The sequence below is a fragment of the Spea bombifrons genome, chromosome 12 (genome assembly GCF_027358695.1).
Source record: "Spea bombifrons isolate aSpeBom1 chromosome 12, aSpeBom1.2.pri, whole genome shotgun sequence".
Lineage (NCBI taxonomy): Eukaryota > Metazoa > Chordata > Amphibia > Anura > Pelobatidae > Spea > Spea bombifrons.
This window is the reverse complement of record NC_071098.1, coordinates 6075481-6219659: the sequence shown is the minus strand read 5'-3', so window position 1 is coordinate 6219659 and position 144179 is coordinate 6075481. Positions and strand designations below refer to the sequence as shown.

At 38.3% G+C, this 144179-nt stretch overlaps 6 protein-coding genes across 9 annotated transcripts in view; 3 read left to right on the top strand and 3 right to left on the bottom strand.

The window, feature by feature from the left end:
• Positions 1–44597, bottom strand: part of ESPN (espin) — a 48901-nt gene extending 4304 nt beyond the window's left edge. Inside the window, 13 exon segments of the mRNA XM_053451940.1 lie at positions 6101–6367; positions 6526–6530; positions 6625–6750; positions 9504–9530; positions 12731–12923; positions 14171–14321; positions 27429–27723; positions 29435–29642; positions 32711–32842; positions 33811–33993; positions 34463–34649; positions 40810–41003; positions 44205–44597. Of these exon segments, the coding sequence (XP_053307915.1) occupies positions 6101–6367; positions 6526–6530; positions 6625–6750; positions 9504–9530; positions 12731–12923; positions 14171–14321; positions 27429–27723; positions 29435–29642; positions 32711–32842; positions 33811–33993; positions 34463–34649; positions 40810–41003; positions 44205–44498 (2262 nt within the window). The 5' untranslated portion in view covers positions 44499–44597.
• Positions 345–2774, bottom strand: LOC128470106 (espin-like protein). The gene has a single exon (XM_053451941.1). It carries the CDS (start codon positions 2600–2602, stop codon positions 908–910), a length of 1695 nt encoding a protein of 564 aa, XP_053307916.1. The 5' UTR covers positions 2603–2774; the 3' UTR covers positions 345–907.
• Positions 44598–46404: 1807 nt separating the features above from the next.
• Positions 46405–48665, bottom strand: LOC128470524 (claudin-16-like). Its single transcript, XM_053452417.1, has 5 exons — positions 48624–48665; positions 48290–48416; positions 47619–47780; positions 46994–47058; positions 46405–46599 (listed from the first exon to the last, which is right to left on the bottom strand). The coding sequence occupies exons 1-5, from the start codon at positions 48663–48665 to the stop codon at positions 46405–46407; spliced, it is 591 nt and encodes a 196-aa protein (XP_053308392.1).
• Positions 48666–67438: 18773 nt separating this feature from the next.
• On the top strand, positions 67439–69532 carry HES2 (hes family bHLH transcription factor 2). Its single transcript, XM_053452134.1, has 4 exons — positions 67439–67572; positions 67671–67766; positions 68315–68402; positions 68698–69532. The coding sequence occupies exons 1-4, from the start codon at positions 67474–67476 to the stop codon at positions 69003–69005; spliced, it is 591 nt and encodes a 196-aa protein (XP_053308109.1). The 5' UTR covers positions 67439–67473; the 3' UTR covers positions 69006–69532.
• A 7398-nt stretch (positions 69533–76930) lies between these two features.
• ACOT7 (acyl-CoA thioesterase 7) lies at positions 76931–128442 on the top strand. Of its 4 annotated transcripts, none has more exons than XM_053451850.1 (10): positions 76931–77052; positions 83008–83125; positions 83950–84106; positions 97498–97589; positions 99666–99780; positions 102856–102870; positions 104531–104617; positions 115014–115130; positions 121773–121957; positions 128331–128442. In XM_053451850.1, the coding sequence occupies exons 1-10, from the start codon at positions 77000–77002 to the stop codon at positions 128433–128435; spliced, it is 1044 nt and encodes a 347-aa protein (XP_053307825.1). In that variant the 5' UTR covers positions 76931–76999; the 3' UTR covers positions 128436–128442. The 4 variants fall into 4 exon arrangements, with proteins under 4 accessions (XP_053307825.1, XP_053307828.1, XP_053307826.1 ...); XM_053451853.1 differs by lacking the exon at positions 76931–77052 and adding an exon at positions 80060–80171; XM_053451852.1 differs by lacking the exon at positions 76931–77052 and adding an exon at positions 81985–82019.
• An 11907-nt stretch (positions 128443–140349) lies between these two features.
• The window catches only part of GPR153 (G protein-coupled receptor 153), a 27932-nt gene continuing 24102 nt past the window's right edge, over positions 140350–144179 (top strand). The window contains exon 1 of the mRNA XM_053452097.1: positions 140350–140391. The gene's annotated coding sequence lies outside the window, so the exon portion shown is untranslated. The remainder of the gene's footprint in view (positions 140392–144179) is intronic.

Here is a 144179-nt window from a genome sequence, read left to right as displayed (position 1 = left end):
TTTGATAATAACCTAGTATCTCAGCTGTGACAGTGTGGATTTGGGGTAAAACCTAATAAAGTCTGCATCTTAGCCCCTACATTAAAATATTTTCAGAGATAATGTTTAAATCCTTGTTTTATCACTAAAATGCTACCGTTCATGAACAAGTCACATAGGTGGTAGTAAATATGAAATAATTCACACATTTTTCTAGTGCTACTCAATTTTAAACCAAATAAAAACATTCTAAAAAGAAGGCAGAAACAATGTGATTTATTACATCATTACGGTATGCTACTCTTAGGATTCCTTAAATGAAAAGTTAAACTGTATTCAGTGGACACTGACTAATGAAACCACTGATTGGTCCACAATGGCCCACGTGGAAAATTATAGTTTCATTAATCCTTTTATTAAATATTTTATATTGAATTTGTTTGAACCGGCGTTTTCTTTTTTTCATATTTGCCTAAAAATACAAGTTTTTGTGGTTCTGTATTTTTAATAATTGATTTTCTTTTTTTATTTAACAAATACACACAAATTTAGTAATAAAGTAACATTCTAATAATCCTCAAAAAATGATCTTTGCTAATGTTATTAGTTATTGTTATTATGTTATTGTCAAACTTTGTAAAGACTGACTATTTTTTGGTGGGTTCAGTAACATTGACCTGGTAAAAAAAGGGTATTTTTTAATATTTACTGTTAAATGTATGTGAAAGGGTTTCCTATATGGTGATTGATACCTTCCCTTACTTCTGCAACTAAACAAACCTGCTCTTAAGCCTGCTCTTGTCTTATTAATCTTACTGCATTGGTTTCAGCAACGCATCATTTGCATCAACGGCTCTCATAGCCTCATAGATGATAAATATTTCTACCATCGGCAAGCCTATTTTGGTGTAGATGGTTATAGACAATCTCATATATCGAACATTTCAGCTTCTTTTTCTTTCCAAAAGGAAAAACTCCGATCTATATACCGACATATATCATCATTAGTAAATTCTCCAAGTTCTGATACGAGCTGTATAGAATCTTTTCTACTTTTGGTCAGAGGCGTAAGTTCTTCTGGAACCGATGCAACTTCTTTCGTTCTGACCTCCCGGGCCACGTGATGTTCTTGATGATGTTTATTCTGGTTCACAGTCTCCTCCAGTCGCCCCACATCTCTTATGTCAACTAAGCCTCCTTCTACACTGTCCCCAAAAAACTGCTGCTTGAGATCTTCAAAGCCATCGGTCCAGTCTCTCTTCCCAGATTCAATCTCTTCCATCACCACTTTGTGAAATTTCCGAATCAGCTCCCAACTATGACTCCCAAGACGGTCAAACATTTCATAGCACAATATGTGCCGGAATTTGCGCTCTTCTCTTGACATATTCATTTCTAACAGCTGGAAGTAGCCCAACATAAAGAGATCTAGTGTCAAGCTGGAATACTCTACTGGAGACCCATCAATATGTGGGAGAAAATGTTCAGGCCAATAAAGCATGTTTGCTCTGCTTAGACGACGAATTTGTCTTGTTGGGACTTGACAAATTATACTTCTCCAATGGCTAATCAACTTCCCCACAACTTGCCTCTGCTTCATAAAGTATAAAAGTCGGTCATCATCACTTGGTCCTTTGGACATTTTTATTCTGCCGTCGTCACTGTCAGTAACGCTGGTCTCAATTCTGAAATCTGTTTCAGCGGATGTTCCTGAGGCTTTCTTTCTACTGTTGTTATTCTTAATGGATTCTGTGAAGGTCCACTTTTTCCAGTGGTCGAGAAACAGATAGACAATCCTTTCTTTCCTCATGTCAATGTAGTCTTGTACGCAGCTGAGTTCGGTCTGCACAGGAAGACTTCGGGTCATTTGATTTGGACTAAACATTGGCTCTCCCAATGCATCCATAATTGTGGTTTGGTTACTTGTTTCTATATCCCTAGGAAACATGTCTTCATCATGGTATGTTAGCTGCGCATGGGATAACATAACGGGTGGTTCTTCATGCTGTGCAGATTCATTTTCATTTAGAATGGGAAATGGCTCACTGCTTGTTATATAGTCTTCCTCCAAGATGGGTTCTCTTCCATAGGTGTATGGAGTGGCTCCTACTGGTAGTGATCTCTTTCTTTTATATATTCTGTTTGGTGCTTCAAAAGCACTTTGAGGCTGTGTGTACAATTCATAATTAGCCTTTAAATTTTTTACAGAAACACCAAATTGCTTTATTTCCTTTTCTACTTCTTCTCTAGTGGAGCTGAACGACTGGGATCTACCGATATTGGTGCCGCCATCTTTCAGTACACTTTGTGACTGCTCAGTCTGGTCTTGATTCACAAAGTCTACAAGATCGGCTTCTTTTCCACCAAGTGTTGCCAACAGGATGGCCATACTTTTCAAAAGGGTAGAGATCTTGCTACACCAAGCTGGGAGGTCATCGGCTCTTCCTTGCATCTGCTTTGGATTAACAGTGAAGTGCTCTTGAGACAAAGCAGCAGAGACTGGAAGAAGTTGCTGGAGTTCATGTTCAAGCTGTTCAAGCTCAGTCTCCACTTTCTGGACTTTGTGCATGACCTGAAGGTTCTCGATTTGTTTTTCTATACGAATAATGTCTTCTTCAGTCATGAGCTCCCCAAAGGGTCCCAAAATGGCATTGTGTGCATGAGAATATCTCCAGCCTTCGGGGTGATAGTAACTACCACCCTCAAACTATGGCAGAGAAAAAGAAAAACAGAGGGGAAAACTATCCCTCAGGATATTTTTATCCTTCCTTTGCACTCTTTCAAATGCTACATGTTTTTAGTGGTGTAATGGCATATTGGATCGTATTTAACATGTTGTGGTGTTCCAGCTTACAAACTGGTTAACCAACCAAACGTCCAGAAGCAAAGAACGTACCATCATAGAGGAAACATACGGCTCACAACCCCCTTAATCATGTATTGTCTCACTTCTTATGATAATCAAGAACATGGCATTGATGCTCATAAAGATGATGGGTGATGATGATGATGATGATGATGATGATCATAAAAAAGACAGCTCACACATTACACCACTAAAGGACCATGTACGGCATTTAAACTTGCAGTATAGAGTATTCGTGTCTATAGTAAATAGATAACGTCTGATTAATGTATTAATTTCAAAAACCTGTATCAATGATACCCAACGTATTTTTTAAAAAAACACAAAATACTGCAATTTAAATGCATCTTGGAAAACCGCAGATAGTCATGCCCACTCCATGCAAATAGATGAAAACACTGCAAATACAAGAAGTTATTAGTGTTCCCATAGCATGCATCTTGCTGTCTTTTCTATAATAGGTACGTCTGGTACTCGGAGCTCTGTTTAAGTCATACGTTTACTATGAACCAAGAAGATTCTGTAGGATTCTGTGAGGAGCTGTTGGAATTAGGACGTAACATTCATCATGATTTAGTTGGCGGGGATTCCTTCTTAGTAGGCAAAAGTTAATTAGCTGTCAGCAGGCTTTGTTCTGAACTCACATTAGGGGACATTTTGTTGAGAACATCACTTAAATACTTAATGAGAACACACAGCTTAGGTTACATTGCCCTCATTTTAATAAACTAACGTATTTATCTATACGCTGGACATATCTAATAAGATGTTATCATGGCAATTTGTTACTACTATGTTTTTGTTACAGTTTTATTACACTTGAAATGAAAACCAATACAATGATGTCATACTGCGGTCTGACTCATCACTGACTTAAAATAATGTCAAACTCACACTGTTAGTGGGTATCCACGGTGGTTTTCCTTGTTTTCAGGGCATTTCAGCTTTTTGGTAATTTTGATTATTAGACTGAATAATGAAAACTTATAGATCGTAATAAGATTCTAAGCAAACTTTAGTATGAAAGTAGAATGTTTTCGGGCTGACCTATTATTGTAATGTAAGGAAGTTTAATGAAAGATTAAGGTCTAAGACTAGATGGTCCATAAATTGGCCAAATCTGCCGCTTCTATTATGCTTCCGGTGACCAGTTACGAAATAAGTGAGTATAAAAGACACTTTACCTAGGATGTAAAGGAATATATTGCTTTCAACCTGTATGCAAATATGGAACATTTGACTTAACTTTGCATCGACCTCACTAGAGTGAAGCACCCAAAGATGTGTTATACAAGACAACAGACTCAATGTCCGAAAACATGGCTACTTAGTTCTGACATTTGCATCTGCATACACCAAACGCTTTTAATTCTCACTGTCTAACAGACAGACAAACCTGTCTGATGACAAATGACTTTCATTCTGTGTCTCTCTCCTGCTGCCCGGTCTATTGGTGGCATGGATCCAGCGGAAGAAGTCATTATTATTCATCATGTTTGGGGCCGCTATCCAACGGAACCTTGCAACTCAACGGAAGGGTCATTCTCTCCAACCCCTCGTGACTTTCATCCCTTCGCGTACCGGTCACCTATTGTTATAACGCTGCTCGTGCTTAACATTTTCTGCTGTTAGTAAATCAATATCCATATCTCTTTTTGATTTTGTTACCCTTCAGTGTTAAAGGGACAGGACTAACCAAAAATGAAATATATATTTATGAATATTTATTAAATTTTGTATCCAACCACAAGTCAGACCACAAAATCCCATTGATTCAGTTGGAGAACAGCTCTGTTATGTGATAAACATAGTATCTAATCAATTGTGTACTAATTACTGTTTTCTACCAATAAAAAGGACTGTAGGCACATCATTCTCGTGATCTTCTCTCTTTTCATTATCCTTACTATTATTATCATTTTTCATGTTAGTTTTGTTTCAGAGGCGTACAATTACTTAAAAACTAAATACGCAAATTACATTAAATAAATAAAGAAATAATTATTATCCAGATTTTGCAATTATTTTTTTTGTAATAATAATTCTGAATAATCATTAGCAACTTTGGGAGCGATGACATATTTGGAACTACTGTGAGCTTCGATTCTCAGCTCGCTTAAGCAGGGCCTTCCTCACCTTTTTTTCTTTAATGTCCAAATTGTTACTTGAGGCACTACTTTTTACTTCTCGATTGCCCATTGTACAGCGCTGCGGATTATGATGGCACTATATGAATCAATAAAGAATAATAATATGAAACTGACCCTTGGCTGCTTCGGGTAACTTCGAACTACACATTTTCTAGTCGGTTCAGTATGTATCAAGCAATCTAGATAGAAGGAAAAGGGCAAAAGGCAGACGGACAAATCTGCTTTATCCCCTTAATGACAAAGCCTGTACATGTACGGGCTCAAAATGCATTGTTTTCAATGGGTTTAGGAACCGCCCATTGTCCTTAAGGGGTTAAATTACCCTTTATCTACTTAGATTGCATGATAAAAGAATCTTGTTTCTATTTTGCAAACATTATTTTATTGTTACATTTACAAGGTCGTATAAGTTTTCAGTGCTTTGCTGGTGAATTTTGAAAAAAAAAATATATTTTCTGGAATGTCTCATAAAAAAAACAGAATATTGTGAAAAAAAACCCAGAATATTGTGAAAAAAAAACAATCGCTTCTTGAGGAAGGTTTGTGGCTTACTTTAAATCTGTCCTTCCAACAGGTGTAACCCTGTATGGGTTCACCAGAAATACCCATTATCATTAAACCCAAAACTAAAAAAAAAAGGTCATCAAGAACGTTCGGAAATTAATGAGGTTGGATTTTTGTTTACATATAAACAATATACCTTCCAATTTCAATAAAATCCTATCAAATGCATTTCGCCAGGCGAATCCTCTTATGGGTGTTTACCTTTAACCCCTTAAGGACAATGGGCGGTCCCAAAACCCATTGAAAACAATGCATTTTGAGTCCGTACATGTACGGGCTTTGTCATCAAGGGGTTAAAATTTGTCTTGAGAGGTAAAAGTTTAAGGGCGTCCGGCCTGCAAGCCCAGCTCTGAAACTAGCCAAACGAGAATATTATTTCTCTTTAAAATCAAACTCTTGGAACACTAATGGGATGTGAATGGGATATTTTTGAAGAAGCGAAGAAAAGCACACAGAAATAGTGGAAATTTGCAAAGAATCGAAAACCATGCTGAAAACCATCTCAAAAACAAGTCCAAAAAAAGAGTTTGGTTTTCCTTACCGTGCGTTTTTTCTCTTCTTCTTCTTGTATCTTGAGCTGCAACTTTCTGACCATAACTTGGCGTTTCCACTCGGGAATAGAGCGACCTTGCTCATCGTGGGTTGGTATTAGTGACTCTATGTCGATTTGAGTGCTCTGGACTGGCCCAGGAGGGGTAGTGTTTCCATTCAGCACAGGTTCCATGGGCTTTGTTGGGGTTTTGTTGGGCAAGATGCTCACGTTTGCCGGAGGGGTTGCAGGAGAAGACGGAGGTGGTGTTGCGGGGCTCTGAACCTCTGCCTATAAGGGGAACAAAGGGCTGATATTAGAGTCATTTTGTTGGGGCCATTTTGTTCATCCCTGTTGATGAATAGATTGACATAAGTGGCTTAGTCTGGCCTAAGATGACTGGATATACACCTTGGGTGGTAGGTCTAGCGGGCTACCCCAACTGGTACATCATCTGAACATCTTTCTGGGAATTCTTATACTCTAAAATGAAAAATTATAATGAACACTACATACATTTGTTCCCTGTGGCCCACTGCCCGAGAAGATCGTGGTGAGTCCCTTGCTTTGAGGAGTTGGTTTTAAACATTTTCCAGCCTTAATCTCTGCCAACAGCTCAGAATTGTCACCAGTTGGAGACATCATGTTGAAAGACTTGGTACCTGTAGGAAAGAGTTACCATTGTGTTACTGTAGCAAAACTGTCCGGCTTTTTTTTTTTTGCAAATGATTTATCAAATTTGACTGCTTACTAATTTAACAAATGGTTGTCTACTTTAGTACCCATTCTAAGGTTAATTAGGGTGGTTTTACGTTTAAAAATCCTCTTCAGCTATGATCATGCCCGACCCAGGGATCAGCAATGGATTACTAATTTCCTTAGCCGGGGTTGTTCTCGGTATATATTCCAGTGCATTGAAATGTAATAATCCAAGAAAATTTTTTATTTGTACTATAGCTGATAAATGTAGCAAACACATTATATATATATATATATATATATATATATATATATATATATATATATATATTATATCACAGGATGAGCTGATAATAAAAAGCATTATGGAGGAGAAAGGTAAAAAAAAATATCTATAAAAAAATTGGTACTAGTAAAAGTATTGTTAGTCCAACATATTTAATGCACAAAAATACATATTAATTGATTATATTGTATGATCATATCACAGTCATTGGAATCTTTTGTAATTACGAATTACATTTCCAAAGAAAGGTTGGTATTAGATTCTACTTCCATTAAACAAATAAGTGGATAAAGTCTTAGAAAAAGGTTCTCCTTGTACCTCTTATATTATCCTTCATTGGCACTACATATAGATGGGGAAAAGCTATTTTTTTTAAAAAAAAAAATCTAATTCATTTTAATTAACTTTTAATGAATTCCGCAAGTGTTTTTTTTTCTTCAGAGAATATCCAACATTTCTCAGTTTACTAAATCTCCCACAAACACGGGGTAAAGGGGATCACCCAAAAATATTTTTCCAGCAAGCAACGTAACGTATTTACGTTCTAACGAACATCATAAAGCAGTGTACAAACATACTTTACAATTACTTCGCGTGTAATAAATGGAGAATGCTATTTACCCAATTCTTATCAAGATGCCATTGTGCCCTTGAGCAAGAAATATTTGTATCAATCAGTAGACATGTTCAATTGGATTCTAATTACTTAACATTTTATCCCATAATGGTACTTTATACATATGGACCAGTGTTACCGGTTCTTTCACACATCGCTAAGCTGATAGGTGATGACATCATGACCTTTTTGTTACATCAAATGAGTCTTATGATGAGGAAATTGCAGTTAGCGCTTTGTTGTCTTCAATTAACACATTTTAGCAACATAAATATTAGAACATATTTACAATCTTTACAGCCAGAGAGGCAGAAGTATTCATTATGGGTCTCCCATCTTACCTAAAATTAAAGGGCAAGTAATGCTATTGGTTTTATTAGGAATCACTAAAGCAAACTGTGTGTTCTCTCCTATCACCAGGGATGGAACCCAGCCAGCACCCATCAGTGCCACTGGAATGTTAGCTATCACAGCGAAGGCAGAAGGAGTTAACCACACATAAGCACGCTGCCCCGAGGGGGGGGTTCCATACCTGGGAACTCCCAGGGTTTTTGCCCCAGTGTCAGGGTGGAGGGGCAGATTCTCTGGATCACACAGTCTGGGATTGACTCCTTTCTATTCTACACCCCTGTAATCATATGCAAGGCTCTCAATTGGTTGATATCTCTGCTTGAATGCAGGTGACTCAATTAAGCGTGTCTTTAAATAATGACATAAAGTCAACCTTTCTACGAGGCCATTTGGTTAACACATTTGACGACTCACTGCATAGAATGTGTACGATAGGCTTCAGAAACACCAATAACAAAAGTTATGGCGGCTTATAAAGAGTTAAAATTTAAGCAGTCTCAAGGTCAGCGCTTTTAAAAAGTTACCAGGTATGACTACGGGGACTCCTATATTTCTACATATGAAGAAGAGCATTTAAATGACTGTTTCTTGGAAATTTAACTCTTACATCTCCCTGCACCTCCATGTTTGCTGCACGTACAACACGGCACTTATTACTGAACATTGTAATCCCTTCTGACTACGCATAGCAGGTGTGTGGATACTACCAGCCCCCTCTCGTGCTTTTGTCATTATATCTGTAAACAGTATAACCGTGAGCAGATGATGCTTTGAAAACTGAGTCATCTTTCAGTGTCAAAAGAATCGTGAATATGCCTGAAAGCCACGTTAAATAATGCAATACAAAAAAAATAATTATAAAAAAACAGCCATTTAATCTGTACCGTCACCAACGTCCTAACAGGTGGCTGCAACTTCCAAGGAAACATTTCCTATCAATAAATTATACACTGAACCTCATCTTATTTTTTATTTGTATGCGAGTATAAAGGTGAATGAATAACATAACATTCACACGCAACTAAAACGCATCAACAAACATTCTAATGCGACTTTTGTGTTTTTCTCAATGCTTAAATATTATTTTTAGGGTTACTCACATCGTATATTGAAATTTGAATTTGTGGGTGTATTTTTATACCAAATATCCTTTTTTTGTTTTAATAAGAAAGGAATAAGCAACTTGTTTTTTTTCTTGGCAACTTCTTGATGCTAATTAAAAAAATATTTTAAAAAATAAAAAAAGCAACGTTTGCGCTATGTACTGAGTGGAGACGCTATAAAAAAAAGTAGACTGATTAACCAAGGAATGTACGTCCAAGACGTCTGCATTTTATATATAAACATGAGATTATATAACAGTGTATACAGGGTGCCGGTAAGGATTTTATGCGAATGAACTAGGTAAAGATCAGATCAAGTAAAGAATGAGTTAAGTTAAAGGAGAAATTGGAAGTACTTACTCTTCCTTTGTCTGAGAGCTTTCACTTCTATGGTGTAGAATGAGGATGCACACAAAGGGAAGAATGGAGCGGTTAGAATTGGCATGCAGGTCAGCCATGGGCCATGCAGGAAAGAGACGAAGGGGAACATGATTGAAAAGATTTGAAAAGAAAAAAAGAAGTGCATAAATGCACAAATGAGGAGAGAGGGAGAGGGAGAGAACCCATGATACATATAAACGTTAGAAAAAAAAAAAAAACAAGGAGAAGAAGACATGTTAGTATAAGAAAATATGAAAATATTGTGATTTAAAAAAAATTAACTAAAATTTGGAAAAATAGGCAAAAAAAGAGGTGACTACAGTTTTAAAAGTGTTTCTCTTGTACATTAAATATACTGCATATAATTGTGTGAGCAGGAGATCGATAGATGGGTATAGGGTAGTAAGAAAACAAAAGCTCCTCTGCTATTCTATGACGATGAGTACCTGCAGAAATATTCCCTCGTCAAATTTTAAATATATTTAATCTTACCTACAAAAGGTTTAGTTAATGTACTAAGAATGCCATATATTTTCCTAAAAGTACTAATAATATATGTTATAATATAACATTGTTATCTACATTGTATGTCTGTGAATTATACAATGCACTTAATTACCTGGTATGGAAACTATAAAAAAAAATCAAAACTAGATAGATACTCATGCAGAAAAGGTATAAAAATAAAGCGCTATAGGTATTTTGGGTGCACAATTAACGGGTAATCATGACGAGGAGGCCATGTGCATGCTGGCAAGTGTTCCAAAAAGAAAGAGGCAAGAGAAATGCAAATTCAGTTAAATTATTAAAGTAGTTTTTTTTTTAATAACTGGGGCAGGTTAAGTGGATGTATTGGGTACGATATGAGCCCAAATTCACATCTAATGTCGCACCTATAAGGTGTACCAATATGTAAATGCATGTTATGCATTTCGGAGGGTGCTGGCTATATCATACTTCCGTAAGTGTGTAAAGTCATCCTTTAGATGTGGCTACTGTAAGAGAGTGGCTGATGGTTGAACAGTAGTGGCCATTGAGAAAGGTAAAACTATTGGGGATTCCGAGTCTCGCTATTTACCACTGCTTTGTGTATATTGTACCTGTCGATAAATGCATATGAGAATCTCTTTTGTATCTTCGCATGTTGATACTATTGTATCAAACACATGGGATGATATGTCATATACGTTATATATAACTGATATAAATCATGATGTACCGGCTATACGAAGAGTAGTGCTGCCGGTACTGAGCTCAATTAAATACATCTTTCTTAACTTGTTTTCAGGACACCTTAAATTTTGCCTAATCTCTGGATAATATTCATGCTTTATGAGAATCTGGATATATATGGCTGTCTGTGCTCACGCCATGTAGGCTGTCTACTATTATAAATAGAAAGAGCTATGATGTCATCAGCAAAAGTATTATATGAAGAGTAACTCAAAAGAGCGCCTGGATCACACAAGGCCTACAGTGATAAAGTGGCTTCAGTTACGATTTTGCTGTCATGAAATAGTTTTTTTTTATTGAAATATTTATTGATAAACAAAAATGATCTTGTAAAGTTTGAAAAATACTCTTATCACCATCGTAACCAATAGAAAGTCCTTGCTGATTGGTTGATATAGTGGTAAAGCCACCTTTTAAATAACTTCCGGCTCTGGTTGATTAGACATTGAAATATAACATTACAATTCTTAAAAGCAGATTCATTTTAAAAAAGTATAATTTCTTCCAGGTAATTGGTGCTCTTTATATTGAAAAATATTATTATACCAAAAAATACATTATCTTTAGGGGGGGAAGAGGTGCAATTAATCTTTATTTTTATTTGACATTATTCTATTAAATACATTGACCTTGCTGGTGAAACAAACAGGTAATAAATGCAATAATAATATTTCATATTAAGAAAAATATTTTACAAAATGTAGAACATTCAGACATTCACAACCTGTACTAGATTCATTAATATCATTAGTTCCCTTCCTATTTATTAACAAGATAACCTTTAAGAGACAATGTTAAATTAAGAATAGCAACATATCTAGATCATGGCCTGGTGTTCTAACACTTCTCCTTCTTTTATTGAGTTGCAGCCGCCTGATTTGATGTTAGACCTTTTTTCGTTCTAAAGAGCAGGTGTACCTAGCAAAGGGGCCACTTTTTTGCAATTAGTTTAATGCAAATTATACATAATACGTAATGCAAACAAACAACAATGTTTTTACTAAAAAAAATAAAAAAAAAGGTACATTTCAGACACTTATGAAATGCAGATATTTAACAAGGGGAACAAATAATAAAAGGAACAAATGTAATTAAGGTATGACTAATGCATAAAGAATATAAATATCCCAATGTTAAAAATACACTGAAAACAAGTAATATAATACATTTTAAAAAGTGGTTAAATAGTCAAACAAACAAAAAAATGTGTAAATGATCCCACTGCAGGCTTCCAGCCCCAATCCAGCATATTTTATATACCAATAATATACCAATTGATACGTAGAGAACAGGAGTTATCACACCAGCACCATATCACCATATCCCTTCCTGCACTAGGCACTGGGGTGGGGGATATTTGGGGCCAAAGCTCAACGATCCCCGGTTTACAGCTCTTGTCACCACCATTAGAGTTGGTCAAGATATTAAAAGTTGTTCTGGCTGAATTTAAGGTAGTTGCTATGGAAACAATGACAAGTGTGAAATGTCACATGCGCTGTGATGCAACAAGCAATCGCATGATGTAATCGCTACACGGAAGGAAAGACCTTTCTGTAACATTTCCTAAAATGGTAGGTTCACCAAGTTTTGGAAATGAATAAATTGCAAAATGAGAAATAAGAAGCCAACCATGCTATTCCTGGTCCCATTAATTTCCTACTTACAATTATAACACCACTGTAGTAGAGGAGGCATGAATAATAATAAAAGGGTTTCCCTAAAACCACGTTCTGATTTTCGGATCTGTCTGGTCTATACAAAACAAGATCTGTAGCGGTTCCTAATGTTCAGTTCGAAAAAGAACAAGAATTATGTTCCTCAACTGCATCGTAGGCATGCCTCAATTTCACAATATTTACCTTGTGTTGTTAGATATGGAAGCAGAGAACCTGAGAACCAAGCGCCTTTAGTGCTTTAACTATAAAGTCCATAGAAAACCAATCACAATTTAAAATCATGCGCTAAAGACTTACTTCCAGTAGAATTGGATGAGCGACGGTGGATGGAACTTGCGACTGAAGCCTCGGTTGGCAATGGAGGTGGAGGCGGAGGATAGCACAGGTTTTCTGGGAGTGGAGGAGGAATTGGTGGAGGTGGTATATTCCCCAAAGGTTTTTTGTCAGAAGCATTGCCGTTGTGTACAGTTTCATTTGAGAGAAGAGATCCCTGGAATAATGAGAGATAGTTGAGCGCACTAAGGTAATAGACCACTGACAGAAACCAAACAACCGCTGAGAGAAGTTTCAGAATTTGTTCATGTAGGAACCATAAAAACAACCAAACTTTTGCCCATTTCACAGTAACTCTTGTGGGAACGCAGATGCACCCATAAGCCATTGGAAACTGGCCATTGATAGATGAAATTCTATACGTTGGACTGGTGGCGTCTGCTTTGTGTTGCTGTAACATCGCAAGGATTGTTAGATAAATGTCCTTCATGTAAGACCAATGCCCTAATGCATGTGCCACAAATGGAGGAAATTAAAAATAAACATTGTGGGGTTTTGGGTGAAAGTTTTGCCCAGTTCTACTGTATATTTGCCCTAAAAAACTAAACATTAAGTTACGTAAACTTTGTTACTCAGTAGACTTTTGGCTTCATTATACACGAATGATCATCATCACAGTATTGACCAACAATATATTTGTTCAAAAAATATGTCCCCCCCCCCTCTACTACTTAAGACAGGATAGGCAAAACAGGACCTCACAGGAGAACACACAATACGGGTGAGAGAGGGCATTTTTGGGGGGTCCTTGCGTCTGTTTGTTGAGTATTTCACCTTCCTCTGTATGAATGCAACTCATTTCCAACTACTAAAAGCAATGCGGTCACTGGTCCTACCACAAACACCAACCCCTGCCCCTGAACCACATTTTAGATTCCGCAGATACCAGAAAACCTTAATTGCAGGAGTGGTAAAACCAAACCGATAATAAATGCATATATGTCATAAAGCTATACTACAGATAATTATAATGTTTTCAGGCAAACTGAAACCAACATTCTAGGCAAGTCAGCAAGTCCTTATCTGATTCCATCACTTGTTTGTTGTTCATTCATCTCCCTGCCCTCATTCTTCTGATCTTTTTTATCTCTTTGTTCAATAGACAATAGACTTCCCAAGAAAAGAAAACAAATAATAGACCATAGATATATTTCTATCAAAATGATATTAAAGGTTACTCCTTTCATGAATTACATATTGTTATTTACTGAATTATATGGCACAATCACATTGTATATCTTTGTACAATATATTCAGTTTGGAATATTACATTTTTTATAATCTTTATCATTAAAAATGATGAATTAAAGTGGAACTAGAATATACTTTTTGCACCAGAATCTTTAAATCAGTCTCTGTATGTTTATGAAGATGCAGATTGGGTTGTTTTTCACTAATTCTCACCTCCTCGCTGTGTGCCATCTTTTTATGTTCTGATGGTTCTGTTGGGTTCTGACCGAGATATTTATAATAATCTCCAGTGCTGGGCTGTTTGTTGAAGTTTCTCGACTTCCTACAGGAATCCGCCCTGCGTAGACCTTCTGGACTGTTTTCACTGGATGGCAGCTACAAATATCAATTTAGACGCACTTTAGACAAATATTTGGCATTGTGCTCAATCTACAACCGTTATGCAATATGTTATCATGTAACAGAGATAGCAGCTTGAAAATATGTATCAGCATTTATCAAATGGGAGACAAGCAACTGAGTTATCGACCAATAGCAGCACATGTTTCTTTCTAATATCTGTTTCACACCATATGATCAATTCACGTTCATAGATACGAAAATGGGCAGAAGTTTACTTGGCAGGGAAAAAAATATTTTATTATTACTCAATGTGTCTCTAACAAGGTCCATAGCGTCAGGTTTCTAGGAATAAATGGTCCTGCTACTTCTTGTTGTAGATAGATCAGCAGACCACTATGTACCCCCATGATATTATATATATATATATATATATATATATATATATATATATATATATATATATATATATATATATATATATTAATGCACTCTTAGGTCTTCAGAAAATAGAAATGTTTCATTTATTAGCAAAGACAAGACTTCTTCAGATTATATATATATATATATATATATATAGATATGTGTATGTATATATATATATATATATATATATATATATATATATATATATATTAACTGGTTGAAACCTGTGTTCTGTGACCGCGTTTCAGTGCAATCCTGCAGAGACACAGAAATAAATGAGACTGCTCTGTATAAAGAATGTCCTAGTTAGGAATTATTCGGGTTGAGCTCAAGTAAATTAACGGGCAGACATGGACTTGGTATAAAGTTACTTTAAAAAGTCAGACGTATAGTGAAGCATGACTACTTTCTGGATGTCTATGGGGTACAAACTCGTCCAGACTTTTTCTACGAAATCTGTATTATGATGAACCTGTCTTAGTCATTGAGAAAATGAAATATTACAGTAAGTCTGTCTCAATCGCTTTAGCCTTATGTAAAAGGTTACCCCATTGCTAGATAATAAAATAGTAACAACTGGACAAGTTTGTATGACATGAGTTTTGGTTCGTAAACATTATCCATGTGTCATGATATCATTTTATTTTATCATGTTAAATCAATAACAATGTTACATGCAGATGAAAATAGCTTACTGGTAAGTGGGGCTTAACAAAAAGCTTTAAGCATCTTGTATTAACCCCTTCACGACAAAGCTCATACATGTACAGGCTCACAGTGCATTGTCATGAATGGGTTTAAGGACAACCGGTTGTCCTTAAGGAGTTAAAGATACACAATTATTATGTCACAAAAAAAGCTAAACCGGTTATATTACGACATCAGTAGTGAGGCTATGGGTTTGGGGATCCAGCCCCCCCCCATCTCAGAGGCTTTTGGTAGTTTAGGCAATAATTATATTTTTTTCTTTAAGATCCTCTTAGTCAAGCAAGGAGAATTCTGTATTCTGCTTTCTAGTAAACCAAGAGATTCGCCGCCGCGCAACGTCCACAGGAAGGTAAACGGAGGGTGCAAGGCGCAGAGGGGTCCCGAAATATTTAGGTCACGGAGCGTCTGCAATACGTTGACGATACTTTATAAGACATAAAGGATTTTCCCGCGGTGGGAGCGGAATAACTCTAATTCTTGCTCTTTTAAACCTTTTGCGTGGGGAAGAAATGTAAGACGATCCATAAACCTCATTCGAACACGACAATGGAAGCATTTAAACAGAACGAAACACATTTCCTACAGATATAGTTACATATAATCCCATTTCTACAAATATAGGCTTTGTGGGTGATTAATGTTGGTATTCTAACGGTGTAATTACCATAACTTGATAAATACAAGGACCTTCCAAATGTGACGGTAGTAGTTTAAGCAGTATGTGCTTATTATCAGGGGCAATTCTGGCGCTAACCTTGACTCATGTTTCCCTGAACCTAACTTATTTTACACGGTGGAATTGGTTAAAGTCACCCAAAGAGCTGGACGCAGATACTTTTTATGGAAGAGAACTACATAGAAATCTTAGGTATCCTTTAGGTCGACAAGACCACCCTTTAAGATGAGGACACATTATAGGAAATATATCATACTGGTCTTGATGATGACCCCAAAGAATGTTAATAAAAAATGAAGGAAGAACTTTTGTTTGAGGAGAAGAAGACAAAAAAGAGCATTGATCGTAAAATAAGGAGTTGTTGAGGGTCTTCCTAGTCGACAATAGGACAAGATGGCGGAGTTCTGTCCTTTGTTTTATCCATGGAACCAACACAAGATTAAAAGGCCTTATTTATAAAGAGGCATATGTAGGATAAACATGGAGTAGTAACCATGGAAACCTAGAGAATGTTCTTATAGAATTATCCTGGGTTATGCAGTGCATCTCCCTTCCCGCCGGTTTTGTCCCAGCCACGATGAGGAAAGGCACTGAAGGTGTTAACAGTTTAATGATGTGTAAGCCCTAAAACAATTGCACGCTAAAATAATTGGATTCTTTTGGGTAAACACCGACGCTGAACGCATTTGTTGAGTTAAGTAAATGAGACTTTCTGCCAAGCATGTAAAAGTTCCTTCTTTGCATATTTCGCAGGCTTACGAGGGAGCCCAAGGCCAGGGAATTTGAAAGGGTTTCAGATTAACGTACAAAGACGTCTTTATAAGGTTTAGGAAGATGGCGGTTTTATGGGGAGGAAAAAAAACAAAAATCAACATTCAATTGTTTAATATTATCTGAAAATGAGCTGAGGGAAATTAGAAATCAAAATGTTTACATGTCCTCAGATGTGAAATTCACATGAAGAACCAATATATATCATGCTACATATATAAAATCACCATTTAATGCATAGTATATATATATATTATAAAATAAATATAAAAATATATATAAAATCAATTTCTATGTGTTTTTTTATTCATGTTTACTATATAATTTTAATTTCCGAAGTTCTTCTAAATAACTACCTATATTTTTAACATGTATAGTAAATCCTATCTGTCCGTTACATTTAAAGGACGTTGATCCAAAACCCTTTTTTTGGGGGGTATATTTCTTTTGACGGTTTAATGGCCGGCGTCTAAAAATGATCTATTTTTGAATAATTTTTATGTCGTCGATCAGTTCTGCTATAATGCAATAAATATTAAGCAATTTTGGTTTATGTGCGTCTGACTGCCTCGTTGCACAAAGGAAAGAGAGGAGCACAACCTCCTCTACAGCTCAATAAATAATACAAACAATTAATTGCACCAAATAATAAGACTTACAAGAGGGAAGACAAAGAAACACCTGTCGAGGGAGTGGTAGAAGGTGAATCCCTCTTGTTCTCCATTGTGTTGGATGAGTACGCGGGGAATGGTGGTAAAACTTATCCTACTTTGAGGATATCCAGAAACTCCACTGAAATGTGGTTATTTTTACCGGTTCTGTTTAAATAACGAAACTATCTGATGTCATAAAAATACAAATCATAAAGACTAAATTCCCAAGAGGCAATCGCAAGGAAATCCATCTAATGCTATCAGGCGTTGACTCATTTATGGAGAAATTCTTATCGAATTGGATTCAGTGTACTTTAGTACAATAACCATACCTTGACAAAAGTTTCCTGAGTCACGTATATATATATATAATATAAGGTTTTGTTTGTGAACGTTACCTCCCAGTCGAATAAAAAACATCTCTATAGAAACTCTAAAGTGCTGCGGATGGGGCTACAAAGGACTCAATGAAACAAGGTCTGACCACTCGATGAGTCCCATGTTCTCAGTTACACTCGCCTGTCAACACTTCTCCTCAGACACAGACTGGGCCACCTGAGCATAAAAACGCAGCGTGCGGCCGCGCATATCCAGTCGTCAGCTCACTTACATCTTCAGGCCGCCGTTGGACTTAAAAAGCGCCGGGGCCGCCACGTGGTCACCAGTTTGCTCATCACCATGATAGTACCATCATACAGAGCATGGTGCGGCCTACTACCTGTCACCGAGTGATCTCATTTCACACGAGGAGCAGATGCCTCAATGTCTGCTCACAACTGTGACATAATAGCGAAGGTGGGGGGGGGAGCATTGAACCCCTAGGGATTCCAGTTATGTCCAGGCTATTAGTGGATTTTAACGGCACATTTAGCTAATAAATCTTCACAGATATCATTGTATTCCGTTCTCTAAAGGTTTAACAACAAAAAAAGACAAAAATGTGTAAGGAGATCGCATGATAATTAAGATTTACCTGAAAAATTAGGACCGAAGAACTACTTGACATGGTTTTGAGAAACGTTTTCGGTAATTCTACAAAACCTTTAGATATTTTTCTGTATCGACCCGATAAAAGGTGTCAAGTTCCACTAAAGACTCTATTAACGGCTATCAGAGACATCAGGAAAATAAATCGAGATCTAAACAACCTCACGTTATGTTAAATATTAAAAAAGGCATAAAAAGAAAGAAGTAGTCAGTATGGAGCTGGGAGGCCACATGTGTGGTGGTATACATCTGATTCTCGGACAGGGTTTACACGGATTGTTCAGGAACAGGAAAGGCAGCTAAATAGTATTAAGTAAATAATTAGTAAATAATTAGTAAATAAGTATAGGGATCAGACTGTAAAGGCATAAATTATATAGTTTTGGTAATAGAGATGATTTGAATCATTCATTTTGGTATAGTCAACACCAAGTCCAGAAGTATATCCCTCAACTCAAATTATTTATTTACCCATCATTATAAAGAAACTCATTAAAACCTGGCCATAAACAGATTGCCCGGGGTATCCCATTAACAGGGTGTTATCATATAAACAAAGCATTTCTGGGGCAAAAATTGTATAATCACCATGTAAAACTAATGAATGAAGAAGGAACCTTCCAGAAGGACGTTATATGGTGTCACATGTGAGGAATGTTACCACGTGAATGCAAAAATGCCCGATTAATGTTTACAGCTCTGGTTTACATTTTAATTTAAAAATAAAATAGTAATAAGTCTTGCTCACTGGACAATAAATGATATATTACTTAATATACTTAATAGACTAAGTCTGATAGACAAGAAATGTCTATATTTGTTTATCTATCTACTGTATGTGTGTATATATATATATACATTTTTTGTATAAAATAATTTATAGTGAATATGTCATTATATTAAATGTTTCATATTGATAATATATATAACAAAGAAAATAAATCCTTACTTACAAATTTAAAACCTCAACAGGTCACAAAATGCTAGAAGAAAAGTATTACACTTTTTTTTTTCAATATTAATTGAAGAAAACATTTAAAAAAGAATGGGGTAGGCATATGGCTCCTGAACCTGGGACGAGACCGATGACGTTCTTTACAGCAGGAGAAACGGACGGACTAGACGGGCCGAATGGGTTCTACCTGCTGTCAAATTTGATGTTTCCGCAAAAATATTATGGCGTAGGCCAAAAAATATACACAATTAGGACATAAATTCTAGTTGCTTAAGTAATAAAAGAATATGTAAAATTACATATTAGATGCACTTATAATGCAAAGTAAAAGCTTGTATCTTGACAATATATAATATATATAATAACGGAAATATATAATAACACTTTGTTCTTATCATTCAAATATTCATGATCTCATTAGTGATACATTATATTGAGACGATCGTTCTATCGAGAAAAGGAATGATCTAGAACCTTAAGCGACATCCCATTTATTCATTTAGTAACACGATGAGAAAAGCCATATATCAAATACCGAGTAATTCTACGAAGTAGTTTAAGCAGCTTTTCTGCAGGTTAATGTAACGCAATAAACACTATATCAGTGAAATATCTGAAATTACTAAAAGAGGAGATGCAATTAACCCTTTAATGGGTGATACACAATATATATATACACACACACACACACATACATATATATATATATATATATATATATATATATATATATATATGAACACTGAGAGTGACGTAATATCTTTGACAATCTCTATTCAATTTTACCAAACATCAGTCAGATCAGATATGACAAAATAAATGTGTTTTGTCAATATAACAACGTTATGAAAGCAAACACAATAATCTGTATTATGAACAGTATTTTGGCACAAAGTTTCATTTATACAACACGGAAGATACAAAATGTCCAGGCTGATCTTTGTGTCTGATTGTTTGATAAGCGCATTTCACATCACACAGAAATATGTCAGACATTAAACTAGTTCTGCGTTAACGGTACACAATTTCCTCTAATAAGGAATAACCCCGGAAAATATCATAATGTACAGTCAGCAATAAGTTTTCTTTTAATAAATGGATTTTTTTTTTTAAATGTACATTTTAAGTTAAGAGAGAATAATTTGAGAAAACGTACCTGTGTCTATGTTGGCTTTCAGTTACGAAAAAAAAGCCTGTCTGTCTGTGACCAGGAGAGATACCTGACACCTTAGCTGAAGCGCACCTGTGACACACAATCCAGCCTCTCACATTACATTAACTCCCTAATGAATTACCAAAAACCTCAACCTATCAGGTCGCGGTGACATCACGTCACAGGAATTACCCCGGCCAATCAGAACGGAGAGATTTTACCCCCAGACACAGCCATCACTAATGCTTTACTGCGAAAAAGGATCTCAGGTAATCATCAGCTACTGTTGGAACATAAGCTCGTCAATTACTAGAAACGAACGTGCAGCTCTGTTGGATAAAAAAGGGTTAATATTCCAGGATCTAATGTTTCAGCCTTTAAAATGTTTTATTTCTGTGATGGGCTTTAACTCCCAGCACATTCAGCCAGTCAGGAGCTAATTTGCCAGCCTTTAGAACCACGCAGCGAGATTATTCACCCTCTGTTGGTGGCTCCAACGCTCATCATGCTCAGCAAGCCAGAATCTAATTTACCAGCCAATAAACCCCCTCCAGCTTCTGGCCACAACTATTATCGTTTAGTATTTCAGCTTCAAACTGTGCAGTTTAGGCATGAAAATAAAGAACCGTTGGCACACAGCTAAGCTGGCTGAGCATGATGGGTGTTGAAGTCCTGGCAGGGGTTGTGTGCTCCTGTAATGACTATACATGGCTCGTTTGTGACCTGGTAAAGCCACATTCTTTGGGAGAACGTTGAAGAATTAATATCAGATTAATGTGTCACGGGAAGAAAAAGGAATTCTTTGTTCTTGGAAAACAACTTGGAGATCGTACATCATGACAAAACATACACACGTATACATACAAGAGCAAACGAACATATTTAGGGGATGGGGCCCTGTACACGTGTCACATCTATGTGCAAAGAAACATACAATGAAGCTACGGAGACAACTCAAATCTACCTGGCAGAAAAGGACTTGGGGCAGAAAAAATAATAATAATAATAATAATAAAAAATTATATATATTATGTTTAAAATAAGAATATTGCATTGTGTTTACCTAATATAATGTGTACTGTAATAAACGTGTGTTTTATGTCTCTATACGCGGTAAAGATGATACCTTTATTGTCTGACGTACTGTCTAATGTATTGCAAGCTTTTGAGACGATCTAGGTCTCTTCTTCGGGCATATTATACCCATGTCATACCTATATAACACGCCTAAAGTAGAGACCTAAAAGCTGCCTAAACTATTCAAAAACAGTAATTGGGGAGAATTAACTTAATGGGCAGGAAATATCATGCAGATCCTGAGAAACAGAAGTTAATATGACGGTATACGTAGGATGGGTATTATAATATATATACCGGTATATATAATAAAAACATATGATTTGGGGGGGGGGCAAAAAGACAGATCCCAATATAATCCCTCTACATGCTTGATATAAATATCATCTGACATCTCTCATAAAGCTCATCGTTCAGCTGGGATCGGAAGCCCTCTCTCTATACACGAGGATCCATGGAGAGCGGAGCGGCAGATCGGGTTACAATGTAACAATACAAAGAGTGCAGGTCCGACCAGCAAACACAGAGCCTCAATTTACTCAGCTGGGGACTCGTATACAAATTGGTATTAAACAGGATACTTCCTCTTTAGCGAGAAAACATTGATGTTCATCTCTTTACAAATACAAAAAGAGGAAACTTTTTTTTTTTGGTCTGATCCTTCGACGGAATATAAAGGCTAAAAAAGACCAAAATAAGACACCGAATTCAAAATCAGAAAATCAATGTATATAGTTTACTTTATCTGCATGAATGTTCTTTTTTAGGGATTTTTCAAACTGCTATCACCCATCATGGTGATTCAAGGCTTTAAGCGCACAGCCAGAGGTGTAACTAAGCAGTGACGGAGACAATGTCAGGAGAATGTTGTAGCCTCCTTGTCACTGAACTTCATCTGACTAAAGGGGTCTCAGCCATGCAGAGTCGAGTTCCAAGGACGCCCAGTCACTCTGTAACCCCTGCCCTGGTACGTAGGGGGTATGAGCAGCAGATCAGTGCTTCAATGGCACCAGTCATTCTGAAGAGATCCTTTGGAGATGTTGTCTCCATCGTTGATGACCACTAAGGCCACTAAACCAAATTCCAGTTTCTTTCCTAAAGTAGGTGCTTGAGAGCGGACGGATTGTATCAGAGAAGGAACTCGAGTAGGTTCATGTGGCCATTGGGCAAATAACTGTTCTTGTTACCTTTTGTACAACATCCCAGGACTGTGGGTCATTGTGCCAAAATCAATGAGACAATCCACTGCTTTGGACGGGTTGGATGTCGAACTTGACACGCAGAAGGGACAGCGTATGATTGGACCGGCTGATACTAGTAATATCCAAAAGCATCGAGGCTTCCCGTGATTATATTTTATGAATGTCTAAAAGAGTAAATGAACTATCCTATGACCAAGTGCTAAGCATAGCATGAAACACATTAGCTGACGTTGGGTGATAATGTGGCATATCATGAAACGTTGGCATTTTACCATCAGGCGTTGGGGATTCCTGGCACTGGCTGCTAACTAATGATCATTGTAATACTTGGCACAAGGGACTCCACCGGCACTCAGAAACCAGCAGGACGGTACAACTGCCAACAGCATCAATAAACCTATGTTACTCGTCTTTGTCTAATGTAGGGACGTCGTTACTGTTTTTTTTCCATGATAGAGACCTTTACAGGAAAACACACACAAAAGAAAATAAGGTCCCGGCACAATGGATGTAGAACTAAAAATACAGATAAATGTACACGCAAAACCCTGCTAGATCAGTCTGAAAACACCATATATGAATGGAATGGTCTCAAAAACAGTTTTTACAAGAGGAGCCAAGAAACCCAACGTTCCTCTTCGCTCCGGGAACAAAGACTGGCAAAGGCGTTCGATCGTTCAAGGTTCCTGCAAGACAGAGGAGCCACAAAGACCATGGGGCGACGGGAGCAAACACAAAACGTACACCACTGAAAGTTTGGGGTTTTATGTAGCCCATGGTGCAGTACTCCAGTTTTAGAAATACATTATTTGCCCGGCGCACAGCATTTGGTTTTCGGTCTTCTACATTTCACCTATCATTGTAGGACATGGACGGTTCCATAGCTCAAAGGCCATGCATGTTGCATACAAGAGAGCTCATGGAACAATGGGTTAACTCGCTTCTCTGTATCATGGATTGTGTTCTCCACATTCTTTCTTACACTAAGCCTTTTAATCTGTGACATCCAGCTACCATTCAACAGATTTATATGGATTAGCCAAAGATGATGATACTATATTGATTAGAGCTGACAAGTATAAAACACCTCTGCGGGTAGCTTGCTCTGGCTTAAGCTACATTTAAAACATGTATGTGCGCACGTCAGCCTGTGTAATAATGAGTATGGACTCAGAAGGTAGGGTAGCCTTTCCTTATTCATAAGTGATAATTCATCGCTTGAGTTCTTATTATCTTTATGTAATGTTCTGTCCTTAAATTACTCATATTCCTGCTATATTTATGTAAATTTCTTTCATTTCCCATGATCCTTTGAGAGGCTGGGAGTAAAACACAATAGAGGAGAATTTGTTTATTAATCGTTGAGTAAAAAGTAAAGCATGATTAGGTGTAAGAATTAGGATTCAAGATAATCTAGAATGTGACGTGAAATATTGTATGAATGTTGGTGGGCTTTACAAAAATATTGCTGACTTTTCAGCTGGAAATTAATATCTGCTTCCTAAATTAAACTGACAAAGTCTCACATTTCAGGGAAACTGGACTCTTGTGTATTCCTTTCCATCTGTAGCCTATAACTTAACGTGTCCTGCGTATAGACCATTGAAAGGACACAATGTTTACTTATTACTGTAAACAATTAAATTGCAACGTGAAACATTTCACAAGTATACATATTAACACAATTTTACATGAATCGATATTGTGTGATAGCCCAATGTCTATATTTCAGGTCTTCTCCTTATACAAAATACTTTGCGGATCAAGGGACTATCTTAAATAATTTAAAGAGTTTTACGTTCTCTTATTTCTTCCTGTAAACAAACGAACAAGCAATTCTTCCGAAAGCAACCTCCCTTTTTGACAAATATACAAATTAATTGTTTCAACTAAAATTCAATATGTCCCCCCCCCTACTCGGTTGGAATACGGAGCTTAATACTTGGCTGTCCCTGGGGTAGCCCAATTAAAGAGATTAAAAACTCAGCCATCACTTTTCCAGCCCACAGACTTTGTAAGAGGCACTTCTGCCAAGAGGATATAAAAGATGTATTGAATCTATTGTGCTGATGTTTACCCACCAGCTAGAGTAATGAAAAGACACGCTGGGTACCATTTATCTCAGCAAGAAAAGCTTTGTTTGATGGAGACAATACAACAGCAAAATAATTAAAGGACCGAACTGCGTTTTAAAATGTCCATTACTAATCTGAATATTCTATACCTTTAAAATAAATGTTTAAAAATACGAGGAGCTACTGGTTCTGTAAACAGGCGCTGCTCTACGAGAAGTCTACGGGCGAGTTATGCAAGTTTGGAACTCATTGAGTTTAGAATTTCTTAATAGAACTTCATACAAATCAATGATCATCTGGTTCATTCGTTTTAGCCGCTCCCTATTATGGCTAAAAGGAACTCAAAAGTCTCAATGAATCCAGCATGTGACCAAGTCCACTTAAAACCAAGGCAAGAACGCCATAACAGTTACTGACGTAAAATTGGGCTTAATGTTAATACTGGAGGAGGATTCTCCATTCCCAGGCCCCAAAAAGGTGTTGGATGCCCAGATACCATATACACCTTTCAACCTACCACATTACTCCATCTTGGTCCTAAACCTCTGCTCACCTCAATTCCACACACCAAAAACAGCTGAAAAAGGATGAGGTTCCCCAAAGAGGTCTTTGCAGAAGCACTTTCTCCCACCCTGCCCTTTACTATCTGGGGGCTTGGGTCATTCAGAGTCACTTGTCAATCTTTGGAAAGTTCTCTGTCTGTTGATGTGATTGCAGAAGATTTAAGAGGTTATGATGGTAGACCCAGACTTGCCATCTGGCGCACTGTGCCAATGGGTGGCGGGCCACTGCCCGCCATTACTCCACACACCACTAACCTGACCTACCACTCCAGTGGCAGTTTGGATGCTGTAGAGCGCGGCCACTGGCTGGATATGGCTGGACGCAGTCTGTTTGAGCATAAAAAAGTAAGGCACAGTCTATTATATCCAGCCATTGGCTGTGCTTATGTCATTAGGGTCGGTGGCCGCCTTGTTATCCCCAGCCCAGTGTGGGTTAGTCATGATTTTTGATTACTTTCCAATATATACAAATATGTGTCATTACCACTTTGGTACCTACATCCCTCCGTCAATATTTTCTCCTATCATGCCTCCTTTTCTAGGAGCTCAGAATGTTTGTTGGGTATGAGGGTATCACAGGGTTCTACAGCCGTAAAAGAGCATAAATAACATCAAGTACATTAATAAAATACATTAACGTTTGCCCTAATGCCTTGTCCGGTTACATAAATAAATACGTATTGGTTGCAAAGACTCATAAAAAGTATTGGAAAAAGCCCTTCAAGCCATTCTCACAACCAGACCCCCAGAACTGTCTCTTCTTCAATTTTAGGAGGTATGACAAAGGAATGGTTCCATATTTCCAATTTTTATAATCAGTTATAGGAGGAGGGGTAGAGACATAATAGGACTTTAAATGTGGTTGAGTATACAGGTAAAGGGTACTAACATGACTGTTAGACTGATTATCGTAGCGCATGCTGATAGATTCCCTTTGGTATCGTCTTTAAACGGCTTAAAGTTTAAACGGGTGTCCTGCGTTTGACCCTGGCTGAATTTTCCAGAGACCCATCACGGCGGCATTGAGCTAAGAACCAGATAGTAAAAGTAAGATGGATTCTGTGTCAATTGATTAATATTGATATGGGCCAAGGGGCAATTCTACACCTTTAACCATAGAGCTATGACCATTTTATGACTTCCGTGGAATATTAAACCCTATGTAGCCTTGTCATTTATTTCTTATTGTAAATCCATAGTATCCATGCTGACTGTTATAGTTTCCCTTTCCTATCTAGACATATAGATAAACTCACTGAATTGGCCGAGCGTATCTTGGTGTTCTGACATATTACGCTACTCATAATATCACATTCTATTGCTCTTGTTGTATGTAGCCTGGTAAAGTTAGTAGAAATCAACTCTTCCTCGTCTTCTATCTTCCAATCTCCCACCCCTTAATGTAGTTTAACACCAAGGCTCTTATCCGGTTATCGGATATCTAGTGTCCTAAAGGAACCCATGTCTTCTTGAACCCTTCTTGTCATAGATCTCCACCTCAAAATCAGAATAAAAAAGACAGCATGGAGCCGGCAATGGGTTTTATGGAAAGGGACAAAGAGTCCTAGGGTGGTCAGATTGTTGTGGCTGTAATCAGAACTGGAAATGCTACAGAATAATAAGAAATTCTGCACCAAGGCCGGGTATTTTGATCTGGGTAGAACATGGCATGATGTCATAATACCACTGTGAGGTTACGGTGAGTTCATGCCACAGCTCCTCCCTTATTCCGTCCCGACAGCTCAGGACAGGATGCTATGGCCGTATGCTGGTAACAATTATAGGATCAAAAAAGTTCTAATTACAAAATACAGGTAAGATTAACCAATTACATATATATTGAAATGGCTTAACTGCTCAACTTAGACAAGAGTTCGCAGGTAAACATTCATTTGCATTGACTTACCTCTTCGTTCAACATCTCATTGTCGACATGTCGGAGGTTGTTCTTTGCTTGGACGTACATTTCCGATGTATGCTGCCCCTCCGGGGGGCTTGGGGCAGGATAGCATGGGGGCGGAGGGGGTTTAGAATCCGCAATAGGAGGTGGAGGCGGTGGAAACGCCGGAGGCGGAGGAGGAGCGAGCGGACCGTCACCCTTCTTAGCGCTATTCGGTCCCACTTCTGGATTTAGCATGTCCATGTAAGTCTGCATGTCGCCAATCGCCGTTTCAGGGGGTCCTAAAAAATTAGAATTGGACCACGATTAAGAAAAAAGAAGCCATCGGTAGAAGAGTTTCAATAAGTGCGTTCTCCATTGTCCACATGTACGGAAGAAGAAGAAAAAAAAAGAAGTTCTAAGATCACTGATAAGAAGAGCATTTGCATAAATATAACATTGTCTTGTACTATAAATAGAATAAAGACCTATGAACTCATGATGCAGCACAAAAAAAAAACACAAGTTATAAAAAGTCTTTTATACTCGATAACAGAAAACAAAAAAAACAGATTCCGGAGAGAAAAAAAATACAGAAGCTTTCTGCGTTAAAAATAATAGCTGTGTAACCGAGATATATTTTGTTCTCGGCGTGGCGTGGTGTGGGCGTTTTTGTGTTTTCAAGGATTTGAATGCAGCCGTGTCTCGTAATCATGTAACAAACACATCATGACTTGCAAAACTTAGTCGGATTCTAAGTTAAAGAGCTTTCTTTTTCTCATTGTTCTTAAATTCTACAATTAATACACGTTAATACATCATTTGTTGAACGATCTACTGCCATGGTTGCAACAATTAACACTGTAAGCACCAGTATGTATGGAACTGCAAAGTAATTCCCAATCTTCCATCGTTAAATCGATTACAAAATGACAATTCTATGGATGGGAAGGAGAAACAAACAAAAAAATGTATTATAATGAAATAAGAATATGAGCCGTATTATTAACCTTTTAAGTACCAGAGGAGATCATGGCAAAGGTTTCCCATTGTCTGATTTTCAAAGCGTGCAAAACACAAAGCAATTTGCAAGTAAAATTGAAAGGGTGAAAGGTTAATCGATGATTAGCAAAGAACAGCCAGTCATGGAAGGGGTTAATTCTACATAGAAGAACAAAAATAACTTTCTCATTTAAAATGATACCCATAGCTTTCATTTTATTGTAAGGTCACCCCCTTGTGGGCTGAGAATATATGATTCACCTATTTTGAGATTAAAACATAAATCATACAATATTTTTCTATTTTTTTTTTTTTTTTGCTCATTTATGTTTTTTAAGAAGGAAAGATGACAAGCATTGCAGATTCACATTTAGTTCAATAATCTGATCTATTTTGCCCGAATATATTTAGCAGACCACAGAGGACTATTGTATACTTGAAAACAAGTAAAGCCACTGTTTTTAAAAAAAAAATTGGCATTAAATATGCTTTTTTTTTCCCTCTGCCCCAGCAAGAGTTTCCTGTACCCTCTCTGTGATGTTTTGAAGTCCACTAAAAATATCTTCATCAGATTTCAAGCCTGCGTTAGGATACAGGGATGTTTTTAGTAACAAGAGGAATTGAACGTGTGGCTATTTTTTGATTATTTTGGTGGCTACAATTTAGATTTTTTTACCCTACAGAAGGTATGATATGATCTAGAGGTTTTATCTTCATTGTTGGTAACCTAACTGGAAATTATGTCCGATGGGTCTTCTTCTCATTGTCTAAAGAAGTGAGCTTTGTTCCTTTCAGTCACTACAGAAACTCAAGTTTAGAGGTAAAAATGATGGGACATTATATTCACTTAACTCGTCTTAATGATATATAGTCGGCTAAATGACTTTGGCCATGCATGTTTGCCCAACATTAATGGTGGCTCCAACCATACATTAAAATGGTTACATTGTAACTAGTGTTCTGCTAAGACTTTAAACTCTATTTTTCCACAATACTTACTTGGTCCAAGACCCGTGTGTTGGTTCAGCTTCTTGTCTCCGACACTAGATTGGCTTGAATTACATGAGTCATAGTTTGACAACGTGCTGGATGGAGAACCAATGTCGAAATGAGCTGGTTGAGTTGACATTGTATTGTTTGGAGAAGACATACCCGAATCAGGCTGCTTTAATTCCAAATCTGCAGAAGGGTCACGAGAAAGAACTCGATGTTCTACACTCTGGAACACAAAAGTTCCAAAATGATCAATTAAGAAATAACAAAACAAAAAAATACAACACATTTTTTAATAATGTTACTTTTTCCAACTGATTGTCTACCTGTTGCACTCTTTGATGCTCAGGATGGGTAATATAGGAATATATAAAGTATCTTTCAAATAAATATTTTCTTATTCATGAGCAGTCAGACCTTTGGCACCATACCAGTAAGTAAAATCAGTAAAATCAATGTTATGCTATGGAGACAGCTTTATTCCGAGGTTCCGTAAAATAACAATATATAGGTTACTATCTGGCTGTCACCGCTGCGGAAACATCTCTATCTATGTATTGAGTTTTTCCTTGGATACTCCAGCTGCCAGCTGCCATGTAAGGCCGCAGGTTTTACCTGTTTACCGAGCAACATTAGGAGAAACATATCTGTCCGACAAGCTCATACAACATGAATGCGTTAAAAATATCTAGTGTAAGGTGATCAGTGGTCACTAAGGGGTTAATGTAAGAGAGAGTATCGGTACATGTTTCATTTCGCAGGGTATTTTTTTTTAGTATTTTTTTCAATAATGTCAAGAAAATCAATAAATTATTAGCAAGGAAAAATAGCATCTTTTTTTTGATAAAAAACAATGCATGGAAATAGAAGATTATTTTGCCAAATATCAAAATTACAACAAAAAAAAACAATAGTGCATTAGTCGGTTAGACAAGAAACGTAAAAACCATGAAAAGCTTCTTTTTAAAACAGACCAAGTTAGCAAACATAATGGAAAAAAATCTTTGGTTGAAAATCAGTTTTGATGTGAAAACTCACAGCTGATTTGCAGAAACCCTTACATTGCGTGTTCAGTGTTAATATGCTGAATCCTCGTTAAAACATGCTACACGTAAGTACACGTTTATTAGCACACAGATGACTCTCCATCTTATTCCAAGCTTAAAGTACTTACATTGCCCATAGCTACGGCCAGCGCCGGAATCTTTATTATTCTTAAGCCTCCTTCGAGTGTTCGGTAACTGTGACCGTTAAGAGAAACCTGCTACTGTCTCTTACAGGAAAAATATAAAAGACAGAAGCTGAAGCACAGATGTCCCACAGGGATACAGAAACTGTCTCACGTCTTCAGAGAGTTCCAATTGTAATAATTACTTTTGCTGTTAATGTTAACGCCAGGGCATTGCCATCTGGTTGGCAAAGTGATTTAGTAATAAATGTATATCGAAGATTCGAACGTTATACAGTAGCAGAAAAGCTACGGCTGACAGATGGACATATTTCTGTGTATTTTAGCCCATTTGTGCTAAGACGCGGAGTGGCTATGGCATAGACATAGTTTATAGTTTTCATAAAAATATATAATAAAGTAACAGTGATTTTAACCTATGAGAGCTCAGTGTTGATTGGGTCTCATACTCAATCAGAACAAGGTTGTAGTATGACACCCTGGGAAAAAATCCTAAAAAAACACTTTTCATTTTGGGTTTGGAAAACAAAATAATAGTAACAGCCACGTCTCTAAAATTGGGAGATTCCAGGTTATTCATGTAGTTTGGAGCTTCCCTCTTTGTGGAGTTAGGAGAAGGCGTGGGAAGAAGCAGCGAGGAACTGGCGGCTCTGAGATCAAAAGATTACCATGGAAGCGCGGCAGTCGGCTGCCATATTTAAGGGGAAATCTGAAAGGTTCCGGAGTATGGATGTTAGAGCCGAGTGAAAGATGAAAATGAGTTCCCGCTGGGGTTAGAAAAGTGGAGGGTCGAGCATGGCAAGCATGGTCTGAGGTCTGGCTGCTGCAACGCACCCAGTGAATTATTATTCCAATATAATAATTCTTCATTAATCAGTAGAAGATGTGAAACGTTATCCAGGTCAACTCCAAAGAGAATCAGAAATAGTCAGACGGTGCCCCAGAAACAGCTTGTTACTGAGACAAGCAGATTAATTTAGTTCATCTCTGAAATGTGCCTACACTTCTGACTTATGATTTATTCATCACTCAGGCGTCATTGTCAACTGCATCAAGAAAATGGGTCTGGAAAACACTGGCATTGGTAAATGTTTGGTAATGCTATTTAATGCCTCTGACACATTTCTGATAACTTAATTAGTTTAGCAGATATAACACCTTCTGTGCATCGTGGCGAGCAGTAGTGATTGCTTTTCGGTGTGGTCCCTGATTTAAAGTACAACTGGAAAACCACAGAGTAGGTCCCAGGGAGCTCCGGCGCGATTCATGCCAAGGGGCAAGTCCAGCTCGGTGGCCCAGCAATAAACCAGGACACATTTGACAGAAAGCATGCTCAATGGGCATTGTTAAGCCCGGCCCAAAATACATTTACACAAGAGAATCAATAGAATGCCCATAAAATGAACAGAGAAATGATCAAGGCGTGAAGAAAATGCTGCCTAAAATCAATGTTATGGTAGACACCCTGGTGGCTAGAAGTGGAATTGCAAGTAAACCCCTACGGCTTGTACGTTTTGTTAGAATAATTCTTTTGGGACATTTTTAGTTTTTAAAAGTTCAATTAATGAAAGCTGAGACTGGTGGCAGCTTGTGGCAGGGCCAGCGTTATCTAGCCAATTTCCTGTTCCTGTTGTTATTTACACACTGTAGATCTTGGTGGAGTCATTTCTAGCTACTGTCTGAATTTATAAATATTATATGTGTTCTCATCAGTGGAACCGATTTATCTTCCCCCACAACCCAGCCTGTCTCCAGACTCATAGTTGCCCACTTGCCACAGCCCCATCTTGTCTGTCTGAGAAACTAATACTAAATCAATCTGAATTCTAATCAGAGGAACGATTAGTCTGCAGCACGTTACATTCTATATGCTAAAATATATGCTGTACAGTCTGCTTCTTTTCTTGAATATATTTTGCTTTTTGTGCTTTGAAATGTGTTTCCTGCATTTTTATCCAATATTCTTATGTAACTTTAACATCATGCCTTGCTTTGAGAGTTTGGCCAATCCAGGCAAGAATGAGTTAACCTATATATTTAGTACAAAGGTCTATGTGTACATTATTTAATACAAAAGAGTTGGATAACAATCACAAAATCATTACCATATTTTCCACGGTCCTGAGATATTTAGCACAATGGACGTGTCCATTATAGTCTGCAAGGTCCGCAGCTGTGTACCCATCAAGGTCTCGGATTCCAAGTTTAACCCCGTTAACCACAAGAATCTGGCAGCACTGTAAATATAAAGACAAAATACAGACAAACGTGCCTTGTTTAGAGTAGGAACAAATCAATTAATTAATTATTTTGTGTCTTCTCTCCCTTATTCCACAATAATTATCCTCATGCATTTTATTGAATACATTAGGGAAGGACATCCCTGTCCTCCACTTTTTAGATATTATCCATTGTGATTCCTTTGGTTCATTGTGCATATTTAATGGCTCAAATGTACTTGGAATTTAGGTTATTTATAGATTATTACATTTTTGTGCAGATGAATCAATACATGTTTTGGTAGTTTGGGTAAAACAGATACAGTGAGGGAGTTAAAATTCAAAGATACTAATAAGTTGAGTAGTTATGGGTTAACGTGACTGGTCAGACTCATCTGGGGCTTCGTGTCTTCATAAGCTAACACTCGCAAAAGGACATGTATATTCACTAATATGTGAGTTGTTTACAGGGGCACTCAACTTCAGATTTTGTGAGTTTCAGGCGAGGGCATGGAATTACAATGACTATTCACATGCCCTCGTCTGATGCTTGCAAAATGAATTTCCCCAACACACAAAAAAAGTCAAACAGGGGCCCACAGGACCCACCATCAATCAGTAGGGCTGACTATTGCCCACCCCATGTGTGGTGGGGCAGATCATTAATGAAATTAAACTTTGGGGGAAAATGTTGCGCAAATATACCACCTATGCCCTACTTAGGGGGGTGAGGGGTAAAAATAGAAAAAAATATGCACTAAGTATTATGCACTCCTCAGCCTAAGTAAAAACAGAAAAGCACATTACGATTTCAAAATAAAGGTTTATAAGTCCCATGCAGGGACAGAAACATCAGGTTTCTCTGGTGATCTTGTTAAATTCTGCTGTGCTCTTTTACATGCAGCTGTTAAATCCTCCACATTGCTCCAGCAATATTTTAGGGAAAACATATATATGTGTAAAGACAATATACAAACGAATAGGACCTCTAGCTCTCCATTCTCAGCAGCATCGTGTAGAGGGGTTCCTCCAAAGTTATCAGTGCTCATGTCACCCCCATGGAGAAGGAGCCAGCTCAGGACCTTGGCATGACCTCTGCTAGCAGCAAAATGCATGGCGGTTGCTCCATCAGCATCTTGATCAGAGAGACTGATGTCTGTAAAACTCATCTGAATGTCACAAGAAAAGAAAGATTTCACTATTATGTTAAATACTTGGAATATGAAAACTTCACTATATAACATCTTTAGGTGTTGAAGATACACATGTTCTTTTTATATTATATGGCTGCTGGGTTGTATATCGCCACCTCCTGTTTAAATGTGGAACAGCTCTGACTATATATGTATATGTAATATTTACACCAGCATCACAGATTTATTGTCACGTTGTCAATTTTAACAGAGCTTCCCTGTTTCCATGTCTTCATGATATATAAATATATATATATAGTTGAAAATATATCATAAAATCTATGTGATGCAGAGATAATGTGGCATTTTCCAATTAGGAATGATATTTTTTTTTTGTAAAGAAATGAAAAATAGAAAATAAAGATAGAAAAAGTAATCTGCAAAACAGGAAAAAAAATTCCCCTTGAGTAAATTACACCCTTTATTGGCTCTAGTGGGTACTTACCAACCAAACAATGACTGTGGTGTGGCCCATCTGGGCAGCCGCATGCAGAGGGGTCATTCCATCAGAGGCTCTTATGTGTGGGTCAGCTCCACAGTCCTTGACAAGATACTGGATAACTTCCAAATGTCCCTCTTGACAGGCTAGATAGAGGGGAGTGGCACCGTTCTTCGTCTGAGAATTGATAGCACTGAGAAGGAATAAACAAGCGATTATCCCCGTGGATACAGAATATTCATTTAATATATAGTATAATACATTTATTATATGATATTCATTTAAACACTCAGACTGATACAGACTACAACCATGGAAATCTGACCAAACCTATCCAGTGCAGTATAGACGTATCACTCACTTAAGTGAGTGCATGTAAAACCTAGAGAGTTGTGTAAAGATAGAAAAATGATGAAAATATTCTGTGAATGCAATAAATGTTTAGGAGTTTACATAGTCAGATGAGAAAAGTCATCACTTCAATATAGCTAAGAAACTGCACTACCTATTCCTGCCATTAGATGTCGCTGTGTTACACAATTCAGACTGAACCCTTCGCTTCCCATAAAGGCTAAAACCAATTATGCGATCAGTTTAGCCGGTTAATTTAGCTCGATAGGGGTTAGAATGTTCCTTCTGTAATGAGTGTTCAACCCAATTAACTTCCTCTGTTTGTTTTTATACGTTCAGCATGGCGGACATCTCAATGCTTTATTAAAAATAAGTAAACAAATACAGCAACTTTGTCCGCAACCCAAAAATCTCCCACAAAATCAAACCTAACTCAGGTGCACGCCTCGGCCAGGTATCATAAATCAGAAAGGAGCGCACCAGGAACTATATAGAATTAAAAAACTTTTATATACAGGGCCAGCTTTAACATGGGGGGGAAAGGGAGCTGCCCCAGGCCCAGGCTTGCCCCTGTGACCTATCCTAGGCCTAGGCTGACCAAGACTAGGACAGCAGGTCCAGGAGGTGGCAGCCCTGCCAGCAGTTACCAGAAATACATACAAGAGAGCCCTCTTACAAAGGAATCGTTTTTAAACACCTCTTTTTATTCCCCAGCCGTATAAAATATTGCCTAAATACAATGCGCTGATTCCGCTAATCAAATTGTAAGCGTTAATTATCATGGTGGAGGTTCTTGTTCAAGATAAACTGTATCTGATGTTTTCACATTACTGAGACACACTAATAAGAGCCACCAAACAGATTTATTGTTGATTGAGGAGGCTGTGATTAGTAGGGCTGTATATCTTCCAGACAGATGCCATAAAAATCCAGACGAATGGCTGGCACACAAATTCCAGCTTTTCTTTTCTTGATGACAAATTGTACCATTCCTGCTTTTTTCATACAAATGAGCAAACATTCAGTTCCGCGTTAATCATTTGTAATCAAATTACCTGACATATTCCCCATACCAGGAGTTGATGCAGATAACATTTCTAATTAACGCAAACCTGTCAGCTTCACATTAATCAGCGGAGCGTTCAAAATAGCCTATTTTGTTTTTAAAAATGCAAATATTTACGATCTCTCCCAAAAATACGATGTATTCCATAATGCACTTGACCTACTTCTTCCTTGGCAGCTCGCTTTAAAGCTCAGTAACCTTTTTTTGTAATGTTTTTATGGCCCAAGACATACTAGATCTGTACAGACTCTTCAGAGGTCTCTGTGATCAGACAAGCTGGGCTGCAGTACCCTGCTCCTTGATCACTGTGTGATCAATAGGCAGGGAAATCAGAGAGAGGGGGATGGGACAGACATTCTCAGACATCAAAACAGGACTTTATGTTTAAGTAATTAATTACATTGTTTCGAAATATAAATAGATAATTAAATGGACTCCAGAGCTACAAACATCTAGGGAACCAATAAAGGGGGGTTCCAGGGGTCTACAAAAACACCAAGCAGATTACTGTTCATGTTGCAGTGCTCTCCAATATTGAGCAGTACATAATACGTTGAGAAATGTAAAAGAGTGGCATTTGTGCAGTTACACTAAATGAAAAAGAGTAAATTTAGGGTTAAAGACAAGCAAAAAACATGAAAAGTGCTCTGGCCCTACAGTGCAAAATAACCTGGGGACTTAAGGGGTTAATTGACAGAAAATTGGAAGTGGTTCAGACTGATTTACAACCAGTATTATTTTAAAGGCATGTTTCTTTTTCAGGAAGCCTATATTTTTGTAACAATGTTGCTGTTTTTATAAACACGGCCAACCCCTGTATGCACATTGCTTGCAGCTTCATGCGAATGAATGAGACTTTAAATATTGCGAGCGTCAGATGAGGTCATGCAAGTCTGGTTTCATCAGTTGAAAATGAGGATCGTTGGCATGAAATTGAATTTGCTTGATTCCAGAAATACTTTTAAGAAATATTTTCTGCCTATTTTTTTTATACATATATTTTACTCCCTCCATCACAAAGGACGGGTGACAAAAGGAGCCTCGCAACTCTCTAAAGGGTTTGTGGGATTTTGACCCCAACATCCAACTTGTCATGGCATGGAAGTTGGGAAGACCCTTTGGTTTATTTTATTTAAAATGAATACTCCTCACAGCTATTATGTATTACACCACCAGCCACTGACTAAAGCGTGAGAGGAGTAATTTACAGGGGACCCCAATTTTGGTGTTTTTCATTATTTTTACTTCAATATAACATATTTTTCTGCTGTTGGAGGACGAGACCCAGCAAACAATCTGAACTCCTTGAGACAATCACCATCGGGGAGATAAGAGGCATAGAGAGACAGAGAGACACTCCGAAGAGAGACACTCGGGAGATACGGCCTCAGCATTGGATAATTCTGTTTTCTGATATAATGTAGTGCCAAAGCATCAGCGTAGGGCTGCCAAGGGGGCCAATATCTCCCTGCTTTGCTTTGACTTTGGGCAACTGCCAGGTGCCTTTTCTTTGTGTTTTATTTGCAGTTACACATATAGCCACTAGCATGTTGAGAGAAATGGCTTTATCACCCTAACTGGATCCCTTTACCCAGTTTTGTGCAATGTTACCCTTGCTGTTGTTAGCCAAGGGTTTCTGGAGGCCATATTATTGGGCCTCTAGCTTCTGCTTGACCCGTGGTGTCCCTCCTGTCATCCAAAGGAGGAAACTGGGACACACACAGCAGAAATGCCAGCGCTTCATTCATGTGTATTGGTTTCTTCGTATTAATTTACTACAGGTCAGCCTCCGTGTGTTACCATGGAGACTACAAACAATGCCGTCTGGAAAACAACCGTGTGTTACCATTGACTGTCACTACCTAAGCTGATTAAGAATTAACAAGAAAAGCCTGCCGACTATGCAGACTGAACATACAGTATGGAAGCTATCAAGTTTAACGTGCATTTACTGCCATACGGTGACAAAGACATAAGGCTCAATTGAGATAAATGACATCGTAGGTACGCCTCATTACAACAAAATTAAACATTCAGTGCTAGCGCCGCCCGCTGCCTTCCGTTTAAAACTACGCCAGGAGAGATGTATCAAGACACAGCTTCTACCGATAAACATTACGGTCTCGGGGATTTCACCTCTATGAGAACCGGCCACCAAAAGAATGCATCAATAAAGCCAAATAAGCCAACAAATCCGATACAGAACTTATTATATGACGTCTGTAACAATACTGATCTTGGCTTCATTCTTTCTTACTGGGCATTCACATTTAAGGGCCAAGTGATTTGCTTCAATGAAAATATTGTGAACAAGTCTGCTTTTGGACATTTATTTACCGTATTAATGAAACTGAATAAATCAAACGAACCTCAGGGATCTCAATCTTATAAAAGACATTGAAGAAATGCCTCGGAAATGACATCAAGCCAGCTTACCGCAAAAGCTGTGAGGTCATGTCTTACAAATGTCTTCCATGGCAGGTGATTCAAAGGCAGTTACTGATAGGTCATTGCCGTAGAAATTAAAAAAGCCTTGTATATGTATGATTAACTTTTTAGAGGGAAGAATAAAATGATAGATCCGCTAAGGTTTATTTGCTTAAAATACTGACGGCTATATGGAAAAGCACCATTAAAGGTAGTGATTGGAAGCAGGTGACCACGATAAGGCCCAAACTAGCCATCTGGAAAACTGGGCAAATGCCCACTCACCCCATCTGCCGCTCCAGTGGCACATTAGGTGCTGCATGATATGCCTGGCAACACGCTACATGGGCATAAAAATGTAGCGTGTCCGCAGATATCTAGCCATCAGCCGCACCTCATCACGTCACGCATGTCATCAAGGCGGCTTCTGTCCTTAAAGTGCCGGGGCTGCCCCATCACCCTGAGTCCAGCCCTCACCACGATGAGCAGAGTTTACTAAGGATCCACATTATCAAGCAGGAAGCAAGACCCTTTGAACATTTTGTGGGTTTTATATATCTTTGAGACGGCTTCTCCAATTGGGCTTTCTATATTTCCTTGTACCATCACACCGGCAACGTACATGTAACGTACATGTAAACGTACATGTAAATTATGGTTTAATCTGCCTTTTTATATTTTTTTTTGAATTTTTTTCAAAAAGTTTTTTTAAAACAAAATATGCGTCCCCAGCCATTTTTTTTTTTTTGCATACAGTTACTTTAGACAAAAAGTAGCGTATATTGGCCAATATCCTGTTGACTCGCTAAGTCATAAATAGAAAATATTTATAATATAAAAATATACATATTATCAAAAATATTTTTTTTTTAACCTTGCTTTTTGTAGCCTAATGGAAGGGAAAAGACACGATGATACCGTAAACCAGGAGAGAGGAAAAAAGAAATGGAAAAAACGCAGGTATAATTAGAAATAATTTGAGCCAAAAATACCTAGCCGGTGATTCACACGCATATCAACATAAAATAAAATGATACATTGGCCTATTGAGTTCTTAATTGTAGGTGACATCTAATGAAGATGGAATTTCAAGGGTCTGTAATAGAAACTATCAACGGCCTCCGAAAGCATTGTGAAGAGTGAGATCTCACCCGCGGCTGAATAATTCATGCGATTTCTTAACTAAAAGGGCAGATGACTGGCGCAAAGCACAGGGAAACAGACACCTGAATGCCCAGCCGACACCGGGGTGCGCAGGAGACCGATGTGAACAAGAAAACATTTTGTACTCCTCGAGTCCTGAATATGTCAATTTTGTTCAGAGAAAAAAAGCTTCATTTTAAATTAAACACAAAAATGAAGCAGAGCTACGGATAAGAAATAAACTTGTGTGTTATACTGAAATGTGAAATAGGTTTTGGGTTAGTAGTTTGGTTTATTTACTAAAGTGGACATTTCCAGGTAAGTTTGCAGGAGAGTTGCCGTTTCCGCTGACCAACAGCACTGTGCACTATGAAGGGTCAATCCCAGTGCCACATTCAAGAAGCGTTTGGTTGGCCCTGTACAATGCATTTTTAAATCACAGAGAACTTTTAGAAGGTCAACACTGAGGTTGGTTACTCCTATTGTATGCCATAAACATTGTCGGACATTTAGGTGGAACAGCCACCTCTCTAAAATAAAGCTGACAAGGGCTTTATGTAACTTAGAAGCCTTCAAAGAAGAGATGGACTTGCAACCTTCTTGAAATCACTTTGTGTAATGAGGGGCCAACTCCAGTGGGCTTCTCGTGGAAGATGGTACAGATCACAATATGTAGTGATAGACACAGATACAGATGTTCCTCACTCCACAGATACATTGCAAGCTTTGCTCTCTAGCGTTCTGGCTGGAGAAGACTCATCAGACTCATAGAGGTTTTTCCTCTGTAATGGCGCAAGAGAGCTAAGATGATCTCAAAAGGGGATACACCAAAGGACAGGCTATTAAGCTACTGTCTGCACTCGGTGAGTTAATCTCAAATCTTATTACAGTATTTCACCCTTTGGGGATCTCTCCACTCCAAGTAGAATGGTGGGCCCAACTGATGAGGGTAAAATAAGGCTGAAGTGTACATTCGGGGTTGCGGGTTCCTTTGTGCAGAGGGAATTTGCCTTGGATTTCAGTTCTGGACTGCACTTTTCACAGGATCTGATGGAGATAGCACAAAAGAGCTAATATTTGAGATGCTCCTGATCGGGGGTGGCTGTTAACCGGCTGTCCATCTTTGGTGAATTCATTTTAAATCTGGTTTATATGGTAAACCTCTCTTCTCTGCCTTATTCCTGATCTCCTAGACTTAGGGAGTTCAAGACTAGTTATCAGTTATCCAACAGTATATGTATATTAATTGTCCCTGCAATGCTTGTGGGGTAGCCAAAACCAGGTGGATACATGCCACCTTTACCAGAGCATATTGAGACATGCAGCATGATAAACTATTAAACATTCAATAGAAAGATATTCTTACTTTGGACAGTACTCTAAGAGATGCTGCAAAGCAGTGAGATCTCCTTTGGCCGCGGCGTAGTGCACAGGCAGTGCCCCCGTATCTGTAGCTACCATAGCATCGTTGGTTCCAAAACGCAATAACCAACCAATTATTTCATGGTGGCCAAACCTGGCTGCTAAATGCAGAATAGTGGCACCAGAATTGTCTTTGTCCTGAAAAACAAATGGGAAGAAAAGAGAGATAAATGAAAGCAAATTCTTTAATAAAACATCGCTTAACTGCAGGGTTGCATAACTCAACATAAAAAAGAAAAATCAACCATAATAATATAATTACTTGTTGCCAATTGAGAAGACTTCCTTACCCAAATTTACTTAAAATATGGCGTAATTATTGATTGGCTTTCTCTCTTTTGTTGTTTGTTCATTCACCAAAATTCAAGCCGTCACAAAGTTACAAAAGTTACAACCCTGGTAGCACTGATGACAGAATCTATGCATGGATTACAACGCTCTACTAGGGCTTGTTGGATTTAATTGTGATCTTCACTGATGGATCATATCGATGCATTATATGCCATGACTATGCTTTAAATGGATGTCAAAGCTGAAAAATATAAATCTGAGTAAATTAAACATAAAACATTAAATCTACAACAGATAGATCTTCAAGCTTAATCGTCAAAGCTGCATTCAGTTATGGTCGTACTCCAGATCCCCCTTAGATCGCATATAAATGGCACACGCTGTGTTACCTTCACAAGTCATAAGTTTGTGCTCTTCCCGCAGAACGTCCCTAATTGTGCCAAGCTGTCCTGTCCCGCTAATCCCTCGCCTGTCTCCCTCACCATTTCGTTTCCAACAAATCACCTGTAATACTTTCTAAGCCATAAGGGCATCACATGCTTTCACCTTCCATTTATTGTGGAAGCTGCTTAACTCATCGTTTGCATTAATTGTGCTGTCTGAATGTCGTTTGGCGTTGCGGGATTGCCTGCGCTTTATATGCCGTCCCATCATATTATAGCTAAATGACACTTTACAAAAAGGTGATATAGTCTGGTATTTCTGAGTAAATATAATAGTGGCCAACAAAGAAGGTCCAATCTGCGCACGTCTCACATTTGTTTTTAGAGAGGTACCCTGTTAAGAACACTGATTAGGATTCTTTGGTTAATAACCTTCTGTTGGTCAGAGTGTTTCACGTACATACGTCTGCTTCATTGAGAGAGAGGACACAGACATTCATGACACATGTAGGTAAATCTGCCTGCCCTGTGCTGAGCTCAAGGTGATGTACAAAGTATCAGATATATATAACTCCTGTAACATTGCGTTAGGAGTCAAAGTGCTATTAGTGTTCTTATCAATTTAAGCATGTGAAGCTGTACCATATGCCCTGATGCATCAGACTGGGGGGTTCTTAGACTTACTTGGGCCCCATCTACTCACTTAAAAAAGACAGAGTATTGATAGCACCTTCCATGAACTGGGGCTGGTACAGTACTTTGTCACTTTGCACACTTTTGTTGGTTGTTTTTTTTTCATGTGTTAGCATTTTTGATACGGACACTTTTTGGTATTTTACTGGAAATGCCACAGTTGAGCTGTACCTATTTGACCACCTTGAAGACTTCAGTGGGTCCTCTATTTGAGGGGACCCTAGAAGATTCAACCCTCCTTAGGCTTCGGCATGGGAGGGTAATGAAGGGGCCAAATACTTTCCTTGGGTATAAGGAGAAGCAGTACCTTGGGCTTCTAGGGAAGTTAACAAAAAATGCACACTGAGATGCCAAATTTGTCCCAAGCCCTTTAGCTCACAGATGAGGGTGGGGTGTTAGGACTTTCAGGCCATCACAAGGTCCCATTGGTTCTGGGCTTGTCCATCCCTAGAGGAAGGCCAGTAAAGCAGTGAGATTCTGTGATGTGCCAGGGAAGATCAAAGCCTCTCACTAGCCTTCCAGGCAAAGATGGGTGGAAATGTTTTGTGCTCCACAAGCACTACCCACAAGGCGACTAAAGGGGAGTCCGGATAGCACATCAACCTGCCTGAGAGATTTTCTAGGAATTAACCTCTTTATTGCTGAAAGCCCCAGAGGTCCAAAGTCATCCAGAGTATGTTGTTGTTTCAGTCCTATAGTTTAACACAAGCAAAATATCCCATGTCACAGTGACTTCCACATCTCGCTGCAGAAACAAACATGCACCTTACTAATGGCCTAGAGGGGACGTTAATTAATTAATTATAGAGACAGTTCCAGGGCTCCATATTCTGTTTCCATCAAAGTCTTCTCTTGAAGAGAAAGAACCTGTGTTGGTGTCCCTGTATGTAATTTACTATATTAATCTAGTCCTTATTATGCAAGCCAATGTTTTTTTAGAATATTATTTGAAGCTGTGGCAAGATTTACACATTAACCATGATTTAACTTGGGATGTTGGAAGTTGCCTTCAATGCATGCTTAACAAAGATCTTAAAACCTTCTGGGCCAGAAGTGGCACTTAAAGGGTTAAAGGTAGGTCATTTAAAGTGGTCGTATCTTGGTCTAAGTTAGGTTTTCCTAACCATGTTACCTTCCTTTGAACATGTAGGCAAATACAGTATGTTATTGAAAGGTTAATGCTGATAATTCTTCCACAAAAATGTATATTGTAAGGCAAGGCGGTCAGACATTAACATCAGGAAATATACTTTATTATCGACAGTAAAGATAAAATATACAATCCTGTACACATCAGTAATCCATTGCTCAGTGCAATTTTACAGAAAGAGTTAAATCCCGTATTGATCTATAAAAGTTACAGACCTGTTAACATACACATTGACAATATTTACAGCACTAACAAACATCTGATTAACTCATGCAATCCCAGGGAGTATCCAGGGCCTCATATTAATGATGCAAACATTAACCCCTGCAATACCAGGGCACATACACACAACAGTCATAGTGGTATGACTCCTTTACTTCCTTCAGTGCATAGAGACTAAAGTGTTAATGATGTAATAACAAGTTAACCCATGCATTGCCATTCAATATTAAGACCTCAGTGCTCCAAAAGACCATGCTTAACCCTTGCACTGCCAGTATGACAATTCAAATACTGCCTGCAAACTGATCGAAGGTATGCAGACACAACTAGTTTCAATCAAGTTTAACTCCTGCACTGCCAAAATAAGAGTTCCTTTTAACACCAAAACTGCCACAAGGTACACAGGCTACAAGACTAATGCTACAGGCAGAAAGCTGTTCTTATTAACCACGACATTGCCAGAAGACATAGGAGATATCAATAGCAGAAATTCCGACAGGTTCACAATGGTAGTTTTAGCCTGTTAGATTATAACCACACTGAGCTGGATCCAGACACCAGTTAACCCTTATGTGCCCAGGCTCCCAGGTCAGTACTAACCTCGAAGTCGCAGCCTCCCTGGGTCAGGAGCCACTGCAGGCAGGCTAGGTTACCGGTGGCTGCGGCGTCATGGACCGGGGTAGCTCCATTTCTAGCGCGACAATTGCCTTCTAATAGCGCTTCATCCACTAAATAGCGCAGACAGCTGAGTTTCCCTGACCGCGCCGCATGGTGGACCGCAGAGGCACCCATGGGATCCCTCAAGCCGGGATCCAGCAGATCCTCCGTGTGCAGGCTTCTCAGGGTGTCCAGATCCCCTTGCCTGGCAGCCTGCAGGATCCTGTCCAGGGTCATTGTGGATGAAGAACTTCTAACCAAGAGGTAACCTATCAACAGGCAGCCCAGGCCATGGATCCACAAGGTCCACCGTCCTTTTTTCTTCTTCTTCTCACTATCATGAAAGGACACCTGGCCACCCTGCCCTGGGCACCCACCACATCTCAGGAAGCTTCAGTCCAGCTGGTACAGCAATGCCTCAGGAGTCAAACAAACGCGCTGGGAATCCTACAAATGAGTTCCTTCAAAATGACAGATGGATTTATCTTAAAAAAACGAATACATAACTGATCTTGAATTGTTTTACAGCATAGTCCAGAGTACTGTAAAGAAGCAAGTGTGAAGAGGAGGTCTTCTGATGAGGGGTTAGGTCTCTCCAGCTTGTCCTCTGCCCTTGAGTCTCAAATAAACCAGCTGATAAAGTTAGACCAGTTCCTCCAAAAGGTGTAGGGATATCATTGTTATTTTGGCACTTTACCCCCTGTCCTGGGTGGGATTATCCTTTCTTCCAGACCCTAAATATCCTTTGCAGAACATGAACCCCTTGGTTATATGTGGTGTTTCTGCTGGTCTCCAGGCTCCTAACACTCCTCCTCCTTTCTTTGTGGCTGAACAGGAGAAGGCTGGCTAGATTGGTTTAGCTTCCCTAATCCATCCTACAAGAATTCTTATCCACCTGCTGTTGCTGTCAGACAGTTTCCCATCAAGATCAGTTTAAGATAGCTGGTTCCCACTAAATCTATAAGACAGGCCATACAGAAGAACTAAAGACAAGCAAATAAATTATCTCATTATATATATCACTTAGAAATGTATAGAATCTCAAAACAATGAATTACTATGTATCTATGTCAGAGTAACTATGTTATAATTTCAGAATTAGATCACTGTAAACAAAAATTATAGTTTGGACAATTTTTATGTATTTTCCCCAGATACCCAGAATTAAATAAATGATATATATTTATATACAGTATACACATTACCATTTGCACTCATCATCTTTTATCATCATTTTTATTGAATAAAAAAAATAAAAAAAAATATTTCAGGCAATTAAAAGAATTTAATTATCTATCTGGGCTTTACCTAATACTCAATTTAGACATCCCTTGTTAGATATTAAATAACTATATATACCATACTCTCATTCCCTATCTCGCATTTCTAAAATAACTTTAATATGGATTACATGATTTCTGTGTGCATAGGTGTGGGTGCAGATCATATTTTTCAAAGAATAGCGATAAGATTTTTGGTGATCATTTTAAAATGAATTCACAAATTAAATTAAAGACACATTTAGGAATAAAATATAGTAAAAAATACACTAAATTATGCATTATATAGGTTCTCCCACATACTAATAGAACCCTAAGTAGCATCTCTTCTGTAACCTGTTATATTCCAGTAATAATTGACAGTAAAAAGAAAATTGACCCTGATATGTTAATTGAAGTTTGCTTTCTAGGCCATTCTTAAAATTTTGGCCATTGTCCAGTCTGTCATATGACGCTTTTGGCCATGCTGAGAAGCAGGTGTCTTCACAGCTCTACATTTTCACAGTATGACCCAAAATTATACTTTTTTCCATGTATACATGCTACTATGCTGGCCCTTGAAATTGATTATTTTCATTCATCCACATTGCAGAGTCTTTTGTAGGCACATTTTTCCTTAAAATCTTTTTATTATCAATTTCTTTTTATGTGCCTCTGTTAAGTTTATTTTCCCTAAATGCATAACATTGGATTTATTTATGTTGAATATAATCTGTCTCATTCCAGGCCAGTCCCTTGTTTTTTCTAACTACATGGTATAACACGCAGGACGATAATTCCCTGAAGAAATTGAAACAGTATTTAATGTTTTTTGATTGACAAAACATATGATAGGTGACAAGTTGACCTTAAAGCCAAACTTGTTAAACATATGTTTTTGTAACTTCCAGACCATCAGAACCCGCGTTTCCCTTTATGTCCGCAAGCGGCTTTTTTTTGTAGCGCGTCAGACAACAGGTGGCTATGGCTGTGGCAATGGCGCCTAGACCACCCCCTGCAGCCATCCACAATGAATAACCGTACTCAAAACCAGGGAATCCTGGGATTTTCAGTGACACCTAGGAATGAAAAAGAACAAAAAGAGGAATTAGTGACCGAAATATATTTTTAATATTTAGGTCCTATGAGAAAAAACAATACATTGTGTAACGCAAGTGCCTCACATCCAAATATACTTTGGTACAGGACACGATTCGCCGTAAGAACCAAGACCCCTGCATTTTAGAAGAAAGCATAGGCAGAAAATACGTGGGAAGGGGATGGAGGTTTTCACAGTGGTCTCGGCTTTGTGGGTCTACATAAAGTATGTGACAGAGTGACTTGGAACTTTGTTCCCTGAAAAATTATTTTACTTTCATGACACATGTTCCAGCTCATATATATTATTTATTTTATTATTATTATTTTTAAAAAAAAAGGAAAGTTGACTTTTTATATTAGAAGACAGCATACCTCATATTGGTGAATAAAGTAGACATATACACAGTATCTTATAACACCAGCTGAGGACGATATCCCTGAAAGAAAATGGAGAAGATTGAGTTATTGATCAGTGTCCCACGGTGTGAATACCGCTCTTCACAAAAGAAGGATGGATCTCTGATAAGCCGACCTTGGTTTATGACACGCTGATTTAAAGCTCTGGACTTATCTTTCATAAACAGGCACCAAATTTGAATTAGGCGTAACATTTATGGCACCATACTTTTAGCATGAATGGTAGGGACATCTTATCTGGAATTCATTTGTAATTAGAAAAGCTTTCTCTTTTCTTCTTTTCAAAATTTGAGGTTTTTTTTATTTTACTGGGCGTAGATTGGCAATTAAACCAAACAGAACCAACCTCTTCTGTTTATAAAACGTTCCTTGTAACATTCTTGTAGAGACTTTACTGAAGCGTTTTAGAAATGTTCTACAGACCAAAAACACGTATTCTGTTAAATGCAACGGCCCATGTTGGGGATCTTGTGAACGATAAATTCTGTTCCCCTGTTGGTAATTATTTGTTTTTGCTAAGTCTTAGATCACGCTAATAACTGATGGAAATCCTTTAGCTATAGTCAAGACAAATACATACCTACAAGGAAAAAGAGTCCAGATGAAAGTCGCAAGCACTGCAGTTTTGTAGACGTGTCTTGACAGAAGTTGAAGTTTTTGGATCCAAAAACCAGGAAGAAGAACGCCATAACACTTGTGAGGCTTGAAGTGATTATTAAGGCTCTGGCGAGGACGATGGCAGCTAAGAAAGAACAACAAGGAATTAACACACCGAGGGGTGCATTCACTAAAGTGTGATTTTGCAGATGAGTTGAACATTTCACTATGCACCAGGAAAGGTCAACCCCTGGGAGCTTCTCCTGCAAGAAGACCTAAGTCGGCCATGGTTTAGTGAATATACCCCTCTATATTACATCATGGTATTCATTTCCAAGTATGTCAAAGCCAGGGTCGGGGACTGGGGATAACGAGGCAACCCTGGCACTTTAAGGCCAACGGGCCCTAATGAAGTGCAGTCGACGGCTGGATAGGACAGCCGGCACACGACATTCTTATGCTCACACAGTGTGCAGTTGGGTATATCCAGCCGGGGGCCACACGCTGCAGCCCCCAATCTGCCGATGGAGTGCGTGATGAGCCATGTAGGGCAGTGGCCCATCTGGCCCTCTCAAAGCACACATTGCTATAAAGCTGATCACGTCACAAAACAATTACGTCGTTACCCACAGGGCACCCCATCGTCTGTCTCACCTGGATGGGGATTCAAATAGGAGCTGAATCCATCGCACGTCCAGATCTTCACAAACCTGTCCCAGACACATTCTTTCCAAAGGCCTTTGCATCGAATGCTCAGCATTACTGATCCTTTGCTGTTGATCTGTAGAAATTGATCCGGTTTAAAGTATTTTAATCTCTTAATGTATGAAACCCAAATCAAGAGCAAACCAATGACGAGGAATACCATTCATTTACATTCATGTCTTCCAAGCCATTGTTGAAAATAGATTCGCAGGAAGACCTGAGGAGAGGGGTACGTTAACATTCATCTGATTAGAGAATTGAACAAGATACACAGTGTGCTTACCTGCCAGCAGTCTGTCCAAAGGGCCGCAATTGTGCTCGCCATAGTGAACGCTCCACAAACGATCAATATGAGATTCAATTCGTTGCCCATCACATCAAATAGACGTTTCTCTCAAGCAGACTCTGAATGACTGCTTTAAGAGTCTAAAGGCATTTATCGCAGCCAAATGCATGTAGAAAGTCGTTTGGCATTTAAAATGTTTAAAGAGATCCCCACCGCCAACAACCACTCCATGGAATCAATGCTAAACTGTGTTGAGGTCTTTAAGGACTGTCCTTGTATCGCATGGTCAAAAACTTGTCTCCTATAAAAAAAAATGAAATACCTTTGCTTTTTTCTTGAGAAAATAGTCGGTTATTTCTTCCCTTTTTCCCTGCAATAATGGAGCGTATTCTCCCTTTAAGAGGTCATGCATAACGAATCAGCCCTGTGCAATCTGACTTATCACTTAGCAACCCAACCTGCGTGGCTCAAATCCGTGTAGCTCAAAAACTACAAGATCAACTTTTACCTTCTATCCCCAGATTATGTATTCTAGTATTCTGATTGTATTCAGTTCATGTAACTAACAAACTCGCTTGCAAACATATTTACACACACACTCACGCTTATGCAAACATACACCTAATGCTAACATACTCACACTAACACATATAATTATACTAACACCCATTGATAAACTAAATTCCTGGCTGGGCTGTGGCCCTTGAGACCTGGAGCTTGAAACCTAAACGTTCTAAAGGTTCATTTGGACCTAGCGCACACTCACTCACACTTATCCTGTAGTAACTCAATTTCACCACTTGGGGGCAATCAAGTTGCACAATTTAAGAAGCGTTAGTAAGCAATTACTGAAAGCAACAATTACATGCAAGAGCCTGGAGCTCGTGTCTCTTGAGTCCTGAAACCCTTGTTTTGGTTGCTGGGTGTAAGGAAGCAGGGATATTGTAGCATGTTGTAAATCTGGATGACGTGGATTCAACTCAAACAGCTTTCAAAACCTTTTCTAAAAGGAAAAACAAATAAAATCTCTATAAAATAAAAGTACTTGAGTAACTTATTCCTGAATAACTCTGCATCACAAAGAGAAAAGAGAGATTTGTATGTATTAGGACAAAGATCTGTCATAAAGGTGGGCCAGAAAAGGTTAAAGAAAAAAAACAATTATTCTCATTATTGCATTACATTTGGCACATACATGTTAAACGGTTCTGCAATTCGGTATTCACGAAGCAAAACATTTCCATTGAGACCAGCGTATAATCTCCCATCATTGAGCCACAACCTCTCTAAATGGCAGCTGGAGGCTCGTCGCGGCCACCTTGACATCTTTTGTTGTGCTTGACGGAACATATGGAAGCCGTTGTGTCTAACACTTTTCCGATGGATCCTTGTTAATTACAACAACAGTGACAAGTTAATCAGGATCTGATCTATTTTTATTAAAGCCCCCCTGTGTATTTAAAGGGATTAGCATTCTGATTCATACAAATACGCTGAGATGCGCTGGCTCTCCCGCCAGCATCTTGTGTGCAATATAGCTACTGGTACCCAGTATAAAATAAAATGGCAACCAGACTCGCACCGAGATGGCTCGTGGCCCCATGAAGCATAATTTATGTGTACTGTCCTGAAGTTTTCCCCGATAATTTATCAATTGATCAAAAAATAACTTGGGAGGAATAAAAAGAAAATATAGCCAATAGGAAGTTCAGATGGCTGCGCCCATGCAATGAACATAAAACTGGCTTCTAAGATGTATATATTCTGATTTTAATTTGTGCTGTTGCTTATTTTATGGATGGCAATGCAAAATATAGCATGGCTGGGATTTAAATAGACGCCGGCACTTTAAGGCCAGTGTCTGATAAATGACATACATGCGGAATAAATATTGAATAAATGTGACAATTAATCCATACACCTCTGTTAGTGCTATTGACATATTCGTAGAATAGAATGTAAGTGTAATTAAAATATATTATGTTTTTTTCTATCCCAAATTTAAGAAATAAATGTAGAATGTTATATATATGCAAATCAGATTTGTAAACTAGCCATTTCGTCATTACAATGATCCGGTCCGGGTTAATCTGCTTTCTAACACCAACGGGTGACCTTTTTGTACTAATTGCCATTGTTCTGTATCTTGTAAACAGATCAGCGATCATTCAAAACATATTGTGACCCTCCGTGTTGGTCCTAAATGTGCGTTAATCTCCGCAGCGTCAGTACACATTCTTTCAGAGAACTCCATGCTATTGTTTCCATCAATGGACAGATGTCCCTCAGAAAGATGGGCGCGTGCTATGAATAATTTAAACAGTGAATGATACAGAGGATATTATATATTTTATTTTTATTAGTATTATTATTTTTTATTGTTTTATATAGCATCATCATATAACTATTTATGCGTGCAAAATATATAGTTGGCAGCGGTGGGAATTTCATCCAAATTTCACCAAACATTAAAGCAAATTTAAAGTACATTCATTCGCATGTTTTATTTCTTCCTTTATTTTACAATTAAAGCATTTACCTCGATTTATCTTTGCAGCTCCTCTTGAATACCCCCTCCGCATCTCAGTATTGCCCAACTTTGGGCAGCTTGTTCCAGCAAATCACTACGCAGGAAAGTGTCAAAGGCACATGCGTGTGGGGATCATGCTTCTACCGTATCATCATCCGGGAGTGATTTCTCAATGCTTTCCATCACAATCTGGGTATACGCAGGTTCTGTAAGTAGTTACTTTTAAGTTATATATTTGTGTTAATGTTGTATATTGTTTATGTTTGTTCCTTATTGTGAAAAACAATGTTAATTGCTCTGTAAATATACATCAGAGAGAAGATACTAAAGAGGGTATATGCTAATAAAAAAATCCTCTTGATATAAAATAATCTTTAATTTATTATGTATGTTATGTTTCTTTATACATTTACACACATGTGTTTGTACACAGGTATGTGTTTTTTAATGCTTTCGTAGGTTGTTTTGAATAAAACCAGGCAGAAGAATATCTGTGGGAATTTTACTTTTTGTCTGCATACGGAAAGATGAATCAATTTCTATATTATTATTACGGTATTTTTTTATTAAGCACCAACACATTACACAGGGCTGTACAATTTAAATGGTGTGGTCAACACAGACATAACGAATATACATAAACAGATACAGACACAACAGGTGTTGCGAACCCTGCGTTGATAGCATTGGCCGCAGCTCGTTACACAGCAGGGTTTTGTTGATCGTTTTTATAGTATTTAATGAAGCATGAAGTACTTTGCGCATTGTATGTGTCCCATACCTGTTAGCCATTGCTTTAGAAGGTGATTTTATAAATAGATCTTTACTGTAAGTGTAGGTGGTTCCTTTCCAGCGTCACAGATACTAACGCTGCTGATCTGATTCATGTAGGGCAGTCAGAAAGTACTATTACATAACTTAGCTGCATTCCCCACCATAAATATTATGGGAATTCAAGGGCTGAGGTTACTGACAGTTACATAGGGACTATAAAGGGAAGTTTTAATAGCTTTTATCGTATATAGTTCTTGTTTTGTTTGCTTTATCAGCGATGTTAATGTATTCACCCTAGATGCTTAAGGGGAAGGTTTAAAGTGATGACACAGAATAAATTAAGTCGTTACTGTGAGTCACCCTGACCCTCTGTATCCATACTTCATAAACAAAAAAGAAAAAAGCACTCTTCTAAGGCACACATTTTTACCACTGATTGGCTACTCTTTGATCAAGAAGCTGTTTCCCCGCAATCTGAAAAAAACGGTTAAAAAAAAAAAACCCTTTCCTTTGCCTTTGTCACCAACCTGAATCAGCAGCTGCCGGTACAGCCTGCCGCCTCCAGCCTCCAGCCTCCAGCCTCCAGCCTCCAGCCTCCAGCCTCCAGCCTCCAGCCTCCAGCCTCCAGCACCTCCATCAACCTCTGCACACCCTCTGGTGGTAAAACCAAAAACCGCAGGCACCTATACTTATAAGCTATGGTCTAGCCACACTCAAGATGGCTGCCGGATTCCACCGAACAGGAAGTGACATCAGACTTTTCAAATTTTGGCGCCAAAAGCTCCAATTGGTGCCTAGTCACTTCCTCATCCTTTATAAACCCTCAGTGGACATCAGACCTTGCTCTCTGATGGTTGTACCTAGCGCTTGTCTTCAGTGGCTGACCATGTTCCTGTTATTCTATTCTCTGGATTCCTGATCCCGGTTTGATTGTTATGACCTCTGGTACCCAATATTAAATTTAATAATATTTTTAATATTAAATTTAATATTAAAAATAATATTAAATTTACTAATATTTTTAATATTAAATTTAATATTAAATATATTATTAAATTTAATAATAAATTTAATATTAAATTTAGTAATAAATTTAATATTAAATTTAGTATTAAATTTAATATTAAATTTAGTAATAAATTTAATATTAAATTTAGTATTAAATTTAATAATATTTTTAATATTAAATTTAATATTAAATTTAATAATATTTTTAATATTAAATTTAATATTAAATTTAATAATATTTTTAATATTAAATATATTATTAAATTTAATATTAAATTTAATAATATATTTAATATTAAATTTAATATTAAATTTAATAATATTTTTAATATTAAATTTAATATTAAATTTAATATTAAATTTAATATTAAAAATAATATTAAATTTAATATTAAATTTAATAATATATTTAATATTAAATTTAATATTAAATTTAATAATATTTTTAATATTAAATTTAATATTAAATTTAATATTAAATATATTATTAAATTTAATATTAAATTTAATATTAAAAATATTATTAAATTTAATACTAAATTTAATATTAAATTTAATATTAAATTTAATAATATATTTAATATTAAATTTAATATAAAAAATATTAGTAAATTTAATATTATTTTTAATATTAAATTTAATATTAAAAATATTATTAAATTTAATATTAAATTTAATATTAAATTTAATATTAAAAATATTATTAAATTTAATATTAAATATATTATTAAATTTAATATTAAATTTAATAATATATTTAATATTAAATTTAATATTAAATTTAATATTAAAAATAATATTAAATTTAATATTAAATTTAATAATATTTTTAATATTAAATTTAATATTAAATTTAATATTAAATTTAATATTAAATTTAATAATATTTTTAATATTAAATTTAATATTAAATTTAATATTAAATTTAGTATTAAATATATTATTAAATTTAATATTAAATTTAATATTAAATTTAATAATATATTTAATATTAAATTTAATAATATTTTTAATATTAAATTTAATATTAAAAATAATATTAAATTTAATATTAAATTTAATATTTTTAATATTAAATTTAATATTAAATTTAATAATAAATTTAATATTAAAAATAATATTAAATTTAATATTAAATTTAATATTATTTTTAATATTAAATTTAATATTAAAAATATTATTAAATTTAATATTAAATTTAATAATATATTTATTAAATTTAATATTAAAAATATTATTAAATATAATATTAAATTTAATAATATATTTAATATTAAAAATATTATTAAATTTAATAATATATTTAATATTATTTTTAATATTAAAAATAATATTAAATTTAATATTAAATTTAATATTATTTTTAATATTAAATTTAATATTAAATATATTATTAAATTTAATATTAAATTTAATATTAAATTTAATATTAAATTTAATAATATATTTAATATTAAATTTAATAATATTTTTAATATTAAATTTAATATTAAAAATAATATTAAATTTAATATTAAATTTAATATTATTTTTAATATTAAATTTAATATTAAATTTAATAATAAATTTAATATTAAAAATAATATTAAATTTAATATTAAATTTAATATTATTTTTAATATTAAATTTAATATTAAAAATATTATTAAATTTAATATTAAATTTAATAATATATTTATTAAATTTAATATTAAAAATATTATTAAATATAATATTAAATTTAATAATATATTTAATATTAAAAATATTATTAAATTTAATAATATATTTAATATTATTTTTAATATTAAAAATAATATTAAATTTAATATTAAATTTAATATTATTTTTAATATTAAATTTAATATTAAATATATTATGAAATTTAATATTAAATTTAATATTAAATTTAATATTAAATTTAATAATATATTTAATAATATTTTTAATATTAAATTTAATATTAAATTTAATATTAAATATATTATTAAATTTAATATTAAATTTAATAATATTTTTAATATTAAATATATTATTAAATTTAATAATATTTTTAATATTAAATTTAATATTAAATTTAATATTAAATTTAATATTAAAAATATTATTAAATTTAATATTAAATTTAATAATATATTTAATATTAAATTTAATATTAAATTTAATATATTTAATATTAAATTTAATAATATATTTAATAATATTTTTAATATTAAATTTAATAATATATTTAATATTAAATTTAATATTAAATTTAATAATATTTTTAATATTAAATATAATATTAAATTTAATAATATTTTTAATATTAAATATATTATTAAATTTAATAATATATTTAATAATATATTTAATATTAAATTTAATATTAAATTTAATAATATTTTTAATATTAAATTTAATATTAAATTTAATAATATATTTAATATTAAATTTAATATTAAATTTAATAATATATTTAATATTAAATTTAATATTATATTTTTAATATTAAATTTAATATTAAATTTAATATTATATTTTTAATATTAAATTTAATATTAAATATATTAAATTTAATATTAAATTTAATAATATTTTTAATATTAAATATATTATTAAATTTAATATTAAATTTAATAATATATTTAATATTAAATTTAATATTAAATTTAATAATATTTTTAATATTAAATTTAATATTAAATTTAATATTAAAAATAATATTAAATTTAATATTAAATATATTATTAAATTTAATATTAAATTTAATATTAAATTTAATAATATATTTAATATTAAATTTAATATTAAAAATAATATTAAATTTAATATTAAATTTAATATTAAAAATATTATTAAATTTAATATTAAATTTAATAATATATTTAATATTAAATTTAATAATATATTTAATATTAAATTTAATAATATATTTAATAATATTTTTAATATTAAATTTAATATTAAATATATTATTAAATTTAATATTAAATTTAATAATATTTTTAATATTAAATATATTATTAAATTTAATATTAAATTTAATAATATATTTAATATTAAATTTAATATTAAATTTAATAATATTTTTAATATTAAATTTAATATTAAATTTAATATTAAAAATATTATTAAATTTAATATTAAATATATTATTAAAAATAATATTAAATTTAATATTAAATTTAATAATATATTTAATATTAAATTTAATATTAAAAATATTATTAAATTTAATATTAAATTTAATATTAAATATATTATTAAATTTAATATTAAATTTAATATTAAATTTAATAATATATTTAATATTAAATTTAATATTAAATTTAATATTAAAAATAATATTAAAAATAATATTAAATTTAATATTAAATTTAATAATATTTTTAATATTAAATTTAATATGAAAGAGGGATAACATGATCTGACTGTGCCCAGGATGCTCAGTCTGGTGACACACAATGACATCCGAATGCCCCATGCAAATTGCCAGCCACTTGTCTCCTGTATGAAGGGGAAGGTTGACAAGGGGGTAAGGAAGATTTACCCCCTGGTCTTCTCTGACTTTGGTCCACTGGCTGAAGCTTCTCTTACAATTTCACATATAACCACCAGGGTATCTAGCATACAAGGATTTACCCAAGAATGGATCCATTGTGTGCTCCTTCTATGTGCTTTTTTATGAGGGCCCTTTTGGTGAGTGTGCGAATGGAAGGCCTGAATAGAGCCCACCGACCATGTCTGCCAAATGTTGTTTGAACTATTATTTTAAACTAGTATTAACACTTGGAAGGTAAGATAAAATTATCTGTCTTATGGCCTGTAAGAATTTAAATATGATTTCAATAACCCAGTATAGCCCAAACTGTAATTTCTCGCAAGCTGTGCTTTATAGGGGTTGCATTCCCCTGTGGCTATATGTAACTGTTAAAAAAATACCCTCTAACTACATGTTGTGAGTCATTAAGCATGAAGAACAGACCTTCATAGATCCCAAAATCAAGAATATAATGTATTAGGCAAGAACCATTACATGATCATATTCTTCCATTAAGTACAAAATAAAATTTGAGATTATTATTAAGCAGCCTGGGGCTCAAATGGTTAAACCAACTCAAATTGTTCTTGATTGTGTTTACGGGTTTTATTACTTCTAGACCACCCAATAAAAATAAAACAATATTCTTGATTATACTGTTAAAATGTATGCAACATATTCCAGAACAGAGTACAATGGATGTTTTATACTAAAATGGTTAATTAGAAGGTTGTCTCTCTTATTCTAAGTAATCCAACAATTATTTTACAGGTGATCATGTGTTAATATTAACCAACTCATTTCTATATATAATACATGAAATCGGTATGAGATGGTAGAAGGAAAATTAAAATGCAAGAAATAACACAATATTAAGAAAATCAGCAGATGTTGGACAAATGTTGAGTTTTTCTACTCACCACAGTGTCCATGCTGGGTCTAGGGGGTTAATGGGAAGGTCTTCTCACTACTTAGTCTTCACCCAGAACTGAAGCTAAGACAGGGTGTGCTATCATTTGAAAGAGGAGGACTGAGGGTAATTATCTAGATCACGCCAAGGAGCCAAGGAGGTAACAAAAAAGACGATTGTTTTTAATATATAAAAGAAACATTAACAAATGCATAACCTTATGATTATCTGCACATAAAACCCATTACAAAAATACCCAGCAATAAGAAATAAAAGCAGAGGACTTGACAGGGATTGCTTTGAAGGTTTTGGAAGAAAATTATTAAATATTGAGATGTGTTACATGTTTAAGAATCGATAATAAACTGAAATGAAACAGTTTCTGCACCAAAATATGGATAGCTGAAAGCATCATCAGAACTCTGTACTCGGAGCGATATATTGAAATATTGAAGAATGTATTGGTGATATGGGCTGTGTGTTTAAATAGGTGGTTTGTTAGTATAGTTTTATTACTTTAATGATATATAAATAAATGGAAATATTTGGAAATATAATATTCTTTTAAAAAAAATCGTTTCAAAGACTCTTCTAGGAAAGTTACAGGCTGTAGAAGACAAAGGGGCATTTTTTGCACTCAATCTGACCCAAAATAGGCTTAGGTTTTTAAATGATGTTACTGTCAGCAATTAATTTAAGAAGGAATTAGGTGTCCATGGGCAGGGAGGGGGGGGGCTGGTAACGTAATCCCTATGGGGCTGGGGGGTGAGTCATGACGCGTGCAGATAACAGGGGACAATGATCCATGCCCTCCAGCAATCTAGATGCCCCGGGGGCAAAACAGAGCTGGGGGGGAATAACTGCCATTGTGCCAAGATAATAAGAACAGCTTCATCCCCAACCGTTTATAATCTGTTGGTTAAAGATGACACTGACCAAGCTGTTTAATCATATTATTCTCATTATGTCCCTGGCATCATTCTGCCATGGTCCAAACAGGGCAAACTGCTGCAGCTGCCCTCCAAGGCTTACATTGCCCATCTCTCCATTATTAAAAATGTTATGAAGAGTATTGCTGGGGGATAAATAGATGTTCAAGAAAGAGAAAGACAAATAGAAGAGAAAGACAAATAGAAGAGAAAGAGAGAGAAAGAGAAAGACAAATAGAAGAGAAAGACAAAGACAAATAGAAGAGAAAGACAAAGACAAATAGGAGAGAAAGAGTAAGACAAATAGGAGAGAGAGAGAGAGAGAGAGAGAGAGAGAGAGGTAACAAAGAAAGCTGCAGCATTCGGTAGAGTTCTACAGTGACCCAGGAATGTATGGAGTAAAATGTTTTGGCACTTAAAGAATGAAGAGGGGTTCATGTTGAGCAATTTGTGTGAGATGATGTGACAAAGGGGACAGTATAAATGCTTAATGAGATGGGTGGTCATAATCTAAAACTGGAGGGTTAGAGGCTTAGCTTTAACTGTAAGGACATTTTACTTTCCCAGAGGGTGGCCTCCCAGCAGAAGTGGTAGAAGCTAATACAGCGAGGGAGTTCAAACAAGAATGCGATAGTCTTATGAATCTAAGAGAAACTAAGGACTGATTAAGGTCTGGGTCTTTACAGCAGGAAAGTGTGCAGACATGATGGGCTGAATGTGTCCATGTTTCTATGTTAATAGAAGGGGTGTATTTTTAAAGTAATAAGGAAGACAGCTGGAGGTATGAATGCTCAGAAAATACACACAGATGCCCCTAAGGGGTAAATCCCAAAGCTGAGCCGACTGGAAGTGCCTGTGAGTAACAATGTAGTACAGAGGATGACTACCAGAGCTCCATAAAATACCAACAATTGAGTAATTATGTGGGATGAGTGAAATCCTGAGTTATAAAGCAAATCCTTACCTCTAGTAAGTGATGATGATGATGACATGGGGTGGAATTTACTAAAGTATCATCCCAATGTTATTTCATAGAAACCGGTGAGCCAGGGATGAAGATCAGTGAGGTTTCGCTGGCGATTAGAATGAACATTTCAGCACCACCCAGATGAATGGGATAACTGGACAGCGAAGGACAATGCTGTGATTTGCCCCATCTGTCCGATTTACCCCGACGCGTGCAGCTCAGAGTCTTGGACTGAGGCATCAGTAGGAGCTGTATGGCTTGGGGGGGGGCAAATGAAGTGTTAAAGTGCACCCTTTATCATATAGCTTCCTGGATACATCAATCGGTCATTCATAAAAAGTGATTGTACCCAGACTTTTACCTTAAACAATTATTCTTTTTTAACCAATTTAGTTCTGTTTGTATATGTTAAATGCAGACAAACAGGCAAACAGGTAAATATCTTGTATCTTTCAGGATTTAGAGATTGGATTTCTATAAATTGAGGGTTTATTCCCCAAATCCATGTTTTGTAATGACTGTTCCACCAGCCCCTTTGGTTACTTCTTCTACCTCCTAAACTAACGATAATCATGTGATATGATATTCAGTGCCTTCAGTACATATGTTTTGCAGCATTGTTTAGAAAAGAAAAGTGAACACAAGGGGGGAAAAATCCAGAAAATCTGGAATCCTGGAGAAGCATGTAAAAAAAGAGCAGAAAAGGGATTTTGTTGAAATTACACAAAGTAATAGGGAATTAGGAATAATTGCAGGGAGTAGGGTTGAAGTAGCAACCGATTTAGAGAGAAGCTGGAGTCCTGGGACCGATCTGGAGAGGACACGGGGGTGAGATAAGCCCCCCTGAGTGTACACTGGGGCGGGGGGGCTTGCTTCCCATTTGTTAGATCCCTGACACTGGCGCGTGCCGCTCTCGTGCCTCCAGATTCCCGATGCGAGGCAGCTGAGCAGAGGCCGAACCGTCACCTCCATTCCGCTAACCACAGAGCCCTGGCTGAAGAGTGCCGCTAATAATAATTGCACATCGTCTAATATTATAATGATTGTATGAAGCTGCTTACGCCTATAGTCCAGTAAACAGCAAACACTCTGTTTTAGAATAATTATATTTTCAGTAATGGTCACCATGATTTATTCAATAGAATTACCAAGAGGATCCTTTTTTCACATATTTATTCTTCATAGAAGCTTTAATCCCCCTTAATGGGGCATATATACCAACACGCAGGGTATATTATATTTTATGGGGGGGGGGGGCTGCAGTGATCTCTTACCCGACAGGTATTATTAAATCATACACAGTATAATATAAAACACCTCTCTATAATATAAAACACCTCTCTTTCTGAGGCAATCTAGAACACCTTATTTCCCCACAGGTGTGGAAAATATCTATAATGAAACCTGCGATCTCCATCAAAGATGACAATAAAAATTGTAAATGATAATTTAATATCTAACGTTTATTCATAGAATTAATGCTTTACATCACAATTCAGTTGTTATGAAAAGGTACAGGCAGACTCCAGTCTCTTACATATATCCAGGTCAATGGTAGGTTGGAATATCATTGGTTAAACCTGTTAGAAAGTGAGATCTTATTTACTAAATTGTGGAGTCATCCATAGTGACTGGTTTTACTTAAGAAACTCTGAGATAAATCAGTATTATTGAGGGGTATAGATGGTTTTAAACAACACAACATCCAGAAGCTATAACTACCCCCCCATTTCTTCTCTGAGAACCAGCTAATAATCAGACTCCCACAATGTATCCCAACAAAGACCTGCTGTATAATATAATGCACAGATGGGGAGGGCACGCTAACCATGATTAACCCCTACATTTCCAGCTGGGTGATCAACATTTTTAAACTAGAAACAAAATGTTGATCTGACAATGGGGGGGGGGGTTGAGGGCTGGTGGGCTGTAGATGGGGGAAGAAGCAGTGACCCCATTATTCAGCCCTAATCTCATTTTACTGTTCCCATGGATGTTCTTGATCCACACCTTGTGATGTCTCAGGTTCCAAAAGCCTCACTCAGTAATTAATGTATTTGGAAATATTTGGTTCCTAACAATTTTAGACACAGTTCACTATTGTCTTTAATGAAAGCAAACTATTGGCATAATATTACATTTATCCTAGTTCTTTCTGCAGTTTACATGACTTTTTCACAGTACTTTGATAAAACATGCATTTCTATTACAGATGTGGGGTCTTGTCATGATCATCACAAGTCCTCAAATAAACTGTTGAGGCTCCTGGGGGCACCTAGCCCCCAGGATAAGTATGCTAGACTAAAAACATGAGACTTTCGAACACACACACACACACACACACATATATATATATATATATAGATATATATATATATATATATATATATATATATATATATATTTATACAGTGTATATATTATAAGCAGTAATTGTATCTAACAATTTGCAATCCAAAGAAAATCCAATTTCCCCCAAAGATCAAATGATACATTAACACAGATTGCGCAATGAAATTCTAAGATACAAACTATCAAATATACTGTGGTCTCTCTTCCATATACTTTATACAGTGCATCCTTTCCGGGAATATTGTGTCTGGGAAAAGTGTGAATGGAGCTCAGCCAAGAACAAAGAGTAGCTAAAGAACCTGAACTATGCCAATCTACTACTCTGAACTCTACCAATCTACTACTTCAGATGAGCCCCAGATTCTGCCTCACATTTAACAGGAAAATCTCAATTAACTTATCTACCACCAACAACCTCCATCCATAATTACTATTTATTATGATAATATTTCTTTCCATTGACCTCCACAGCACCTTCATGCACATTCTTGTAGGTGCAGTGATCAAGGGGGTCCATGTCTACACTCACCTTTACATTTGTGGAGAACCCCAACAAAGGGAGAAAATGCATACATCCAGTGGTTGTGACTAGTCTGATATAATGAGGGATATTTTTCTATTGTAATTGCTACAATGAGCTAAAATATCTGACTTTTGAACAAGGATTTACCATTCCTGTCTATCCTCACATTAATTAGTCCCATGTATTTTTTAAACATATTTTCTCCCTTTAGGATCTTCCTGGGGATCTCTCCAAGTGTAAAAGAGAGTGCAAAGGTGGTTCTCCAGGCTAAGGGTGTTTAGAAGAACCCCATATAGAAACCTTATTATGAGGTTGGGGATGGTTGGCACATAGTAGAAACGTGCCTATCACATCAGACTGATATTGCTCTAATTTGGTGTGTTAAAGAAGTTTTATTATTTCTTCTTTTGAAGATAAAATAAGCAACAATCTGAGGCTCTCTCAAGCAAGGCTTCACTACTGAGCAAGTTATTTAAATATATATATTGTGCCTGCTGGGGAGAGGACCATGGTGACCAAGATTGACCATCCTATGATTCCCTTATCATTTAGGGGGCACTATATGCATCACATAAATACCTAAAGGCTCCCTATTCTATATTCTAAAGCTGTGACAATATCCACAATTTCAACCCACTTTCTGAAATGACTTCTCATTAAAAAGGCCAGTTTTCCAGTTAAATATAAACTGGTATTGTCATCAGATACTGTCTTTAGCACACACATGACATATGTGTACATTTCATTTACATTAGTATAAGGTTGTCTGTTGCATACACCTGTTTAAAATTAATACCATAAGCAGCACCAGTCCCCAACAATAATCCTTAATAAAAACATGTTCTTCCTTAGCTCACATCCCACCCCATAGAACATCTAATGTAAAAATAATTCTCATATTTCAAGCCCAGCCTTAATTCCTATAAATATCATAATAACAGCAGAGATTAATCAGTATGGAAATGACTATATCAGCATTAGGCAGGGATCCCAAGATATAATTCTGCAAGATACATTTTGGTGATTTATGTAAAATATGGAGAGGCTACCACCAACCCTTTTATTTTGTCTTATGCAGAAAAGCTTGGAAACCTTTAACTCCTAAATGGCAAGTGGGTTGATGGGGTATCAAGCAAAGTGGATTAAATCTAGCTGGTATATGTCATATGTATCTATTTGTCTAGATTCCTTTTTATACATGTTTTGTAACATTTCTGGAATTACATGACCCCTGATAACTTTATTTTACTCACTGATGGAGTCCCATGATGGTGTTAATTACCATTTCTCCCTGTCTTCCAACATTCTTTTCTGTAGCATTTTACTAACTCAAGACATTAACACAAATCCCCCAAAATAACATTACATACATCACAAACTAAAACATAAAGAATATATTTCGAATTATAACAGAAAAGAGGTGGAAAGCAGAGAACAAGAAGCTTGTTCTGGCTGAGTAGAAGTGAGAACCTCATGGGCACTGAGAAAGGGAAGGTGAAGGTAAATTGTTGGAGATTTAAGGATTTGTAAAGCCTACCATGGCGTATTTGTTGAGTACAGGTAATGACCTGATTGTGGCTGAGGTCAGGGGACAGGAAGGTGGAGGTTGTATGTAGCATGGAGTGACAAGGTGATGGAGGGGACAGGAAGAATGGGGCAGAGAAGAGAGTATAGAAAGGTCCAGACTGACCACAAATGAGAACATTATGGGGATCAGGAATCAGGCACAGGTAAAAACAGGAAAAAAGCTGGAGGCAAAAGATGAAGATGGAGGAGTAGGAGGTGGTAGTGGAGACAAATACTTGTGACAACATATTTATGGAAAGATGATAGGAACCAGTTGATGAGAAGAGAAACCTATAGACAGGGTGTATACAGTAGATTTTATGGCAATCTGGTAGTACCTGTTCTTGAAAAAGACAGAGCCTCTCACCTGAAGATTGTGCCGCTTAAGGTGCCCCCCTCAGGTGTAATCAAGGCGCCCTCCAAGGGGCAACTAAGGTGCCCTCTCAGGTGCAATCAAGGTGGCGGTTTAGGTTTTTTCTGCATACTCAGGTGCTGGGTGTCTGCCCTGCGCTGACTCAGAGATGCTCTGTGAGCTCCGGAGGCAGTGGGAGCAGTGGAGGGAGGATCGGTGGAGGGAGGCTGTGCGGAGGGGCTGCTCCCTTTCTTAATGAGAAGCCTCTGCAGCCTCTAATTTGCAGCGCGTGCCGCTCCGGCTCGTGCCTCCCAGCCTCCCTCTGCTGCGGATTAAACATGCAAAGCAATGCGGAGTGCTGGGGCCGGGGTATATACAGTCTGCAGGGGCAGATGCAGCATGACAGGGGTACTTACTGCAAGTCAGCCTTAATTATAAAAACATGCACAGAAAAATAAAATGATGCATTATATAAAATTATCAAAAAGAGTTATTCAGGTGCAAACAGTGCAGCAGGAAGTATCTCATTTCTTTGGTTGCTATGGCGATTGCTCCACTTTTATCATTTCGCACAACAAATTGATCACAGTGAGATCCTAAATATTGAATTACTCAGTCCTAACAATGACATACAGATCGCATATTACCCCAGACTGGGGATCTGTGCTTCTGGAGAGTCTGTACAAGCATTTTAAAGGGATCTATTAAACTGTGCATCTCATGGACTTATACAGAACATGCAGCTGGGTTTAACAAATACACTGCATACAGTTTAACAAATACACTGCATACAGTTTATATAAGCTGTTGGACTTACTTTGGGACTTTGATCCATGCGAGCATCAATATCTCCTGGGTCCGGAGGGTGGTGGAGGCATCACTGTGGGGCTATTTTCTGGGATATCTGGACACCTAAAACATATAAAACAGTCAGAGAATCACGGATGAGGACATGGAATGAGGGTCTGTACCATGGGAGCCACATTTAGTTTAAGCAGAATGTACACTGTCTTTCTCATCACCCCCTCCCCCACCCTAATTATTTTACACTTCCCCCCCCACCTCATAATCATACCACATCTAAAGCTACAAAGATCTTCTTTGTCTGGTTAAGCAGATGGGGTACCCAAGCCAAAAAATGTTTTATTTAAATAACTCAAATCCAAAGAACAATTAAAATAAAGTTTGGGAGCTGATGGGGAGGGGGTGTTTGGGAGTGAGGAGGGGGGGTGAGAGGGGGAGTGTGCCAGACGCGTGCAACCGGCTTATTCTAATGCTTCAAATGGATACAATGTAACAACACATTCATATTACAGAATGTGTATCGTTTGTAACATCAGGGCCAATACAGTAATAAAATAATTTTAAGGGGCTTCAATTTACATTAAAAATGAAAAGTTAAAAATATACACAAATCTCTCTGCTTAGGCACATTCCTCTGCCCATAGAGAGAGAGAGAGATCCAATCAATGTGTTATTTGGTATATTATCTATACTATAAACTGATTATATTTTATACATCACCTAAAGTATATTATAAATATGTGGATTATTGAATCCCATATCTGTTAAATACCCTTTAAGGCTTTTAATAATGTGTGTATCAATCTGATATCAGCCTCATGCTGTTTCCAAATGCATATCAGTGATTTTATCATCATAAATAGTTTTACATTGAAATAAGTGCATAAATATAGGTAAAAGAAGTTGTAAATGGACGTGATTTGCCATATCAACCCGATCAGTTCTAAAATTTGCTGGGAAATTGGTAGAAATAAGTATTTAAACCACCTCCAATTTAGAAATTCTATCTCTGTGAAACCTTGACACAAATTCCTAGTTTGCAGAGCTTATTATTTGATACAGACCATTCTATATCTGTTTGGGGATTAATTGGTTAAAAGTAGTGCATTGGGGGATTTCAGTAAAGAGTGGGGTCTCACATTATGGTTTTACACAGCTTGGGTTTTTGCTTGCTAGGTTTAGTTATTAAATGTTCTGCATAATCCCAACCCAAGCCACCCCCTGTCATTGTCCCCATCACCTACAACAAGATACATGAGCCCAGATGCTACTTTGTTACCCAAATGGGGTGTTTAAAGGTTATTGTGAGGCTGGTTCCCAGATGGGGGACCCAAGCCAATATGTGTTCCAATATTCAAATCCCAACTGAAAATGGGAACATATAATACACAATAAGTGGTAGCTATAGAAAAAAAGACAGCAGGGGATTTAAATCTGCCTGTCCTGGAATTGTCCAATCACAAGCCAGGGATGAGACCACGCCTCTAGCTATAGACCCATCCGTGGCAGGTGCTGATAGAAGCTTGTATACAGGTTACCTACACAATATGTAAACCTACATTTGCATATATGACATGAAAACAGATCACATCTGCTCACTTTATTATTTATCCTTATTTTGCATCTTTAGCAGATTATAGAATCATGTGTGATTGGAGACTTTACTTGGGATAGCAATATATTTCTTCAAACAATAAATCCAAATTTTAATTCCTATAATTTAAGTACATTGTGGGTGTAGTCCATATGGCAAATTCTAATTTAAAACGTATATTTTCCCTTTTAAAAATATCTGTTGTCTGGATATTCCTAAAATGGCTTAACCCAAACTTTAACAGCAAAAATAGCATTCTTATCAGAATATTTTCTAGTTCCAGTTAGTGCTTTATTCTAGATTCGATTTAAAAAAATTAAAGCACCCATATTTGCTTGATATATATATATATATATATATATATATATATATAGATATATATATATATATGTATATATAGATAGATATATATAGATATATCACATATACACATTTAGATTGAGGTCTTATAAAAACAGGACCTAGATTGATGAAAAATGCTTAAAAAACAGCACAAGTTTCAAGAATAGAACTTTATTTGATTTCTTCAAACTGAGAATCAAGAAAACCACCAACAATGATAATTCTAAAATGTTCTTTATGCAGCAGCTATACAAACAAAAGGAAATAAAAAATAGAAACAATGTATATATTTGTGTTTATAGGTGTTCATGGCTCCCATTTTCTATTATACAATTTTATTTTTGACAATCTAGAGTGTGTTATTTTTTTTAGGAGTTTGTATTAAACATTTTAACAACTAAGCTGATTATTCTGTGATGTTTGGATATACCAAAGCCGCATAATTGGCATCAGTCTTGGGATGAGGTGCTTGGGACAGTAATTTTGCATACAAGTGGAAAGCAGTTACCTGTCCTGAGCAGATGGCTTCTGGAATTAATTCTAGAGGGAGGGGGGTCCCTTGAGGGGCTTGGTGAATCCCAAAATGATGCTAAAGGGGTGGAGCCTGAGCTTGGAAGCTCCATAAATAGCAGCAGCGCTCCTTGTCTCAGACACAACTACCTCTGCCTGCCTGTTGATCACAGGAGTTCCCTGAATGCTTGCTATGGCTCCAAACCTTGCAATGTCTGAATCTGTGCAGACCTACCAACCCAAGCCTGGGAAGAAGAACAGCGAAGCCAGTGAGCTTAGAAAGGTGAGGACAGACACATTATCTAAATCTCTAAAAAAAAACAAAGTCAAAACATACAAAATAAGAGATATTAACCAAAATCTTTCATCTCTTTCTTTAAGACTATGAAACCTCTGATGGAGAAGCGCAGGAGAGCTCGAATCAATGAAAGTCTCAACCAGCTGAAGACACTGATTCTGCCTCTGATTGGGAAAGATGTAAGTATATGTAATAATGTTTTATTATCGTATTATTTTCATGAAACAGTTCCTTTCTTAGAAAACAGTCAGTGGAGATTGCAATTAGATATGTGTGGTAGAGAACAGTTAACCAACCAATGCATATTATTAAAGTTATATATATATATATATATATATATATATATATATATATATATATATATATATATTAAAATGCACTGCATTATAAAACTCATACATACATGCAAAGGGCATTCTAGATAAGGACAATGGATCATCAGTATGTTAGATTATATGTTTGCATAAAAACAGGATATTTTCTGCTGAGCTGCTGCCCCCAAAAATTATATTGATAAAGGAAACACCAATATCCTTATATTCTTGATATATAATCGAAACTGAAAAATATATATATTATATAATTTGTTCTAATTTCTGTTGCATTGAGCCAGTGGTGATGGATTTCCCTTTAAGAATATATTATATATTGACAAATATGTTGAATAGCTGGTTTATAGTTGAAGTCCTATGTTAATTAACCTTCTCTTTTTCCCCTCATTTTCTAGAATTCCAGGTATTCTAAACTAGAGAAGGCTGATATACTCGAGATGACTGTGAGGTTCCTGAAAGACTTCAGTCCAGCCCAAGCACAAAGTAAGTACAATACGATATAATGGTGCTTGAAGCACGGTTACATATCTTCCTCTAGATATCCGCCTATGGTCTGCATTATATCTTGTGAGACACAATGTATCAACTGATGCCAAATGTGTATACTGAGCCAACTGGAGATCGCTGGCTTAACTAGCAGAGATACATTTATCTCAGAATGCAGTGTCCTCTTCTATAAGTCTAGATTTATTTCTTTACTCTACCATGTTTTCTTTGGGTTCTTGGGCTTTGCTGATATTTGAATGTGCGAGCTGACCATGTCCCCCTCTTTCTCCAGATTCTGCAGACAAATACAAAGAAGGATACAAAGCTTGTATTGAGAGACTCGGCGATATCCTCACTAAATCCAGTATGATGAGCAGTGAAACCAGTAACCGTCTTCTGGATCATCTCCAGCGAATTCCAGAAACCTGTTGCCAAGATTGTCACAAATCCCCCAGTCCCAAGCAGAACAGTCCCAGGATTGTGTTACACATCAGTCCCAGGAGATCTGAGACTGTATCCTCTCTTCGGAATCAGCCACCACATCAAAGACCTCGTCCCAACCCACCACAGCCCAGTACCCCCATCTGGAGACCATGGTGATGGCCACCTATGACTTCTTACCCCTACATGGACTTCTAAGCTAGAATGATTATCTTGCGCAGTGCTCATTGTCTACAAAGTATATTTTGTAAATATGTCTTTCAAGTTGTTTCCACTAGGGTGAGCACTCCAGCACTGAAACTGTTAAAGGGCAGCTCACTCCACAACCCATGCAAATTTAACTCTTTCAGTGCTGGGATGTTGACTTTGGAAACCATTGTAACTTATGCATGTCCACCTGTTGCCTGATATCAAATTGTTTATCCAAGCAATATAGGGTGGACCATTTTAGTCCTGATTGTGGATTAAAAATATTTAGGGTGTAATTATAAACCCTGTTAAACCCAAAGGGTTTATATTCAGTATGCGATTTGCATTAATTATTTTAACCTCTTGGTTGCCAGCAACAGAACAAAGACCTGACCAGTTATCCTGGTAATAAAGGGGTTAAAAGGACAGGGCCATGTGCAATATATTTTTTTTTGTAAATAAACATGTATTTACGGCACTTTCCTGATGTTAAAGATGTTAAAATAAAACATTAAAATGAATTGTCTTTTTAAATTTCATTATGAATACACGAGACAAACAAACATTTTACATGAATCCTCATACAAATTTGCAAATAAAGAAGTCATATTTGCAAAATAAAAGTATCACTACCAAACTGGTTCATTTACACACAAACAGAACAAAGAAACAATCATATATCATCAAATAAGACCAAAATTGTGCTCTTTGTCCTAATTTCCCTTTAATAAAAAAAAATCTAATGATATATGTGCTTTCTAATGATACTGGGTGATATGGAATTATTCTAGATGTGTTCTGAAATATGCTATATTCAGTAAGAAGATCCTTTGTATTCAAAGCTTAGATAATAAAGTATTAACAATACGTTAGATTTACATAACTATTCCAATAATAATAATAATTACATACAGTCTGTAAAAAAATAGAAATAAAAAACGAATGAACTCTGAATCCCATCAAAGTTGCTGACTACTGCCCAGAGGCTGTGCTTCCAAATATCTTCATTTCTTTACCAAATTTCTTGAATTACCAAGACAAGTCACCTTAAATGTAATAAAATGTTGTTTAATTGGTTATTTATCACTTAATACGAGATGAATCTCATTGTGAATTATATGATACTTTAGGACATATAAGCATCAAAATGAGTTTCAAAACATTTAAGAAAATGCACATGAATTAAGACTTAAAAAAGGCAAAATATTAACAAATGGTGGCTTTGTGAGCCCCCCAGGTGAGGATTAGTAGTCTGCTTTTGCACCCCCTGTGAAAGGGAGAGGACAAGAACTTAAGGAGACCAAGAGAGGAAGGATGCTGATAGTGTCTCGTCTTCTTCTTATTATTATTATTATTATTAATTGATTTGCATGGCTATGTCATATTATATAATGAGCAGCAGAAATGGTGCAATACTTCCTTTCCAAGTGAACTAAAAGAGCTCATAAGAGCCACAGTGGGCCACCAGACCCCCCAATCTTCATCTTCTGGGGCAGCACTTCTTAGGACCTATTCCATCCCTCCCTGGCCAAAAGACCTGTGTCCGAGCCATATTTATTGGCCCATCAGAAGACTCACCGGTCACAATACAGCGTGAGGAAGTAGCTTGTGATTCAGTGATCCTCTGCCTGTGTCTGGACTTGTTTGGAAGTTTTCCAGTGTTCCTGGATGGGAGATGTCAAGTTCATAGATTAATCAATACTCGACACAGAGAACAATGTATGCAAATCCAATGACCACATTCGGTACAAACAGTAGCATCTAATGGGAGGTTGGCACGGGTGTAATGGGGTGTGTTTCCTATCATTAATCCTTTGGTGGGTCCTTTGTCAAATACCAGCATCAGACATCAGCACGTGCCCTCCCATGAATGAATGCCTCATACCGGCAGCACTTCAGCTACTATTATTCATTCCCATCAATTATCCCAGGGAGAGATACCTGCATCTTTCAATATGTGGTTTAACTACAATAGCAGTGATCTGCCCAAGACTGGCCATCCGGCAAGTCAGGCCAATGGGTGGGCTGGTGGCCGATGGCACCGCACACCTAACTTTACTACTGCTCCAGCAGAAGATTGGGCCCTTCAGTGGGCAACTGCCGGTTGGATATACGCAACTTGGGAAACTAAGGAGGGTTTTAATTAAGCCAGGAAGGGTTCCCAACTTTCTTAGTAGGGGAAAAAAAGGAAGGCAAAGGATAACAGGCAGAATTACAGAATCATGTCCTCAACGCATTTCGCCACACTTTGGTTTGGCAGACTGCGATACCAACCCAGGTTCAACAGAAGAGGAGCCCAAGTTTGGGTTTGGTTTACGGGGAAGCAGCAAAAAAGGAATTTCTGCGTCTGGCAGGTTCCCGCTTGGATTTCTTGTGGCTCAGACATCCAAGCCTAGGATCTGGCTTTGACCCTTAAAAATAGCATCGGTGATTAGAAATGTTTACGCGTCTATCTTTCTAAATAAAGTCCTCGGATTTCATTTTAAAGACCAGTCAGGATAAACAATGGTTTTAAGTTTAAATCCCTGTAAAATTGGGGTAAACTAAGAACGGCTTCCCTATAAAAAAGCCGTAACCGTTTTCACTTTCTGCGTTGACACCGGTCCATGACACATTCGCCGGTTTGTCTGGTGAAGCCCTGCGCACAATCTCTAGACACACGCCTGAGAGGAAGGGTAATAATTACGTTAGCGGCTGATTTTTTCGATGTTCCGTGCCCTGCATATTGAAAGACGTTGGGTGAGCTGCCCGGACTTGCAATAATTCGAGTGAAGTCGGGCCCTTCCACCCAGTCTCACTGAGTAAGCAGTTTCACTCGGCGTTTCCCAGGCGAGGCTGCAGACAGCTGAGGGATTTGGAATAATTACTTTAGATGCGTGAGAAAAACATCAGGCTTGAGAGCAAAGGATCACCCCACACGTGTGTCAGAAAAGCGAGTTCAACCACCACCCTTGGAAGTTGCACGAGACACGAGTCGATAGGCATGCGCGGATGTTGGCTTAGGCGTTTGCGGCACGCCGCGATGTTATCGCTAATTTGTCCTTTAGCAACAAATAATAAGCAGGTTGTGCATCTATCCCTGATAGCTTATGGTTTTGCTTCAACAATATTACGTGAACCCAGCCGCAAGGAGAGAAGTTATTGTGATCACGCGAACACGCGTGTCCCATGGCCCTGTACGGGCACTGCTGACGTACAAAAATATTGTGCTGAGTAGACAAATTCTGTGATTCCTTACCAGTCTGCCTGTGGTAAATAATAAAATGGCTCAGTCTCAGTCACCCAGTATGACACCCTGACTAATAAAGGTCTATGGAGAAATAGACTTCATAAGGGCCAGGCTGGCGATGACAGGCGGCCGTCGGATGACAGCTGGATACGCTCAGCCGGGTATATCCAGCCGGAGGGTGCACGCTGCAGCACCTAATCTGTCGGTGAGTGTGTGGTGCTGTCGGGCAGCAGCCCACCATGCATCTGGGCCTGGACTTCAGGGGTGAATCCAGAGCCTGACCTAAGGAGGGACACTCGCACTAACACACACCCAGACACACACACATCCAGTCACACATGCTGACATGCACACAGACACTCAACACTAGCACTCACACTAACACAACTAGACATTCAACAATAACACACATCCAGACACTCACACTTTCATATCCAGACACACTTGCACACACGGACACTCAACACTAACACACACACACTAACACTGACACAAACATACCCAGACACACACACACAAAAAAGGACAACAGCACACCAACATACTCACACACACAGAAATATGCACAGACACATGTTCACACATACACACTACATAACCAGGCACACACACTAAAATACCCACACACACTAACCTACCCCCCACACAAACATACCTAGACATACACACATAGGCATGCACTGACATGCTCACACAGTAACATAATCAGACACACAAACACACCCAGACACACACTAATACACCCACTTCTCATGTGGGGTCACATAGTGTGACTTTATCTGACCCAGTTCAACCTCGCCTCCTCTTGGAAATTAGGGAGATAAAGCGGGTTGTCAGACTTACCTTTTTATTCGTACTCCTGTGCCTATTCCTCACCCAAGCAGCCACCAACACCCTGGTTCATTTCCTTCTCATTTCCCGCCTTGACTATTGCAACACTCTTACGGTTGGCATTCCTCTGTCTCGACTCTCTGTTGCAAACGATCCAAAATGCTGCTGCTAGGCTTATTTTTCTTACACAACACTGTATTGTTTTTTATAGCGCCATCATATTCCGTAGCGCTGTACAACGGGTAGACAGGACATAACAAGTAGCATGTAAGATAACAATTTGACTCACAGAGACAACAGGTGAGGAGTGGCCCTATTGGTCTCCCCCCAGTCCACCAATGACTTCATTAGCATTACCATAAAGCAACAGCTCAGTGTGGTGTACGGGCTGAGAAAGTCACCCTAAATATCACATGACTGTCAACAATGGCGGCCGCCAGGTCTGGAAAAAAAGATAACATGAGATAAAACCAGGTTTTCTTCTGTGCCAAACGACATAACTGTACACAGCGCTGGATTTAATACTTTTAGAATTTGTGCCAGAGTTGATTGGGGTAAGACCTATTTACATAAACTCCCTTCTGGCATCACTTAAAAAAAAAAGCCACGCAGCCCGCCGTGGGACACCCGTGCCTTCTCTGTGACTCTTGATCTCAAAAACGCATTCATTTAACCCATTGAGTGCAGCAGGGTAAAAAACACACGCAAAAACTTGATAACATTCTAGCCCTAGGTGAGTTTACAAAAGCACTTGTGTATGAAACACATGCCGTAGAGCCCTAAGGAGAAATTACAAAAACACTTCGGCTCTTCTCTTAATGCGAACCTAATCATGGGAAAATATGAATCAGATATTACGCACGCTTAACATAATCTCCAGCCTGGAACGAGAAGCCAGCATTTCCAATTGCTTGTTGGTTTTTTTTTTATTAGAGTGTCAGATGAAGTATGGGGAGCCTTAGGCTTTTTTTTCTGCCAGTTTTCTGGCAGTTTTCTGAGATAGAGAATCATATCTATAGGTTTAAACTTGTTGGGTGCGCATACTATATGCGGCAGCGATTGCTAGCAGCGCGCAGACAGCGTGTGAGAAAATATTTACAGGTATGGTGCTTGCCTGAAAAAATTCTCACGCTATCTTTAAATTATTTCTCCAAACATTAGCTGTCACAGGTCTAGAAAACAGCTACGATATATATCATTTATTTTATTGTTGCTGCAAACTTGAAAAATCTGATATTTTTTTTTTTTTTAAACCTGGACACCCTCCAATTTATTTTAAAATTAATTGTATCATATAAAAATACATTTATTTTATTATTATTTATTATTTTTTCACTATTTAATACATTTTTTTGGAAAATGCGTCTACATTAACATGCCTAACTTTAGCTAAAAGAAACTCCAATATTTGCTTCCCATCACACATTTTTTTTTAGTAAATCGAACCCCTGTGTGTGGAATATAATGGCTTAAATTTCTTGAGCCATAAAACCGCAGAGTCACAAGCCACGTCCTGCTTGAGCAAAGGTAGAATGATGAAGGGTAATAAGAAATCGGTTGATGTGTAGCAATGGTGTAAGGGTAATTGCCTTGGGCAACAGAAAGTCAACGTGACCTTCCAATTGGGCTTAGAGAACAGATATTACATCTCACCATTTAAATACAAAATCCAAATATTATAGACTTCCCAATTAGAACTTATCGACCGATTAAAGCCCACTTTTATTTATTCACCAATGGCGAGGATTATTCATAGTTTTTCCTTTATTTCGTTTAGACCACAGTCATTTTTCATTAGTTTGGAATCAGCCACGTCACATAATTACCATCAAAGGAAGGTTTGTTTGTGACCATGTCATTTTCCCTAAAAGTAGCTCATTAGGCGATTCTAGGTATCTATTAATTATATTGAAGGAATCGTGTAGGTTCAAAGGTTACATGGTCAACGCTGATCCCATGAGTGTAACTTTTCAATGATAACAACGTGTTACCTTTACTGGTATAGACAGAGCTTGTTGTCACTATGAAGGAAGAGGATATTGAAGAGCGGCTTGGTGTCCATTCACCTTTGTTCTTGGATGATCTTATCTCGGATCATCAGACTAGATAAAAGAAGCTTCTCTTAAGGCATTGATCAAAGGGCTACAAGAGTAACAGAAGAAAACACAATGGCGATTGTCACCTCTGCTACCAATGTTCTGTCCCGCAGAGATTTTATGCCATGGGATAGGGAAACATTTAGAAATTCAATAACTTCACAAAGAAAAGTAATGAAGACAAAGTTCTAGAAACAGTTTTTGGTTACAACCAAAGGAAAAACATTTTGAGCTTGTTTGGAAAAATCTTCCTCAACAGTAAATAGTTAAAAGCAGAATATATGATGTCACCTGAGAACGCTGTTCATCCTTAACGCCACCACCTTGGTCCATCCTGGCTTATAAGAGGTAGGAATGGAGACCAACGGGGCAAGGGCCCTGGTGGCAATAGTTCTATCACTACAAGTAGCATGTTCTCGATTAACATGAAGGTCAATGGATTTCTGAGCCTAGTTTTAGTTCTAGCCTAGCCCTGATCTAAGGTACATGAGCCTGATCTAAAGTTGTGAGTAGGCTGAGCATGACCAGCATTTTTAAGCCATGTCCACAAGCCATGGCTCCATTTACAGGATGAGAAAAGGGCCATGAAAACATTGGGAAAAAACATTGGATGCAGAGCGTAATCGGAGACAGCGATTACTCAATATTAATGTGCGTGTTTAGATAATAAGGTTGAAAAAGACATAAAGTCCATCGAGTTCAACCATTCCACGGTCTCATATTAGCTGATCCGGAATTGTAAATAAATATACCCAGCAAACATTCAAATCCAATGCAGCAAACAATACTGACAATGTTATAAACTAAAGATATATACAATTATACTATTTTAAAAGTTAGGTTTATCCAGTAATTTATTTCAAATAGTGCAGACGCGGCAACCAAAAACCTAGCTGTTTTATTTAAAGCATAAATGTCAGAGCATGAAAAAAAATGTACATATATATGTGTGTGTGTATGTGTGTGTGTATAATGTGGGTGTGTATGTGGGTATGTGTGTGTGTATGTGTGTGTGTGCGTGTATGTGTGTGTGTGTGTATGTGTGGCTGTGTGTATGTGTGGCTGTGTGTCTGTGTGTATGTGTGGCTGTGTGTGTGTATGTATGTGGGTATGTGTGTGTGCGTGTATGTGTGGCTGTGTGTGTGTGTATGTGTGGCTGTGTGTGTGTGTATGTGTGGCTGTGTGTGTGTGTGTGTGGCTGTGTGTGTGTGTGTGTGTATGTATGTGGGTATGTGTGTGTGTATGTGTGGCTGTGTGTGTGTGTGTGTGTGTGTGTGTGTGTGTGTGTGTGTGTATGTGTGGCTGTGTGTGTGTGTATGTATGTGGGTATGTGTGTATGTGTGGCTGTGTGTATGTGTGTGTGTGTGTGTGTGTGTGTATAGATTGAGTTATATGATATATTGCTGACAAAATCTGATTAGCCCAGCACTGTTATTCTTGTAGAAGTTGTGATACGGAAATAGCGCCACCTGCTGCTCGTTTAAATTATCAATCGCTGCCTAGAACGCTGCAAAATGCTGTAAAATGCATAAACAATACACATATTGTTCACAAACACACACTACATACACGACTCTACACGGTGTGGACACTGCAAGCTTAGCAGACACACTAATAGTGTCAGGGCCACAGCAGAGGCACACGAAGGGTTAAGCCAATGTCCCTGCCTATCCCCGGTGACGTCTGAGCTGGAGGAAGGTCCCAGTTTAATGTCACTCAGGCCCCGCCCCTTTCCAGTCTCTGCAGCCAGGAACAAGCCGGCTCCCCCAGCCCTGCAGCAGCTGCACAGCTTCCACTCCTACAAGGCAATGTCTCTCCACAACGACTCCTCCTCCTCCTCCTCCACCATCCAGATCAGCAGGTGAGAAGCCCCCCTGCACCCCTAAATACCCCATCCATCCATCCATTCATTCATTCATTGCATAAGCTGAAGGGCATGGGGGGGGGAAGCTTCTCCACATTCCCTTACAGTGGGAGGACACAGTCCACACGTGGGTGAAAGGTTTTAACCCACTAATCTCTGTCTCTTTTAAGATGGTTTCAGTGACTTTTGCAATCTGCATGCATGGTTTGCTCAATCGCCCCTGCATGCAAATTAACTATAGCTGGGAGTCCTTGAGTTACTAAGCAGGGTCACCCAAGGCAGCAATAAACGTACCTTCCTGACTGTGGGTAAGATTTCCACCCACGGGAGGCGTGGAACGTCCACTGCGGAATTATATTGGCCGAGCTCAGGATGGGTTTTGATAAATTCCTATATAAATATGATGTATAGAAAGCTTCAGTATGAAGAGGATGGGGATTTAACCCTTTAAAAACCAAGATACTGGGATTTCTCCAGAGTCCTGGAATTCGAAGACCATATCATTAGGAAAATGACCCTTTAAATAATGCTTTAACCCTTTGGGATGTAAAAACAGAGTGTTGACGTGATAGAATGATCTAATCATCAGGAACATTCCATTAGTTGCTATGGTAATGAGGCCACTTTCCAAACTTTGCGCCAGTGATCTTCTTCAGGAGGGACAGTTGCTCTTTTGGACTCCAACCCACAGAATTGTGTTAATATATTAAATGCTGCACAAATTCCTCTTAGAAATTCCTTATAAACAGCCATTATTAGGTGATGTAGCACATAAATAGCCTCGATAAAGCCACGAAATCCCCTAAACATCCCCTAAAACTGGCAGTTGAAAGACATCTTCAGGCATCCTGAAGGTTTTCATTTTTGGGTCACCTTACTGAATGGCTTCTGACCCCGGGGTCGCCCTGCCGTAGTCCTGCCGTAGATCTGCTTGAATGGCGTTTGCCCTTGGATGTGTGGGTCTGCGGAATGGATTGTGTTGTCGATGAGTCCTGTTAATGTGTCTTGTCACTGGGCTGGATAAATCTATGTAGAACTGAGGATCTGAACAAGGAAGCATCTCAAATAGATGACATTTGTAAGATTTCAGAGGTCACAGCTAACCGCTTCCTAGTCCGCTCAGCTGTGACATTTGCCACTTTAGTTAGCATTAGGTTTTATAACCAAGCAGTGCCATATTCCGGCCTAGGGCGGCAATGGCCTCTGTGGTTGGATCTTCAGTACACTAAAAGGTGCTGTGCACCTTTAAGAAACGGAGAGCTGGCATATGACATCATATCCTGGCACGCCATATTTTAATCTCTATTATAATGAAGTCTATGGAGGATGTGCTGAGCTGGCATAGCTTTCACAGCATAAAATAAGATCTCCCTTGTAAGCCGCACATTATTGGTGGGACACCGGCTCAGCCTCCGCAGACTGATTTTATTGATGCTGCACACCTGGAGCGCTTTAATATGACATCATATCCCAGAGCTCTGCAGTGAGGACTGCACCATGGATGGACTGCCCTGGATCAGGCCTAGGGCAGCACCCAGGGGAGATGTGCCTCTATAACCATCATTCAACCTTTTTGACCGCATGTGTTTCCATGCATCACGTACTGCCGATCCAGCATAAAACCACAGCAGATACAATATATAAATATATAACAGCACTTAAAACGCTCTCTCAAATGTCCATGTTTTGGAAATACCCAACGCGGATACTTGATACTATGTATGTTTGGAAAAATATTGTGAAACAGCAGCAATAACAATAGGATTTTATGTCCACATCAACCCAGACAGAGCCTCACAGTTTATTGAATAGACACCTAGAAGAATTGCGAAGGGATATATGAGTTAAGAGGGTGGTCTTCAGAGGGTGATAGATAAGTTGAACAGCCTCCTAGCAGAAGGGGTAGAGGGTAATACAGCGAGGGGATTTAAACATGCTTGGGATCGGCATTTGGCTCCTGGATCTAAGATGAGACCAACGACTGATTAAGGTTTGAGTCTTTACAGCAGGAGAAACAGGCAAACTAGACGGGGGCCGAATGGGGCCGATCTGCCGTCACATTCTATGTTACCATCTGGCCTTTCATTCAGGTGTTCTGATAATGCAGTATGGGAATGGAAGCCGTTGGGACCGGTTTTACCAGCCTCCTCCTGTGAAATCTCATAATCAATTAATGATGATGATGTCCCCAAGAGGTTTAAACTCCGTTGTCTTCATCAGCATCCCCCTGGGAGCAGATCATTATTTTTAATATTGTTTCCTTGGAGGTTTATGTACAGACCTGGCTTCTGGGAAAGAGAGACTCCCTGCTTCGGAGACAGCGAGCGCTTTCTTATAGGGATCTTTTCAATAAAAGGACAGCCTTCAGTCCACTATGAAGGAGCAACACCAGCAGCTGGACCGCTGAGCTGGCCCTGCATAATGCATAATTTAACAGATGAAGCGGATGGAGAAATCTCATTGATTTAACTATACATTATACGTGGCCAGCCAGGCTCTTCCTGCAGCACTTGGGGACTTGGGACAGCTAGGATAGGAGCCATGGACAGCTGCCCCTTTTGCCCCTCATTAAAGGAGGCCATGCGGAGTCCATATACCATCCTAAGAACCTATATGTGCAGGTCCCATCATGTAGCTGGTGCCAAGCATTGCATGGATCCTTCATACATGTCCATAATGTAGAACTTTATAAAATTATTAAAAACCTATGACACACAATATTCCGTGTCCGTCCTAACACCCTAATACTTTAACAAAAGCCATGTCAGTGTTTTATTGATGTGTTTTGTTTACCATGACTGTTACTTTCTAACTGTTTTTTTGGGGGGAGTGATGCTTGGCCCCACCGCTTTAGACGAGCTCGTCCCGTGTTACATGCGTGTAAAGTTACCTGCAGCTCGGGCCGAGGCTGCCAATGACTAAATCACTAACTGCCCCTGCTTACTGTTCTGCACCAGTCCAAAGGCGACGCAGTTACCCTTAACAATTGTTACATCTCGTCTAGGTCATAAGGTTTTCCAAAAAAACAAATCCTCCTACTGGCCGGTTGCGATCGCCTTAGAGATGCGGACAACGTATCTTAGACGGTTTTGGGAAAGGCTTTTGGTTCACGTCAGGTATGTGTTGAAAATACAAATTCCTGTTCTAGGGTTACGGCGCTCCGCACAGATAATGTCAAACACGGTAACACAAAAGCAGTCTCCGCCAGTGTTTGGTTTGCGGAGTCCTGATCAGCCATTAGCTGGTGTGCTTTTTGTATCCGTTTCATTCGTTCACCTCTGCTCGGCGGTCACAGAATGCTGGCGTTCTTAAGAACTTTCCTTGTCCGGAAGGAAGGAGTCATAAGACGAATCGGCGCAAAGCAAAAAAGGTAAGCTCTGTGTGAAGATTTTTGGGAGACAAAAGCCAGCGTTGGAGGAAAGGGTTAAATACAACTTGGGGGATTCTTCAGAAATCCCCCATGCATTCGCAAAACGTGCCACACGGTGTCGGTGTCAAGGCCAGAAATGCCTGAGGTTGTCTCTGGCACAGAGGACATTTATCTTTGATTTCTTCTCTTGTGAGGTTCTTCCCCAGTTTAACGGTTCATACGTAGACATCCTTACTCCCTTCTGCCTAGAGGGAGATCGAGGGCGACATCGAGGCAGCCTGTGGATGTCAAAATAGTCATCTGAGTCATGGTTTCTCAGTCGTTTGGTTCAGGTTGAGTGAGTACTTGTGAGAGAGGGAAAGCTGGGTCCTCTGTCCTTGACAGCGAGGTGGTCGGAAACACGAGGTTGTTATAGAATCCCCCGAGATGTCCGTGGGCTCGCTCACGGCTTGTACTGGGTTTGGGTACCAGTAACTGCATTAGAGCATTGGGCCTTTTTATTTTATTCTCCCATGAATGCACTTTTTCTTTTGTTCATGTGTGCTAGATTACATCATTGTATATGTTTTTGTGTGGTGTTTCTTAAACCATGTCGCTAAAAATTCCACAGTGTAGCCGGTTCCCAGGAGATCTGGGCTTTTTTGGGTGGGTGAGTTGGCAATGCCTTATGGCTCCCATCTCTTCTTGATGCCTTCGGCACTTATGAAGGGGACCAGGACGATCCAGCCCTTCTGCAGACCCAGGTTAAGGAGGGAAAGACGGGGGGGGGGCAAATACCTTCGTGAGTGGCTCCTAAGAAGATTTCAGGGTCCGGTTTCTCCACCGTGGCTCTTACCGAGCACTTTTGGATCACCCCCCACTTCTTCACAACAGAAGTACCAGCACTTTGGGCTGAGAAAATAATCTGAGGTTGTCGTTGTTTTTTTTTTTGTATTGTGTTTCAATTCAGGTCTTGTGGACAAAATAAATATCATGGCAGCCCTTATCATGGCACTCTATAAAATGGGGAGGAAAAAATACCTAATGCTCATAATATTTGCAAGTGCCCGCTTCCGCTGAAGCCCATGCAGGAGAAACTCAAAGGTTAATAATACACAATGAGGTCTGTGAGCTTAAACGTTGCTGGGTAACCCATAGACGCGTTTTTGACATAAAAAAAACAATATGTCCTCTTGTAAATGGCTGATATTTTAACTCTGCCTTCTACGTTTCTCGATGACACTTCCGATGATGCGAGCGTAGCTTGAATTCAATGCAGAAAAAGGATGTTTTATGAGATAGTCACGCAATGCCTGTAATTTGTGTCTGAATGGAACATAAAAGCAGGAAGCGGTTTCCATCTGTTCTTCTGATAATTTAGCAACTGAGTTGCCATGACAACATAAAAAAAAGACTCCTATTGGCTGTAAACTCAACTCCTTTCCACGACTGGGCAGAATAAAAAGTCGGTAATATTATTCTGACACATGTGGTGAAGGCACACACCACTTGCATCACTCATGACATCATAGCGCTTTGCATATTGTGAATGCAGTCCCTCTGATTCATGGTTCTTTCATCAGAACTCTGCCTACATGGATCATATCACCAGAAGGTATTGTACGCCATACACCCTGCGCGGTCTGCTTGCATTTTGGCTTCTGATTCTTTAGGTTTACTTAGTCTTCTTGGTTTAGATAATGCACTTGTGCAAAAACATTGACTGGTTCAGCAGTTAAAGTAAAATAGTCTGAATCGTCGCTCGGTGTCTGTATTAACCGCCGAGCGTATGGAACGCGCCTCTCATTTTCGATAGAGGTATTGTTAGGACAGGCAATCTTTCATTGGGAAACTTTATGAAGATTATGGATTAGCGCTCTAAGATATGTATTTAGTAACCTTCATTAATGAACAGAGCGCTCAGGTCATGTATGTATCATGCTAATAACATGAGAGCTCAACCCAACCTGGAGGGAGGAGATCATTTAGGTTTTATCTACTCATTTCAACTTTGTTGTACCTGCGCTGTGCTCAGTTTTAGCTGCCTGTCTCTGTAGGTATCAGAGAAAAGTTATTTTATCCCCCTGCAAAGGGCAGAACCAGAACCAGAACCAGACCCTGTTACTTTTGGCTGACTATGTACACTCTGCTCTTTGTAGTCTCTGGACACACACACACACACACACACACACACACACACACACACACACACACACACACACACACACACACACACACACACACACACACACACACACACACACACACACACACACACACGCACACACACACACGCACACACACACACGCACACACACACACACACACACACTACCATTCAAAAGTTTGGGGTCAGTGAGCTGTTTTCATGGAAAACAAGTACATTTCTAGCTGTAACATAATTGCAAAAGAGTTTACTAACTGTATATTATCCTTTTCTGATCCATTTCATGTTGCTGTAATGGACAAAATCGACCTTTCTTCTAAAAACAAGGACATTTGTAAGTGGCCCCAAACCTTTGAATGGTAGTATATATATATAACCTATTTAGTGTTTTTAAATGTAGTTTAAATGTCTTGAAATGTCTTTTCTCTTATTATAGGATCATGCGTCCTGATGATGCCAACATAGCTGGAAACGTCCATGGTGGAACCATACTAAAGATGATTGAAGAAGCTGGAGCCATTATCAGTACACGACATTGTAACAGCCAAACCGGGGTAAGACACCTGACCCATTAAGAGTCATTAGAATTAACAACAGATGGGATAAATATGTCTGATCTGCTTTCAGATTCTATGTTTCTAAAAAAAATACATACACAATTAAGATATAGTCAGGGAAAAATGGAATAGTGCAAAACCAAAAAATGTCCTTTATTTGTATTTTAAAACATAGACTGTGACTAGCTATACAACCTCTGGTTTTTTTTCCCGCCACTTTGTTGCATTGCCTGCTTAACCCTTTCGACCCCAGTGCTCAGTGGGTTAACATGTAAAAGAATACCCTATGGGAGGCACAGAGCCCATCCAGTATAAAAATTGACTGCTGCATTTTTGTGGACTCCAGCTCCCAGCACACTCATCCATAAGTATGGTGAAGTTAATATCTCCTGACCACTTGCTTGGGGTTAATCTGGTAACGGTTGTGTGTTTTTGATATGCTTTGCTGTATTACCATTGCTGATGCTGTTACTCCTGTTGACCACTAGGTGGGGGTCTTGGTTAATTTTAAAGGTCTTATGCAGAGTGAAGACTATAAGCTTACATGAAAGAAGTGATGCTGGTGGAGGGCTTTAACGTGGTCCTATCACTATAGCAACCATTGGAATGTTCCTGCTGTTTGGACCAGTCACTTGGTTACTATGGCGATAAGGCACATTTTCTTTGTATATATATCCCTCATTGTTTGAAGCATATGATGGTCCTGTGAACATACACATCATCCTCATCTAAATGATGTATCTTTAGCCGCGCCGACAGTCATCTAATGAGAAGCGGCTCCGGCTCACTCGGTCGTTGATGTTTGATATGTCGCTCCCTAGGAGAAGTGCGTGGCGGCGCTCGCTCGAGTGGAACGCACAGATTTCCTGTCCCCGATGTGCATTGGAGAAGTGGGTCATGTAAGCGCTGAAATTACGTACACCTCAAAGCACTCGGTGGAGGTGCAAGTCAACGTCATGGCAGAAAACATCCTGACAAGTAAGTCCCGCCAACCCCGGCGTTCATTATGTGTATCTGCCATGTTTCCAAAAACGCTGCTGCTGGTACCAACCTTCTTGTTTCATTGATCCGTATGGATACAATCCTAAATTGTATGCCCATACATGCTTATACCCCCTCACTGTACTTAACCTCTACCACTTCCGCTGGAAGGCTGTTCCACTTATCTTCTACTCTCTCAGAAAAGTAAAAATTCCTTACATTGAATATAAACATCTGACCCTCTAGCTCTGGACTACATTAGTGTGTGTTTCACTAGGCAATCATCAGTCCCTAGCTTGACGCACTTTATCTAACCGTGTTGTTATATGACTGTTGATGAAAGGAGCAATTTTGTCGTCTCATTTTCTTAATGTTTCATCTTCCTAATAGCAAATATGTCAATATTTTTAATATTTATGTTTGCTGTGTTTTTAGACACTGTGTAAGGAACAATATTGTTGCTTCTCCCTGTAAACATGAAAAGAGAAGCATTATAACGATGTGAGGCATTGGTCCTTTGGTAAAGGTGATGCATTTATTGGCTAGCTCCATTGCCCTAGATTGCTTGATACAAAGTCTCATTAAAAGCCAGCGAGGAGATTTCCAGCAGGTGGCGCAAGTCGAGGCAGAGTGGAGACCCCAGGCTGAGCCTGTCAAACCACACGAGAGCTGACCATGGCATGCAAACCATGTAAGCAAAGTCCTTAGATGTACGAGTATGAGTGCCTGTGAGGACCAAAACACTACAGCGGATGCGGGGTTTGAGCTGGCTCGTCTCTGGGTCGCAGCACTCTACTTGTCACAAGCCGGGCCAACACAGATGTTGGGCTTGAGCCCACCTTGTGCAACTTTAGGCTTTCGTGTTAAAAATTCCATAATTCTCATCAAACAAAAGAATAGCTAAAGTTGGGGGGGGGGGTTAAGAGCGGGAGAGCTACGTTGTAAGTCCTCCCCTGCTGTAGTACTAGCATCGCAGCTTCAAACTGGAGACAGAGGGCCATTGAAGGATCAAGTGCGTAGGTCAACAGCGTAACCGCTTGCATGTCAGATGGGGATGCTTATTCGCATTGTGTTGGGCACTGCTATTGTGTTTGAGGAGTTATATTTTATATGATATTCACCACAAAAAAAATATTCTAGCGTTTCAAGCATTCTGCTGGCGAGTGCATCGCATTTCATCTGTAAAGCAGAGAACAAAATTGCCATTGATTACCATTCTTTGATCTCTTTTCAGTCTTTTATGTTTAGTGTCCTATTTTTATCCCTATGATATTTCTTTCTCATTGACCAAACACTTCTTCTCCGTCTCTATCTACTTTGTACCTTTTATTTTTTTTTCTTCTTCTTAGTTTTATCTCCTAAAAGGGAAATGTGATGCTAAAACCCTAACCGAATCCCCCATAGGCCTAGCCAGACCTTTTCATACAAATATCCTTATTCCTAATGCGTTGGCTTAGCCTGAAGCCCGAGGTATCCTGCTTTACCATCATCAATGAAGAAGGTGTGGGTGCTCAAGGCCACATCTCCTCATCGTCTGGAGCCACACTCCATAAACTAATATGTAGCCCCCTTCCTTCTCTTTGTGGCCGGATCTTCTTGGACTCTTACCAAAGAGGGCAACCACTGAGGTCTTCAAGAAGAAGTGGTAGCCAAAAAGCCATCACACTTTCCCCACCAAATATGATCACCTAGTAGGACCATCATTTAGGGGCTCATTGGGCTTCGATGTGCCTTCAGGCTTAAGAGGATCAATGTTTTTCCTCTCGCATGTACTCATAATAAACTTCTTAGGCTCTACCTCGACTGCTTTTCTTTTTATTGAAACTGGATGGGCTGGTGCTTCTATACCCAAGTGAAAAGTTGAGAACGTCTGTTTGTGCTCCAGGAGGAGCCGCAGTACTTGCACTCCCTAAAGAGATACGTGGCCCTTTCCTTCACTCTTTGCCGAAGCCTGCAGGAGGGCTGGATCTTCCTGGTCCCCCCTCAGACAGTGCTAAGAAAGTGACCACCGAGGTCTTCAAAGAGCTAGGATCCTAAGTTCAAACACCTCTCCCACCCAAAAAAAAAAAAGAATCCACACAAAAGACTATAAACAAAAATACGCAAACTTATCGGCAGATAGTAAAAAAAAATTCAATAGATGAGTGAAAATAGAAAGAAAACGTGTAATTGGAGGGTCCGAGCTCACAGGCTGGCATTATCCTCTTCAGCTGCCAGGGCAGGAGACCGCGCATGAGCTTTAATCACCGCGTCGGTCCTCTTTAATAGTTTTATCATCTTAGGGTGAGGCAAAAAGATGCGATAAATCTCTTTTATCTTAAAACTCATTTTTAATGTTAAATCGTTTAATTTTCTCATCATTTGCACTAAATTCACAATATTTGTGCTTGTTGTACGTTGATATTACTTTATATATATGTGTGTGTGTGTATACAATTGTACGCTACATTTAATTGTCATGTGACTGCATCTTTTTCTATATTTTGTAACTGTGTTATCATTTTGGGCAAAACGCCATGAAATTGGATAATTCTTTGATTACTTTAATGCGTTCCTCGATGCTTCGCTGCGCGTTTACAAATACATTAAATCCTAAAGCAGCTGGTGGGGTAAATATAATCTATGAGTGTATAAATAAGTATAATGTGTGCATAAAAAAGGAAAATCAATAAATATTTAACCCTTGCAGAGGTTTTTGCACCACGTGTTACCTCCTACTGAAAGCGTTCAACATACACTGTATCTTTTGCACCATGCGGAGGCTTCTATGGGCATAATTGGGGAGAAAAAACAGATACCGGCGGTAGTACCGTATATTTCAGGGTTTAGCTTCTCTCCCAAGGATCGCGTGGTGTCGTTTGACCTTGTTTTGACCTTACCACAATTAATAAGAAACCTTAGGGGGGGTACATTGACAAACGCATTGAAATATGAGATTGATTTATTTGTTTTTATCTTTAAAATCCTTAACTTTAAAGATGCTGTGCCACTTAGACAAAATTTGAATTCCGCTCCCTAGCATGGTAAGCAAATATATATATATATATATATATATATATACTTTAGCAGTTCTGGCATTTCTTTTTAATCCTTCTGAGATGTAATTATGTTAATAAATCACAGAATTATTTTTTTTTAAGAAGCTGTTTCTATGGCAACAACCAACCAGTGCATGTGCTAGCGTCATATGATAAGCAGTCCCAGAAAAAAATACATCAGGCCAAATATGACGAGGTTTGTAGGAAGGGTTTGGGTATTTAATGGAATGAAAGTTTTCATTTTGCCCTATAAACGGTTAAATTATGATATTATAATATCAGTTGTCCAGGGTTTTTTTTTTTTTTTTTTACTGTTAACCCTTCAAGGGCGAGCAGGTAGAGCGATGAATTCCAAAATCCATCTGTGGTCATTCCTTAAGAGTAAATGATATAGAAACATAGATTATGACGGCAGATCAGACCCACTCTAGTCTAGTCGCCTGTTTTTCCCGCTGTAAAGACCTTAATCAGTCGTTGGTCTCGTCTCGGCCCGTGCATCTTTAATTTTAGCATTCACCACTTCTGCTGGGTGACCGTTCCACTTATCCACCACCATCTCGGTAAAATAAAAGACAACAATGGTGCCATTATTGTCTATTGTGATAAGGAGGAAGGTATGGGGGGGGGATATAGGTCCACATGTAAAATATTTACCCAATTAATCTATATGTTGATATATGGAGTGAGGCTTTGGGGATCTTTCATAACGCGCTGCGGGAAGGCCGTTTTTGGGGTTCTGTCGAGCACTTATCAATGTACCCTCTGTTGATTTATCTTTAAAAAAAAGAAATTCTCTCGCAAAGCAGCGGTTGTCATAGCAACGGGTTTTCACACATGGGAACTGCGACTGGATGTGTGATGATTACTCAAACGCCGAGAAAAGTTTTTTCTTTTATAGCTCTGGCTTCCCATCTCCTTTTTGTCTCCAAATCCCTTGTTTGACCTCTCCCAGATGGGCTCAAATTTTCCACAGAAGGAAAATATACATAAAAAAAAAATCTGGCTAAAATAAAGTTTACTTTGAGGTTTCGGTGTGGAACGTTTCACACTAACTTGGATGTCACTCGAGAGACAAAACATATATTATTAAAAGAGCTGCTCAAATTAGATACATTTTTTTTTACACATCTTGGTGTGGGTGTAACACGTGGGGTATTATCTACCACCATATGGCATATTTTATTTAGAGATTTTTTTATATTTTATTTTTCCTTGTAAGTAAAATAAAATAATTGGAGCTCAGCTCTTACACTGGAGGAGCGTTTACAAAAGTTTGTATTTTGTACACTACTGTTATAGTTTGGGGTCGTTTAGAAATGTACTTGTTTATGTTCATAGCCATACAGAGGCCCTTTATCACTCCCATCACTCCTGTGTTCCAATGGCCCTTTATCACTCCCATCACCCCTGTGTTCCAATGGCCCTTTATCACTCCCATCGCTCCTGTGTTCCAATGGCCCTTTATCACTCCCATCACTCCTGTGTTCCAACGGCCCTTTATCACTCCCATCACTCCCGAGTTCCAATAGCCCTTTATCACTCCCATCACTCCTGTGTTCCAACGGCCCTTTATCACTCCCATCACTCCTGTGTTCCGATGGCATGTTGTGTTTGCTGATCCAGGTTTAAAAGGCTAATTGATGGTTAGAAAACCCTTTTGCAATTATATTACAGCCAAAAAATTCCTTGTTTTCCATGAAACCAGCGGAGTTACCACAAACTTTTGAACGAAATTGAAAATAATATGTTCTGTGCCCCGTGTTAGAGAAGCAAAATAGTAATCATTTTTTAGGCGCATATGTCCTTTTATTCTGCCTCTTCCTTTAAAGGGATAGTAATTTTTCAAGATTATTTCTAGGAGTACAGGATTACCTAGCTCTAAACTTTATGGGGACAGCCTCAGCCTCTTTTTTCCAAGGTACATGTGAGGTCCATCATTCATAATTATATCATCATCATTTGAGCATCATATACAGTATTATAAGCAGTAATATGGTCTCGTGCTGATGAAGAGTGGAGTTTATTTCATTTTTTCCCCCAATAAATTTCTTATATGCAAAGTTGGAGGCCGCCATTGTTGGCAGTCATGTGATTTTTAGAGGACATTCCCTGCTCAGGCACCACACTGAGCCGATTGCTTTTTGGCAGAACTAAAGAAGCGCTGCTTGTCAAATGGCAAGTGAATGAATGTCTTTGATTAGTTTGATCTGTCCAGTATCCTGATCTCAGGGGGTCTGGGGTGGCCCACTATTAATACTTTTTGAATTGATTTGACCATCAGTTTTGGGATATCATATCCAATAAAAACTGGCACCTACCTGCTCTGGTTCTTATTATAGTAATGGCATTTTAGGCATATTATCTTTATTGATGTTCACACCAGTTGCATGCTGGGTAATGTCTTGTTCTGCATGTCAAAGGCATTAAAAATACAAATGCTAACGAGATGAGCATGTTTTGAATATTAAAAGAATTTGTAGAATCCATTTTTATTCCCGCTCTGCTGATCAAAGTCATTTTTCTTGTGTAAAACCGACGTTCCTGTGGATACTATACATTCAAAGGGTTCTTCGTTTCATTCGCACCTCATGATCACAAATCAATTAGGTAAGAAAATAACATGTTTAAAAGTAACTTTAAAACTGTGAATCTGCAGCGAAGGTGAAGATTAGAAACTTGATATTCACAGCAAACGTGACAATCTCTCTCCGTGCGGGGTCTTCCCAAAGACGAGCTATTCATGGAGTCCTTGGAGTGTCAGCAAAGAGAACATTCTGCTCTTTTTTCATCCTTTTTTATTATTTTGTGATAGTTATTATAAAAAAAAAAGATACACCTGATCTATAACATACGTATTGCCATATACATTGACATATTTCTGATTGGAATGTGGGCTGTTGATTGATGAGTTTTGATGATCAGCGCTGATCTCACGTGATGGTGATGGACAGGTCTCGATTGTACGCTGACCGATTCATCTGTTTCCTCCTCCGTATGGATTTTGTGTAAGCTGTGTCTTTAATTACATGTCTGTTGGGATATATATGAAGATTCGTCTTTCGGTTTGGATAGGTTGTTATGTTTATAGAGTTGGACAAACATTAACCTTGTAAGCCAAGACTAAATCCATTGTACGCAGACGTGGTGGACACCATACCTCCCATGATGTCAAGTGGCCGATGGGGGGGCACTGTTGGCTTAGATGGGGTTTTCCCAGGTGGCGATGGGGCTTTGCCAAGATTTTGGGGACTTATAGATATTTCTAAGGTATTTAGAAGAATTTTATTTATCGCTTCTACCTATGACCTCAGATCCAAAATAGGTAACCTCGAAGACTCCCGTCCAATACGTTTCAATAAAGAACCTCCTTCTTTAGACAGCATTTTATGTAAATAGTAAATCCCCAGGTGTTTTCTACTTGTTTCTGATTGTTTTGTTTTTTTTTAATAAAAATACTTTTTTTTTAACGTGTAGCAAAACCCAGTAGCTCTTCCATAAAGAGTTTTTAAGCAATAGGTCTCCGGAACGCTTCATGCAAATTATTCAACCAAACTTTTTAAATAATTTAAAAGTACAGTTTCCATGGCAACTAAAACTTATGAATACTTTGTACGTGTAAATATAAACTTGTTGAGATCCATTTCTTTTCTGGGTTTTTTTTGTCCACCTAGTTGTTATTGGGATGTTTTAATCAGCGTGTCTGGTATGAAAGGCGAGCTGGTGAGATGAAAAGATCGGGATTCCGCTGATTAAATGCCGGAAATTGTATATGGAGTCCTCAATTCTTCCATTAAGAAAAAAGAGAAACCGAAAATGCCAAAAGAATCACACATTTTATTAATTCAGGTGTTTCTGAAGAAAATAAATAGGTTGACTATTCCTTTAATGTTCTCAGTTGGGCTTCCTTTAAATCTTGAGTTCATTCAATATTATGACAGTAAAATTATGAGCAGACATTATTAATAATCTGACTGTTTTTATTAATGTCACTCGGTTCCGCTCTTACACAGAGTCTTCTATTAAAAAAACGAAAGAAAAAAAACGCATAAACACACGATTTCAGCTCTACTTAGCGTATGTTGTATGGAACGTGGCTTGGATGGGTTTTGCTTAAAACATTTGTTTTTGTCGGTTTTGTTTATTCCATTTCTGTCTTGCCTCTGTCATAATACATACTCTTCTTTTTTCTCGTTTCATGTTTTGACACCTTTTGGCAGAAAAATGTAACAGGATATCTTTATGCTGATCGCCTCTTCAATGCTACCGCGGCGAACTGAAACTCAGAATTATTACATTCAATTTCTGAGTGCTGATGTGTAAAAGTTGCCACAAATTTATTTATTCACGTTTAATTTTGGGAAAAAAGTGGAAAAAAAAGCCCCCAAAAGTCCTCTATTCATCAGTAAGTGTGAGTGCATGTCTGTGTTCTAAATCATACATTTTCATTTAAAACAAGAAAATTTCTGTCTGTAACATAATTGCAGAAGGGTTTCTAACCATCAATTATCCTTTTAAAGTTAAACCTGGATCAGCGAACACAACGTGCCATTGGAACACAGGAGTGATGGGAGTGATAAAGGGCCATTGGAACACAGGAGTGATGGGAGTGATAAAGGGCCATTGGAACACAGGAGTGATGGGAGTGATAAAGGGCCACTGGAACACAGGAGTGATGGGAGTGATTAAGGGCCATTGGAACACAGGAGTGATGGGAGTGATAAAGGGCCATTGGAACACAGGAGTGATGGGAGTGATAAAGGGCCATTGGAACACAGGAGTGATGGGAGTGATAAAGGGCCATTGGAACACAGGAGTGATGGGAGTGATAAAGGGCCACTGGAACACAGGAGTGATGGGAGTGATAAAGGGCCCTTGGAACACAGGAGTGATGGGAGTGATAAAGGGCCCTTGGAACACAGGAGTGATGGGAGTGATAAAGGGCCACTGTACGCCTATGAAGTATATATAAAAAAATCAGCCGTTTCCAGCTACAATAGTCATTTATAACATTAACCCCGTCTGCGCTGGATTTCTGTTCCATTTCATGTTACTTTAATGGTAAAAATTTGCTTTTCTTACAAAAACAAAGACATTTCTAAGTGACCCCAAATTTTTGAACAGTAGTGTATATTTCTAGTAAAATGTTTTACCTATTAGAAATTCTCGTTGAGCATAACCCCCAGCGCTGTATACATTAATGTCGGTCGGCACTGACAGAAACCTGATTTTATCTCATTTTGTTACCCAGAAACTCCCTTTATCTGCAGACCTGGAGGCCACCATTGCTGTCGGTCATGTGATACTTTATATGACTTGCCAGGCTCAAACACCACACTGAGCTGATGCTTTACGGCAATGATAATTAAGTCCTTTCTTCCATAGACTTTCATTGGTCAGCATTCTTAAATTCTCCCTGGATTATATGTCTCTTCGCTGTCACATATTCCAGAGGGTAGGGGACTAAAGAACCGCTCCCGTCTTATTTACAGAGCTCATGTTATCAATATCCAGAACCCGCTGCTAATCTGTGTTCCCTATCCTTTGAACTTTGAGAAGATGACCTCCAATGTTCCCTTGCGAGAACTCAAAGCATGAAGCAGATGGCAAGCGCCCGGCCTTTGTTTCAGTTAGTCGGAGGATATTACTGCTAATGAGATTGAATTATTAAAATGAAATAATAGCAAGGAAATTAAACTTCATATCAGATAACTTCCTGATGGCAGAGAAACGACTGGAAAACAGGCAGGGAAGAAATGAAAAGATCAGACAATATTTTCTTTACATAAATTGCATATATTTTATATAAGATTTTTATTAAAATAATGTAAGTTAAGGTGTTTCTTTTTCGGTGGCCAACAAACCTGGAACATTGGTAGCGTTACAGCAAATGGGCTTTTATTTTCCTTTTATCTTTTTTTTATAATCTCATAAAAAGACCTTTAAAAATATGTATTTATTCTACTTTATTTATTGTGTTTTTATGGGGTGCTCCTAGTCATCGTTTTGATGAAACTGCTTTTTTCTTCGTATTTTCTGGTAGAATCTGGAACCAAAATGCTCTGAAAAATACCCCTCGTCTTATAATCGAGGTCGTCTACTAATCAGACCTCAAAATGTCCGGTGGGGCCATGCTACTTACCGGGCTTTGGTCGCGAGCAGCAGGAGAACAAGAAGCTAGCAGCGTGTCACAAAACTCTGCCTCCCCCCTCCTTCCTCTGGGGGCGGGGCCAGAGAAGTTGCACGCACAGCGGGCCCCTGCAGAAGTCTTGAGTGAGAGATCAGCAGTTCAGGTAAGGGGGTGGGGGGCTGGGGGGTTTGAGCGTGTGTGTGTATATGTGATTAATGGAATGAATGAGTATTTAAATGTTTGTGAATGAGTGTGTGTTAGTATGGATGTGTAAGGGTGGTGGTGGTAGCATGGCATAGGGAGGCTGTACTCACACTCCTATCATCCTAGGTTCCAGCATGTACTGGCTGCCTTGGCTTGATAGGGGTGTGATTGCTGTTAGCAGTTATATATATATCTCCAGAAATGCCTTTTAACCCCCTATATGCCACTCTGCCCCATGATATGCCTTTTAACCCCCTATATGCCACTCTGGCATATAGGGGATTAAAAGGCATATCATGGGGCAGAGTGGCAAATAGGGGGTATAAGGCATTTCTGGGGGCAGAGTGGCAACCCTGGGGGCAGATGTGCATAACTGGGGAGGCAGGTTGGCAAATAAAAGGAAATAAAAAAATATATATTTTTCTCAATCATAGCTTTTATTAAATATGAAAATATTGTTTACATGAATTAATATTTACTAGTAAAACTTTTTTTCCTATAGGGTAGTCTTATATTCAGGCTTTTTGTTTTTTTCCTAAATTAATATTTAGATTTTGGGGGGTCGTCTTATAATCAGGGTCGTCTTATAATCGAGCAAATACGGTATATGTTTTTAACATTTATTAAAAAAAAATATTTGTTTTTAAAATGCATTATATTTGATAATACTGATCCACCCGGATCATTCTGTATATTTACATACAAAATACCTTTTATACATACAGCATTAAAGGTATTATTTTTTAACCTGTTTCTACGCGTTAAATAATGGAGGGGCGTTTTTGACGTAATGTAAGCTTTGCCCGAGGCAGAGAATGTCGCTCGCAGTTGCCACAGTAACCGACATGTCAGGATAGTTTTATTTAGGTCCGATGGTAATTCTCTTTCCCAAAAGCGTGTTGTCAGATTCACTTTTAGTCAAAGGGGAGAAGAAATATTTTCCATATTATTTGCTTGTTGTTTTCCCATAATGTGTAATTACATTTAAATGCAGCCGTTCTGCCGCTGACAGGAGCGTAATGCAGAGAAATCGCTTTATTTGGACAGACTTCATTAGATTGGCAAAAGCCGTCAAAAGGAATTCCGTTAGCAGACGGTAATCTCCATTATTATCCGGTGATTGTCTGCGTGCCCGTAAAACCGTAGAAACTATTAAAACCGTTTAAACGGATTGTGTCTCATCTTGTGCAAATCAGCGTGAATACTGATACAAAATATTTATTACAATGTAAAATAAGGAGATACTACATTCTAAATATAATCAATAATAATAATAATATATTAATATATAGATCAGCCTCCTGACTCCCACCTGCTTGGAGGTTATAGTATTATACCCCTCTCTGATATAAGCTGACTCAAGGATCTTGAAGTCCTGGCAGTTGGCTTTAAAGTCTTCTACTGGAACGATTTGGTTATCAGAGTTCTTTAGGGGTCTTATAAATAAAACACGAGGGTTATCGATGTAGTATGAGTATTAGATGCCATTAGGTGTGGTTCTTAGGAAACCCAAGGTTCATGAGCTTCCATGAGTTGTCCTGAGATGTATCTGCATTGTTCAGGAGAGGATACTGTTTCCGGTATGTCCCGGGGTGGGCAACTCCACTTCAATAAGACTAGTTTCTATCTCAGACTTAGTTATCTCGGGGAGTAGGAAGAAGTTTACCGTTTAAGAGGTAAGGATACTGTTAGAAGGGAATGTTGGGGCAAGGGGTTCATCCAGCAGAAGTGGTAGATGTTAATACAGTGTTGGAATGTAAAATCCCATGGGATACTCTTATGGCTACCTCAATATAAGATCAGAAAAACCAACAGACCAAATGGACCGAAATTCTATGTTTCTATATTAAGAACATATGTGTGGGCTTTTTGTCTCCAAAATATACCCCCTTCTCTTCCTCCGTGGAAGCTGGAAAGTCTGGACTGGGTCATGAAGGCTTAGCTAGCCATGAGTGGTGGCTATAAATGTTGGGGGGGATCTGTTCACCAAGTGAGTGGATCTTACCCTACCTGGAGATCAAAAGGGTTGCCCCAGGGACCTCTTAACCCCGGAGCCCCAGAGGCAAATCCAGAAGCTTTCCAGAAACAGTTAAGATAATATATTTCTAAGGTCTGTTCTCGGCCTCTAATCGCTTCTTTGTCAAAGCTGATACATTTCAAGTAGCCAATTTTTTTTTTGCTTCTTCTCTGAAATTTTTCATTTTCTGCTAGAAAATTAGCCTGGAATGCCAAAAAGGGCACAACATACAACTCACTTTTATACCATTCTTCTGGGCTTGCTGCTTTAACTCATTAATTTCCAGAGGGCTTTAATGCATCCCGCAGTCAGCAAAGATTATCCATTCATTATTTAGCTTTTTTGGCCCCGGGTCAGAAGCGTGCCGCTCCGTGGTATCATTATTTTCTATTAGTAATTGTACTTCTGGCAATAAGTTATAAGGGCTTAATTTAATGCATAGAAATCATGACAGTGGCTCTTTATCAAGTTGAGAAATAGGAGACAGGCTTCCCTTTGGCATTCTCCTTTCACACTGTATCACCCAAATCGCGTTTTATTTCATAAACTATGTCAAGCTCACATAAAGATGGCTTAGCAATAGTTTTTTTTTGTATCCTCTGTGGCTCGTCGTTGCATAAATTGAAAAACGTTATTTTGTTTTATTATGCTAATAGCATAATCCTTTTTTTCTATTAGGTTCAGCTGCAACAAAGGCGAGAAGCATATCATCCAACAGCTTAATTTTTAGTCTTTGTCACCAACTTTCTACGGTTTTCTATCCGTTCTTTGTGTAGAGGACGCGTGACAGCTGTAACAACAAGTTATTCTTTGAAGAAGATGAGATAACCAGATCCTTCTGTTACACCGTCTAGGGATACTTTTTTTTAATTCATTTATTGGGTCTTAATTAAAATTTTAATCAAGTCTTTACCAAGCTTTAATCAACTTTCAAGGACACTCAAATCTGTAATCATTGGGAGGGTCAATTAGATGGAAAGCCTTACATTTTAAGGGTTGGTACAGGGGCGTCCAACCTGCGGCCCTCCAGCTGCTGCGGGACTACATCTCCCATACTCATCAGCCAGCCCCATTATGGGAGATGTAGTCCTGCAGCAGCTGGAGGGCCGCAGGTTGGACGCCCCTGGGTCAGTAGAACATCCAGAGGACGCATATGGACCACTGATATCGTTTCAGAGTGTGTGATCTTTCTCATTCCTCTTATCCCGATCCTGTACGTTAATACATTTCACCAGGAAGACATTAACGCTGTGTAGATCTTCTGAGGAATCCAGGTTTAGACCAAAAATAATACTGTTTGATTTTATTCATCACACTTAATGGCTTTATTTGATGTGTTCCGAACCCATGGCTCATTGGTTCGTGACAGTATAAGGGTTGAATAACAGACTTTTGGTGGGGAGTCCAGAGTCGGAACTTGTATGAGCCTAGAAGAGATACTTCTACATTCTCTCGAGAACCTTGATTTGACTGTTTCATGTCGGATGTGAACATTGACCGTAAACAACGTCTGACCCAGATTCTGTATAATACATCCAATGTCTGTGTGCGTCTGATCATGCATAATCTAGCCGTACAAATGTCTCGTCATGCAAAATAGAACACTACATACGAGTCTTAATTTGTGTTTTACTGGTTTGTGAAAAAAGGGGAATTCTATGGCAGAATATTATTTTATTTAATATTAACCTTGCTTACTTATACACTGAATTTCAGCAAAATACAGCCAATTAAATCAGAGAAAACTACTCATTTAACTGAAAATAGTTACATAGATAGGCTGAAATAAGACATGCGTCCATCAAGTTCAGCCTTTCCCATATCTGGGGATTTCTTGCTGTTAATCCAAAAGAAGGCAAAAAAACCCAGTTGTGGCTCTTTCCAATTTTACACAAACTAGGGAAAAAAATTCCCTCTTGACCCCAGAATGGCAATCAGATCTCTCCTTGGGTGAAAAAATAATTATGGTTTCATTTCAGTGCCTTTTATTTTGTTTTTTTAGGCGCGAAGAGATTGACTAACCGGGCAACTTTATGGTACGTGCCGCTATCTCTAACCAATGTGGATAAAGTCACTGAAGTCCCTCCTATTGAGGTAAGTAGACCTTCAACGCTATGTTATAAAAGCCCAGATTCGCATCTGTTACCTGGGGCTAAATATACTCATCTCGGTCTGACAGATAAAATGTAACGAGCGTAGCGTCAATGTAACTGAGTTTGTGGCATTTCATTTGGTTACATTCATTACTGATCCCACCAAGAGGTCCCCTTATGTGGAAAAGGCCCACAAGTTTGCTGAAGATCCAGATCCGGTTTCCTTGCCTGGCGGTCACAGAGCGGGACTAGAAGAGCAGGTCCGGCCAGAAAAAAAAATGGTGGACCCTACGGCAATCCAATGGCCGCCCTGCTGCTGGTAGAAGTCCTACGTATTAATACGACGAATGCATTCTGCAATCAATCCTTGAGTAACTGTGTGTGAAAGAGCTTCAATGACAATGGAAATACCCTGTAACTTAACTCAGTGAAAAGATTTAATTTTCCATTTCATCTGGAAAATGGGCAAATTAAGTGCATAACTGAGATTGGATGTCTGAGATTCGGAATAGATTTCGGGCTTCGGGCTTTCCTCTTGGATTTGAGAGATTTGGGACGGAAAACTCGATGCCAGATACGAGCTTGCAGCGTATCATATAATAAAATGATAAATAAACTTTTAAAAGCAATAGAATTATTTAATATGCCCCCCCCCCCAGACAAGCCATTGGCTCGGATATTGCATTGACAGTTTTTCTTTATGTTACATACGGATGCAAGTAGAAACAAATTACAATGAATGAATTAATTTCCCTTATACAAATCAAAATGTGTTTTTTAATTTGCAAACAGACTTAGGGTTTTATTTCAGATTCATAAAAACCTTGAAGGAAAAAAAAACACTAACGACACTACAGGGCAGGTTATGTATAAAGAGCAATTCTGCTGCTAAGTGATAAAAATGAAGCAAAGAAGTGGAACATTCCATTAGTTGCTATGCCGACTGCTCCACTAGTGGATTATATAAAACTCCTAATATACCTTTTTTTACTTAACATGTTTAGCCTTAATGCCATATAAGATGAACAGTATTTTTTTTTTCTTTTCTGGAAAACAAGTAATCCATAAAATAGTTAAAAATACACACACAAAAAAACAAAAATGGCCTATATTGAATATTATACAAATCTAATACTTTGTGTTAGAAATTGAGGCAAAATATTAACCCCTTAATGACAAAGCCCGTACGGGCTCAAAATGCATTGTTTTCAATTCCCATTGCCCTTAAGGGGTTAAATTTAGCTTCTGTTACTGACCTTAAGACTTGGTACGCAGGTTAAAGCTCTGTTTATTGGAGGAAATCTTTACAACTAACAAACGAAGCAAAAAATTCATACTAGAAATGTTAGATTTATTTCCACCCCCCCTTTTTTTTCTTCTTTTCTGGCTGATTGAATTTTAATTTCCAGTTCAACGTCCTCCTGTTAGCTTAGCAGTAAAATATGCTTAGGTGGAAAACTGCATTAAGCGTTTCCACTGCCTTAAACACCGGGCATTTCTATAAATTACAATATACATTTTCGGGCGTACAGTTAGTTAGCGACAATTATCACCATGTTTGCTTCCCGCAATATATCTGGAAATCTGTATATTGCTTTCCACTATCGCTAAATTAACTTTCAATTTCCTCAAGGCAACGTGGCGTTAAAGGATTAATTAAAAACTTTAACTTGGTCAGCGTTAGGATTTATTTGCCTTTTTTTTGTTGTTGATGTGTTTGGTACGGGGATAAGTGAAGGATATACCGTATGAAGAGATGTTTCTCGTTCTAGAATGTGTCCTGATGTTTACTTGGCCGATGTACCGTCTTTACGTTCAGCCGACCCGCTTTGGGCAGTATGGCAGCGGTGTGAATTGGCACCGCCATGCAATGACGCTGGTGTATGAAGCCAAGTCATTATGTCAACACCCAGTATGTTAGGAGGTTATGACATCACCCAAGAATATTACCCCCCCCCCGTTTTATATCTTCTGTGATATAAATATATAAACCTTTATGTGGGTAGTATCCTAATTTTACTTGTATTTTTATTATGTTTTTTTTTTTTTTAATGTTCCATTCCAATTCGTTTTTTAGTATGAAAGGAAGGAACTAGAAGAAGAAGGAAGGAAGAGATACGAAAATCAAAAACTAGAGCGTTTTGAAACTAAGCAAAGAAATGGAGATGTTATTCTACCCGTTATTGATCCAGGTAAGCGATTAAATCACCAAAAATGCCAAATCACCAGAAAAAAAAGCCGCTGGCCTTAGAGTACCAGGCAGGGCCTCTTTTCATCCACAGTCTGGTATGGAATCGTAAGAATAATGTGAATAAAATGGTCGGTTTCAATCTAAATACATAGAAAACATTGCTAATAGGTATTCTTTTATTGTGTAAAAGTGTATTTTAATATGTGTAATATTATTTTAATATGAATATATATATATGTTGTTGACAAGCTATAGGAAGCACTTGAAGGGATGTCCAAGGTGAATTTGTGAATGGAGCGGGGATAAATTGAGTTGTATATTTTCTCCCTCTTTAATTGGAGAGTCGTGTTTGGCCAAAACCCACAGACGCCTCTTTGTGATTTTCAGTCGCCCAAAGCCAGTACATTCCTGTATTATCTGAAGCCGTTACACAACCGCATCCGACTCGCAAGCGGTTAAGAATGGAAGAAATCGTTTTTTTCTCCTATCTATTTTTGAGGCTGGATGAAGACAGGGCTTTTGAATGAAAGCTCTCATTTTAGAGACGCCTGTTTCCCCCTTGTTAATTTTAGTTAGCTTTAAACTTTGAGAGCGGAGCAGAGTTCCAGGGATACGGTAGTTGCCTAGCAACACTTCGCAAGGGGCAAGCCGGCCGCCTTCGGTCTCCTCGCCGTTATATGAAAGCTCCTACCGCATCCTTGCAAGTACTGAGACAGGAATGGACCAGACCGGCATTGATAGTGTTAAACCATGCATCATTAAAATATTTTCTTGCAGAAAAGCGATGCACGGTACCAGACAATATCATTATTGTTTTTTTTTGCTTTTTCTTTGCCCATATTTTGGATTATTTAATGTATTTTTCAACATTCTATGCTATATTTATTGTTTTCAACAGCAACAAAAATATAGTGGTGCATTTGGGGGGGCTCTAAATTATTCCATTTAACTAGAGCAGGCTTTATTCTTATTGTTATTGGTAGTGGTGATTGTATTAATATTTTTAGTGTTTTTTTGTCATTTTTCCTCAGTCAACTAAGATACCTAAGTGTTCTAAATCAGTCAATTAACAGCAACACCCATTACACATTTGCTATAGTTTTAAATGTAAGGACCCAACTTTCACACATATATTTTTGGGTAAAAAAACATGTTTTTCTGGCACTGGAAAACTGCCACTTACTTAACCCATTATAGTGTGGTGCAGAACCCTTACTTTCTAAACCATTACAGATTTTTTACTTTACTGAGACGGCGGTACTATAGCTATGTCTTTTTTTTACCCTATTTATGCTATTATTAATTTTATAGTATAGTAGTTACCCTCGGCAACACATTTTTTAGCTATTGGGATTCCAATATGTTTACCGGGGGGGGGGGGTTCTTTGGTTCTTTGCAAACCTCATCAGCATCTTATTTTAAAAATATTAATAATGGGGATTTGCGTTAAACACAAATTCTCCCTTATTAGGTTGTATACAAGACGCATTTCATAAAGAGGATGCTCTCTGATTTCCCTCCGGACAAATCGCTCCCCCCCTGTTAAACAAATCATTTGACATCTTGGCTAAAACCTCTTATAATCTAGCTATTTATAACCCAACGGTAGCTAAGTGGGGCTTCAGCCTGTGTGTGGGTGAAAATAAAGCACAGAAAAAAGGAAAACACAGCACGGGAATGGCTTTATGTAGAAACAGGCACTCTATCACCCTCAGCCAGCGTCTGCCACAGAGTACAGGAGGGACGTTTATTTCGAAGGATGATAAATTACTGGCCATGCCTGATAACAGAACAACTGTAAAAAAAAATAATTGTGTTATAACACAACAATTGTGTGACGCAACATTTAGCGCAAGTGTTTTACTCCTTTGTGTCCCAGCCGGATAAGCGATTCTCTACTCCATCCTCTCTAAGCCAAAAGCTTGAAGCTCCTCAAACCACCTTACTCAACGTTAACGTCCATCCATTTTTTAAGTGGTGGGGTTTTTTTTAGGTTAAATGGCAAACTGGTGGACAGGTAGCCTCAGAAATGTTGTAGGAAGGGTTTCAATGTAGACTCATCCTTTCTCCCCGACCTCCCAACAAGTGTTATATAGAAACACCGGCTGGGGCCCGTCTGGTCTGCCTGCTTTTCCTGCTGTAAAGACTCAAACCTTAATCAGTCGTTGGTCTCGTCTTAGATTCAGGGGCCGTATTATTAGCCTCTATCACTGTAATGGCGGAGTCTCTTATCGCAAGTGACTGAGTCCAGAAGCAGGAGAGGTAGCCACACACACGTGCAAACATATACATTGTTACAAGTAGTTGGAGATGGAAACAACAATGGATGGGTGCACGGGGGCAATAAATCCAAAGGCGTAGTACAAGGAGAAGGGGCAAAAAGATGTTGTCAAGTGGTAGCAGAGGTCAGGACTGGTGGCTAAGGTTCAAGGTCCAGGACACAGGCTGGAGGTCAAAGCTACAGCCGCCAAAATACGGTACTTTCAAGATTGTCAACACAACAGAAAAAAAGTAACACTTGAACTGATGTAAAACTTATGTGATTTTGGTCGTTGCTTTACCTGACAAGTTCATGTTATTGGTGAAAAGATGGAAAAAATATTGAATATATCAAATCTTTTGGACATTCTAAGTTCTATTTGCTCTGCAGTTTCAGAAGGAGCAGGGTTGTCCTCATGAATGAATGATCACACACATGAGAGCAGTTGTAATACAATTAAGCCCATGACAATACGCAGATGTCTGTGACATCATCGTTGACTCCCCTACTGGGAAATACAGAAACCATATCTTTATTTTTGAATTCTTAGAACTGAAATAACCCGTAATTTGATTGAGAATAATATGAAACTGTAATTCGGATGCTTTCATTGTTTAGAATGTTCTTTATTTCTCAATTAAAGGTTCAGCTTTAACCCCAAAAAGCCTTCTTACATTCGAAAATGCCATTATTTATTTATTTCTCATTCCACATTTTAGCGTTGCCCCCCCCGCCCCATTTAATATAAAACTGAACCTGGAAAGTTAAAGTCATTCATTATTTCTGTCTTTCTTGTTTATACCATAATTGCTTCAGACAGACAAACTAAAGGTAAGTAATTATTATTAGTGTTTAAATTAAAGTTAAATATTTATCATTTTTTGCCATTTTTAAATGATAGTTTTATGATGATCTTTGTTCCATTCTGTGAGATGTTTTGTAGAGGAGATGGTGGCTCTGGCAAATATGAAATGTTTCAGGACTTTTTCTGAACAATGTGGTTTACACGTTGGCTCCAAATCCCGTAGTTATTAAATAAATCACTTTTTAAACCTACTCACACAGATGAGGTCTGTGCCCTGTGAGCACAAGTTTTCTTTTCTTTACATTTAGACGCACATCACCCCTCAATACTATAGGCTTCCTATTCCGACCATTAATAGGAATGTTGCCTGGAATACTCGATTTTTATCTTATTCTTCAAAAAAAAGCTGTTTCATGTTGCAAATTTGCTCATTATCTTAGAAATTGTGCATCAGTAATCGACTCCGGTTAAGCTTACAGAACATGATGATGCTGTCTGGGTAGCAGCTTGAATTATTCTACACCGAAGAATTATTATTTACCCCACCGATACAGGACTTTTATCATGCAAAAGCAGACAATTAAAATATAGGGAAACGTACTGGCAGAGGGTTCCGGCGGATGGAGGAGAAATGTCTATTTATAGCTCGGAACAATCTCGGAATTGTGTTATTGGATAATGCAGATTGCTTCTAAATCCCTGGCACGAAGCAAATGAAAACAAACACTTTTATTAGTTGAGCCCGCTCTTTGTCGTGGCATATCCTCTCCCATCCAATTATGAATCTTTGGGGACTGAGCCTTTATAATGATATGCTTTTGCGTTCCTCCTAAAAACCCAGCTATTTATAGCCCTTTGCTGACCTACACGCAATTTATTTTTAGACGTGTAACCTTCGTCTTGTTTTTCCCATCGCGGTCGCAGCTGTCCAGATGGAAGTCCGAGGCCACGAATAGCAATGGGTGGCTTTGTAATTAGTTTCTGGGCCACCCCATACAAACATTGGATGGGGCTGTTATATAAATCAAATATAAAGCAGTTGCACGTTGTGTTTTTGTTGGTTCTAGGATCTAAGATGATGCTTCTGAAACAATGTAATGTAAAGTCTGATTTTAAAAGGAGTCTGTAGTCCAGCCAAGCATGGAATGTTACTTCTCTTGTTGGCCCAACAAAAGTTATCTCATTGAACTAAAGACTGGTTGAGTGGATTAACTGTGGAACATGTTTAATGTACGTTCTTCCATTACCAACTTAGACAACTTTAGTCCACACCTATAAATACTAGCAGACATGCCTTTATCCACTAACTGGAAGATTAGTTGTTTTGGAAGGATTATTTCTGTTGCCGTCAACGCGGTCAGTCACAGTCCTCTTTTTGTGGCTGCACCTCGGGTCTACATGGTGACGGAAATATATACTGCCCACGCTGGTGGCTGATCATGACCCGGATAGCCGCTACAGGTGGCCACAGTGAAACACTGCTCTTAGATTTTAATATTAACGTTGTTACAAATGTAGAAACGTTGTCTCACCTTGCCTTTTTTCTCTGAAATATTTTAGAAACACAAGGGCTGACACATAAAACATTTCGCTTCTATAATATTAACAGACTCACAAGGCAATTGTGATATAAAAATGTAATTATGTGCCTATTTATTTATTTATTTATTGTTTTTTTTCTTCCAGAACAGTACACCGTTGGATACAGCCAGTCCAGTCTGATTCATTTAGTGGGTCCGTCGGACTGTACCCTACATGGCTACGTTCACGGGGGTAAGTCATTACTCATTTCTCCATGTAACATGGCGTCCATTGTACCCTCAAAGCAGGATGGTTGACAAAATATTGACATGGATATTATTTGAGCCATGAGTTCTATGACAAGGAGTCGGATATTTTCTGGTGAAACAACTCTCAAAAATATAGAAATATTTAAACATTAAAAGAAAAAGTATAAATATTTGGACTTGGAAAAAGATCAACTTTAATAGGCCTCTCGACTTTGATGACAAAGAAGAAGTTGTATAAATTAATCCTCATTCTTTCTGGTTGTGGTCATCCTACCCCTTCAAATATTGGTTTACTTTTTTTGTATTGATGGCAGATCGGCCCAATTTGGCCCCCGTCTAGTCGCCCGTTTCTCCTGCTGTAAAGACTCGAACTTTAATCAGTCGTTGGTCTCGTCTTAGATTCAGGAGCCGTAGGCCGATCCCATGTATTGGGAAAAACAACCCATTCTTGGGAAGATCCTGACAATAATATCTTTCAGCCAAATATGCCCAAAAAGGCCAAGAAAGGCTGAGAACTTTAAAAAACATATATATATATTTTTATGTACAGAGTGTTTCATTTCTGTATAAAAACTATTATCTTTCAATAAATGAAGGTGAAATGGAGGGTTGAGAAATTGTGACCCATCTGCAAGACCTTGCTAAACTATTTCAACCGATCGAAAAAAATACAATACGTTTTTCACACTTTTGTGTTTTTTTTTTAATGAGGAAAGGAAGCTTAGCTAATTCTTTATGGTATTTACTAAAACGGATACAGAATTCTAGTATTCTTCTGCTAACAAGTGGAGATGAGCCGGTGTACAAATTAAAGCCTCTATTTTCCTTATTAATAACGGGAGTGAAACCGGCTTTTTTTCCCCTCCCAACTAAAATCGTGATTTATGTTAATTTCTCTATTGTGTTTTGGGTTTATTTTTATATGAACTATATCTTACAGCCGTCTGATTCTTCTTGTTTCATTGTCCATTTTTCACTACCCCGTGCGATCTCTTCCGCTCCTCTGTTGCATCCCCTTCTCTTCATGCTTTCTCCTCCTTCCCTCTCCTCCTCTAATTGAAGCAAAAATTCCAGATACGGAGAACCCGCGTTGAAAGCGAAGGGCTCTTGTGTTATTTTGTATCTGCACCACCTTCTACTCCGCTCCCTTCTTCTTATGTCGTCGGCTTAATATGATATAACTTACTGAATTATTTAATATGTGCCAATGCACAGAGGGACTCAACAAGCTAGACGCTGATACTGCCATAGGACAAACTCAATTCCCTTTCGACCCGATAGAGTAACTTAATATAGATTATTTATAGTTTATTATAAAGAACCAGCTCACTTTGCAGCTGTGTACAGGGGGACCTTTAACATAAAGCTAGCGGTGTCAAACCAGAACGACATTCTCTGCTTGAACGGGCTGATGGTATGGTAAGCTTGGGTGACTTATGGCATATCATTTACAGTTCTTCTATACCTTCGGTTTCCAAATTATATAGATATCTTTATACACCGGTTTTGGATATATATTTAAATGCAGGCAAAAAAAAAAAATGCAATTCAAAATTTTTAAAAAAAAATATAATATATATATATATATATATATATATATACACATATATATATATATATATATATATATAATATGCTAAGGCAAACTTAGACAATATGACGAGCCCAAACAAATTGAATATTTTATAAAATTATAATGTTAAAAAACTACTTAAAAAGGCCGTAATTATATTAAAAATTATTAAATGTAGGTATGTAACATGAATGATGTTACTCGAAAAACATACGGCTCTTTAAGCTACAGCGAACGATAGGATTGAAACCGAATTAATGACATCATTTTATTTTTTACATGAGCACCTACAACAGAGGCGTCCGTGCGCTCTCTGCAGCACAAATAAAACTGGTTTCCATAGTAACCCTTCATTATCAGGCAGTTCCTCCGCATTAATTACACAGCTCCAGACAGTATTTTTTTTTAAAAAAAGGCGCTTTTCAAAACGGAATAGATTTACGAGTTTAAATATAGTACGTTTTCAAAATGTTATTTTTTTTTCATTTTTGGCTTGTTATTACTATTACTATTTAATACTGAAGCAACATCACGGCAACCAGTTTACACGGGCCTTGATAAGGGGGTTCAGTGCTTGATCCCGTGGCAGCAGTCCCCGTTGTTCTATAAGCAATGCCAAGATAAGGCGGTCAGCGAGGACAGCTGGGTTCATAGAGGTCAGGAACCGGGATCAGCAACGGAATCCAAAACACTAACCGCAAGCGAGGTCAATATGTAGCCGGGTTAATCGCAGAGAGGTAACGCGAAGTCGAATCGGAACAGAGAGCAGGGTCAAGACTGGCCGGGTCAAAAAGTTCACCAAAACAACAAGAAAAGGAAAATTCTGAGTTAATGTAGACAGTCCAGGGTAAAAACGAGTTCAGGAAAGGTTATAGAAGGTCAGTCAGTGACTAACTGAGCGGCTCAAGGTATTCTTTAGTTATTAGAGTTATACCATTACATAAGTTATGGTGAGTAAAGGTGATGGTAAAGGGTAAAACCCTTCCACTAAAATTTAGGGGTATGTAGAAGTATTACTAAACACTCATCTACAGACACCAGACAAGCCCGAAGGCCTGTTTTTCCCTCAGAAATCTCCTGGTGCTGCTACAACCACAAGGGATTCTGGGTAGGCGCATGCAAATAAGGCTAACAATTAACAATTGTTATTAGAGTTAGAAATTGAGAGTTATATATCCTTTTTTATACATATTACATATAAGAAAATAGATAACATATAATATACTATATATATTAGTTTTGATTTGGGCATAAACTATGGGCAAATACAGGGAGCACAAACCCAGTACTTATTAAAGAAGATATGTTAGCGAAATATTAAGTCGTTTGTGAACACTGTCACTGCTGAGCTACTGTTACTCGATCGAGGAGAAAACTGTGTTGACAGTTAGTTCTCTGTATATATTTTTCAGAAAACAGGGAGCCTGGAGGTAAATGGAGGTAAACGCATCATTCTGGCTTAAACAATGACATGTCTATCCTGGAATCCAATGTTGCTGCTTAATATATCGGTGGGGTTTTGGTGGGATGGGTGGCATTTTTTTGGTTTCGGTACAGGTTGGTTATTGACCACCCAACCCACCCAAACCTCACCTTTAAAGTATTACACCTGGGCTGTTGGGGGGCAAATGCATCCGACAGAGAAATGCGTCTGCCCCTCCAGAGCTCTTCCTGCAGCTCTCTTCCTGAGGTCCATCTACCTTTTCTACAGACGTAACTGCCCTTTATACCCCCTGGCCGTATATATTTCTAATTTAGGGGATAAGTCCCTGACTGCGGCTAACATAGAATGAGTTAACTGTTTCCTCTCTGAATCTATACAACGTGTCTCAGGAACATTAGATAAAAATACTCAGGCGATTTCCGGTGCTGGAGTCATGTATGCTCTTATCTCATATGTCATTTCAGTTCTCCTTCAAAGGCCCAGAGCCAGGCATATCCATAACAGCTGGAAGTACTGAGGCTTCAGAGAGGGGGGACAAACTTTGTACTGATCTAAGTGAGAAAAGGTTTTTTTCCACATTTCTTAACAACTAATGCCTTCACACATACTATATTTTGAGGTTATCTGTATAACTTTAGCGCTGGCTAAGACGAGAGAGCTGGCATTAATATAACAGTCTGTTTAACTAATCAGAAGAATCACATTTTCCATTGCTGGCCAAAATTTGACCTTAAAAAAAAAAAAAAAAAAAATCAGCGTCCCATTACCAAAACCATATGAGATACATCTGCTGCAGTGGAATGCTTTCCGCCACATTTGACATCATGCAGCATCCATCACTTTTTTTACATTTATTTTTTTTTTTAAAGAAGTTGCCAAGAACACAATATTGAAATTGATGACGTCAATAAAGAGAGTTGGGACGGAGGCAGCTGTTGGTTTCTCTGGACTTCTGGAGAATTACATTATCATGGGAATAAAATGATTATGTGAAATCAATATCTATGAACCACCTTGTTTTTGTATGCTCCAAGTGTCCATGTTTAGGAGGACCAGCCTCTCATTCTTTCTCTGGTGTCCCTCTCGTTGGGTATGAGGTTCTCATGAGGTTCCACAGCCCTAGAAGCCCCAGTTATGTCCATAACAACAGATCCGGATTACATATGGGCGATATCTGGTTTTTTTTTCTATTGCAATCTAGAGGATGAGTGCTATTCAGTTTCTTGTGATAGATTTATCTCCATCATTGAGTCCACATTTTTGTAAATGAAACTTTGGAGATTAAATACAAAATGCTTCTTCTTCTACATGCCCCTACACTGTTACATAAATAACTATCATTAAGTCACAAAATCATATAAAAAGTCTTGTACCTAACCTCTGGTCCTCTGTTGGACACAAGAACCTGGAGAACCTTCTACACTGAACGTTCCGCAGGGCTCATAGAAAGAGGTTGACGCCAGAGCAGACCCCTTCAGCCCCATCTCGTCTGCCCGTCTTTCCTGCTGTAAAGACTCAGATCTTAGATTCAGGATAGTCATGTGCCTATCCCTTCCTCTGCTGAGATGCTGATCCACGTATCCACCATCCTCTCAGCAAAGTATAAAAAAACCACTCACATGCAAGTCGGCTTTAAAACGTTGGCCTAGAAAGAGTTGTACCTTTAAAACAAAATGTGTGTATTTTCATACCATGTAAATCATTTGATCGCGTTATGTGCGTAGAGGTTTTGCTTAAACCAGTTTGTTCCGGCATCAGACTTCACAAGCTAATTGGCACAGAAAACGGGACCACGAGAGACGCCGCTAACCGTAGTCTTAAAATGATTATTAATTACTCTTGGCACGTGTAAATGTCGTTAGCGGAGAGACAATCCAGAGGTCCCTGGCTGTGGATACATTCTGTAACATTTCGAAGGGCTGCAGGAGTTTCGGCTCCGTTTGAACCCGGCCCCTGCTACGGCGGAGAGGGCCCCATTAAAGCATGTGTTAGTAATTACATGGCCGCTACAGTCCTCTTGTGGCATACTTTTCCAATTATCAGACTTGGGCTTTTTTATCAGCATGCCAGAGCCAAATCATTATTTGACTTTATGTGGGTTCCAAGTAACCCATTACTGCTCTGTGATGGATGTATTCATACGGCATCAACATCGTCTGCGGCATATTATATTTTTTCCAAGTTCGCTCGAAGGGAACTTAAGCGTCTTTCAGAAGCTTGACCCATGTTGCCTAAGAAGGATGATCCCCCCAAGGGATCTAATTTTTATAGAACTGTCAAGTTTCAGGTCAGTCTATATGTCAATATGACCTGTCTGTAGGTCATCTATAGGGTGCTCAAACGGTTAACATATATATATGTATATATATATATATATATATATATATATATATAATACAATATTGTTCAAATGTTTGGGGTCACTGAGCTGTTTTCTTGGAAAACAAGGACATTTCTGGCTGTAACATAGTAACAAAAGGGTTTTCTAACCATCAATTAGCCTTTTAAATTTAAACTTGGATCAGCAAACACAACGTGAGTGATAAAAGGTCATTGGAACACAGGAGTGATGGGAGTGATAAAGGGTCATTGGAACACAGGAGTGATGGGAGTGATAAAGGGCCATTGGAACCCGGGAGTGATGGGAGTGATGAAGGGCCATTGGAACACAGGAGTGATGGGAGTGATAAAGGGCCATTGGAACCCGGGAGTGATGGGAGTGATGAAGGGCCATTGGAACACAGAAGTGATGGGAGTGATAAAGGGCCATTGGAACCCGGGAGTGATGGGAGTGATGAAGGGCCATTGGAACACAGGAGTGATGGGAGTGATAAAGGGCCTCTGTACACCTATGAAGATATTCCATTAAAAATGTCCAGCTACAATAGTCATTGTACAACACAACATTAACCCTGCCTGAGCTGGATTTCTGATCAATTTTCATGTTATTTTAATGGACAAAATGTGATTTTCTTTCAAAAACAAGGACACTTCTAAGTGACCCCAAACTATTGAACAGTAATGTGTGTGTGTATATATACTACGATTCAAAAGTTACATAAAAATGCCCTTTTTTCCATGAAAACAGCTAAGTGACCCCCCAACTTTTGTGCGATTGTGTTTATATATATATATACCCTGCGGTCAAAGATGAAGATACCTCTGGATCCTGATGTCCATACTAAGATACATTAAGAAAACGAAGTAACATAGACATAGGAGACCATTCATCGTATGCCTTTTACACAGCAAAAACATCCCCTTGCATATGCAAACTTCTTTTTCTTCTTTTTTTGATTGAGTTTAATTGGCTGTTAAATAAAAACTGAAATAGCTGTTGTGGACATTGCCAGGCGATGTATTTCTCGCCCTCCAGTTAGTTGAGTCTTTATTGAATTATTAGACTCTTCGCTGGAAATGCCGGAGATCATGTCATGTAATATTGATGTCTGTTGGCTTGAGGGAATTGGGATCCTTCACAAACTTCTTTGACTAACAAGCTCGGAAATGTCCGTCTGTTGATTTTTCTGGAAGTCAGGAATCGCAATGTTCCTGGCCACACCAGGAGTCCACTGATGTCTTTTCCAGTGGTCCACGGATTCTTATGTCATGGGAACGGCAGATGCTTTATCTGCATCCTTTGGGAGCTGAATTCTATGGCTTAACATGGCTTGTGTACTTGGTAACAATGTGTCCATATAAGGCTAAACTATATAGATATTATATCTGCATGTATTTATAGACCACCGGGAACACAGCTTTTGGTTGAAGGATCTACATGAGACAATGACACAGGATCATATTAAAATGTGTTTTAAACAAGGAGTTCATAAATGTGGTGGTTGGAGTTTTTAGGGGGATCTGAGCAACATTTTCATGATTTACAGCCATGTAACATCACAGGTTTAGTAAATGAACCCAGCAAGAAGGTCCATATCTCTGCGCATGTTTGTACAAGCACTGAGGACCTGCTCCACCACCAGTCCCTTAACCCCAGGTGGTGGGATTCATCACAGATATTTATAACTTCTATCCTCAGTGCTTCACATAGAATCTCAAAGCAGTCAACATAAATATACCCCTAAACAAGTCACCTGATTTCAAGCAGGTGAACCCTAAAAACTTTCTGATACATATGACATCAAGAACAATTGTGAGATGTAATCATTCAGTAAATAGCTGACGTTTTCTAATCGCCTGATGAGTTGGAGCTTTTGTACGGGATGCTTGTTTGGATTGTACAAAAATACCTCTTTTTATTTTGCTCGGATCGGGTAAACTAGGAAGGCAACGTTCCCCTTCTCACAAATCAATGAATGCAACCCCCCCCCACCGTCTCTGTTCTGAGAGTAGAGAGAAAAGCAGCTATTCTGAATTACATGTTTTCTCAGCATTCTGTCTGCCCTTTTAGTAACCCTACAGCAGGATCAGTCATTATTCTTCGCATACGTCTTCCTCCCTAATGTAAATGATTTCTGACCGGTCCTATGAGAACCATCTGACATCGTGAAATATTATATACAATGATATTTGGTTTAATCTCTTGCATCTTTGTTAAAATATATGTATATTTACACAGTAGACATAGACACCACGTGTGAGGTCATTTTTATTTACAGCATCTATAGTAAGGGAATGTTTGTTTTTTTCACATTAATAGATTAAAAACAGGACTGTGGCTCTTTAGGACTCCCGGGAAAAGGTTTGTGTGGAGAGCGCCGTTTGAAGTCTGGATGTGTAATCGGTACTTTTTTCCGACAATAAAACCTGTTTCTGAACGTCAGTGTTGGGCAGATGTTCCCCATCTGTATCTGTTTACTCCCAGATTACAGACTCTCCGCATGACATTCGGTTCCAAGAGCTACACCCTATAATCACGCCGGACCCGTCTCCACTCTCAGGACCCGCTCGTTATCCTGTGTGGCCGGCTTCAGTTTACACAGCACGCCGCGCTCGCCGGGCAAATATTTATAGACCTACGCCATTGTAGAAAAAGTTTAACACTTACAAATGGCGGAACATTAGGATGGATGTGAAGCTGTGCCCTAAATCGTTTAATAATAAGTAACCACTTTCTTCTATAGTGGGTGTGATAGAGAGGCTGCTGTGGTGGATGGGAGAATGTAAAACTAGTTTGCCCCTCAAAGGCATCATATAAAACCAATGACTGGCCTTAACTTGGGACTTTCTGGGACATTTACTTAGACATGTATATAATCTATGTATTGAAATATAATATATATATATATATATTTATGTGTGACCCCGAACATTTGGACAGTAGTATATAAATGAAGGTGACAGCCTTGGATGTAGAATTATATTTCCATGGCAGTGATGTCTCCAGCTACCCAGCTCCGACAGCTCCCGAGCGTGTCCGGACAGGTTGTGCTTGTCACATTAAACAATCCCCGAGCGCGGCGTCAATGACCGTGTCACGAGAGCAACGCGGATGTCTTTGTACATATTTGTTGCAAAAAAAAAAAAAATTACACTTTATTTTTTTCCTAATATGCACACATTATTGAAAATAATGAAGATTTAACAGGATTAATAAATAGTTTCATGGGGTTTATCTATGGCAAAAAGATATTTTGGTGAAGAGTTTAAAAATGCGAACGTATCACCATAGCAACCTACAGAATGTTCTTGCTGGACCATTTTATTGGTTGCTATGGGGATGAGACCACTTTTCATACTTTGGGCTGTTCCCGCCAATATACATGGTTAGCCCTGCCCCCTCATGGAACTAGCCCCACCCCACACAAGGCCAAGTCTTGAAGGGCTCTGGGTACGGGTTTCCAGGTACGGGCCATGGGCCGCAGGTCCAGGTGGTGGCCACTTCTCCAAGGTCCAGTTAAAGTGGATGTCCCCAACCGCCCCATTAACACTATAGTGGACTGTTTAGTACATTTCCACCAGGTGCTGCGGCTCATATTCCAGCGCTCGGCATGTTTTTCCTTATTTCCATGAAATTCCACCCAAACCTAGAAGAGGAAAATGCATACAAATATATTGTAAAACGAGGAGATACTGCATGGGTTAAAATAGTATTTTATATATTACTGGCTATTTTATGACTACAGAATATTGGAATATAAGTAGAATATGATGAATTGAGAACACATGAGTAACAGATGTAACGTATATTACAGAATGGGTAAGCGTTGCAGTTGGAATATTGGAATATTGTGAAATGAGTCAGTATTATCCTGTAAATCTTGTGCTATGAGGATAAGTGTCGTTATAAAACAATATATTGTAATATGAACAGATAGAATATTCGAGAGGCTTGGAGAAATTGTATTTCTTATTCCCAGAGGAAAGATTTTAGGTTTTTTTTTTCTATGAGTCGTTTTGGGATTTGATAAAAAAAAAGTACCATCTGTATAAAGTAGATATTATTAGGTTTATATGGCTTTTTTTCCATCTGGTTTTATCTTCTTAACACAAACTGAACTTAAGGTCCGACTGTGAAAGACAATTTCGTGTCAGCTGTGAAATTTTATCTTCTTGATTTTATTCTATCATAAAAATCTTTGTGTTATCCACATAAAAAAATATGAAATGTACGCAGCTGGGTCAAAGAGCAACTTTTTAAAGATTAACAACTTTTTCGTTTAATAAATCCAAAGATGCTGTTAAAATACTCTTATCATCTTGAGACGGTAGCTTCATCTGAGCCATTGGTGTCGTCTGCTTGCAGACAGCGATACGGACCCAAGGAGCCTTGCGCTTGGATATAATAAATACCAAGGGGGATCCGCCAAGGTATCGCAGACACAAAAACAGGGGGGAAATGAGCAAAAGTGCTATTGAAGCATTGTATTGATGATTTTGCATGAAAATTTTCCAGAACGCCAAAGAAGCTGAAAGGTTCTTATCTGCCGTCAAATTCTATGCTTCAACTCTAAGACAAAACCAAAGGCTCATTGAGGTTTGAGTCTCAACATCATGGCCAGACTAGATGGGGCTGAATGGTTCTCATCTGCCATCTTTAGTCAACAGCAATACAGCAAGCTAACTTGTATCTGGACATCCCAGGTCTCTTCTTCAGATGGAGAAGAGATCCCTGGGGTCTTGAAAGCATCTGTAATGTTAGATCTTTTTCTATGTCTGCCCAAAGGTATCACCTTCAACTGAAGACTCCATTAAAATAGGAAACAATGTATTCTACTTGATATTGGAAAGTAAATGGATTGATGTTGCGTCATTTGAGGTCTTTCTGTGTGACGTCTCGCGGGTTATACTTCTTATAACAGAAGGAAGCTTTTATGAAGCACTCTGGTACTAGACCCCCTGCGTTGGAAGGTATAGTCGTTATATCGGACATGTAACAGGAACATCATTCTGCTCTTTCAGGTGTTACCATGAAGTTGATGGACGAGGTGGCTGGCATCGTGGCAGTGCGCCACTGTAAGACCAACGTTGTTACGGCTTCTGTGGACGCAATCAACTTCCATCGCAAGATCCAGAAAGGTCTGACGCTGCTTTTATATTTAGTTAAGGAATATTTGTAGTAAATGGGAGCCAAATGGTATTAAAGGCGCAAATTAATAGGATTTATGGATAAGCCATGATTTTGGTGATGGTGTTACCACCAGGCCAAGCAATGGAATTGTGCAATTAGAAGGGGCATTCCAATGGTCGCTATGATAATAAGAACACTTTGTGTCTAAATCTTCAATTTTATTAAGACATTGCTACATTGACACTGACATCTGTGTATGTGTTTCAAGTTGTATGTTTGTGTTGCCTGTCCCTCACTGCTCGTGTCTTCGGGTCATGCCTTTGCCTTTGTGATTTCACACTTGATTTGTCTTTCGTGCCTAGCTTCCTGCTACACATATATAACTAAGTTTTAAACTACCATTCAAAAGTTTGGGGTCACGTAGAAATGCCCTGTTTTTTTTTTTTTGAAAGAAAAGCAAATGTTGTGCATTAAAATACACCATATGGACAAAAGTATTGGGACACCTGTCTGTTACACCAACGGGGACCTTGATGGCATCCCATTCTAAATAAATAGACATTAATATGAAGTTGGTCCCTCCTTTGCAGCTATAACGGCTTCCACTCTTCTGGGAAGGCTTTCCACAAGATTTTAGCCCATTCATCCAGTAGAGCGTTTGTGAGGTCAGGCACTGGTGTTAGACGAGAAGGCCTGCCTAACAATCTCCTTTTCAGTTCATCCCAAAGGTGTTCAATGGGGTTGAGGTCAGGGCTTTGTGCGGCCGGTTAAGTTCATCCAACTTTGTCTTTATGGAGCTTGCTTTGTGCGCTGGGGGTCATGCTGGAATAGAAAATGGTCTCCCCCAAGCTGTTCTGACAAGGTTGGAAGTAGAACATTCTCCAAAATCTATCCTCTATGTTGTTTACGTTTGAATGCCTAATTGATTGTTAGAAAACCCTTTTGCAATTATGTTGCAGCTAGAAATTTCGTTGGTTTCTCAAACCTTTGATTGGTAGTGTATATGGTGAAGTCTTAACCCTTCACCACCCGCTGCATCGCCAAGACACTGCAGTTGATTAAGTCTTGGAGAAAGAGTGCCATAAAGAAGACATGTTGTAACGACTTGTCTCTTATGGCTGCTGTAACACTGACGCCACTGACAGTAACGCGTTGGCGGAGCGCGGAGATGTGATCCCTCGGCATTCACCGGGTTAGCAGCAAGCACCGATAAAGGCCAATGGAGCAGCGTTCGCAGTATTTCTGCGACATATTAATGAAGCCGTAGACTCGTATATTCACAGTCTTTCTCCAAGGCGTAGGAGGAAGCCGCCGCTGGAGTTTTATTAGCGGAAATCTGACATTTTAAAACAAACACATGCATCCGGTTACCTGGGCACCGCGGTCACATTGGTCATAGACGGGTAAAACAACTACATTGAGCAAATGTAATGTTAATCCAAGGAATGATATTTGGAATGTTTTCTAGATCAGCAAATTATTTCACAATGTAGATGGGCAACAAAAAAAAACACATCGGACGAAGCCAGCAGCAAGCGTAGGAAACTGGAAAGCGACATTTTTTGTTGTTTGCTGAGTATTTCTAATGATCATTGTTGTATAGTTAAAGGGGTCGTTCCAGTTAGAGAAATCACGGATTGAGCTCTCTAGCATGTACAGCAAGTACATCGTAGCAGATCTGCCATTCTATGGCAACAGCCTATCAACATCTACCTTTGTGTCACATGATAATTGAGCATTGCCTGAAAAATCATGAACGAGGCAAAAATATTTAGAAGACGAATGATTTGTTTCTAGAAGGGTTGGGCATACGGCAGTACGCAGGACGGTGTTTCCAATGTTGTATTTAGTTCTAAAAGTATTAAAATCAGCAGAGAAAATGGAACAGCACCTTTAGTATAGCATGATAATGGGAGAGGGTTTATGAAGTCAGTGTACAGTACCGAGAGACAGGCTTGGAATGCCCTGGGCATAGGACTGGTGGGCCGCTGGTCGATAGAGCCACGCTCTCACCAGATCTAGTATAGTATCGGCGCTTGTATACGTCTGACCGCCATGCTATATGAGCATGAAAACACACATATCCAGCCGACGGCCATGCTTATGTCATCAGGCGGCCACTGGCCTTAAAGTGCCAGTCCGGCCCTCCTGAGAGGTGAGTGTAAGGCACATGAATATTTGGAAATTTGCTTACGCCCATGAGGTTTATGTTTCCTAGAATGTAATCAGTAGCGTTGTATGTGTAAGCAATAACGAGGTAATTTACTACTCCGAGCGTCGCGTTATCGCACACCGGTTTAATGGAGAATGATCGTAATATCCTCTGTAATTAGAGGGCCTGGAAGCTGCTCAAAGAGGTAAAATATTACCCTGTAATACATGGCGATAGGTCTTCATGGAAATGTTCTAAAATTGCTTCCCACTGTGTAACGGAACATTTTGTTATTAATATGATTGTGTTTTTAAAGAAGCCTGTAATTGAAGGAGCATCAAGATAATAAGCAAACTTGTTGTAGCGATTAATTTAGCAGTCAAAGCAGGGATAACATTTATTTTCCTCCTGTAATTAAAAAGTTACAGGAAAAGATGAACCTGGCGCATCATCATATTAAGACCTCATGTGCGCTTTTGATTAACAAAAATGGTATTTAAACTGCAGTCGGCAGGATATTTGTATAAATTATATTTTATATATATATATATATATATATATATATATATCATTTCTTTTGAATTTTTGATATGATATTTATGTATAATTTATAAAAAAAAAGGGGTTTTTAAGACAAACCGCTGAATATTATTTTGATGTAATTTAAACAAAAAGTTGATGTTTTCTGCAGTAGTGATCGTTACTGTATATAAAGAGCAATTCTGTTGGTATTAATACAATTGATGCAGTAACCACGGTGACCAATGGAACATTCGTACCGATTATACACCTTTTAGCACTTTGTATCACTATACACAACCTCTAGCTATGCAGAAAACCACTAAAAGCGAAAAAAAATACATCCACAAAAAAAAATCTGCTGCTTATGATTTACATAGTAAAGTAAATGTTGACCGGTAACATCTCATTTCATGGTGTCCGTGGACAGAGGCGACAGAAATGTTGCCGTCACGAATACTTTGGTATGTCTTCTTCCTGAAAAACACAACTTTTTCAAACACAAAGTGAATGGATCTGTTTTTTCAGACTTTCCATTAGTGTGCCGACTAAAAATAAACACGACTCGGTTGCCTTGTCTTGGATGCGATGATAGCTAAGTCGATTTTCCACAGTTCTGTTTCCTCTGTTGAGAAAGGGTTGGTTGAGGATACAATACTCTAAAAACGGATCAAGTAGAATTCTTTTTGCGGGATTTTATCGTTGTCGTGAAATTAGAAATTGGCTGCTTTATACCCCCTGGCAGTCAAGAGGTTAAAGGGTAAGTCCTACAGAAAGAAATAAACCCGGTGCTGTAGACATTGTAGACATCGGTTGGCATTGACCAAAACCTGGTTTTCTCTCGTTTTGTTCCAATAAGCTCCCTTTATCTGCAGACCTGGAGGCCGCCATTGTTGTCGGTCATGTGATATTTTAGATGACATTCCCTGCTTAAACACCACACTGAGCTGATGCTTTATGGCAATGCTAATGAAGTCCTGATTCCCAAAGACCTGTCTTCTGTAGACTTTCATTAGTCAGAAAGTCCAGCTGGGTGATTAAGACCGAGCCATTCTGTTGTTTCCCACAGGCTGTATGAAAAGGAGTCGGGGTGTTTGTCTAGTAGATTGGGCTCAGATAACAGAGCGAGAACTCTGCTAAAACATTATATTAAGAAAGAAAACAGCACAATATTTTCACATTGGTCGGAGTTTCTCTCCAAAGACGTGTTTACATACTGCATACACATGTGACTATATAATCAGCAATGTATTTGTAACATATGTTGGGTTTCATTTTTTGTCCTAATGTTTGCTTCTATTTATGTTCATATTTTCCATGTTCAGCTGTTCCCATAGGAATGCATCCTATCTGCTTAAGCGATTTATATATTTTGGTGCATTCCTTGCGTTTTTGGCTCCCTCACGCTCTAAGAAATCCACTTCCTGCCTGATAAACGGAACGCACATTTTCCAGTACAATTCCGCGATGGAAAAATGGATGCAGCGTATGGTTACTCCTGTTTACTGCGTGAGGGTTCTCTGTGGGCACACTGACGAGCTAAGATACGCAAGGCGTCTTCCAACTGGTAATTATTCCAAAGCAGCTTTAGAGAAGTTGCTGGAAAATCCATTTAGCGAAGCAATACAACTTTTTTATTAAAGCGCAGTAAATGACTCGTATTCCTTTCTTTAGTTGCTAACTGGAAGAACTTTAAAATTGCCTTGTGATAGCCAAGAGCTGAGTTTAGAAAAGTATCATTTAGAAAAAGTTGTTGAGTTTCAAGAAAAGGCACATTATAGATTTTTACAGTAGAGATACGAAATATCTTATTTCTTAATACATTTTTTGAAAAACAATAACGTTTGAACATCACTTAGTACTTTGAAGGGTCATCCTAAATAACTTTCCAACTAAAATGGCTAAAAGTTGGCCCCACACATTTTTACTGCCAGCCTTGGACTTTGGGGGCTTCCGCCTCTATATTGGCCACAAGCCCCATAGTGAACCCTTTCGTATATATTTTTCCTTTTGTCCTGCATCTTTCATGGTTTTAACCCCTTAGTGACAAAGCCCGTACATGTACGGGCTCAAAATGCATTGTTTTCAATGGGTTTAGGGACCGCCCATTGTCCTTAAGGGGTTAAAGCTTTCTCAGACAGCTAATAGCCAGATTATTTTAACAACTGTCTAACTAGCATGCGGTAAATATATAGTCTGGCCATTAAATGCCTGGATGCCGCCATTGTTGTCAGGTCTGTTATTTTCCTGGCTCAAACACCACACGGAGTTGATTCTTTATGGCAATGCTAATGAAGTCCAGCTGAGTGATTAGAACTAAGCCATTCCATTGTTTGCCACACGGCCTGGATATCCAACAATTCTTTGTTGGCTCATTGTAGGCTTCCACCCAAGAAGAATGACTTTGTGTAGAGCAGTGATGCTTAAAACTTGGTCCGCGGGATACTTTAAAGGTTGTCCTCAGGATGAGGGAAACGGTGGTTGGTGTTCAGCCCCAAACAAACCTTTCAGAACCCATTCCTGGAGATTCCTGGCAGCTAAAAGAAAACTCTCTTTAAGTCAGTACATCTTATCTAATCATTTCCTCGTGTTCTCCCACCATTACATTTTAGGCCATCTGTGCTACTCAACTATCCAAGTACAAAATTCCAGTAGAGCATTCAGGGAAGCTCTTAATGCATTTAAAATTTAATGTAAGGTTTTTAGTGCCGTACATGCCTCGGCTTTCTCATTTAATCCCTTATCTCTTTAATTATGGAGGTCCAACGTATACTTGTTGTTATTTTAAGGACCTATATAGGACATTTCAGAGAAGACAGGGTTCCTGCTTAAATCTTTAATACTCTACTTCAAGCTGCCAGCGAACAGAAGCTTTTCACATGGCTAACAATGTACCAAAAAAGAGCATCTGGAAGTGAACGGAGAAATACAAATTCAGCCCAGAACATTACGTTTTTTAAAAAAAAATGTGTTTTAAAATTTGTGTTAGGAAGAAAAAAGCATCTGAGCCTGCACATTTTGTGAAAAGGCTACCTTTATTCCTCAGTTTGTCAAACTTTGTTTCATAATTGACATGAAAACTTTTTATCAGCGCATTCCTGGGATCTATAGGTTGGTGGTAAATATTGTTGCTGGCTCATCATACTTTAAACCAAAAATAAGGAGATTAATTAATCTCTCTGAGTGCCAATGAAGCAAGAGAAGGGTTGGTTATGTATATGTCTGTGATTGGCATCTTCAAGTATTGCTGCTGGGATGTCTGGGGTAATTACAGGCAGCGCTTACTTCGTGACTGGATCCACTGGTGTCTTTTGACTGGGTGTTGCCGTAGGTCTGACCCAGAGCAGCCCCCACACTACTTACCTCCACAGCTTACCTGTTCTCTATCCCGAACTCTGCATTTTAAGGACTAGGCACAGTTCTCCATAATGTATATGGGGCAGTTACTAGAGATATTTATGATCTCCTAAACCAGCCCATTGAGCAGTCATTGATCGCCTGCCATCTACTTGGAACTACCAGCTTTCTGTGGTTCTTTGATGGTCTTTCCGTGCAGTTCTTATAGATAAATATATAGATAGTATACATTGTATGTGGGCCAAATGTTCTGTGGGCAATTATATTACCGAGCCACCTGGCCAGGCTTGCCCAGTGGGCAGAAAATTGCCAGCTATAGAGAGCCCTAATGTGCTGTTTAATATTTTGGGGGATTTTTTGCCGTAAAGAATGAATGAAAAATGAACAAAAATTGCTAATGAAGACTCGTTTGGTATAACATTGGAATTTTAAACTATTTTTACAATTGCTTATTTTATCAAACTTGTATATCGAGAGTAATATAACTCCACAGATAATGACTTTTATCATCTTTTTTTTTGGCTCAGCAATCCAATTACAGAAATTAATAAGCAGATATGGCAACCATTATTTTGTGTTTGGTAGCTTGTACTGGAATAATATTTTCTCCTACATTTTCTAGGATGTATTATCACCATATCTGGCCGAATGACGTTCACCAGCAATAAGTCCATGGAGATTGAGGTGTTTGTGGATGCTGATTGTTTAGTCGGGGACATTCAGGAAAAATACCGAGCTGTCAGTGCGTTCTTCACCTACGTATCTTTAAGCAAAGAGGGAAAACCGTTGCCAGTCCCTCAACTGTTGGTATGTATTTTGTCACTTTATACCTTAAATTCACAATAGTTTTTTTTTTACAAATTAGCACATGAGCATATCTACAAAATAACAAGAAGAATTATAACTCTGAATTATTGGGGGTTATGTAAAAAAAGTTTTTTCGTTGCCACATTTGGAAAAATTTTGATTTTGAGAGATGTATTTATCATAAAAATAACGCTGTGAAAAATACAGCAGTTTATTTTTCAGAAATTATTTTATTAATTTATTTTATATTTTTTCTTATTTTATTATATTACTGCAGCAGTATTATAAAAAAAAAAAGATAATCAAAATTCTAAAATAAATTAATAATAAAAAAAAATATTTAAACATCTTTATAGACTGATGTTAAAATAACATTTATTGCTGCCCTACTTCATAGTACTTAACTCCTGGAAGGACATTACAGAGAATAGAGATGCAAGTCTTACAGAAAATCGTTTTTTCCCCCTAAACTTTGAAATATTCCCGTACTTTCTGTGCACTAGAATGTCAGCGCTGTTTATAAATTGTTCCGTTAGTTTGCGACAAAGTATCAAAGAAAGGGTGTCTTCTGCGTTTTCCACGTTGTGTTCAACAAGTGTGTGCATCTTAACCCCTTAAGGACAATGGGCGGTCCCTAAACCCATTGAAAACAAGGCATTTTTGTCATTAGGGGGTTAATTCCACCTCTTCACAATATAATTGTAATGGAAAGAATGTTACAAGGTTTTGTAGTTTTTGTGACCTGAAGTTCATGTTGAAATACACAAATCTGTTATAATGTGTGTTGCTTTTTCATGGGTAGGGAAGCCAACAGCCTCAAACTAGTCACCAATGACCATTGATGGTCCAGGTCTTGCTAATTAGTGTTTAAATAAGAATATACATTAAAACCTAATCATGTTTCCTAAGTTTCTTCCCATTAGACACCTAGGAGGACAACAAAAGCATGCATTAAAAAGTAAAATACATCTTACTTATAGCATTCTAGACAAGCAGTTGAGGAATAAAATGTTTTGTAGATGGATTTTGTGCCATATTTAGAGGAATGTATTTCCCATTCACTTCCTTGCTCTGTTGCATGAAGCTGAGTCAGATCTCCAGGTTATGGCTGTACCCTTCAGGTGAATACGTGGAGGTCACTGAGTTTGTTCGGCGTCCTCTGAGTCACTCGGTTACGCATCTTAAATGCGGATATTACATTACTTCTATATATTACTTCTAGAAGAAGACCTGCCTTTAAATTGCATGTACGTCCCACCTATGAAGAAACCAGTTTGGGTTTGTCCTCATCTACAAAGATGAACTGAAAATAATGTCATAGTATCCAGATACTTTGTGGTCTAAACTATATTTTTCAGGTTTTCTATGTGACTTATTGCATGTATTTACTCTTAAGGATCTGTGGGGTATTTCCCCGTTTCTACATTTTTAGCCAATGTAAGCTGCTGACCCCAACACACTTACTATAATGTCAAAGATTGAGTGACAAGATCACAGAAAAGTGGATAAATCTCAAGATCCACCATTAATATGAATTATTATTATTATTAATAATATTATTATTATTATTCCATTGACAGCAAAAAAATCAACCAAATTTAATTCCACGAGAAGGCATAAAAAATTATTCTCAAACTTTTAATTTCCCATGAAATGGAATGATGACCTGATAGGTCTCTCCAAATATCCCATTAAAGTATTTTATTTTTGGAAGTAAAATGGCATATCCGTCATTATCTGATTCTTGGCCAAACTGCCTCTAATTATAATACATGAACAGTGAAATTAGACGGTTCTGAAAAATGATGCAGGCAGAGAATAGGATTGAATAATATGCTTGAAATGAGACATTCATAAATATTTAAGACCTTTTATGAAAGATGTGGAACATTTACTATAAATAAAAACATTGTAGGCGCTAAAGTTTAATCTATTAATACTTGCATCATAGTCGTGGATACATTTTATGGTTCCGTGGGGCAGACGGTTCTGATAAGTAGTTTTCTGTTCTATCCAATGCATAAGAACTCATGACCTCATGCCTATGACCTCATCATAGTCATATGTTTTCTCGTGGAAAGAGGGATTTTAGGCAGGGATATACTGGTTTTAGAATATGTATTTATTTGTCATGTGACCTCATTTCCTGCACCCCTATTGGTTAAAGGGGCAAAAAAGGTAATCACAGTGAAATATGGCAGTTACAGAAACAGCAATATTCTTTCTTTATTTAAATGCCCAATTATTAAAGAGACGCCTATGTGTTGGTGACAGAATCAGCATAGTTAATCAGATTCCTTTGGTCGATTCAACTCCCCCATTGAAGGCTGATGGAATCTGCCTCTACCATAGGGAGGAGGAGAGAATTATTAAAGCGGGACCGAAGAATTAAGAGTTAAATCACTGCTCCCAAGTATGGTTTGTAATAAATAGATACCATCTATAGTACTCTATAACCACAATTACATATAGTTATTATTATCTTTTATTAGCTTATTATCTTTTTTTATTTTATATGTTTTATTAGTTATTAGCTTCTTTCTCATCGGGTATCTTCCCGTGCATAGGTAGACATTGCCTGCTAGAGATATAAAACCAGGTGACTACGCGAGGCTTTGCTTTCCAGTCCTACACAAACTTTGTGACACTACATTCATGTCTGCAGGAGGCTTGTGCCGCTGAATGAAAAATGTTCCTGTCCTCGGGCTGTGAGGTGGAGGAGGGATACAGTATAAGGTCACATTATTCCAGCCATGATTTCTGACCTAGAAATTACTTTTGGGAGCCTTGAAGCGCAGGCACTGACATTTGTTACTGTCAAGCAAAAGAAAAAAACATTGTTGCCCGAGTCAGTGTAAGGGAATGAAGGGAATGAAATAGTGCATTTCACTTTTTCTTTTTTAAACAAGAATGAGTTAAACATCCTTATTTAAAAAAAACTGATAACAGTTTCTGTTCAATTTTTTGGTCTATGAGAAACTCATCATCAATAGTTTCTAAATGCAGCAGGTTGGAATAAAATGATATTTCTAGACTGCTGATACTCGACATCCTAATTTGGCTAATTTGCAATAAAACAGAAGGTATTGTAGTTGTTCACACGTACAAATAACATATGTTAGATGCTCTGTTCAAGCACGGTAACAAATTATCTTAAAAGGCCAGAGTTATTTAAAAAAATGCTTCTCCATGTAAATGCTTCACGTTATTCACATTACGTTTATATGGCGCCAGCAGATTCCGTAGCGCTGTTATAATAAGAGGCAGTGAAGATCATCTAAAATAACACCTTAAAATATACGGGTACAAAAGGAGAAGAGGGCCTTTTATTTTCAAGCTCACAATCTAGTCAGGGGTTGAGGGAGAAGTGAGACAGTAGGAGAGGACTGCTTGGATAGGGATGAGTTGATTGAATCGAGGGTGATCTGTAGGGGTTGTTGGTCGTTCAGATGGTTTGATCGGAATGTTGGCTGAGAGTGTTAGGAAGAAAGGTTGTACGCTTCTCAAAAAAAAGGTGGGTTTTCAGAGAGCTTTAGAAGTTCTCACACGAGGGAGAAAGTCTGATGGAACTGGGTAGGGAATTCCAGAGAAGGGGTAAAGCATGGGTTAACTCCTGAATACGGGAGCGGGAAGAGGTAATTATGGAAGAAGAGAGACGCAAGTCATGGGAGGAGCGAAGAGTGGCCGTTCTGGGTGTATTTGGATAAGAGGGTAGAGATGTAGGGGGTGCAGAGTTGTTAAGGGTCATGGCCATCCCTTTGTGCCATCTCAAGCTGCATGTGTTCTGCTTCGTACTTTGGCTTGGCTCATTCCAAGTGTTCCGTACGGAGGTCAGTGGAAGACACGTAACCAAAACGTATAGCTATAGAGAATTATTTCCGCCGTCCTGTTATGTACAGCTATGTACTAGTATGAGGCTTTTCCCAGCAGAGCGATTATATCAATATGGATATCTTGTTTTGCTGAATCCAGGCCAATATTTGTATGATCACACAGGATAACGATCCAAATTGTGTGCTCATCGTAGAATTCTATGTGTTTTAGCGAAAAATATATAAACGGAGGCGAGCATGTGGCTAATTTGACTCTATGGAATCTTTGGAGCCTACTTAGCAAAGCAACGTTTTTATATATTTATGCTATAAAATGTATGTGATTTATACGATGTTAACAGTTGGGAATATCTGATAGTCTCGTGGCAGCTTCACGAGCAGCTGCTACATATAATAAAGACTGTATTAGCAGCCTTGGGGTGGGATACGATGTATCTCTTTGAAATGATGCTGCCGATCGAAGACGTATTAATTGTGAGCATAAGGGCCAAGTGCTCTTTTAGTAAAGTCTGGCTTACAAGGCGCAAAAATGTATGTGTTTGTTAAAGGAACACTCCAGTCATTATATAGGGTTAAATGCGTATGATAGCTGAGTGGCCCCTTTAAATTTTCCTGGTGGTCCCCATTGCAAATGGATTGAGGGATTCTACAGAATCTACAATGCGAGATAGACTGGGAGACCACTCCTGGTGGGAAGAAAATATTTTCACCCTGGGGGCGTTCCGGGAAGCTGATGGTTCTCCGTCCAAGGCCTCGGGAAAATGCTATTGTATTTACGAGTAAGCGTGAAATACAGAACGCGGGAAGCCTTTGTTTGTTTGCCACCCACTATGTGGTTCTTGTACGGGCTTCGGAAAACACTTTTGTATCCACGGTGGAATTACAATTAAATTTACGGGGATTGCAAGAATGCCTATCTTATTTTTCCTCTCAATTCTAAAGTATCCCCTATGCATTTGCCTCTTTCCCCCTCCAGCTCCTAGGCTTGCAGGAGATCTGTCCAGTTGCCCATGTAGTGTACCCGCCAACGGTCTAATAAGACCCCCCCAATGCACATGCACAGAAAGCACTCCCACTGATCTGACCAGACTCGACCTTTCGAGGGTCTCCACCAAATCCTGTATTGTTTTAAATCTGTTAATAATCTTTCTTCTTTCTCATGACCCACTTACTAAATTCCCGTCTCTGCGTTCGTTCTGCAGCCGAGGTCAGACAGCTCTCAGGGCATCCAAGATAGAATGAAAAATGGAACGAGTTCAATAACAAAGAAATCTGTTATCTTTGACCTTCTTCCACCTGAGCGCAACAATCCTAAAGAAAGACTGCCATGGAAACCCACCAAATATATTTTGAGTCTTACTCAAGTTGTTTAGTTTTTTTTCTCTCTTTCCAGGGCCAGAGATACAAAAATGTTGATTTTTAAGCCATAAAAATGACACCTTTCCTTGAACAAGATGCCAGATTTTTTATATTTTTGGGGGGGGCATTTTAAAGAAATCGAAGAACGTATGAGTTGACTGTCATCTATGACCTGGATACATTCTGAGAGCTTCACTAATGAAAGAGAATCCTGGCTGTCATTCTCATAATTAATGTTCTAAAGGGAAGGGTGAAGACAACTTGTAAAATGTAACTTTGGCAGTCTTTACTTGACTTAATTCATTTATGATGACTGCATATGACACAGAGCTGGATAAGCAAAGCGGAGTCTGACAAATTACTCCAGTTGCAAGGAAATGTTTTATTTCCCTATGGCTTCAGATTGGACAGGTTCCTTTTAATTAAATCCAAATATTGAAAGCATAAAAGCTGGTATTTTAACAGACATTAGTTTTGGGAAAAATCTTATTTTTTTGCCACTTTTTATGGTTATTCTACATCCATCCCGGACTGGCCATCTGGCAAACCAGGTAAATGCCCAGTGTGGCCATGGGAGACAACTATGTTTTAGTAGATGTTTGTTGCATGCGCCGCCATAATGGAGTCCCATTGGCCAACTCACATCATGGCGATAAATTAATAAACTATTCATATGATCCAAAACCACTGTGGCTATGGAAAAGCATTTTTTTTAATGTCTTATTTTCTCAATTTTTATAAACCTTAAGTCAGCTTTGGAATGCCAGAAAATATTGGCGTAATTTGTCAAACAGATGTTAGAATTTTGCTTTAGGCTAAAGGGAGCAGCTTTCACCTCGAGAGAGAAAAATGGGGAATTTGCATTCTAAACGTTCTGTTTTTTTGGTTTTTTTTAATGTGTGATCGATGCCAAGTTTAAGTATTTTGGGATTTTTCCATGGTGATATTTTCACACGTTTTGCCAGTCGTTTAAGCTTCCATTGTATCGCACGGTTCTATATACCCATTGGTCTTTATATGTAATTGTGAGTTTTGTATAAATTGTATTATATAAAGATTAGATACACCAACAAATTTAGTCCGTACATCATGGCCTTAGAGCGGTGGCATGAAAGTGGTGGAAGATGAATTACAGTTTAGCCCATAAAGCTAACGTTACTTTTGTTATCATCTTAATACAGATTGAAAACGAAGAAGAAAAGAAACGCTTCGAAGAAGGGAAAGGACGCTACCTGCAAACAAAGACCAAGCGCCAGATACAAACGCAGTGTTTGACCCAACAATGAACGCAAAGTAACTGGCGGGCGGCGAGGAATACATAAATGCACTGTTCTATAGTATTATATCTTGTTACGTTCACCCGCCACCCATACGTCAACAGTTTAAACATTGGTTATAAGGGTTGTTCACCCGCACCTCTGGCATGCAAAGGGTTGAAAAACAACATTTATGATGTTGATGATTTATGATTTTATTCCACTAATTCTAGAACTTTCAGTACGTATAAGGATCATTTTTCATACAATGACATTCATTCATTGTTACTTTGACATGGTTCTTGGACTAAACATCTTTCTCGAGTGTTAACCAAATCCAGATCACGTTCTGTAACGTTCAATCAACCATCGACCACCAAGCCAGTTTTTTTTTTGTCCATTAAATAATATTTACATTTACAAATGAGAACAGGGCTTTAAGATCCAATCAGACAAAATCCAGGAATCACCTTCGTAATCGCTGCCATTTCTAATTGGCTTCTATGATGTCAATCACCTCTCAGCCAATAGAAATATGCCGATGAAACCAATACACGTTAGAAACCGTAGCCTCTAGATCAAAAAGGGAAACAGGTTTATTTTTTAAGCTTAAATATTGCTGTGAAGCTTCATGTCGTGCCAGTTCCATAATTCCATTGATTGTTACGTTACCTGTATTTATTTCTGATAAAAGTATGGCAGCTTGCTCGGAATCAACCAATCACTGTTTCTCCCGCTATGAAAATGCTTTGCCGGGTAGTAAAATAATGAAGTTGTATGAACTGTATTTGTGATATATTGAACTTTAAGACATTATACACTGGTGTGTAGCCTAGTAAAGCATTGTAACTCTTTATCTTACGGCGATGGCTCACAAAATGCACTTTTCTCTTTGTCTTGCTTCTCCTTTTTCTCCGTGGGTAGGTCTACCAGCCTTATCTTTAATTCTTTCTAGAAAGGTAGCTTTCATTCCACAATTACAAGTAGATGATTTCGTATCGGACTGCTGTATTGCTGCCTCTCTTTGTTTGATTAATGGCCAAAATATAGAAATAAAATGTAATCAGAATGAATGAGTCGGATCTCAGGGTCACACATTCCGGAGCTGACATCTTTATAGTTTATATTGATTTTACTTGTTTTTAAGTAGAACGGGGGAAGTAATAACCCTGTGTACTGAGAACAGGAAGTGGTGTTTGGTGCTACAGGAAGTGTAGTGTGTAAACAGAAACAGTTTCCCCCAGCATGCTGAAAAGTAACTAAAATCATTTCAGAAATCTTATTTTTGTCATTTTGTATAAAAAGTGTTTCCTATACATCTGACAATATTTCAAAATTTATATTTAAATTAAATGTTTTCCCATACTAGCCGTCCTTTAGCTGATGTAGTAGACGTTGTGATCGTGTAACACGCTTTTTGAAATGTTTAGTTTAGTTAATAAATATATATAAAAGGTTAAAGTTTAAGTTCAAATTTGAACAGAGAGAAGTTTCGTTTTGTTAGGGCTGATCATTGCTATTGTAGAAAACAGCTATTTTTAAAGTCCGCCTCGCAGCTTATTTATTCTAATAAAACAAAGGAAATAACAGCTCTGCGTGTTCTTTATTACTCTTATTTCTGCTTTGATAATAACGCCAAACGTAAAAAGGGCTATTGGGCTTTTTTTTCTTTAACTACAACCGACGTTATCTTGGCTACAACAAAGTATGGCTTTTTCAATATGATTATGAACTAGAAGTGGGATTATTATCATCTGATACCATAAAAAAGAGATTTGAAATGAACTCAGAACGGACGGAAAACCTAAAAATAACGACCTAAAAAAAATAGGCATTTGCTTTGAAGCTAAAAACGACTGCAAACGCCTAAAAAAATCAATTAACGGAACGTAACGTTAAGAAAGAAAACCGATCCTACCTCGTACCTAAAATCGCACAACTGCTTTGATGCGCAAGGAATAATTTAAGGGGAAAAATAACACCAGTGACCTGAAAAGATCCGAAATGTGTAGACGTCAGGAAGAGTTTGAGACTCTGGCGGTGTCTAAGGAAGAGAGGATGCATATGGCTCGTATTCCGGAAGGATGAACCATATGGCTGTGATATACTACACCTATCTGATCTGTCATTAATTCAAACTGACAATGATAGCGCAGTCCGCCAGTTATTTAGCATATACAGAATTACATATGGAGATAGTAAAGAAAACATGAAAGTGTAAGCATGTATTACCCATAGTTGTCCTACATTCTATGGATACTATGGTTGTAGTCATCTTACAAAAATCCTTACTCTGGAAAAAGGGGGTCTTTTTCCTATTAGAGGCAGATATCAGATGGATTCACACGGTTCTTTCATTCAATTATAAAGCCCCCAGCTTTTTTGGGGTAAGGATCTTACAGAACGTATCTTGGTTTCATCCATACTCGTATAGAAGGCTGGAGTCAGGAGTTCTGAAGTCCAAACAACTGTCCAGTAGTTCCAGAAAAGCTTCCATTCTATTCATGATGGGTTTTTCTCTAATACCAAGATACCCTCCACCTCAGTGGGTAGTGGCTGCTAAGATAATTATTTTAGACCTGGTTACCACTTGGCATAAGTCTTAAGAGCTGTTGGGGACACCTTGTGTTTTCTTTTCCCGTTAGACGTCTACTCCCTGCCAGGATAAGTGTGTAAAATTGAAGAACTAGAGATGGAAGTGGTGTCGCAGCTCCAGAACATGAAGCTCTTTGCCCTTCAGTAATACCTCTACATGAGGACTCGGCTTTAATATTCCTAAAAGCTTAGGCTACCTAAGTCACAAAAAGACCTCTCATCCTTGTATAGTGAACAGTTCCGATCTGGTGCAGTTACCATGGAATCAACCTGTTTTATGGATTTGCGTGGTGTTGTTTTCTATGCACGTTCGCTTTCTGATCTGTCGTCGTGATACATTTGTCATTTGGGAATCCTGAGCGTTTGTCTTGCATTCTGACAACCATAACAGGCTGGGACTCGGGGCCACTTAAACTTTGTCCCTTTCAATTCTGGTTCAGCGTCTGATCTGATCGCAATGCCGGCAAATACAAGATAAATGCAAATCACGCCTTCCAAACACCGCTTTTTATTTTTTTTACCATAGTCACAGCCTAGAAAAATTAAGTTATTCAAAAGGGCGCACAACTCATTCATTTGCCATAATTGATATTTTTCCTATTGATGAAGCATTTGAAGTGTTACGGCATACATGAATGAATCACCATATTTTAAGCGGGGCTAACATTTTCCGAGCATACAACGTCCATATGTAGATCTACTTATAACACAGCCTGACAGCCTAATCACTGTGTCTCACCATCTGTTTCTGCCGCCACTCCTGCCAACAAACTGTCTAAATTATAGGGCAGAGCGAATAACATGAGTCAGTGTGCCAAAGAGCTTACAATCTTTAATTTTTATGTAGAAACAATAGAGTCTGTCCTATTGGCGGCTAGTTCTATGATGTGTTGTTATCTGGGCAGTTTTTACCCAGATAACTGCGAGTGATGCTCAGGGAGATCCGGCACGCACACCCTTAGGTCATGCCTAATTTATTATCTATATATTAATCCATCTATGGGCTGTGTATAAATGATCTTGGTATGTGACTCACAGGACTGGCTCGTATATTCTTCTTATTGGAACATTTGAGTAGAACTAATTCCAAGATGGAAATTACCCATCATTACCCATCTGCCCCTTCCTTAGTGCCTAAAGACGCCAACGCATTTCACATCTCCCACTAGGTTCTTGTGGTTACCCAATTCATGTCTTTGTGGGGGGGGGGTTTTGTAAAGATGTCGCTGCCAGACGCTTAAACCCCTTTAGGGTTTGGGTCTACATGTTGGCTGCATAAGGGGGAAGCCAGCCTGCTTACCCCCAAAACAACAAAAAAAAGTTCTTGATCAGAGAATCCAGGTTTTTTGGGGGGGGTAATATAAGTTTTTTAAATGGGGTGACGGTGAATATAGGCTTAGGCTTTTTACATATTTTGGAACTTACTAAATGAGGTGACTATGAGGGTCTTCAAATATTAACCCTTTAATAGCCGTCCAAAGATTTTACTGGCCAACGGTGGCAACCTAATGAGACTTTGATATTTTTCAACCTAAATTACTATCTTATTACATTGTTACTACTTGTAGTATGTTACAATGAGACAGGCCCAGAGTCTGTGACCGTAAAAATCTGCCCATTCACCCCTAGACCCTGAAATTGGGGTAGAGGCCACAGGCAAGCAAAAGGGCAGAACGGCATGTAGCCACTGGGGGATAGTGGAAACCATTTCTTCCCATAAGCCAGTCAGCCGCGTTCATATAATTGGCTTACATAGAAAACGGGCTCATAGCATATAATTTCGGCTCAAAGCAAATAACTGCATGAATGCGAAGGGAAAAAAAGTAACAATTTCTAGAGCTTTTAAAATATGAGCCGCAGACAGTCTGACAATACTTCTGAGTAACAATAATAATTATCCGCTTATTTGTGTCATTATAGCGCGGTGACAATGACGAATTCGCCACCTTTTCTTCTAGAGGAATGCTCATCTCTTTATTTTTACACTTTGTATGGATTAGTTCATTGCTGTTTTATCATATCGACTATAATACAAACAGAGCTGCTTCCAGCGCTGAGCTCGAAATGAAAGTAAAAATCTATATTTAGGAGGCAGCAATTACAGCTCTGTAATATTTTCCTATTTTTCTGACTTCGGCGCTCAGCGCACTGGGAAAAAAATAATTCAGTGCAACGTGTGAGCTTAAAACCGTGTGTACAAAAGTTTGGGGGTCACTGCGCTGTTCTCATGGAAAACAAACACATTTCTGGCTGTAATAATTAAAAAAGGGTTGTCTAACGGTATTAGACTTTTAAACTTAAACTTGGATCAGTGAACACAACGTGCCATTGGAACACAGGAGTGATGGGAGTGATAAAGGGCCATTGGAACACAGGAGTGATGGGAGTGATAAAGGGCCACTGGAACACAGGAGTGATGGGAGTGATAAAGGGCCATTGGAACACAGGAGTGATGGGAGTGATAAAGGGTCATTGGAAAGCAGGAGTGATGGGAGTGATAAAGGGTCTTTGGAACACAGGAGTGATGGGAGTGATAAAGGGCCATTGGAACACAGCAGTGATGGGAGTGATAAAGGGCCATTGGAACACAGGAGTGATGGGAGTGATAAAGGGTCATTGGAAAGCAGGAGTGATGGGAGTGATAAAGGGTCATTGGAACACAGGAGTGATGGGAGTGATAAAGGGTCATTGGAACCCAGGAGTGATGGGAGTGATAAAGGGCCATTGGAACACAGGAGTGATGGGAGTGATAAAGGGCCATTGGAACACAGGAGTGATGGGAGTGATAAAGGGCCATTGGAACACAGGAGTGATGGGAGTGATAAAGGGTCATTGGAACACAGGAGTGATGGGAGTGATAAAGGGTCTTTGGAACACAGGAGTGATGGGAGTGATAAAGGGCCATTGGAACACAGGAGTGATGGGAGTGATAAAGGGTCATTGGAACACAGGAGTGATGGGAGTGATAAAGGGCCATTGGAACACAGGAGTGATGGGATATTCTACATAGAATCTTCACGATGAGCTAGTAATGTTTCATGAGGGTTACATGTCTGTCTAACGTCAGGTCTATGTCGATATAATACTAGGGGTAGAAGCCTTCTGGAGATGTTGAGGTTTCTGGTGGCCCAGGACCCATAAGGACCTCTATCTTAAAAAATATTCCTTCACCATCACCTCGTCCTCTGACTTTGGTTACATTCTCCTTATTTATTTCTATCCAGAGGCTATAATCTAGATTATAATTCCAAATACTGGCGGGTATTTCCATTGTGATCTAACCTTTGCTTCTTCCAATATATTACCTTCCAAACCAGAGTCGAGTTATATAATTGCAAAGGCGATCTTGTGAAAAGCGCGGGCAGCTTATTCATTTTATCTTGAATTATGGCGCTCAGCTTGTCACCGTTTCCACGGCTAGTTGCCTGACATCGCTATTTCTTGAACGTCTATTACCCTCTGAGCAAACAAATTAGGATCCTTAACGGTATTTGAGCTTCCTTGCCCCAAAAATCAATACAGTTCAGCTATGTGTAACCTGATCAAAAAGAAACCAGATTCTAGAATCTACAAAAATAGTCTAATTACTGGACATTCGAGAGGAAAAAAAAAACCTTTTCCACCCCAGAAGGTTCCATTGATCAATTTTATGTATAAATAGTTATTATTTAGGTTAAAATAGACCATCACATCTAGCTCTCTAGTTAGCGTTATGGACCCTATACAGGACTTTTTTCTTTTTTCCCAACTATACTCAAATTTGGTGGGATTCTTTTCACGTAGTGTTCTCCGAACCCAAGGTAGAAACTCGCGCTTTAGTGAATAAGCCTCCATGATTAATATATCCTTGTTTAAATAGCATGACCGCTAAGCGCAAAAATAGAATTCCATCTTTGATGAATCTAGGCCAGTGTGTCAGCGCGGTTATAAAAGAAATCTGCATTCTGATCTTTGAAAGACTCTCTGAAAGACTGTCTCAGCTGAACGTCGGCTCAGCTGTAACCGCAAAAATTTGGGTTTAATGCTAAGGAAAGTCACGACTGCTGACAAAACAAGACCAGCGACGGTGTTCTAGATCCATTGGGTCAGATATACATTCTGGATACTGACAAAATAAGAAGAATGTAAGTAGAAGAAGGGACGACTGAGGTCTCGGGGGCTTTCGTCACTTTGTCTGTGAATGTGGTTGCATATTATAAGCAGGGGTTGGCACCCACATTGCTCATGGAGGACACTTACTGGGGTTTGTTCTATGGAGCTTCACTAACCTTGCAGAGGACACCGGTGTCAACGGACACTTTGCCTATCCCTGATATTAAACCTGGCCATGTATCATGAAACGGTTGGAAAGGGGAATAGGGAGGACGGGCACGGTCTGGAGCCCTTTCTTGGGTGTAGTTAGCAGTTCCACATATAACCACCAGGGTGACTACATTTACAGATTAACCCCCCACTGTATTCTTTGTGTGCTCCTTCTTTGTGCTTTATATGAGGTCCCTTTGGTGAAAGTGTGTAGGACAGGCCTGGATAGTACGCACTGAGTATATTACTGAGCACTATATTACTGGGCCACTCTGTGGATTTGCCCCTAGGCCTTGATGAAGCCAGCCCTCCCCTGCTAGGTATACATTCAGGGTCAGGCTCAAGACTCTTAGTGTCCTGAACTTTCCCTTTCTCCCTTTATTAACAAATCATTTTATTTGACATGGTTGAACTAAAAAAAATGCCCCCTCTAGCTCAGTACCCCGGATAGCAGCTTTCAGCCCCCTTCCGGAAAGACAGGCTGTATCTGTGACATCATAACATAAATCAGGCCGAGCGTAATTCACCTCGGGCAGCGCGGGGTAATAATCGACTATTACCATATTTCATTTTCTTCTCAACTGAAATCTTTCAAACTGCAAAACAGTAGAAAATGTATTTTACGGAGAATTATTAAGTTTGTTTTCAGCCTCTCTAATGCGATGTATCAAACATAGAATATGATTGCTGGGGGAAAAAAGAACTCTCAATTGCCCTGGAATATATCTCCGACGGAAAGAACCACAAGGAATAGCTGACAAACTTTCCCCAGATGGACACGATGAAAACTTTGGCCAACATTCATTTCTCAGAAAGAGAAGTATTCATGGAATGCAGCACTTTTTGCCTTTTGCTGCACAAAAAAATTGTTTTATTTGTTGCCAAAAGAACGAAACCGTTTAGAATACATCGAGAACAAAGGTTCTAAAATGTGACTTCTTCGAAGCCCAGGGTCATTCAGCATACGGAGCGCTGGCTGCCGTAGACCGTGATCTAGAAGGACATCACCAATCCATCCAGCTCCGAGAAACAAATCTTATTTATTCTAAATAGCAATTATTCTCCATTACTTTCTCAGACGAATGAATTTGACAGATAATGGCCCGATACGATATCATTAGTCTTGTTTTTATTTCTCAAGGGTTGTGTTTCTTAATAACGTGTTGCATGAAGAACGAAAAAAATGTTCCTACAAAAACATTCATCCACTTCTGCAGGAGTAGAAACAAACATCCTGAAATGTCTCGCGCGTGATGACATCATACATATCGTCCTATTCGATTACCTTTACCATAGACCTCATTTTTATACTGTGGAAAAATAATATATTAAATATAATGAAATATAATAATATGTTTCAAATTGTGTCAGTGGGTGGGGTTTAAACGAATGAGGGCAGGGTTATCGATATGCCACGCCCGCTTTATGTTAATATCCAAGTGCACAAGCTCCATTATTGTTATCTATAATCCGTAATAATGCCCGCGGGCGATCGCAGAGTGATATCCAAATAATATTAAATTGTCTTTCTTTGTCACGGCTTTGTTTTTATTACCGTGAAATTCAATAAGCAATTAGAGGGGGGAAAAAATACAAGAATCCATTGATGGGAAAATCGAGCGCCAACGCAATCCATAATATTCTTAAAATGAAGTAAAGCATAAAAACACAATAATTAACTGTTATTATGTAGATGACGTTCTACGTGGCCCCCTGATTGAGCAGGTGCAGGGAAGCGTGATTGGAACACATTCATCGCAGCGTATATCTTCATATATATTTCATTATACAGGAGGGGGGGCTGTGTCCATACATTCAAATGATAAGGGAAGGATAAGGGAAGGATAACCCCCCAGCGCTGTATACAATAATATACCCCCCAGAGCTGTATACAGTAATAACCCATAGAGCTGTATACAGTAATACCCCCCAGCACTGCATACAGTAATGTTCTTTAGCTTGCCCTTTAACTCCCTTTATCTGTAGGCGTGGAGGCGGCCATTGTTGTCGGTCATGTGATATTTTGTTTGACTTCCCTGCTCAAACACCACACTGAGCTGATGCTTTATGCTCATGAAGTCTGTTCCTCTACTTTTATTAGTCAGAGTGTCCGACTGGGTGATTAAGACTGAGCCATTCCATTGTTTACCTCAAGGTATTATGATAAGGAGTCATCTAGATTAAGCTAGGGTAACAGAGCGAGAACTCGCACAAATGGCTGATGTGCAGCTTATTAACTTATGGGCCAAAAAAAACAGAACTGTTTCAAAAACGTGACAATATTTACTTAACATATAACATTTTGGTGAGACTTCTTTAAGGAAACTCTCATGGTCTAAGCCACAGGACATTTTCCTCTGTGGAATAAATTGCTTTGTGCATTGAATGTAATTGGGGGGGGTCTCTTGGAATTCTAACATAACTGAGGTTCTATTTTTCTATTAAAGGGACATATCTGAAATATAAAAAAAATGCAGTCCAGTTAATTTTTTGCCCGGCATGGATATCTCGGCAAACACCGCCCTTCCTTCACTGAGCTCCTCGACTCCTTCACTGCACTCAACTGATTCTGCACGGGAGGCTTAAAATAGCTGTCAATGTCATGTGAGAGATGAAACGTGGAAGTCTGATTTCCTATCTCAGTATGATCTCTCAGACCAAGTTCTTAAATTCAAGGTCCTCAACATTCTATTACTCTCACGGCCTTTTCATTTTAACCTCTTATGCTCTTCTCGTATTTTTTCTTTTTTAAAAAAATAAGCAGACATTTAGCCAGGGACATCTTACTCCCAAAGGGCACTTGCAGGGCCGGACTTGCATGACGAGGCAGCCCTGGCACTTTAAGGCCAGCAGCCGCCTGATAGAATAAGTGCGTCCCATAGCTGCTTATGTATCGTGAGGCTGGGCATATCCAGCTCAGCTGCTGCAGCAAATCTGGTAAGTATGGGGCACCGATGAACAGCGGCCCCCCGGGCATTTGGCTGGTTCACCAGATAGCCAGTCCATGCTGCCCTTCTTCACCTTGGAAGGAATGGCCGTAGACTGGACCAAGCCACCCATCTTTGGGCCATAAGAGGACGATCACACGTGATTCTGGACTTCAACGGTGTCAGGTCGCCAGCTTGGCATAACCCTGATGATGATTAGCTTTGCCCCAAACCCCTATCACTTCTTATAGATTTATGAACGTAGTTTTGTAACTTTGTAGGTTGTAGGACAGGAATAACGACTGTATTCAATGGAATGGACTAAGATCAGATGTCCATCAATGAGTGGCCAGATTGGGAGTCTGGATGCCTTGGCAAGGGTTTCAGTTCAGTAGTGTCTTCCCCTGTAACAGTTCCTTAGCATATATGGGGAGCCTAAACTCATGTCCTCTAAGGGACATCCCGAAATAAGGTGATCAGTTCCAGCTTTTGTTTTAATCTAACCAATCACTGAGAGCAGCTGAGCAGGTTACCCAAGGATGTTCTGTTTATTAATTATACGATAACATACGTGTCCAAATAAGAACATCGCACAGCCGTATTCCGCGTGTAGCCGATGCTGAATGGTGGCGACCAGGAGATCCAACGCCCAACCCAGGGCAGAAGCTCTCAAACAAGATGGACCAGAAGAAAAGCTACAAGCATCTTCATAAAAATCATTTATATGTAAACAGGTTGTCCCACAACCAGGAGAAAATAACATTTTTGGTCAAATGTAATATTTTTTATTGGGCCAACCACGACAAAAGATGCAAAGTTACTAAAGCTTTCAGGACCTCAGAGGTCTCTTCTTTGGATGGAAAGAAAATAGGTGTTGCCTAATAAGACTAATTCTGATTTTTCATTTTTTTTATAATTTTAATCTAAAAGACAGAGAGTCAAAAACCCATTTCAAGTGCGTTAACCTTTTCATTTCCAACTGGTAATGTGCAACCAATGAGATGCATTTATAAAAAGTGAAATCGTTTTATTGCCAGAAAATCATAGATTGGATTTATTTTTAATCTGAAAATAGCAGATGCGAGAACTATTCTATTGAAAGGCACTATTATTAACCCTTTGATTGCTGGGTGGTTTGCAATGCTTTGATGGCAAGACCTTCTGGCACTTAAAGGGTTACAACATTGCACAACATTGTCTGAAGGGGGACCCAAGGAGGCTAGGCGGGGGGGGGGGGCGGACAATGGCATTGTCCCTCTGTGTCTGATCACCTGACCAAGGGACCAACTGCCACCCCACAGCTGCTGGTATTATATATAGCATGCTATCCTCAAAGTCCTGGATGCTGCAGAACCTCTTGTGAACCACATCTGTCAACATGCTTTATAGATCACAAAGCTATATAGCCCTTCTAGACCACGAACTGTGATTGACAGCTCCTGCCTGCCAAGAGGTGCTGCAGGAGCTGTGGGCTTTAAATCCCCCAGGTCTGCTGCCCCCTTCCATGTAACAGTATATTAAAGCACCCTCCCCCATGGCAGCTGGATACTGCCCCCATACCCCTTGCAGTCTGCTTTCAGTGATCTGCTAATCTCCAGCTGGACCCACAGACTTTATTCTCTTCTGTACAGAACACACAAAAGTTGCCAAATTCCAGTTTTCTCCCCCAGATCCAAGAATTAGGCTGTTGTTGGATCTGGTGTCAAGCATGCGCTCTGAACAGAGCACGAAATCCAACCCAAAAGGATGAAATAAAGAGTGTGCAAGGCTGGAGGTGCGTGATCCTGCTTCACAGGGATGGCCACGGGGAACACTCAGTTTCGCGTGGGCTGTGGACTTGGTCCTACTTATGACAGCTTCACAAGAGGATAAAATTATCTCTGTGGAACAATGCTAACCTGCGTGGGCTGCAGATCACCGTCTCGAGTGGCAGTGCCTGGGATACACAGTGTGGAGACAGATCCACTTGACAAGTCAACATTCCACGATCTGCCAGAGCTTCAGATCTGCACAGGATCCCGTGGGGTGCCTTATTTTGCCTGCCTGGGGGAACTGGATACATCAATTTTAGGAGAAAAATAAAAGGAACCCCAAGCCAATCATTTTGGATTTTTAAATAGATGTTTTTGGACACGAGTGGGATCCCCTTTCGTTCGGAGCAGGTAATTATAACAATACAGCTGTGTGTGTGTGTCGTGGGGTGACACTAGATTTGTGCACAAAAGGAGATGGGATCGAGTCACACAAAGGAGGGCAGATCCCACTCTGATCACCCCCTGATCAGGCAGGGAACCCCATCAATCTGGGGTGTCTGCCGTAATCAGAGCCGTGGGGGTGACACGCAGGATTTGGAGTTTTAATGGAATTTGATAGAATAAAAGAACTTTGTGTTTCTGCGCGTTATTAGCGGGCTTTGTTCTCTTTGTCGGGGGTTATGTAACAGGGGAGGTGGGAGGATGGATATCGGTCGCTGTATGATTCGTGTAAAACCCGCTGCAAGCAAAAAGCACTTCTTTTGTCTTTAAAAGAGTGAAACTGGGAAACACGCGTGAAAATCATATCTCTTGTGACCGTGTTTTGTTTTTTTCATGCTCTGATGCCCACGTGTTTACCATTTAATAGCCACGGTTTCGGGTTGTTAACAGATGACCCCTGTGTAAGGGAGAAGATTACCGATCGTGGTCCCACGGAATCCCCCCACGCAGCTTTGCACTCGTGTTACAATGTAGCAAGGAATTAGGGGCAGAGTGACCCGAGGACACTGGTGGCGTGTGACTATGTATATACACATATCATAGGCAGATCTGTACATACATACATTCATGCATACACACATATACATATACACACATACATACACACATATACTCACATACATACACACATATACATATACACACATACATACACACATATACTCACATACATACACACATATACATATACTCACATACATACACACATATACATATACTCACATACATACACACATATACATATACACACATACATACACACATATACTCACATACATACACACATATACATATACTCACATACATACACACATATACATATACACACATACATACACACATATACATATACACACATACACACACACATATACATATACTCACATACATACACACATACATATACACACATACATACACACATATACATATACTCACATACATACACACATATACATATACTCACATACATACACACATATACATATACACACATACATACACACATATACATATACTCACATACATACACACATATACATATACTCACATACATACACACATATACATATACACACATACATACACACATATACATATACACACATACATACACACATATACATATACACACATACATACACACATATACATATACACACATACATACACACATATACATATACACACATACATACACACATATACATATACACACATACATACACACATATACATATACTCACATACATACACACATATACATATACACACATACATACACACATATACATATACTCACATACATACACACATATACACACATACATACACACATATACATATACACACATACATACACACATATACATATACACACATACATACACACATATACATATACACACATACATACACACATATACATATACACACATACATACACACATATACATATACTCACATACATACACACATATACATATACACACATACATACACACATATACATATACTCACATACATACACACATATACATATACTCACATACATACACACATATACATATACACACATACATACACACATATACATATACACACATACATACACACATATACATATACATATACATATACACACATATACATATACTCACATACATACACACATATACATATACATATACACACATACATACACACATATACATATACACACATACATACACACATATACATATACACACATACATACACACATATACATATACACACATACATACACACATATACATATACACACATACATACACACATATACATATACTCACATACATACACACATATACATATACTCACATACATACACACATATACATATACACACATACATACACACATATACATATACACACATACATACACACATATACATATACATATACATATACACACATATACTCACATACATACACACATATACATATACATATACACACATACATGTATATTGTGCATAGGGTCTAGAACGCAGGAGCCACGCAAAACATGGCTATTCGTGGAGAAATATGGCAATTATGGACCCCCATCCCCACCTATTGTTAAAAGATTATAAGTACCCTCACCCCCACTTCTCAAAGATTATGGACCCCCCTCTCATCCCCATTTATTCTTAGAGGATTATTAATCCTCTTTATCCCCACTTTTTATAGGATTATGGTTCCCCCCATCCCCATTTCTTATAAAACTATGTACCCCCCATCCCCACTTCTTCATATAAGATAACTGACCCCTCTCATCCCCACATCTTTTAAGAAAATGCCCCCATCCCCACATTCAAAGATTGTTGACTTTCCATATCTTCACTTCTCAGATTATGGATCCCTCTCATCCCACTTCTTGTATCCCCATGGTGTGTGATATGTAGAATAAAGTTAATGAGTGGGGTATGTGGGATATGTGGGATTTGTTCTCCTCTGTGCCTCGCATATGATTTAGAATCTAAATGTCCTTTTAATTACAAGATGCACATTTGAGATGATTGAAGCTTCTCCCTTGTAGTCAGATATAGCTGATGTGTTTGAACTTTGGAGACCCCTCCAATGAAAGACACAATATTTGGAGAAGTCATTAAAGTGTAGCAGAACAAAGCCCCTCCATTATCGTGAGATGAGAAGAAACCCAGAAAACTGCTTATCTTTTTGTTTGGAACATAGCAGCATCTAGGAAGAAAATGTGTTTTTGTTTTTTATTTTAAAAATAGCAATAACAATGGAATTGTTATTCTTCGGGGCAAACACAGGGTCATTCTTAGCAAGGTTTGTTTGCATAAACTGCTTTTCCATAATAACCATAAATGTTACATTTTCCAAGTGTTTTCATGTAGCTCAGAAATCATTCCCAAATAGATGCACAGAATTTGGCTATTTAATCTATCTATCTATCTATCTATCATCTATCTATCTATCTATCTATCATCTATCTAGCTATACATATTTACTATATTTTAAGTATGTACTATACAGCCCCACAATATATACACAAATAGTGAGATATATATATATATATAGGTATTTGCAGTGAGTACCAATATTCATTATTGGCAGACCTGCTAAGGTTACCTGGTGCCATTAGGTGGCGCTATTCTATAACCCGCTTTCTATACTCTTTGTACAATACTATCTGTGTTTCATCGCCCGCAAAAACACATGCTCTGCACACCCCAATGCAATATAAATTGTTTTATTAATTACTATTTACCTATGTTATACCATGAGTAAGCTTATGTGAATAAAGCCAGGTTTTTTGATTGCATTGGAGTGTGCAGAGCGTTTGATTTTTGTTGTCTTGTCTTTTGGGATCTTCAATCCGGTTCCTCATGCTCGTCCTATAGATTTAATTATCATTTTACAGTTGTTGAGCCAACATGGATGGGAGGCCTGTGTTGACACATGTGTCCAAGTTCTCTGAACTCTCTCAAAGTTGCCAAGGTCAGGGGACCTGGTGAGATTCCACCAGAGGAGCAGAGTTGTCCCTTCTAATTTAGGAGCCAGTGACTTAAATTAACATTTTCATCTGTAGGCCATTCTTGGGCCAACGCAGCCATTTTTGAAGTACACAAGAAAAGTTTCTCAATAAATACTGTCCAACTGTCCATTACACATAAATTCCACTTATTATACCTGCAGTGC

Excerpts from the sequence above, each read along its gene's own strand:
- LOC128470106 (XM_053451941.1), bottom strand. The coding sequence starts at position 2,602 with ATGACTGAAGAAGACATTATTCGTATAGAAAAACAAATCGAGAACCTT.
- LOC128470524 (XM_053452417.1), bottom strand. The coding sequence starts at position 48,665 with ATGGCGAGCACAATTGCGGCCCTTTGGACAGACTGCTGGCAG. Across the intron at positions 47,059-47,618 it reads TGGACTCTTTTTCCTTGTAG|GGATATCGTCCTCAGCTGGT; the intron begins GTATGTATTTGT and ends ATTTTCTTTCAG. Across the intron at positions 46,600-46,993 it reads ACTTTATTCACCAATATGAG|GTGTCACTGAAAATCCCAGG; the intron begins GTATGCTGTCTT and ends TTTCATTCCTAG.
- HES2 (XM_053452134.1), top strand. The coding sequence starts at position 67,474 with ATGCTTGCTATGGCTCCAAACCTTGCAATGTCTGAATCTGTGCAGACC. Across the intron at positions 67,767-68,314 it reads TGCCTCTGATTGGGAAAGAT|AATTCCAGGTATTCTAAACT; the intron begins GTAAGTATATGT and ends CTCATTTTCTAG. Across the intron at positions 68,403-68,697 it reads CAGTCCAGCCCAAGCACAAA|ATTCTGCAGACAAATACAAA; the intron begins GTAAGTACAATA and ends CTCTTTCTCCAG.
- ACOT7 (XM_053451850.1), top strand. The coding sequence starts at position 77,000 with ATGTCTCTCCACAACGACTCCTCCTCCTCCTCCTCCACCATCCAGATC. Across the intron at positions 97,590-99,665 it reads CTGAAGTCCCTCCTATTGAG|TATGAAAGGAAGGAACTAGA; the intron begins GTAAGTAGACCT and ends TTCGTTTTTTAG. Across the intron at positions 115,131-121,772 it reads CCATCGCAAGATCCAGAAAG|GATGTATTATCACCATATCT; the intron begins GTCTGACGCTGC and ends TACATTTTCTAG.